We start from the raw sequence: 104,117 nt of genomic DNA on the forward strand, positions 1-104,117 counted from the left end.
TCAATGGTGTCTATTGTTGAATTAGATGGTATATGGTATCATTGTGAATGTATATGGTATGGATTGAGCTAAAAGATTCTGGTGAGGTTCATTTGTATTCATTCTTGGGCTTCTCTATCTACAGTCGATTGAAGAATGAAAAAACCTTGTTTATTTCTCACATACTCTCCTTCACTCACTATGTTGAAGAAGAGGAAAAGGAACTTTTGATGTCTTGAACTTCGAATGATAGGAAATCATATGTGCCTGCTTTACACTGTTTGATTAAAGCTGCAAATATTATCTGATGGGCAATCTTACTGTATTGATACGAACCGTAGCTTCCATACCGTTTCTCTTGAATACTGCAAATAATTGGTAGGTGATGAAGGAGTTGAAAGAACAAATTCACACACGGATTCTTTCCAAAATAATAGGTTGTTTCATGGATAGTTGATTTTCTATCATAAGCTGCGGAAAATGTTTGCGTTTCAAGTTGTCCTATCCCAAAAATGGTTGTTTGATGGCACAATGTTCTTTATACTCCTCTTTGCATGCTCGATCCACAAACTTCCACTGATTTGCTTTTTAGTTCTTGTAATCTAACTGGAGTGCAGTCTGAAGCTTTTTCAGTATTTGATCCCCCAACAACTCTTACTAATATTCTGCAGATAAAGAAGGAGATTTCAATCATGAAGCTTGTGAGGCACCCTTATATTGTTCGTCTTCATGAGGCATGGATTAATTTTCTCAAGTAGTTCTCATTTATGATTTTTAGCCTTTTTTTAAGTGCTTAGCTTTAAACTTCGTTTTACTCGTTTAACACTGGATACAATATCTATTTTGGTTTCTAGGTTCTTGCAAGCCGTACTAAGATTTACATAATCTTGGAGTACATTACTGGTGGTGAATTGTTTGACAAAATAGTGAGTAATCAAAAAGAAAAAAGAGCATTGTTTAAGAAAGATGAGCCAATTCCAAATTTGAAACTATTGACTATTTTGCATTCCTACGGTTGATGATGTAATCCATACTCTGCAGGTTCGTCATGGACGGCTTAGTGAAGCTGAATCTAGGAAGTACTTCCAACAGCTAATTGATGGTGTAGATTATTGCCACAGCAAGGGAGTATACCACAGAGATTTAAAAGTATGACCACTTTTATTGACGGAGATTGTGGAGAAAATATTCTAACTGAGATTTGGAAAAGAAAAAAACAAGATCCGAATAATTTTTTTCTTTCTTTCTTTCTCTGAGCAGCCTGAGAATCTGCTACTCGACTCCCTAGGTAATTTAAAGATCTCAGACTTTGGTCTGAGTGCGTTGCCTGAACAAGTAAGACATGTTTTAATGTTATTAATGATTTTTATTTACTTGTAGATCTACAATTTTGGCCTGAACAAGTAATGTAGACTTCTTGTGTAATTTTAAGAATCAACAACAAATAGCTGATTGTATTTGCTGACAGGGAGTTAGCCTACTCCGCACAACATGTGGGACTCCAAACTATGTAGCACCAGAGGTATTTATGTTGGTATCTAAAAGCTTGTTAAACCAAAAATTTTATAAATTGATAATGAGAGTTGTAAGCTTGCCTTTTGGTTTGATTCTCAATCACTCTATCTCTCACGTAGGTGCTCAATCACAAGGGTTACGATGGTGCCATGGCAGATGTTTGGTCCTGTGGGGTAATCCTTTATGTGTTGATGGCAGGATATCTTCCATTTGATGAGCTTGATCTCACCACGTTATATAGTAAGGCATGAACATTTTGTCATGTTAGCTTAAATCTACTTCACCTTTTCATGTTGTGTTTTCCATTTCAAACGCTGAAATGCTATCAACTTCTTTCTTGGGTGCAAAATGCGATCAATCAGCATGATGAGTGAATTTTTCGTTGAAACAAGAAAAAAGTTCCCTCTGTGAAGATCAAGCACAAGCAGTGAAAGCAGTTAAACTTTAAAACAATCTATTTGCCACCTCTTTAGGTTGAATTTAAATGAGGATGCGAGGGGCTTTCGTAGGTTATTTATTTTTAATATTTTGATCTTAATCTTCTTAGGTTAACTTAGACTGAAATATCATTTCAACATGCACTTGAGTGATCGCCTAATATTGTCATTTACCTTCAACAGATTGAAAGAGCAGACTTTTCATGTCCATCTTGGTTCCCGGTGGGGGCAAAAGCCTTAATCTGCAGAATATTTGACCCCAATCCTTCTACTGTAAGTATGGATTGCCTGATATGACGTTCTCCATAAGCCTTGTTGAGCATTCTTTATGCCTTCAACTTACTCTCTAAGTACGAGGGGAAAAAAAAGAACCGTTCATGTTATTTTCCGGGTACAAAATTAACAATTTACTGTCAAAAAATGCACTTCTTTTCCGGGGTCAGATTACCTGATTTCTGAATGGATTTTGTTACATTTCCGTTGAGGGAATAGATTTAACAGACATTAGGATTATTTAGTTCATTTAATGAGCTTGCAAATTTCAGCACTGTAAAGTTATAATGTCCTTTTAAGTTTCATACTACGTCATTACTTAAGGACGCCAATGTAGTGGTCGTTATTACTCATGATAACCCTATTTACTTTAATATCTTGTGAACTGGCTCCTTAGAGTAGGGCACTAAAATTTTCCATTATTCTCAACCTTATACGTACCACAGAGTAATTGTTGCTATCAATCTTTTTATTTTTGGGCAATAGTATTTTCAGATGCAGGGATTAAAATCTTGATGTTGATGATGACATCAAATTTTCAATTATGGATATATTCATAAAATATCAATATCTACTGATATTTTTGTAAATAAAAAATTATATAAATTAATAATTAAGTCTTTTATACTTCTAAACAAATTTATAGAGCTTGTTATTGCTATTTATGTTTATTTTAAGGTTAATTCTTTTAGAATGGTTAATGGATGATATCTTCTAATGTTTTATGGGTATTTATATGAGATATCGAAGTTATTGAATGATTTCTGCTGTCATCGTCAAACCCTATGATTTATGGATTTGTGAATGGATATATCAATATATCAATGGATATTTTAATCTTTATTGATAAATTTCTCTCCTGTCTTGTGTATAGCGTATTACAATCGAACAGATCAGAGAGAACGAGTGGTTCAAGAAAAATTATGTTTCTGTCAAATTGGTCGAAGATGAAGATGTAAATCTAGACGATGTGAATGCTGTCTTTGATGATCCTGAGGTTGGTAAGGATTTGAGTACTATATCGGCATGTATGTGAACTCGGATTTATTGAAATCTGGGTATCATTAAGTTTGAAGATTAGTTACAGATTCTATTTTTATTTTTCTCTCCTTCGCTGGCAACCTTTCACCTAAGGATAACTTTGGTTCCTATCCATTAATTACTTTTAAGCAATTCCATAATAAAAGTGGTGAATTTACTATTCTAGGTTAAATGTATCCAGCCAACCTGTTCTCTACCAGTATAGTTTCCCCACTATTGAGACATAAAAGGTCATATTGTTGTGTACTTTGTGTGTTCTGTTCTTTCAATGATTTTTTTCCTTTTCTTTTGGTCAATATTTTCTGCCTATCCTAAGGTGGTTAAACTCTATAAATCTTAGTCTCTAGAACTTTATTTTATGTAGATACTAAAAGATGTAAATGTGGTTGAAGGTTGTGGCGCCAAAGTGTGGTGTTTAGATCCATTTATAAAATTTTGTGGTTATTAGCTACTTCTCCTGACTCGCAACACTTTGTCCATAGGAACCAAGGACCGAAGAACAAAGCGGTAACGAGAATATGAGCCCTCTGGCCCTTAATGCATTTGATCTAATAATTCTATCGCAAGGTTTAAACCTGGGAACGATGTTTGACCGTGGCCAGGTATGGTTACTTGTTTCTATTAAGTTTCCCGATTTTCATCTAAAACATGCAGCCTACCTCGAAAAATAATTAAAAAAAAAAAAAAGAAAAAGAAAAATCACGTGAAGCCACTACAAAATCTTTGCTTTGGCGTATAATACTTGTTCCAACTCAAGATTAAGCATATATAAGTAATTATCTCAGACTGAGAATATCAGCTCTGATCATTTCAAAATATTTATATAAGATTCTATGCGTATCTTTCTCGAGAATTGATGGTTTAATTTCTTCTGATAACTGTAGGATTCTATGAAGTACCCTACACGCTTCGTCTGCCAAAAGCCTGCAAAGGTCTTATTGTCAACAATGGAAGTCGTAGCTCAATCAATGGGTTTCAAGACACACATACGCAATTACAAGGTAACATTTCGTTAATTCTCATCCGAATGCTTGCGATTCAACTTCATGCCTTTCCCATCTGGTTATCCTTATCCTTATTTGCAAAGGATTACACATAGACAGGCCCGTCCAGTATTTCATAATCTCAATGTAAAATTACAATTCCGTTCTCTAAATTTTTTAGTTTTGATCATCAAGTTCTTGAGCAATCTTGACATATTCAAAAAAATTTAAAACTAGTTGATTTATTTAGTATGCTTTCAACTAGATTCATGAAGTTAACAAAAACATAGAATGAGTCAAGGATCCGTTAAAAAAATTCAAAAGTCTATTAAAAACAAAATTGAAAGTTTAGGAACCTACATTTTAAATTTTAAGGACATATTAAACACAAAATTAAAAGTTTGAATTCGTACTAGAAGTCATGTTAAGTTCGAACTAATCTTAATCAAATCTCTTGTGAATATCAGATGAGAGTAGAAGGTCCTTCGGCAAGTAAAACATCCTATTTCTCAGTCATTATGGAAGTAAGTTTCACCACTTTTCTGCGCGAAAAGTTCTACGATCTCTGTTTTCTTTTCAAGGACTTTAATCCGTATTATGTTTCCCATAGATTTTTGAAGTTGCTCCCACGTTCTATATGGTCGACATTCAGAAAGCAGCTGGGGAAACCAGCGAGTACCTCAAGGTAGGTCATGGTAGAATTTCCATATAGCCATCTGTCATCGAATATTAATCGAAGAGTACCAAATTTCTCCTTATTCTCATGCACAATTTTATCTCATTATACTTCTTTCTTAGACATTGAAACAATGCCATTGCATGTCACAGTTCTACAAGAGCTTTTATAGCAATCTTGAAGATATCGTCTGGAAACCATCATTTGACACCAGCAAATCGAGGAGCGGCAAGAACAAAAGTAAAAAACGTTGATTTTGTATGTATGGGAAGCCTGAGAAATTTCACAGCCATCATCTAACCCGAGGAAGAAAGGCCTAAAGCAGTATGATGTTGAGACATGTTCACAGCTTTTTGATTAATTAATTATACCTTACCTGCTGTTTTCGCCAACAGTGAGAAGATAAGTAATCCTAGGTTATTTGTATAAGAGTATTTGTATTAAAATCTTTGCAAATTTGTACATCACGTCATCTATTTTTTACTTTGCAAATTTGCAGATCGATGCCTTGCCATTCTTTCGGTAAATAGAGAAGAAACTATGGCGTTGACATCAAATTGTCTCGGTTTTTGTCTTAAGCTCAATATCATCTGGTTATTCTCTTGATCTTACTTACATAAATTATTTATTTTGAGAGTTGAATGTTATTAGGTTTTGTAAAGAATTTAAGATTGTATCTCACCGACCACATTAAAGATAATCTCCATATCCTCCACAAGAACAGTATCCGTTCAAAAACTTGTGAAGCTGCTTACTATCTCGGATGACAACTTCCCTTCCTTTCAATAAAGAAACGAATCTGATAAATTTGTGGCAATCCCTACACATGGTGATGCTCTTTACAACCCGAATTGGGGTGGCAGTTGGCAGGTTTAACAAACCGAAAGCAATGGCTAACTTTTCGCTATGATGAATGGTAGGGGATAATACTTTTCCCTCGTCTTCCTCTTTTTCAATTAATTCCACATCTTCAACTGGCTCGTAACCGAGAGCTTTTACCTCATTGAATACAGTCTCCAACAAATTGTACATCTCTGCACTTTGACAATGAGACTTGTCATTGGGTTTAAATGAATAAACTTTTTCTTTGATGCTAATCCAGCTCCAATCTTTCAACTTCCCAACCTTCTCCTCTTTCATTAATTTCCTCACTTTGGAAACTTCCTTCCATCTCCCAGCAGAGACGTGCATGTTTAGCAGGGAGACATATGTCTCGACGTCTTTCGGTTTGAGTTTGAGTAACTGCTCGGCAGCGTAAAACCCTAAATCGGATTTCCCATGACTTCGACATCCAGCTATTAACATGGACCAGATTGTTTCATTAGGCTCAAAATTCATCTTCTGGACTACATCGAAAGCTTCTTCAACCCGACCCAACCTCAAATACATATCAATCAGGCATGCAAAATGGTCCATTACAGGCTTAATGTTGTATTGCTTTTGCATTAATTCAAAGTAATAGAGTGCTTCATCAGCCAAACCAGCATGGCTACAAGCTGATAGAACTCCTACAAAAGTGACTTGGTTTGGTTTAATTCCTACCAATCTCATGTCTTCAAAGAGTTGAAGTGCTTGTTGAGACAAACCGTGTCGTGCAAATCCTGTAATCATCGAAGTCCATGATATCATTGTTCTCGAAGGCATCTCCAAAAAAGCTTTACTCGCCTTGTCAATACTTCCACATTTGTTATACATACTCACCAGTGCAGTTCCCACCACAACATCTGCCAATACACCACTTTTGATGATCTGACCATGAATCTGTTCCCCTTGTTCTAAGGCTACTAGATTACTACAAACACTCAAAACACTTGAGAATGTGAACAGATCGGGTTTCATTCCCGAGCGATATAATTTCTGGAACATAGCAAGTGCTGTAGATCCACTCTTGTGAGCTGCAATATCATCTTCAGCAAGATCCATCATTTTAGCATGGCCTGCAATCATTGCATTCCATGTAATCAAATTGAGAGTCTCCATACCTTCAAACAATTTCTGAGCCTCAATAAGCCATCCACATTTCAAGTACAAATACATGATAGAATTTTTTATCAGTATGCTTGAACCATAACCAAGCTTAATGCTTAGTGAATGAATCTGTGCTCCTAAATCCAATGTCAGCTTTACACAACAAGCGCTCAAAACACTTGCTAAAGTGTACTCGTTTGGTTCCACACCATCCAAGAGCATGTCGATGAAGAAACTTAAACTCCGAGCTGCTTGACCATTATCACAACAAGAAGATATAGCTGAAGTCCATGAAATGACATCCTTCTCCTTGATTTTCTGGAAGGCTCTTATGGCAAATTCTAAGCTTCTGAACTTGGAGTAGAAACTAGAAAGAGAGTTGCCAATACTAGTATCAAAATCTATATGGTATTTGATAATATATGCATGAACCTGCTTCCCGAATTCGATAGATTGCAAGGAAGAACAAGCATTCAACACGATTCCGAGCGTGTAATTACTAGGATACGCTCCAGCTTCCAACATTTGTATGAATAATTGAAGAGCAAGGAGAGGGTGTGAATTCTGAACATAACCAGTCAGTAGAGTTGTCCACGCAATGACGTTTCTTCTAGGCAAATTATCAAACACCTTGTGAGCACTTTCCATGACTCCGCATTTGGAATAAACATTAACAAGAAAAGTCATTACAAATAAGTCTTCGTGAAATCCAGTTTTTACGATATGTCCATGGATCATTCTTGCTTCCGTAGCTAAGTTCCTATCTATACATTCTTGCAACAATGGAAAATAGTAAGAAGATTCGATTCTCGTACCCAATTTCGGCTCCTCCGCATCAACAACATTCAATTGGATTAGTGAATGATTTTTCTGAAACCCCACACTCTGCAGCAAGCATATCATAGAATAAACAAATTTTAATAAAGAAGAAGACCGTGAGTTTAATTGCATGAGGAGAAGAGGATGATTTTCAAATCAATGAAGATTACAAGGGAAAAAAAGGAGTTACCTTATCCTTATCGTTGAGGGGACAGCTGGTGGAATGCCGTTTTCTTGGATGGGGTTCGAGATTGAGAGCAGCAGTGAGAGAAACAGAAGGGAAGGAAGCCATGGAAGGAAGAAGAAGAGAGAAGGAATTTCGAGAGGGGAAGAAGATATTGCGATTTTATCCCCACCCATCAAATCAAATCTAAACCTCACACACACAAAACAATTGTATTGGAGTGTTCATGTCAATTATCTATCTTATAATCTGATTTGCTCATTCATGTAAGTCTGTACAATAGGTCAAGAATCCACACCACATGAACATTTCTTTAACAAATAGTGGTATTTATTAATCACAGTATTAGTTGCTCAACCGAACCATTACTAAAGTGTCAAATCAACCTCGGCGAGTAAGGGTTGGTTGGTCGGTTTGGTGTTTGTCAGGTCGATTTAACACTTAGAATACTTTTTAGAAATTCTCGATTTAAAATTTTACAAAATTGACTCTTCTCGTTTCTTGATCAATTGATTTCGGATTGGTTAGTCGACTCGATTTTTCAATCTATCATGTCATCCCAATTCAATCTCTCGTAGTCTAATCATAATTAACTACGTCTAATTAAATCTATTTTAGGTTTTTTATACTACCGTAAGTATGTCAAAGTAAACCACCTTATCGATGTTTTGACCTTAAAAAGAATAATATTTTTCTGTTTTTACCAATGATTTTTTCAAACAACTTATACATTGAAAACCGATCCTAAGGAAATTCATCACTCACTTAATTCCCAAGATTAAGTTTAAGGTTGTTAATTCAAAGTTAATTAGAACATAACATTCAAATAATTACTTACAATAGTTTTCAATGAAGGAAAGGTTACTAATACAAAACTGGATAAAGAAATGGGATTATTTTCGTACTATCTATCTATAATATATTAAAAAGCAAACATATTTGAAAAACATTTTTGATAAATAATAAAGAGAAATTAAACCCTAAAAAGATTGTAAGACAGTTCATTTGAGTTAAAATATTAATATTTAAAACTTTTGTATCTGTAAAAGCATCTCAACATTATAATTTTATTAAAAATAAATGCTAAACATTGGAAATATTGAAAATTTATGGTAAATGTTTTACAAAATAGTCATATATTAAATATTTTTGTTCATTTTGTTACATTTTTTATCAAGTTAATTTAAAATTAATTTTAAACATCAAACAATTTTGGTCTAATACATTTTCAATTTTGGTCTGGAATTGATAAAAATCGAAACTTTAGAATCAAAACATGTTAGATGGGCAATTTGATTTCTTTGAAAGTAAAAACTAAATCAAAAAAGCGCATAAATATCAAACAATTATTAAAACTTATAAAATGAATATTAATTGTAACTTAAAAAAATGGAAGTATAAGTCAACACTTTATTGTGCACACTATATACTTTAATGTACTAACATTACCAAATTTATAAACTAAATGGTAAAAAGTATGAATTAACAAATTTATATACTCCCTATTATCTTAATTGGTAAAAAGTATGAATCATCACCATACAACTATTATACCACAATTTTTATAAAATTTAAATAATAATTAAGTTATTTACATGAAAATAAAATATGTGAAACAAAAAATCCAAATCAAGTAAATGAAATAATATTATAAGAAAATATTAAGAGGAAGGATACACGTGCATTGTAAGGTGGTATTACACAAAGTACTTATGAAGTGGAAACATTCTGTTTACATTAAGATATAACATTACGATTCAAAGCTAATAATCTATAAATCAATTTTGGCAAAGATTATGAGAATATAATGTCGACATTTATAATTGAAAGTCCAAAGAATCTGCCCTTACGAACATTTATTTAGAAGAAACGTTTAAATTTCTGTGGTTGGTTTGCCATCATTTTCAAAGGACATTTGCTAGAGACGATCTCACTCAGCAACTTTGGTGTGACATGAAGTTTTTCTGCAGAAGCAAAATTAAACATCCTGAATAGTCAAATATCAAACTTTAATCATTCTTCACGATCTATTCGTGATAGATTACTACTTGTATTATCATGATATATAGATAAAAAATCTGTATTGTAACTAAATTGTGATAATTTGCTATATTTAGTAAATACTTTTGTTCATTTTGATACATTTGAAAATAATCCTATTCATTTCATTCGATATTTGACAAACTTTAAATGATATTGTTTAAAACAACACAACTCCTAACAAACAATAAAGGAATAATAAAGTAAATATTTTGATTATTATTGCTAGATTGATCTTTGGATAGGAATCTTTTGAATTCTTAAACTTCATACTGAGAATATATGTAAAAGCTTTGGGGTGAATTTGGGAAGATGATATCCGAAAAGATGAAAGATTTTAGTATGAATAAAAGTGGTTCAGAATATAGTTCACAAGAATGAATTTTAAGATCACTATGTTCAAAATCATTTAAAAGTGCCCTTTTATTGATTCAAAATCAATTTTAACGGTATGAAAATCGTGTTTAAAATTGTGAAATAGATTTCGAATAATTGAAAATATATTCTAGAGTAATTTTAACCATTTCAAAATCAATAAACTACAAAGGAGGAATTAATGATTCAATATTACTCAAAAAAACCACTTTACCGTCTTTTGAGACCTTTCCTAATTATTGAATTATCTGACAATGCATGATTATACTTTAAAAAAGCAATTCACATACTAAATGAATGCACTTTTAACCTTCTAAAAACCATCAAACTCACATCTAATATAACGTAACTATCATTTGAAAAAGTGAAAGCATGTATAGATACACCGTATGAACGTGAGTTGCTATCCCTATCCCTATGTGCACATTAATTAGGATATTGATTCAGCAAGCTATGGAAGTTAAGAGATGTTCTAACCCGAATCAGCAGCCAAACATTGCCAGCAACTTTAGAAATCCGTTCTTCAGTCTCTGTATCTCATTGTCTCTTTCTCAAATCCTATTGTTGGAAATTGCTTGGCATACTCCTCAACCTGATGTCGGAGCTTTGAAATTTCAGCTTGGAAATCTTTATTTGATTGCATGGTTGCTACGAAATCCTTCAACTTAGTACCTGTGTTTACAATACTAAAAATCAGGGAGGAGTATATCAAAGGATTCTCAAAGACAGTAATCCAAACAATGGCAAATTCGAGAGATAGATCAGTATATTTTAGTGCAGATAAAGTTATGTTTTCGACAACCTTCGCTACCACCCTTAATCTTCAAGGCTAACTTCACAGTTTCATCGAAGAATTCAGCAACTTTCACAAAATCTGCTTCGAGGAAACCTCTCGAAGTCAGAGCAGGGGTCCCTATATAGAAAAGTAAGTCCAGAAGAAAAAATGTATATAAATTTAGAAACTTAGACAAGTAATTGGAGACCCAAAGACAGAATGGTAGAAAATCATACCCATACGGATGCCACCAGGAACCATGGCAGACACGTCTCCTGGAACTGTGTTCTTATTTGCCGCAATATGAACTGATTCCAAAACCTTCTCGACTCTTGAACCATCAATACCCTGCCAAATACCCCCACCCAAAAAATTAATAAGAAGAATAAGAATAAATAAATAGAATAATGAGAAAAATCGGGCCCCAATGTTTTGTTTTTTGTTTTTGGATAAGAAATCGTGCTCCAATGTTGCAAGTCATTTCCAAATACTTGTCTACATCATGCCAAGGATATCATAAGTTCGAAAATAACTCGGGATGACGTTTAATGTTATTTAAAGTCTTTGTATTTGTAATCTCGGAATCCACTATACACAAACACCTGAATGAAGAAGAAACGCTAACACCTGGATGTGAAGTCTAATATTCATGGTAGACAGATGTCACCCTTTACCTTATTTTTCAAATTCACAAGGACCAAATGGTTGTCTGTTCCACCAGATACAAGTTCATACCCCTTCTCAATCAAACTCTGCATGAACAATTGATTTGACAGAATAACTATAATGATTATGCAAGGAAGAAACTTCAGGAATTAATAATACCAAACAATGAGAAAACCACGCAATCGAAGAGTATTATATTGGTGATTTACCAAAGAAGTCATAAATATTCCTCTGCATACCTGAGCAAATTTTGAACAATTGCTGAGAACCTGCTCTTGGTAGGCTTTGTATTCCGGAGTTGTGGCCTATTGCAATATGGTGAAGAAGAAAAATAACGTGTATAAAAAAAGGTGAACCTCCAAATAGGTAAATGTAGTAATCTGAATTTAAACTTCATTGAGATGATCCCAAAATTATTTTTGTTACTGAGAAAGACGAAAATGAGAGAAACAAAGATGACATAACAAAAAACCCTCTTAGGTAGAAGTAGTGCTTATAAGCTTAATTTAAAAAAAAAAAAAACAAAAGGTCAAATGATTACGAAATAGAGGAAAAATAAACAACCTGCTTTAATGCAACTGCCAGACCAGCTATGGTATGGTTGTGTGGGCCACCTTGGAGACCAGGAAAGACAGCCTGATTAATTTTGTCTTCATAGTCATAGAGCACCTGTAAATTGCAAAAAAAATATTAGACAACTAAAATTTGCCCCTTGAAACTTATATTTACTTCTAGGTGTCGTAGAAGCACTTCCTCACAGTTTGTAATCTCTCTTACATTTTAAAAGATATCACTTACTTCCTGTCCTTTTTTGTTGATCTCTTTAACGCCCTTCCGGAAGAAAATCATTGCCCCCCGTGGTCCACGCAAGGATTTATGAGTGGTTGTTGTCACTATATCAGCATATTCAAAAGGAGATGGAATAACGCCTGCGGCAACTAAACCACTTATGTGTGCCATGTCAGCCAACATGACTGCCTTCTGTTTGTCACAAACCTGTCGGGATAATCACAACCAAATCAATGTAGTGTACAACCCTGAAGAGAGCTATTTTATAATCTATATAGCCAAGCAATGGAAGAAACCTTGCGAATTCGTGCATAGTCATAGAGACGGGCATAAGCACTTGCACCAGCAACAATGAGTTTTGGTCGGAACAATGAAGCACTTCTCTCCAACTGTCAGAATTTTCCTCCATATAAGTATGTATATTTGGAATTGCAGTTTCAAGAAAAATCGAAAGGACATCCTTATACAGTTTAAACACACAAGAATTCAAACCTGGTCATAATCGATGTAACCAGTGCTCTCATCCAACCTATATGGCATTGTCTCGAAGAATATTGAAACGGCAGAAATCTTCTTGGTATCAGTCTGCAAACGTTTAAAGAATATACACAGGCAAGTACCAAATTATACAACAATCATTATATAGTGTCAGCCATGTGAAAACCAAGTACTAAATTTGAAAATTAAACACCTGATAACCATGCGAAAGGTGTCCACCATGTGGTAAGTCAAGAGCCATAATCCTCTCATGAGGTTTCAATAATGCAGTATATGCCTGAAAGTTAGCCGGTGATCCAGAGAGAGACTGCACATTAACTACAAAAAAAATAGCATGCCGAATTTAAACAAAGATGCCACTTTGAGAAAAGTTCGTTGATAAGATAATAAATACGTTTACTGAATCAGAAAATTCTGAAAATGTTTGCAAACGTACAGCTGAATTCACAAGAAACTCAGGAAAAGACACAGTAAATCACTTTATGTATAAATAGACAGAGTCTGAAACAAATTTTATTGTTTGGAATTAATTCAATATCTACAATTAAGTCAATTCAAGCATAGCTTTGTTAATCATCCTTCGGAGTAGGTTCAATCCCTCACCCGCTCTCGGCTTAATAAAAGATGATTATAACACAAAAATTCTCATACCTCCCCATTTTGCAGGGTCCAAACGGAAAGCTTCTAGTGCGCGTTTCTGGCACAAGGATTCGGCCATGTCAATGTACCTAAATCCCATTTGGCATTTGTACATTAGTAATCCAGTATGAAAAGGGAAGAAAAAAAAGAAAAAACAGGGGAAATAAAATTAATAAGAATTATGAGCAGAAAGGACCAGTGCCCTCGCGGCAAGTTACGCAAGAGTAGTCGTTGCATGGGGAATATTAAGAAAGAAATTCATCTTTGATTCTGATTTTCCAAAATCCTATAATTTATGCAAATAATAATAATAGTAGTAGTAGTAGTAGTAGTAGTAGTTCTTTGGAATTTAGATGGATTCACATACTCATTTCCTCCATAGTATCTGGCCCCTGGATATCCTTCACTGTATTTGTTGGTCATAACTGAACCAACTGCTTCCATCACTGATGATGAAGTGAAATTCTCAGAAGGTATAAGTTCAAGGCCCTTCGCATTACAAAAACGAATTGTACAGGATTTTGACGTTAATCTCGAAGCTCAATTCAATTAGATGGATATCAACACATGAATTTCAAAAGTCCATATATACCTTCCATTGGCGAGCTTTCTCGAGCTCAATAATATCTGCAATTTCCGGATCAATGACCTCGAGAGGAGCGTTCAGCTGCTGAATCCACTGAAATCAAAATTTCCTCCAAACATCAACATCGACACAATGAAAATCGACACATCATGCAGATCTCGTAAACCTCATGATCCACATGCATTCTTTTGTCCGCGTTTACGTTAAAAGTACCAGAAGAAATTATTGAATCAGAGAAATGTAAAATTAAGAATTAGAAAATAATAGTGTAAATGAAACGCTCACAGTAGCTCGAGCCTTCTCCCTTTCCTCCGCAGCTGCCTCGGACAGAGAAGACTGCAGGCAGCCATAGGAAAGAAATTCAAATACGAAAAAGAAGAAGAAGAATCTGGAATCAGAGAAGAAGTGAAAAATGTGTCATGAGTTAAGAATGACGGGGAGATAAAAAAGAACCATGCGATGGAGGAAGCGGGCATTGAGAAGAGGAAGCATGGGATTCGTTACGCCGACGGCGATTCTTCGAAGAGCCATAGCCATTGATTAGAGTGGGTGATGGAGGGTACTCCGATATGGAAATGCGTAAAAGATCCGACGGATTTCCCTTTTGATTTGGTGCTCTTCCGTTTTCAGCAGTACGCAGTGGGGTTAGTAGTAGGTTGGTGAATGGTGACGGAGGCCTAAACCGCTTTGTTGGTGCCTCCCATTTTCTCCTTTTTATTCTTTTTTCTTTTTCCTTTTCTTTCTTCTTCTTTTATTTATTAAAACAAACTTTATGAATATTATATTCACGTAAATTATCAAAAACCATAAATTTACGTTCTATTATATCAAACATTCATATCCATATGTGACATTGATAGACGGTGATAAAAAGACTTTTTATCATCAATAAAATCTAAAATTTTTGTTATAATCTCATAACTTTATTTTAATCGGTGGTTTTTATAACAATTTAGTGAGATAAATTTCATTAATTTTAAATCCAAATTATTATAAATTGTATTAAAAAAAAAAACTTAATTGCTATAAGTTTTAAAAGATAGGCACTAAACTCTTGCACAATAAATTTTATAAATTAAATTGTTAAATCAATTAAAAATATGAAACTAAATCAACTTCTATTTCTAAAGACGTGGGATAGATATATTGTTTATTCAATTTTAAAAGAATTGTCAATGGATAGAAAAAATTATTTACAAAATATAATAAAAGATATACTTAAATAAATTAGGATTAGATAAATTTTGTTATATTTTATAATTAATTTTTGCTATTTGTGAAAAATACCTCGTCGTTTACTATTGGTAGTCTAGAAAATAAAATTGTATGAAATTGGGTAAATGTGCTTTCCCTTTAAAATTATGGCACGAGAATTAAGACTTGAGAGCTTTGTCGATAACGCCAAAATCAATATTTTGGAATATTAAAGCTTACATTATACATTTTATACAAATTCTCTTCTCACTACGTCTTTAATATTCCCATTTTGATTTAACTGCTTTTTTATTTTTCCCTCTGAATACTTTATTTTGGAACCGTATTAGTCTGTTTTCAAAATTTTATAATTTATAGATTAATTGATGTTACGTTTGATTTTTTTTGGTGCAATATTATGAAAAACGAAAAACGAGGGATCAAACCTTCTAATTTAAAAATAGAAATTTATTTTAATTATCGTTGAATTAAACTCGTGTTGACAAGTTAATCGGATATTTTAACCGTTAGAAGTAAAATCATTATAATTGAAGTCCTAAATATAGTATTGATATGGGTTAAGTTTAGAGGTCTAACCCACATATATTCATTACCACGTATATTAGATAAGTCGAATTAAGCATTTTGATTTACATTCAATTGATTCATTGCTTTAGTTTGATTTTTGTTTGCTTGATAATCTATAAAATATAAAATTACATGATGATAAATTAAAAATATAATATTTAAAATGTATCACATATCTTCTGTACTTTATAATATGATATTTTTTAATTTATAGAGTGTATTGAATGTATCAACCGTACATGAGTAGTCTAACAAATTTATATTGAGTTTTCATCGATGAACCTAATTTTTAAAACTTAATTTATCGAAAAAAAATGATAAAATCCAATAAACCTTTGTTCGGAGAAAAGCCCACTAGAATTGATTGGGCCACAACCACATACCCATGGGCCTAGCTTTGCCTCAAGTGACTCGCCTTAGCGGTCCACCAGCGCCTCTTTCCTTAGACAAAGACGACGGCCGTCTCAGAATCTGGATAAGAAAAAACGCCGCCTCCATTTTTACACTCTGTAAGCTTCCCGCTCTCTCAATATCTCTTCTTTTGCGAGTTCCTCTATCTCTCCCCTTCCATAGACTGAAATACTAAGACCTCATTAACGTCCATTTCTTTAATTTATTTATATTCGACTAAAATGGAGTTCTAAACATCAAACCCTCTTGCTTCCTTCCAGTTGGAGGTGGAGAATGGATTTAACCTTGCCTGCAAAGCATTACACAGATGGGTTCTGTTTGTTTCACCGTCACACAACCAAAAACCGCGACCGGAGAGTTACGGCCAAAGGAAGGGTTTCGTCGGAGACTAGTTCTTTAAGGCTTCACGTGGGAGAAAAAGGGAAACATCGGTTTTTTGTTATTCCTTCTTATGGTTCTGACGAACAATTTGTCCGTGCGGTTCCGAGGGTGGATACTTTTAGTTCCAATGGTAGATTGCCGCACGGTGAGAAAAATCTTCATACCCATTTGAATGGTTCCAGTTCTTCATCATCTTCATCTTCGAATTATTCGCAGAGTTCTGAGGAATTCGAGAACAACAATCATCTTCGTCGATTGGTAAGAAATGGGGAACTGGAAGAAGGGTTTAAATTTCTGGAGGATATGGTTTATCGTGGTGATATTCCTGATATAATAGCTTGTACTAGTTTGATTCGTGGTTTGTGCAAAACTGGAAAAACTAGGAAGGCAACTCGTGTAATGGAAATTTTAGAAGATTCTGGTGCTGTTCCTGATGTGATAACTTACAATGTTCTTATTAGTGGTTACTGTAAATCTGGTGAAATTGGCAGTGCTTTACAGCTTTTAGATCGAATGAGTGTTTCTCCTGATGTTGTCACATACAATACAATCTTGCGTACACTCTGTGACAGTGGTAAGTTGAAGCAAGCAATGGAAGTTCTTGATAGACAGTTGCAGAGAGAGTGTTATCCTGATGTAATAACCTATACTATTTTGATTGAAGCAACTTGCAAAGAGAGTGGAGTTGGACAGGCAATGAAATTGTTGGATGAAATGAGGGACAAAGGATGTAAACCTGATGTTGTTACTTATAATGTTCTTATTAATGGGATTTGTAAGGAAGGAAGGTTAGATGAAGCTATTAAGTTCTTGAATCACATGCCTTCCTATGGCTGCCAACCTAATGTAATCACTCATAACATCATTCTGCGTAGTATGTGTAGTACAGGAAGGTGGATGGATGCCGAGAAGTTGTTGGCCGAAATGATTCGGAAGGGTTGTTCGCCTAGTGTCGTTACTTTCAATATCCTGATTAATTTCTTATGTCGAAAGGGTTTAATTGGTCGAGCAATCGATGTTTTGGAGAAGATGCCTCAGCATGGATGTACTCCAAATTCCTTGAGTTACAACCCTTTGCTCCATGGATTCTGCAAAGAGAAGAAGATGGATCGAGCGATCGAGTATCTGGATATCATGGTTTCTAGAGGCTGTTATCCAGATATTGTGACGTACAATACTCTATTGACAGCATTGTGTAAAGATGGGAAGGTAGACATCGCGGTTGAGATACTGAATCAACTTGGTAGTAAAGGTTGCTCTCCTGTTTTGATTACATACAATACAGTCATTGATGGGTTGTCAAAGGTAGGAAAAACAGGAGATGCCATAAAACTTCTAGATGAGATGAAGGGAAAAGGACTCAAACCCGATATAATTACGTACTCCACGCTCGTTGGTGGGCTGAGCAGAGAAGGAAAAGTTGATGAAGCAATTGCTTTTTTTCACGATTTAGAAGAAATGGGTGTGAGACCAAATGCTATCACATACAACTCTATCATGTTAGGACTCTGTAAGGCTCGACAAACCATACGAGCCATCGATTTCTTGGCATACATGGTTGCCAGAGGCTGTAAACCGACGGAGGCTTCATACATGATCCTTATCGAAGGATTGGCTTATGAAGGTTTAGCCAAGGAGGCATTGGAATTGCTTGATGAATTGTACTCTAGAGGAGTTGTGAGGAAGAGTTCTGCAGAGCAGGTGGTTGTCAAAAATACTTTCTAATGTTTTTTTTTTTTACTTCATCTGTTATTTAATGGCCTTGGATTTCATCATGAAATCTTCATAGATATGGGATTTTTTATGATCTTAGAGCCAAATTATGTTTGCATATTTGTGATAATGGGTAGAATCCAAATCAATTTTGTAATATAAAATGCTCAACTTGAGTAGTTTTGTAGTATACATTAGATTTGATTGAAGCCATTGCCCTTTGTTAATTTGCATTTTGCATTGCTTTCAATGGAGAATTCCTCCATTGATTTAAGCTGGATCTTCCATGTTTCTACTTTCAAGGTCAGTTTTTTAGTTAAGATAATCAATAAATTATTTTTATTATTTAAAAATGTGGAGAAAGAAAGTCATCTTAAATTCAATTTTTTTTCTCTACCGAACACGAGGTTGATACTTTTTTAAGGTTAAGAAAAATGAATCAAATTGAACTCTCAGCCAATAAGGACCAGTCGACTAACATCTGTTCTTGAAGATCAAGAAGCTACGGATTCGTATCCCCAAATTGAACTTTCATAACTCTCCACCTCCAATTTATACCGAAGAAAATTGAACTTTCATTATTGAGTTAATTTCGAACAATCATATGGATTCTTTGCGCTATGATTAATTTCTTTCTTCATTCTTAAAAAGATCTTTCAAAATCATAAATAAATGAAAAATACAATATTTCATTTAATTCTGTTTTCTTTTTAGTTTCTATATGATGAGTTTTTTTAAAGGTGAATTTAAATGAAATCAAACAAAACTAAAAATAATTAATGAATTAAAATTTGAATGGATATATTCATAAGTTTAATTTGGATGACTTTTTTATTATAGCGTTCGATTAAGTATGTTCTTGAGGTATGAATTACTTAAACTTATCAAATTTGCCGTAACAGATAGTAAATATAAATTTGCTGTAACAAATAGTAAATATGTAGCAAATTGAAAATTTTAAAAGAATATTTAACCTGGTTAATTGAAGATGTTTAAATTGAAAATTTTGATTAATAAAAGACTTTTAAACAACATTTCCTATAGCAAAGTGTTATTTATTATAATCTTATATAACTCTTGCCTCAAACATCTCATTTGTTTTCTTCTGGAGCAATATAATAAAATGCATAAGGTGCTATTAACCTTTCCAACAGAAACCAAATTTTAGAGAGATGAATACAAATCGTTGAAGAAATTGATGACATCTAGAGCATCAAACCCAATAACTGTTATAGTCTAGAACTTTAGTAGCACAAATTCAAAGTTAAAAGTTTACAATTATAAGTTAAGGTTTAAAAATTTTGACCTATATAATGGACATAATAATATAAAACTGACCCCTCCTAAAGCAGAAAGCCAGAAACTGGCCTACCTGACACAAAAAGCCAATTTATCAGTCTCAATTAAACCAAATCCACCAACAGTACTATACATGTGGCTCTGCCCACAAATCCCCATTTGAAAAAACAAAAAAGTTACACCTATAACAGTTCCTAATCATTTAGACAAACTGTCCATCATTCTTCTACTCCTCCATAAAAGCACCTTAGTGGAGGGTCACTCTTTAAAATGCCAGATTCCCATTGGTTGTGTTCAACCGATAAAACGGAGTATAGAGTGGGGGGGGATATGATATAAGAACTAGAGATCAAGCAAATATGAAGCTAATAAGTGTTCTTCGCTCTGATTCTCTTTTAGAGTTAAAAAAAGAAAAGAAAAGAAAATCCACCCTCGGTCAAGAAAAGAAAGAAGAAGAAACCCACCAATTTTTTTTTTTTAAACTTCAGAATTCAAGATCAAGTTGTTAGTCTGAGTACAAGACCACATCATTCACAGACTAATGCATGCGTTTAATTTTTCCAGATTCACACATTTTAAAATATAGCATAAAGTAAATGACATTTGAAGCCCACCTCCTCCCCCCACCATTCACAAGCACAGGACAGGTCGAGCTTATGATGCCCTTCTATGACTCATCTAACTGGTCCTGCAACAATTCCACATAATTCACTTATGTTAATGCCCTCCTAATAAAAGGGAATAGAGGCTGCAATTTGTCAATTCTGAGAGTTTCTTTTGAGAAATTTTCTATTTCGTCTTTAGATTTCAAAATGTACCTCAAAATGGTACATTGTGTTTAGTTTTCATTTGGTATTTGGTTTCAAAATGTTATATTTTACCTTAAAGTTTGGAGGTCTTATTTTCATTTAATCTCTAAGTTTCAAGATTTAGATTTTTACCATTGTTTTTTTTACTAAATACTCATTCAAAAGAATTAAATTATTACTCACTAATTTTTTTTATCATGGCTAAAATTAGTTAAAATGCTCAAATTATAATTATTTTTAAAAATTAACTAAAAAAGCTAACAGGTCCGAGATCAAAAGTGAGTTTTAGTGAAACTTGGAAAAAGGTGTAAAATGTTGAAACTATGTACTAAATGGAAACTAAACTCAAAACCAAGGGTAAAGTATAACGTTTTGAAACCAACTACCCAAACTTGTACTATACCAAGGAACCCTATGTTTCTCATATTTTTTTAGGGTGGATGGTGTTCACTGACCTGCGCATCTGAAGTCCAGAGAGTAAGGTTGTCCCTCAATAGTTGCATGATGAGGGTACTGTCCTTGTATGATTCTTCACCCAGAGTGTCCAGCTCAGCAATGGCTTCCTCAAAGGCCTGATCGGAGGAGTATGAAGGGATGAGTAGCACACGAAAGAAAGATGGGGAAAGCATACTTCTTGTAAGAACTTTACAACAGTGCAGTTCCATGCATTTTTCAGCAAAAGGGAATATGGAAATGAACCAAAAGACTCGTGAAAATGTTAACATGGGAATTGGTTTCAAATCAACAGAGAAATTAATTAATGAAACCATCATGATGTAATTGATAGTTATTCACCATTAGATGTACAGAAGATAATACCCCATTTGAATCTAGAAATAATTCAAGGGCATGAGATTTTTTTTTAGAATATATGGCCAACATCAATCCAAATCAGTTCAATGATATATACCCTCTTCTCAAGACTACATTTAATTTGGGTTAGAAATCTGCGGAGACAAGTCATGCTACAAGGCATTCTGGTTGAAATGAAATATTTGAAAAGAGGGCCCTCAGGCAGTTTTTTGTTCTTTTTGGGATAGATTCCTTCACTGTTTCTTTAATATATGTGTGTGTGTGAAAGAGAGAGAGAGAGAGAGAGAGAGAGAGAGAGAGAACAATAGACATCTATTAATAATTCAATCGAATAAAGAGGTCAACCATAGGAGCAATTACTAGCGCAAATTTTTTTAATCTAATCCAACGGTTATCATGAAATAGCCCCATTGACTAATGTTTTTTCCAAACACAGTGCAGTAAGGTTAGTTAATACCAAGTCAGTGAGCAGTTTCAATCTATGATAGAATTCTTGCAAAGGGAGATGGATCAAAAATTCACATTCAGTCACGGATCCAATCAACTTCTGTGGACATCCCACTTAATGACAATACTTCAATATCAAGCATGATGCACTTTCATATAAAAGAACTAAATATCCACAGTGGTTTGAGGAAAGAAACAACAGTATGTATGACATTACGTCAATTCCTGAAAGCTGAAACTAAAGAGCAAAAGGACACAAAGAAACAATGCAACAGTGTTAACTGTGAACTATTTGAATCGGTCAAAGAAGATGCATATTAAGCAAACGTGTCCAAGTCTGCATATGCAAGCCTACAATTGTAGATCCACGTAAAACTGTTTCATATATACAGTAGTGTTCGTGCCTGCATATTAGTGATCCTAAACAAGCGATAAACAAAGAAGTTAAGTTTTAGGAGGAAGGTCCCTTTTGCCAAGTGCCAACACATAAAACAATTAACGTAAAGACAGTAGTTTGACCAAGTCGCACCAGTAATAGTACTACCTGACACAATTTCTCACAAACAGTTCGATAAGCCAGAAAAAAATACAATATGACAAAGATCTACAAAAGGAGGCCCCAGTGAAAAAAGCAAAAGTGTGCTGGAATCAACCCATTCCTCTGGGTGATCGGTGATAAAACAAAGAGACATGATATACAATGGGAATGCCACATGAAGGATCAAACTTACCTCCTTGGCCATGCTACATGCTTTATCGGACTGATTCAGAATCTCGAAGTAAAACACGGAGAAATTGAGTGCCAGCCCCAGCCTGATCGGATGAGTGGGAGCAAGATCCGCAACTGCGACATCCTTCATAGCATAAAATCCAACAAGTGGAAAATCAGCATTCAGAATAGTCCAATCTAAAGCACCCATATTACAGGCATGAAAGATCCTAATATCTTTTAATTCAATTTATTAAAATAAACCATTAAAAGTGTTTGGCATGGAAATGATCTGTTGGAGACTGGAGATCCCACGAGGAAAACAACGAAAAACAGAGTAATAAAGAAAAACCGTCTTCAATTTGAAACCCATCGGAATAGGCTAAATCAAGATTTCATTTCTGTAAGAGGAGAAGGCTGTAACATAGAACACGGAAACATAACAACAGTAAAAGATGGATCAGATAAGTAGAGATGTTCCGTAGCGATACAAAATCAGTATTCAAAGTCAATTCACTAGTCAAATGTTCGACCTCACAGGTCCATAAAGGCAGCACAAATTCAAAAATGTCTCACTAATACCAAAAAAAGTAAAAAGAAAAAGCGAGCCACAAATACCTGAGCAGCCCTATAAGCCAGCATAGTATCCTCAGCAGCAGCTTTTCTCTCATCTCCAACCTTAAACTCCGCCAAATACCTATGGTAATCCCCTTTCATCTTCAAGTAGAAGACCTTAGACTCACTAGCAGAGGCAGATGGAATAAGATTCGAGTCCAAAAGCTGTAAAATACTCGCGCAGACATCGGAAAGCTCAGACTCAACCTTTGATCTATAATCCTTAACAAGAACAACATGCTCTTCATTCTTACGACTCTCCTCCTTTTGCTCGATGGAAGAAACAATCCGCCAAGCAGCTCGAAGTGAGCCAATCACGTTCTTGTAAGCGACAGAGAGAAGATTTCGCTCCTCAACAGAAAGCTCAGAGCCAGGTGTTGAACCAAGAACAAGTTTCTGCATGAACTGAACCATCTCCTCATATCTTTCCGCCTGCTCGGCAAGCTTCGCTAGGTACACGTACTGCTCGCGAGACAAATTTTCCGGCACGGCGGCGGCCATTTTTGAACTCCGGCGAGAAGAAGAAAAGAAAAGAAAAAAGAAAAGAAGAAGGGATTTGCGTTTTCGCCGTTTGGTAAAGATGCGCGGGGCGGCCTTAAAAGCCAAAAATAAAATAAAATAAAATAAAATAAAATAAAATAAAATAAAGAAAAAGAAAAAGAAAAAGAAAAAAGGAGAGCTGTAATAGCATGCGACGAATGTAGAATAAGAGGTAAAGGAGAGGCGTTGGATTAAAGGTGGGGGACGATGAGATCGAGGTGGATTGCCAGCTAATGTTAAAACGGAAGGAGAGAGAAAGTTAACACATCTTTTTCTATTTTTAATAATTTCAATCATGTTGTGAGGTAGCGTTTTAATTAATTTCTAATTATTAATACGTCCATGAGAGGGAAAAGCCACGACATTTCCACGTCATTTATTTTCTTTTTATAATTTACATTAAAATTATCATATTTTTATTCAAATTAAATTTAAAAACACCCTCTAAGAAACACAAAAGAAAATATTCGTTTATTCGCTGTTAATAAATTGATGGGAGGGAAGGACTAAGGATATTGAATATTTATGGAATATGGATTGACTTTTTAATCAAGATTCCTTCACTTTCAAAATAAATAAATTTCTTCTAATTATTTCGTTTATCTTTATTCAACTTTTCCTTTAGTTTTCAAACAAAATTAATTCAATTCACGTTCTCTAAAATTTATTCAAATTTAGTCTTCCTTCATCCTCAAAGTTAATTTTTATCATAATTAATTGAATAATAATAATCATCATTTTCATGCAAAAAGTGTAAAAACATTTAAAAAAACAGATAGTAAATAATAGTAAAAAATTAAAATTCGATAGTTAGTAAAGACTAATTTAAGATATATAAAATATAGATGAACTAAAAATTTGACATTTAAAGATAAATGACCTAAATTTAGACAAATTTCGTCTAAAATGTTTAAGTTTATCTTAAAATTTGAAAGATAATAGAAATGATTCATTCCTAAAAGAAAATATATACATGTTGACTACATTCATTTCATAAAGTAATTTCTTTTCATGTAAACGCATGAAAATAACTAAAACTGAATACAAAAAGTACGAATAAAAGGGCATCTTTAATGACCTAATGAGTCATCAACACATATATATATCTCAAGTCTATTCTAGTTATAGTTATCTGTCAAAATTGGAGGCGTTGAAACATATAACAATTTTTTTTTGACATTTATAAACTTAGCTATCAAACCTAGAATCTTAAATACAAAACCAACATCCATGGATATTAATGAAGTAAATAAATAGCATTCCTTTTCGGTCTCATAGAGAATTCAGAGCCTACAGTATAAACATATTATGAACTTAGGAAGTATGGTCAGAGAAGAGTATTGATTACAAATATGTGAGGATTTTTGTTTTGGTATTTATACAAAGATCATAACAAAAGAAAATGTGGGGGTGCAGTAGAAAGTCAAAAGCATTGGCTCGGACATCTGCACACGTACTCGAGTTGTCATGTCAGCAGATTGGTGTGTTCCCAAGAGTGGTAGTTTAGGAAGAATGGTGTTTTTTGTTTCTACCAAATTGGATGTTTAATTCCAAGGCCATTGCAAGTCAATATAAGGCCCTTGAAACGGTTGAGATATTCCTGCACAAAACATAATAATTTACAAACATAAAGAATAATACTAGAAGGCGTGGTTGGATGTTGTTGTTAAAAAGTAGCACATAAAGAGAGAGAAGAGGATTTCTTACAACTACGGTGTAATCATATTTGTACAACATGCCTTTGTTGTCGTATTCTCTCCTCTTGATGGGATCACTCAAAACTGTCCATGAATAATACAAGTGTTTTGTGAGATGTACAGTTTATTAATTAACATTTGTGGCTTTTTGTGTGTGTAGTTGGCGGGGATTAGGTAACCTCCAAAAGCCAAAACAGTCTGGACTAACAAAAAAAAAATCTGTTACAGTCAGCAGCAATGGGGAGAGAGAAGGAAAAAGAAAAGAAGGTAGTAAGAAAGCCCCGGGAAAAAGAAAGCTCAAGGGTGTTTCAACCCCAACCCCAACTTCACGTGGGTGGAGTGGAGTATTATAGGTTATTCCATGTTTGAGACAACAGTTGTATTACTATTTCAAATCCCCCTTTGTTTTCGTGTTTAGTATTTCCTACTTAGACTATTTAGTTTGCACTTCAAACATAAAACTATTATAACCTCCACTAAAATAGCATACGCTACAAACAAAAACTATTATAACGTATAGAATACTATAACTCATAAACTATAATAACCAACTCGGCACCTCAAACAGTCCCGGAGAAATATTTATCCAATTCCAGATACGGCTGAAATTTATCTATCACCATCATGAAACAACTTTCATATTCACTCTTAGGACAGCAGAATTGAGTTCAAACAGAGACAGAGTACCGCTAAATTGCGTTCTCAAGCACTCCCTAATACTCTTCAGATAAGTTTACCAGCAATAAACTAAGATCGAGCTTCAAATACCCACCATCCATTAATTCTCTTATCAAATAAAACGAAGATGGGGAACTACGAGTATGGCGGGGAACTGTTGACCTTCACAATAACAAGAGATTCTACCCCATCGGGAGAAAGCTGGTAAGCAGATAACAAGCCAACGATTTTCTCTGGATTAACTTTTTCCCTATTGTGGAAGAAAATTTGTCCAAATGGAGAAACTTATGGCATATAGGCGAAGTGCAAATATTTCACTTGAAAATATTTTTTTTATATAAGAAATTCAGGAGAAAAATGAAAAAGAAAAATTCACAACGGCATCCTGAAACAAACCCAACAAAAAAGGAGTCCAAGAACTACTACAGAAAATCAATCCAATCCAACAAATCAAAGTAATAACATGAATACAGCCAGAGTGACTGATACACATAAAAGCATTAAACCTCGCCACCTCTCAGACATCATCACACTACCTCTCCACCTCTCAGAAAATCCCATTACCTCTCTTTAATCAAATATCCCACAAAATAGCAAAGAAACTAGTGTGCCACAAAACTTTGTCCTTCTCTAGAAAAGGGTGACCACGGAGGCACCAACTCAACTACAGTGAAACAGTTCTATTTCATACCAAACGATCCAATCCATCAAAGAAGACTGATGAAACTAGCAACCTCACAAGGGATGGAGATTCTCCACCTGACGCCTACAAAGCACACAACATTGCTTGAAGTGGTTGAAAACAGAGAAGAGAAGAAAATGAAAGCAATTAAAGTAGCATGATTGTTGCACAACTTTCTTTTGGAGAATGCGTAAGGTGGCAGAGAAGGTGGAATAATTTGGGCTTCGTGAAGAGAAATAAGTAAAAGAGAGCTTTTGAGCTATTTTAGGGAAACCTAAAGCTTTAAAGGGCCACGTAGAGAGGAGGTTTCATTTTTTTTCTTTGTTCTCAACTCCTCCAAACTATTTTCTTCACCAGCACATTTTCCTTGTCTTTGATTTTCCTTTCTTGTAATTGTACTAAGAGGCCCTGATAGGTCAAGATTCCAAGATCTCTAACCTCTACCAAGATCCGAAACCATAACAGTTTATTCTTCATTGTAAATCTGATTGGAAGGTTTGCATGCAAGAAACCATGACAGTTTATTCTTCATTCTTTCTTTCTCGTAAGTAGCATATGTGGGATCAGGTACACTTCCTTAAGAGAACTGGTAGAGAAGAAAATGTCAAAGCCAAGTGAGAATTCTTCATAAAAGTGCAAGGAGTGAATTCAGTTGCAAAGGTTATTGCACCATATCCAGATATTACTTAAGAAATATTTAGTACCCTCTCAGCGAGCAAATCTTCACGCACTCTTATAAGCCCACAATGTCTGCATGTCAATTGATAATTTGATATTTTCTAGACATTTTTAGAGTTTGTCTTGTGCTTTCACCTATTTCATGTTCCTAACATAAAATATTGGGGTATAGTTTTATCCAAGTTATCTCTCTCTTTTATTGTTTTATACTTTATCTAGATGCATGAGTAAATCATGGGAGAATACTAGGCCTTGTACATGTTAGGATAGATGTTTAAACCATTCTTTTTCCAACTAATGGCATTAGTCTAATCTGTGAGTTCTTTTCCCACCTTTCTGCAACCAGAAGTCTTTCCTTCCATCACCCTCTCCCCACCACCACCCACAAAAAAATGCTGAGCTTCTCATACAAACAGAAATTACTTAGTTTAAATGACACAACAACACTAGGTTATCATGCTCTTTAAAGAAAGAATGAAGATGAACATTCCTCCGCAAGCTTTCTTCCCACCATAACTAGTACCACAAAGTCCCTAACAGAATTCACATTTCCAGTATTGATTCTTTCATTTCTCTAGGTACTCGGCCATCTAAGATCTGATGTTGCCAATAGAACCTTGGAAGGAAAAGTAAGAAGTAAAAGTACATACATGGAGCCAATTTGATTGATATTTCATAATCTCCTTGCCTCCCATTTGTACTACTACTTTTACTCTAATGATGTCTTATTTGTCTCTCTCGTATATATATATATATACTACTCAGTACTTTACTCACAAGTGATCGGATAAATACGCACCACCCAAATTTTTTCTCAATCCTTCTTATATTGTAAACACCTTTCTTTTTTTACCTGAACCCCTTTTAGTGACACGAAAAAACTCAAGAATCATAAGCATACACGATCCAGGACTAAAGAAGTATACGATGGAAAATGCTGGAAATCCTGTAAAATAATGCAAGCAGTAAGTTTCACTAAAAACTAAAGCCTAGAACCTGACCTTGATAAGCCTCGTTTATTTCCTGAAATCTGGAAGTGGCAACATCCTGATTTTTTTGCTTATCAGGATGCCATTTCTGCAGGGAACCAATTCCAAGTATCGGTTGAGATTATGACCCACAAATAAGAATACTGAAATGAGAACCAAATCAAAATAGATAACACAGAAACAGGGGAAAATAAACAAGGTGGAGAGAACACGAAGTCACGAACCAGTGCCAGCCTTATGTAATTGGCTCGAATATCATCATCAGTTGCATCATAATCCACCTCCAAAGTCTTGTAATAATCCTATAAAGAAACGAAACCCAGAAAACATCATCAGTACAGAAAATCGCCCAACACCCAAAATCAACTCAAAACCCTAGCTACGTTTCACAAAGACAAGAAATGCACATGGAAGATGATGCGCGAGATACTCGTTGAAGTAGCATCACCTTAAATTTAGTAGCGGCAGTGAAGAGATCAAAATTAGTAAAGGATTCTTGATCGTACTGTGGCGGGAAGGATTCCGGCAACCCAGCGTGGCAATCGTCCCACATCGTCGGAGGTGATGGATTGAAGCGAATGGAGGGTGGTAGCTGCTGGCCTGCTGACTCCTCTAGTTTGTCTGTGAGTTTTGTGCTTATCGACATGCCGCGTAATACAAAAAGCAGTCTTAATGATATTTTTCCTACGCAAACGCTTATTCATTCCGAATCAAAGACAAACAACAAACTCAAATTAGAAGGGTGAGCCCTACTCTAATTGGTGGTATTTTTCGTAACACGTGCCACTTCTGGAATTAATAACCAAAAAGGGTTTTTTTTGGTTTGAGACTAAGCTTGGCCATAACGTTCTAATCACTGGTGTATTCGAAGAGTTTGATCTAAATTTTGACATGTATACAAGTTATTTTATATTATCGTTAATATTTGATCTTTTTTAGGGTCTAGATATTTTTTTTTGTTAAAAAAACTAAGAGACCTTCTAACGTTTATAAGATATATATATTCTTACTCGGAACCAAACTCAAACAAATACACAATATAAAAAATAGAATTGGAAAAAAATCTTAAAAAGATATGTTGAGAATCCATGTAGAGATTAAGATACCTCACATCTTGTATAAAATAGCCAAGTTGTTTTGGTATAAGCCTCTGTTATTTGGTAGAGTAACATATCAACTATAAATTGGTAGATTAACATCACAATGAATAAAGTATGTTATTCATCGCAATGTTTTATTTCTTTTTATCTCATTTCCTTCATCTTGCCATCGCGTTTTCTATATTCGCTATGCACTGGTTACTTTATTTTTCCTTTTGCTTACCATTTATTTTGATATTTTATTCTTTATTCTCTCTTGTTGTTCGTTTTAATATTGACAACTAAAAGTAGGGGATGCAAACAAACTAGGTCGGGAGATATTCTCAAACCAACATATGTTTACAATTTGGTTGGATTGGCGACTCAAATAAGCCAATTAAGTTTTCAACCCAACTCAATCAAATATGGGTAGGGTTTAGGGTTGTATTTTTTTTTTTTTTTTTGTCGTTTCTAAATTATAATGTTTGCAAAGTTCAAACTTATCCATTTAAAAAAGAATCGATTGATTGATCCGATTTTTTTTAACTTTCAAATACCTAACTCAACCCAACCCATATAATATGGGTTGAGTAGTCTTGGTTGTTGGGTTATTCGTACACCCCAACAACTAATCCAAGCCATAATAATTGAAAATTGTATCAGAGCAAGTTAAGTTAAAAAGAACATTGATAAAAAAGAACGACATGGTGAAGGGCTTGTTTAGGTTTCCACATTGGAAAATTCAAGATATACCAAGTAAATTTTATAAAATGAACAAGATTATTTTTGTCACTGGTTGACTCTAAGACAAACTTCATACTTAATACATGAAGATGGTAATGAAATATAAATTCATTAATTTGTAACATATAGATCGTAATGAAATATACGTTCATTATTTTTGTGAGGAATCGTGATGGCACGAATGACAAAGGTTTGAGATGATATTTTTTTTACTGGCTCGGTTCTTTAATTAAGTTGTATATATAACATTTTACTATCGTTCTCTTCCTACCTTTTATATATCATATGGTTATACACTCACTCTTGTCCTCTTCCCATTACATGAATATATCATTACTTCGACCTCTCTCGCCACCTCTTCCATTTCGCTTTCTCGATTTTCTTTTCGTTTCTTTGGTAACCAGTCAAAACCAAGGAAAACAAAATTTATCCCCAGATACTTAAATTTCGTTTTAAATTTTTCCAAGTCTGGGTTCACTTTAATTGGATGAAAAACGAAATTAACTTTTTTTCTCAAAATTTCGTCAACATTGGAAACAGTGTAAATAAATATTACGTTTAAATATACAGAATCATAAAAAACTTTACAAATATAACAAAAATACGAGTGAAGTAAACTTGTGGGCGGTTTTTCTTTTCTTTTTATATCTATTGCTATATTGTTGAAATCGTCGTAATTAGAGCGACCTTTGGCGGCTGCGCAAGGTGGCGATGGGGTGGGACGTCTAGAAGGGCCAAGAGTCAAGGGCCAATTTGGCCATTTCTCCACTCATTAGTTTAATTCTTAATTTACTAATTAAATAATCGAGGCAATATATATATATATATATATAAAATTCTTCAAACATTTTTGTTGCATGTGTTGGTACCTAATTTGTATTTTGCTTTGTGATTTAAAATTAATCAAATTGATTTGACAAGTATTTGTTTGACCAATTTACAATCTACCAATACGAAAATTTACTTTGTACTTCTTTTCTTTTTTAGTACTTGAATTACTCTTACACCACCATGCAATTTTTCCTTTTTTTTTTTTTTTTTTTTTTTTTTTTTGCTTTTTACATTGAACCCGCGTTTAAATTTGGAAAGACAAATATAGGAAAACTCATGAAATTTGGAGATAGAAAGGGAAAAGAATTGAAAGAAGATGAAAAATAGACGTCCCGCGAAATATCCCATAGCGAAAACAGCGTCAGGTGTCCGAAACGGAACGGTCCGCACGACAGTTGGCAGTTTGAAAGGGAATATTCGAAATTGATGGCAATTTCGTAATATTACGAACAAAGTTAGGGGCACTATAGTGATTTAATCAACTTGCCAAATGGGAACGAGTTAACGTGTGAGGCTTTTACACCGCCGCCCGCACAAGCACACCATGCGAACCCAACCAACTTAAAAACCTCATTCCATTGCCATTACACTCTCTTTCTCTTAAGTTTCTTCACTCTCATTCATTTGGTACAGACCCAAATGGAATGATCCAAACATTCAATCGAGACCAATATTTGTAATCAACCCATCTTCACAATCAACTCCTTCATCTCTTTCCATGGCTTCCATTTCCGGCATTTGTTCTTCTTCTCCGTCTTTGAAACCTCAAACCAAGACCCTTTTTCTTGGACCTACTGGGTCATTACGCAAAGATTCAATCTCGTTTCCGGTTCGTGCCAAGCTCAATGACGGTAGATTGGGTTCTGGTACTGCTCACTCAGTTGCTAAAGAGATCTCAGTTGAATTGTCAGCTGCTGATGGAGGTTTTAACAAGGGGAAGAAGAAGGGTTTAGAGAAAGATCCTCGTGCACTTTGGAGTAGATACGTTGACTGGCTTTATCAGCATAAGGAACTTGGGTTGTTTTTGGATGTAAGTCGGATTGGGTTCTCGGATGAGTTTCTAGCGGAGATGGAGCCTCGGTTTCAAAAGGCGTTCAAGGATATGGAGGCGCTTGAGAAAGGTGCGATTGCTAATCCAGATGAGAAACGGATGGTTGGGCATTATTGGTTGAGGAACTCTGAGCTTGCACCTAACTCGTTTTTGAAGTCGCAGATTAATAATACTCTTGATGCTGTGTGTAAATTCGCAGACGATATCATCAGTGGTAAGGTGAGTTTTCATGGCATTTGTTCCCCTTTAACCTTTTTAGGATGTTTTTTTTCTTTCCTTGCTGAGCTATGCTTTATGGTTCTTCAACTAAACCTACAATGCACTATATTAATAGGTTGGTATTGGGAGATACCAAGATTTGCGAGTAATGTCAATGGGAAGTTGCTAAAAAGTCGTTCGAGTAGCAACACCTTTTAGATAACGTAACTAGAGTTGGAGATCAAACTCTTTAAATGTTAAATAAACAGCTCCAGTGTTCTTAAATTAATATTTGTAATTACGAGTTGGATTGAAGAAGTGTGCATTGCCAGTTTGATTGAGTCGAAGGGTAGAAGGGATTCAGGGAAACAGGATAATTTGATTTGAGATATCTAGCCGTATATATGTTAAATTCTTTGCTTCTAGAGTATGAGTTTGTTTGGATTGACTATAGAAAAAAGTGTTTAAGAAAAGTCATTTATATTTCAATTCTTTTGCAACAAAATGCTTGAAATAAACTTTGAAAATGTTTCAAAACCTATTTTAAGTGGTTGCCAAATTGTTCAATTTTTCACCCCTAAATTGACTTATTTTCAAAATCAAACACTTGAAAAGTTAAACCAAACACACCCTAAAGGACATTTAAAGCATTGTTTGTCTTGTTTACTGTGTTTCCCCTTGCCGGATATATTGATTCCCTTCACAATGCACAATGCAGATTAAGCCCCCATCTTCTCCCGAGGGCCGTTTTACCCAGATACTTTCTGTTGGGATAGGTGGATCAGCTCTTGGCCCGCAGTTTGTGGCTGAGGCATTGGCGCCAGACAACCCTCCACTTAAGGTATTTGACTTGATTATTGGTAATGATTTTGCTTCATCTTTAACTTCACTACCTTGCACATACTAGGTCATTATTTCGCCGGGGTAGCAACCATTTCTAGGTTTCTAATCAAGGGAAGAAATGTTTTTTCTTAAAAAAAATTGATTAGAGATACTTAATTGGGACAAGACATCCTATTGATTGCTGAGGAACCTCTCTAGTGTAAATTAAATGCTAGGAGGAGCAACTGATATCTAGCATGCTATCGGTTAGGGGATTTTAAAGGATTTACTAGTTGTCACTTACTAGAAAAGTATGCTGCTGAGGATCTTTCTCAACACTATTGTTCTTGTGATGACTAGCAATTATGTTGAATTTTGTATCTAATATAAAATACAGAAGATACCTACTTCCGTTTAATAAAAGCAATTTATTTTGTCCTGTAATATTAAATTTCTTTTTTGTTTCTTCATCTTTATGGCAGATAAGATTTATTGACAATACAGACCCAGCAGGAATTGATCATCAGATTGCACAACTAGGACAGGAATTGGAAACTACTCTTGTAATAGTGATCTCGAAGGTCAGCAATATTTTCTCTTCTACCTTTCTTTCATGTTGTAAGCAATGTTTGGGGAAGAGACCAATATCAACTTAAATAGCTACTAATAGAGTTAAACTGCAAGGCAAGACTCCATATAGAAAAATCCATGGACCATGTTTAAATAATTGAAGCCTTGTAACCATCATGAGTTGACCTAGTGGTAAAAAAAGAGACATAGTCTCAATAACTAACTAAGAAGTCATGGGTTCAATCCATGGTTGCCATCTACCTAGGAATTAATTTCCTACGAATTTTCTTGACACCCAAATGTTGTAGGGTCAGACGGGTTGTCCCGTAAGATTAGTCAAGGTGCGTGTAAGCTGGCTTGGACACTAATGGATATAAAAAAAAATTGAAGCCTTGTTGTATTATTGCAAAATAAATAAACTAATTCTTCCAAAAGCCACAACCAATAGGTGAGGGTTAATCCATTGTAATATATTAGTTATTCCCCTGAACCAGCCTAAGGGTGAGCACACACTTTAAACTTACTCCATTTCGGCTGTCATTTTAGAACATGAACCCATTTGGGTACACCCTTATTGTCTCTTCAGAAGAGTACCCTTCCAAAGTGCATCCGAGGGCTTGGACCTTGGACCTTTAGTGCTGGTTCCAATTTATATAGGATAGATAAATCAATCATCACATAACGGAAGCTGATGTGAGAGAGACCAATTTATTTCTATAAATCACTCAGGACCAAGTCTTAGAGTGTACTCTCCAAGCTTATTTTGTTTGGGCCCATCTCTCTGGAGGCCACCCCTTTTCACCAATTAGGCTTACCCCATAGGTGGGTGGAAAGGCTCCCCATAGTTTCGTCCCCATAATTTTCACCTTGAAATATAGTTGCACATTATAGGATATACTGCCATTTTAATGCTCATTTTCCTTGTTCTCAGAGTGGAGGCACTCCTGAAACTAGAAATGGTTTATTGGAAGTACAGAAGGCTTTTCGTGAAGCTGGCTTGGATTTTGCAAAACAGGTTTTGATCTCAGGTTTTTCTTTCTGCTAGTATTAGTTTTTTATTCCTTTTCTGAGTGTTCCAGAGATTCTCTCGTGTGTTAATTTCTAATTTGTAATTATAGATCATGATAACATACTGCACAACCTGTTTGGAAGTAAATCAACTCGCAAGTCTTGCATTCTCTGATGTTAAATAGATATATTGCATCTTTGTATCTCCAACAAATTTTTAAAACAAGTTTCTTTGCATTTCCTTGCTCAAGCCTAATCATCTTGTGCTTCTTTTGAAACAAGAACTAAGCTTTCCATCTTCTTTTTGTAATCATCTAGTGCTTCAGGAAATTAATTTGCGAAATTTCAGTGCATTCTCGTAGAGCTTGTCTAAAATCATTTTTCCTTCATTTCAAACACTTCATTTTTGAGTTTCAGGCGTTGACAGCTGTCTAGATTGAAAATTTGGTCAAATGTCTGGAAGTAAAATTAGCTCCGAAGATATATTTCTTGGCTCCTTTGTTTTCATTATCTTTTCTTGGCTCCTTTGTTTTCATTATCTTTTCTATTGATGTTCCATTTGCTTAATTTTACTATTCGAGGCATGACCAAAAATATAATTTCTAAAGGAAGGTCTTCAAATTAGTCTTTTGTTGCCAAGAATAGTGGAATTCAACTGGCACATGTATGTGTTATTAATCACGAAGTCGGTAGGTCGAATCCTCCAGCCCTTATTGTACTAAGAAAAAGTTGGTTTGTTTTGATTTTTTGTTGAAAAATTAATTTTAATAATTTCTTTCAAGTTCTTTTAGTCTTATATAATAGAGATGGTTTTACTTTCTATAGTATAAGCTTTCAATAATGACCCAATACGTGGTCTTTTACCTAGGGTGTTGCGGTAACACAAGAAAATTCATTGCTGGATAACACTGCAAGGATTGAGGGTTGGTTAGCCAGGTTCCCAATGTTTGATTGGGTGGGTGGTAGAACATCAGAAATGTCTGCTGTTGGTCTTCTTCCAGCTGCACTTCAGGTTGGTGCCTGTTAAGCATTTAAACCCACGACTTCCATCTTTTGGGTTGTCCTTACAAGTGAAACTTGCAACAGGGAATTGACATTCGAGAAATGCTTGCTGGTGCTGCTTTGATGGATGATGCAACTAGATCAACTGAGGTGAGAAAAATTCCTTAATTTTTAATAAATTTTTAATACTGTACCTTGCATGCAGTAGTCTTGTTCTGTGATCTGTTTTAGTTTCTTATTCTTATTCTTTGGTGGTTGTTTCTTGATGGTTCTACTTCCCCAGTTTTCGTTTTTCACTTTATTTTACATTTGAACCTATCTGCTTTCTCTTCGTAATCAAATAATAACACACTTATGTTGCATCATCTGTTGTTCAGATTAGAAATAATCCTGCTGCATTACTTGCTTTGTGCTGGTATTGGGCTTCTGATGGGGTAGGATCTAAGGTAATTGACAAGCTTGCCTCTTTATTCTATAGTCTTGAAACTTGTTGCTACTATTTAACCATAGTTAATTTATTCCTGTTTGCTTTCTTCAGGATATGGTTGTTCTTCCATACAAGGACAGTCTGCTATTGTTTAGTCGTTATTTGCAGCAACTGGTCATGGAATCCCTTGGAAAAGAGTTTGACCTTGATGGAAATCGGGTATCTGCAACATTTAGGAAGATTATTGTTTTTTATTCTTGTTTATCAAATGAGAGAAAATCAGAAAGATACAAAAACTACCCCCATTTGTTTCTTGTCAAAATAAATTTTTTTAAAACTATTACCTGCCTGAAACCCCATAGCACAGTTGATACCAACGGGGAGGAAATTTGATTTTTTTTCCACGATAACAAAATCATATTGAGAAGGGTTTGTAGGAATTTTGGACACACTTGATATATGTTTCACAATCAACCTTTGCAATCATTGGATATGCTTTCATTGCCGTGAATATAAAAGATTTACAATCATACTATTCCGTTGTTGCTGTAAACCATCCTAAATGATTATTAATATAAAAGATGCTTTGTAACAATATAGTTTACTAAATTCACTTCTTTCCACAGGTTAATCAGGGGCTTACAGTATATGGAAACAAAGGGAGTACAGATCAACATGCGTAAGATTTCATACTAGTTGTTGGAATTTATATACCTTGTAATGAAAACCACGGTAAGGTGTATCCGCCTAATGCACATTACTTTATACAGCTATATTCAACAACTGAGAGAAGGCGTGCATAATTTCTTCGTGACATTTATCGAAGTGCTGCGTGATAGACCCCCTGGTCATGACTGGGAGCTTGAGCCAGGTGTTACATGTGGTGACTACCTTTTTGGTATGCTACAGGTTAGGTTTACATAAGGCATCCTAGCTTTACTATTATCTTGCTTCTATAACAAATGTTTAGTCCAATTGTTTTGGCCTCTCAAAATACTTCAATTTTTGCACCCGTTAATTGTTTGAGGCTTGTTCAGGGAACAAGATCTGCACTCTATGCTAATGATAGGGAATCCATCTCAGTCACTGTTCAAGAAGTGACTCCAAGATCCGTAGGCGCAATGGTAGCACTCTATGAAAGAGCTGTTGGATTATATGCCAGCATTATCAACATTAATGCATACCATCAACCTGGTAAATACATTATTTCTTTATCATAACATTCAATCTTTTCTCTTCTAATGTTTTTGTTTTCATGTGCCTTCATTTTGGCTTCTTAAAACGAAAATGAACTTTGCAAGATTGATTGGATAACCATCCTCACCTCAGCTCTGCTTTTGTATTGATCAAATGCTATCTCAGGTGTGGAAGCTGGGAAGAAAGCTGCAGGGGAAGTGCTTGCTCTCCAAAAGCGTGTCTTGGCAGTACTTAATGAGGCCAGGTATATCTGCTTAAAGGACCCAGATTTTTTCATGCACTGCAATCATTTTTTGAAATAAGATCCTGATAGAAATCCCCGTCAATTCCACTAATTTCACAAGAAAATTTAACACTAGAAGTTAACAATTCGAGAGATCTTGCCAAAATGAACTTAGCTTAATAATAATTTGCATGACCTATTTTAGAAGTTGGACCTTCTATTTAGGTATTTTAGAAGTCGAAGGTTCAAGCCCCTACCTCCACGGTTGCTATACTCAACAAACATTCAAAAATAAACCAGAAACATTCAAAAACCACACGAAATACAATCTTTTCCTACTCTGAGTAAAAACACAAGAATCAACCAAAGCTAACAGGACTGGCTAAAGGAGCTGTAACTCCCACCTAAACAACACTTCAATAGAAAATACTCTAAAAGTTAGCCACAATTTCTTTTTTCCCGTTATTTTATTGAATATACCTTCTAGATTGGAGGTCTAATAGATCCTTAGGCAAGCCATTTTTAGTAGCAATTTTGAAAATACCATACGCAATTTTTGGAAACACCCCCCTCTATAGTGTTCGCTAGGCAACTTCCTGATCGGCCTAGTCTCTCCATGTTTCCGCATCGGCTACACTACCCCTGCACGAAATTTTTAAGCCTTCTCTGTGATAATTGGGATTCTCTTTCTCTCTGTCTCATCCTCTCTCTCTCTCTCTCTCTCTCTCTCTCTCTCTCTCTCTCTCTCTCTCTCTCACAGCTGTAAAGAACCTGTGGAACCATTGACACTTGATGAAGTAGCTGAACGTTGTCATGCTCCTGAGGATGTAAGTAGTCCCTATACTCATTTTATGAACTTTTCGAACAACATATATTCTTTGCTGACTACTAGCTCATTTGTGTTACTGCTACAGATCGAAATGATTTACAAGATTATTGCTCACATGGCCGCCAATGATAGAGCACTGATTGCTGAAGGCACTTGTGGCTCACCTCGCAGCATTAAGGTATTCCTTGGAGAGTGTAATGTTGATGATCTGTATGCTTAGCCTAAAAACAGCAGTAATTGTTCCTATATCTCATGCTGTTTGGATCTCTTAATAAAATTGAAAGTACTTTTGCTATTCGTGTCACTTCAGGCTTTCAGAGTTTTATATCTCTGGAATTATCTCAAATAATCTTATGAAGAGCTTTTTATTTTTGCCCCAATATCAAATACTCGTTTCTTCTTGATACAAATAATGAAATAAATATCTTGGCTTCAAGAATATAAGGCCAACACGACTGGCAAATAGCTCTAGTTGGAATACTTATTATCTTAGACAAGGTCCTCCCTTATTTATTTTATTTTATTTTTTGTAATATGACTATTTAGTTTTCAATCTTCTATTTTCTCTACTACTTACATTTTCTAATATTTATCTTTATAAAAAGAGTAGTTAAAAAAAAAACACTGTTTCTAAATTCAACAATTTTATCCGAGCAAAATAAATAATTTTGGATATCATTAGAAAACAAAGACATAATTTCGGATATCATTAGAGAACAAAATCAGACCATTGTTAAGAACATGTCAAATACTACATCATTGTCTTAAAAATCCAACTTGTCACAACGCAATGTTTAATTTTGTTTTGGAAAAATGGGCGTTAAAAACCAAAAAGACCAAGGCCAGACATGACATGAAACATCCCCATGCACTTACCAATGACGACAAAATCCCTTCTTGTTTTCTTTCTATGTCTCTCACACAAGATATTTGCATTTCCTCTGTTCATTTCTTTTAGTGCTTCCAATTCCGTATACGGTTCATCTCTAATTCTTAGGCATACAAAGTTGAATTAAATTAATGTTTTAAATATTATTGTAGTAATAATAGTCAACAAAACTCTTATCGGCTCTATAAATTTATAGCATTTTTTTTAGTTGGGAATATATTTGAATCACAAACCTCAATTACCAACACATTTTACCATTTCACTAATCTAAAACCTCACTGATATTAATCTACATTTAACTTTTTAATCCACCAAATCCCTAATTCACCGTGATTCCACATTCGCTGCTACCATCTTAATTTTTAAATAAGATTTCTAATATAAATATTTATATTAAAATATTACTAATTTTTTAATTTTAATTTTTTATATAATAAAAAACAAAATATAAAGTCTAAAATCTGTCATAAAACTCAAATTTAAACCGTAGGATCGATTAATTACAGATACATATATAACTATTTATATATATATAATACTACCGAAAATTCTACCCCCTCACATGAAACTATCGGCATCATAATATTGGACCATCCAAGTTGAAGTCAGTTACAACTTACAAAGTCCTGGCACATGTGGCAGAATCTTTTCACAAGAGTACCAAATATGAAAAATGAGAAAATTATTCTCTTTTTCCTAAAAAATAATGAAATTAGTTTCATAAAAAATTGTAGACAATTTTTGTGGTTGCAAGAGAAGTCCTAAAATAGCATCCAAACAAGCAATGGAAACTTCACACATAGCAGAAAGCACATAACACAATCTTAATTTGTAAACCATAGAATCTCTATCAAATCATAATATATTGCGGTGCTTGCTTCCATGTGGGAAAACAGGGTTCAATTACAAATAATAGTTGCTACCATAAATACATAAATTTTCATTCAAATGGCAATATCCTAACAGAAGAAATAGATATTTACAAGAGTGTGTTCTTCAAGAAAAAAATCAACCTGAGGCATGAAAGAATAAAACCCAAAGAACAACGATCTTTTTTTCCAGACAATGCATTTGAGCAAAGCATATTTACAATGGGAAAGGCAGAGTATACTAGAGAAGCTTTGATATTACTTGGCATGAGGTCCAGAAGGCTTTAGAAGCAGCATTTAGAATCACGGGGTTCTGGTATATCCTGTGCATATCAGTTGCAAATATCAGAAAAAGAAAATAATTGCACTTTTTCAGTTTCAAAGGAGGATATTCAAAATATTAAGCTAATTGGTTATGAACACAAGGCAAAAATAAGAACCCTTTAGTAAGAACATGAATATTTGAAACAAAGAAATTCAAGGACCACTTGATGTAAACAATATCAAGATCTTTCAAGATGAACATAACTTGATGGCAAATAGTATCTATCACTTTCCTTGAGTTTACAGGTTTGAATCTTCCGATTCTGCTTTTGTTGTACTAAAATAAATCAAAAACGGTTGAAGGGAACACATCAAACAACATTGATTTGATCGTCTTAGTGGTATATAAAATGAAGAGTTATTGAGTGCTAAATGCAAGAATTTTTTTTATATGATACTATTCAGTCAAATCAGTTAATTAACATACCCAACTGCAGTAGCTCCCCAAGATGCCACATTATAAATGACCTTGCTTCCATCCCATGCCTTCCTGAGTTTTCCTTTTCTCTTCTTCACTGAGAATGTTTTGCAAAGGGCTGCATGAGATTCAAGATCTTATTAGACCAGAACCAAGATGCTTAAAGCAATAATCTGAACTCCAACGTGAAAAGAGTATAAAATATTTGATAAAAATTCGACGAAGACCCTCTGAACATTTTCACCCACAACATAGGTTGGGATCTACTTGGAACGGGCGGGCTGATGGACAATCTCCAGATGCCCTACCCAATGGGTTGAAGCAGCTTTCAACCATTTCAATGCCCCCTTTAGGGTGGAAAGCCCACGTTACTGAGCTCTGCAACATTGATTGGGATCTACTGAAATCTAAAACCATCATGCCAACAAGAAAATGCGGCAAGACTCACCATTCTGAAGTTGGTTAGGTGACAATTCCTGCAAGACAATGAGAACCAATGAAAATGTAGAATGTAGGATCATAAAAATGTAGAATGTAGGATCATAGAAAGAGAGCCATTCTGAGTGTACCTTGGTTTCCTTTAAGGACAATAAGTATGCAGCCATGAAACAAGCAATACCATCAACTATATCCTCTTGCTTCACAACGACATAACCTTCTTGATCAAGAGCATCACTTTCCCAGAGATCAACGTCACTGACCAAATCCCAAGAACTACATTCTTCTACCATTACAAAGAAAAGACGAAATAAAAATAAAATGAAATGAATAGTAATAATTCACCAATCATGCCATAAGTAAAGAAAATACATTTATCACAAATTATATGGTCCAGTAAAATCTAAATATCCATTTTCAAGAGTATAAACTGTATAAACTGTATAATCTTCTTGTTTGGAATTCCCTGATAAGCCCACGATTAAGGACTGATCTGAAGACATACCAAATGTATTTTGTGGAACTGATGCTTGAGCATCCTCGAGCTTTTCAAGAAAGTCACGATGTTCAACTTTAGATTTAAGAAGATCACACAACTGCAGAAAAGTGTCTTCAAGTTATTGCCACGGATCATAATATTTAAAGTACAAATAGATTCAAATTCCACAAATGAAACAAAACAGCCTATGTAAAAAGAATTTCAGGCATCTACCTCCATCCAAGAATTTACATAGACGGTATTTAAGGGAAAAGGAACATATTCTTAGCAATTGCCATCAAACTTCCATCTATTTCAGTGACAGGACTGAATGGATGGAGAATCCTAGTTACCACTTTTCAGAAATAAGGCCTTAAGAGGTTGTTGTATTTCACGTTCTCTCAAAATGAATGATATTACTTGAATTGACAAACGTTTCTAATATACACAAAAAACACCTTAAGCAGTTGTTGTATTTCACATTTTCTCTAAATAAGCTATATTTAGCGAGTTGCTGTCGATTGGACTTCCAAGAAAAATGCAAATTAGTGCCCTCAACGTGACCAGTTCCATCACTGATAGAATACACAAAAAACTTCAATGGAACAGGAAACAAACAGATCCTAAAGAAATAAAGAAGACGAACATAAAAGATTTTTCATTACGAATTGCTTCCAGGCAACTACAACCCAATCGTTGAAGACAATTTCAAATCAATCTTACATCCTATACTCAGCACTCTATAACACTAAAGCATCCTGAAGCTGAACCAGAAAAAGTGCCACTTCAATTGTGGAGGCATCCATAGAAAGTTACTCCAATTCAATAGCAGATGAGAAACTACCATAAGCTAATATATCAAAATCAGCGGTAGTTTATCTCATACTTTACTCAATCTCACAGAGCAGTGCAAAAAAAAAAAAAAAAAAAAAAAGGAGAAACGGACTGAAGTTCCTGTTTTTAGAGACCATTTAAGTCACGTAGCATCTTCACAATCACGATGCTAGGTTCTTCTAAATCAGATACCCCAGCAATCAAGCCAAACTTTCAGGCAAGAATTCCCAATTAAAAAGCAGCCGCAATTATGTGCTAAATTATCCAAACCCAGATACAATACAATAATTCTGAGCTAAGAATCCCCAAAACTACAAAAATTATAGAATCATAGAAAAGCCCCATACCTCGTCGGCTTCCCGGTCACGGGGCACAGACCCAGAACCCTCCCCTCCCCGAACATCTTCATCTTGACCTTCATCCACATCATTTCCCTCGTTTTCATCGTCAGCGTTGGAATCATTTAGCGATTCAAGAGCTCTCTGACACTGCTCCAGCACAGCCTGCAAAGTCTTCTTCTTCACACGAACCCGATCACCAGTTGGGCCCTCCAAATTCTTCCTCTTACTATTATCGACGAAGTCCGAGGAGGGTTTGGACACCTGAAGCTCCATGGTCCGGGGTGAAGGAGCTCGGTTCGATCTTCAAAGACGATTGTTGGTTTGATTCAAAGCCATGGGGATCGTCTTGTTCCCCGTCTGATTTAGAAATTCTGGGTCTTTTTAGCACTAAATCTAAGATTTGATTAAGGTTGAATTGGGAATGGGCAGGTTCATCTGGGTTTGGTTTCTTCTTAATTCGGTGTTGTGTTGCGGAATGCGAATTATTCTTGCTTTTGTCCAGTCGATATGCTCTTCCGTCAAGCGTCAGAATTTCTAGCCTTTTTCCTGCTACCCGTGGATCTTGGTGGCTTTTATTTTACCTTAATCCAACCTTCCAAATAAATCTATATATCTATTAGGCTTTCTTAATTATTATTGTTCCTTCTTTCGGAATTGATTTTTTACTTTCGAAATTTTGAGATTAGTAATTGTTGTTCAATATTTCATGAAAATTGCTTCTTCTTAGATATTGTTGTTTTTCCTCGTGTTTTTAGTTATATTTGGAATCTAATTTCAAAACTCTAAACAATTTGGGATCCTAACTAAATATTTAAAAAAAAAAAAAAAGTTTAAAATAATCATTGTCGAATTTTTTATTTTATTTTTTAAAATATTTAACAAAGATTCCGTCATTTTTTTCTTAATTAAACAGATACAATATTAATCAAGAGCAATAATATACTATAGATGTTAGAGACTATTTTATTATCGACCACGGAATGTTAATTTTGTTGAATGCAATATACTATCAATGTTTCACATTCATTCGTTAAATAAGAAGATAATTACGAGTATATGTAATTGATAGACATCTATCTTACTTGATTGACATGAGACGTTTTTTAGTGAGATTTTTACAAATGTAAATTGATGCAACAACAAAAATAAAATATCGATGAAAAATAAAATCTTTAAAACAATATCAACTTTTTTGAATTATAAAAAACCAATTTTACAATTTAACCATATAAATTAAAATTAACTTTAATTTAGGGATATTTTGAAAAATATAACAAAATATTTACTTGAAACAATTTTGAAAACGAAAAAAATCACTAAATCTACGATAGAAAATACTAAAAAGAACTAAGATTTCTTGTCTTAATTTATATTTGACAATCTTTTTAAAGATTATTCAAACAATAGTTTAGATTTGGAAAATTTTTGCTAATCAAAAACAGATTCTTTATATTTAATAATTAAAAAAAATTTAGGAGAAGAAATACTATAAAAATAAAATAAAATCAAGGATAAACCTAACATATTTTTTAAAAAAGGACTTTCATGGTATTTTCATTTTCATTTGTTAATAGACCGTAAATATACTTATATTTATGAAAAAATTTCCTTTAATTTATGTAGATATTGTATTTTGTTCAATTTATTTTTTATTTTTATTAATATATTTTCTCAATTATAATATTCTTTGGATGTTTTATCATAGCTTCCTTTATTTTGAATTTAAGATTTTTTAGAAAATTATTCTCTTGAGAAATAAATAAAATATATTTCAATTAAAAAAGGCATAAAAAAAAATTTAATTACACTCTTCCTTTCTATTTCTCTCCCTTTTTTTTCTCTAACCTCTCTATCTCTCAACTTTTCTCTACCATCTTCTCATTCCCTTTCTTTTCTTTCCACTCTATCTCTCTTTAATTTTTTGTTTGAAAAAAAATCCGATAACCCGATCAACCCGACTTACCATGACGGTTGGGTTGAAATTTAGAAAAGATAAAATTTGGATCGAGTTGAGGAAAAATAGGCCCGGGTTCACTATATTCTTCATGTTATCCTTCTTGACCTAAAAAAAAATCCTTTGGGAGGAGAATGGGAAATCATTTTTCCCTAAAGGGGATGCCTCTTTAATTTCAATTGTAGAATGGTGAGAAGATTTTTTTTACATTATTGGAAATCAAGTTTTTTTTTCTCTAAAAAAATGTTATTTTTTTTACCATTTTCAACCCTCTCCCAATCTGTGTATTAATATTTTTGTTTGACTTTTGTATTAATTTTGATTGGGATATAGCTACGAAATTTTTATGTACATTTTTTTCATAAATATCGTAGATTTGACTATCAAAACTTAAATAATAAACCTACACTACAAAATCTATACTAAAAAAAATGAGAGGTGTAGGATATTTTTGTTATTTTTTATTGCGAAACTATGCAATTTTTTAGAGCGTAGGATATTTTTGTTATTTTCTATCGTGGACTTGTATGATTTTTTCAAAATAAATATTTTTCCTCTTTATTATATTTTTGGAAAGACCTTATGATTAAATAAATTGATAAACATATTAAAAATAGGAAATTGAATTTGAGGATTAGTAGTGTTGCAAAAAAAGGAGAAACATTTGGGTTTATTATTAAAAATCCATAAATATATGAAAAATTTCTGATTTCTAATTTTTAATTTGAAACCATTTTCATAAACTAACACTCTTAATTTCGAATCAATAACTATTTTTTAATTAAAAAAATGAGACCGAGTAGCGTTTTTTTTTAATTTAATTTATGAAATATATGAAAAATTGACGTTGGAATATTCTTAAGGTATAGTTAAACTACTTTGTAAATCCAAAATATAATTTTATGTGTTTATTAATGGCTTGTATGTCACTCATCATTATTACTTCACACTTTATTTCTAAAATGTGAGCTTTTAAACGTGAGATAATTAAAAACAAAGTAAAATAATATTTTGTGGACCTTGTTTTTTATTAAATAATAATAGATCAAATATTCTAACAGTTTTCAGGTGCTTTAACGTGCCCTAGCACCTTTACCATACACAAATGATCACTTCCGAACTGAATTTGAGTTGACCGATATTTTTTTTCTAGTAGGTGCCTAGTCACATCTTTACGACTAATGATGATTCAAAAACTATTTATTCTAAGTGATCCCATAGAAGAGGTATGGCAGTCACATCCCTAAACTTTTGTAAGAGTAGCACTTTGGTTCGTGATGATTTAATTTCAACATGTGTCAATTTAGTTTTTATTGTGAAAATATAGTTAAAACGTTTCAATTGGTAACAATACTTGATTGTAAATTGAAATGTATAATCATGTTTAAAAATAAAATTAAAAGAAACAAAAATACCCCAAAATACTTTCTCATCGTACAAATCATACAATTGTCTGAAGTCCCACAACCTATATTTTCAAACATACGTATAATTTGCTTGTGAGTGTACGAAGTGAATTGAAGAATGCCCATATGAATATTGACATGTTGAAGTTTAGTTTTGTTAACAATATTAAAATGAAATCATAGCCACTCCAGAATTGTATCTTAACAATCGTTAGATGTAGATTAAAAAATCTATGCATCCCAAAAAATTACTTAATCCAAAATTGAAATATGTATGGGTATCTTTCGATCATATACATTTAATTATGTAAAAATATTTACAACATTGTATGTGACAATTTTGGATTTATAGAGTCAAAATCTTCATCCAAATAATCAAACAAATATTCAAAAGAAACTTGAATTGAGTTTCATCGTGAAGAGGATGAAAGGTCAGTTTTCATGTGAACCAAAAGACATTCTCATCTTTGTTTCAACGTTCATTTCCTTCTAAACTCAACAAAATGTGTATTGCTATAGTAAGAAACGCAAAGGCCTTTCTTCGTTCTTTTGGTCACCTATAAAAGTTTTGGTTAAATAAAAAAGACAAAGTTTGTTATAAAATGGCAATAAAAAGTTCTAAAAATATCATTTGTATCTCTTTCCATCTTTTAACAATACTAAAATGGGATGTTTGTATGGAAAAATTAAAATCGTAAGACTTTTACCGTAGAGATAAAATTGAACCAAAACTAAAATTTTAAGAATAAATTTGTAATAATATTTTGGAATTTAAGAATTGAGTTGAAACCAAACTTGTAAACTTAAAAATTAAAGTGATAACATTTTGAAATATAGCAATTGAATTTGAATTAAACTCTAAAATCAAGGACTACATGTGTATTTTTCATTATACACAATTAATTGAGTTATAATCAGGTTGACATTTATTTAGTTAAATATGTCAAATTGTGTTCTCGTTTCAAGTATATTCCTTTTATAATTAATTTCAAGTTTACTTCTTTTATGATACTTAATGTTTTGTCGCAACTCCCCTAATTTTGGGATGCTATCTCTCATTGTACTAGCACCTCTTTGGTGTCTTGTATGACATACGATTCATATAAGCTAACTTAGATAACTTTACGAGGAAGAATTTTTTTTTGATAAATATATGGAATACTGCTCATGCGAATCTACAACAAATAAGGAAAAATATCCTTTCAAATAATGACGGCTCACGACAAGTGATACTCTTGACTCACGACAAATATGAAATGTTTTAAAAAACATATTGTTGAAATGAAAAGTTTGTCAATTCAACCATAGTAACAACTAGGGGTGTTCAAAAAATAGTTGAAAACCAAACCGATTGACAAACTGAACCGCAACAGAATCGAAACCGAATGCATGCGATTCAATTCATTTTGTGTTAAATTGAAACTAATTCTTATCCGATTCGGTTTGGTTTAAAAATTAAACCAATTCTAAATCGAACCAAACCCCTTTGTTTTTTTTTTTTTATAATATGTATAATAACAATAATAATTAAGTATATAAGTATAACTTAGGGTAGAGTATAAGTATAGTTTTGTAGAAATTATTTTGAAACTTTTATGTTGTTCAATTATTGTACATAATAATTTAATCTATATTTATTTGTAGGTCTTTTATTTATATGTAACCTCGTAAAGGATTTCGATTCTAATATTTATCCACAAGCAGTTCAATTTTGATTCAGTTTTATTTATGTAATAGCAGTTCGGTTTGAGAAAAAGCTGTTACTTGAGGTGTTCACGGTTCGATTTCAGATAAGATTTTTTTTTTTTTTTTTGCATTTTTCAGTTCGGTGCGGTTTTGCTCCAAACCGAATCGTGAACACCCCTAATAACAACATATAGGCCATGGTACGTTGTAATGGATCAAATCCTGATTGCGTCTCAAACCCAAGCACCTCAACAACATTTGTACCTTGATATAGACCGACAAACGAATCTTTCCACTATGTTAAAACAAGTACATACAAACACAATCATGTGTGAGGGTCACAAACCTCTACATGGAGCTGTCCCACAAATGCTCATGTTAATTGGATTAATATACAAAAAAGACTACTTGTTTTGTTCTCATACTTATTCAAGTTTCAGACTTAAACATATTTTCTTTATGAATTAACAAGTAACGTACAAACGAGATAACTCACACTCGTAATTTCGTAAAAAATATATATGTTTTAATCAACATCAAACCTACTACTATTTTATTTTATTTGGAAAAGATAAATATTAAATCCACCGGTATTTAAACTATAAAAACAAAAGTGGAAATGATTAATGTTGTAAGGTGTAACATGAATGATTCTAACTTTTTAATCTTCTTCTTTTTACCTTTTCTCCAAAATCACAATGATGTCTTACGAATTATTATTTCCCGTAGAAAAGATCAAATCACAGCGGTCCACGTGAGACCATGGGCCAGGGTAAAGGGTCCCACATTATCCCTTCCAATGCTCCCTCAAACATAGGAATAAAACGACCACACCGGACAAACCTCCAAAAGGAAGGGCAGAAAGAAAGAGAGAGTATGCCAAAATAAATAAACAAACAAATAATTAAAAAAGTAAGAAGATTTAAATTACACAAAAGCCCTTCTTCTCTTTCCCTCCAACACGTTCGTAGCGCCAGGAATTGAGGTGACGTGTACAACTGCCGTCCCATTCGGTAGAGACTCCGTTCCCAACGGCGATTGCTTGCTTGACCTCCGGACTTCCGTTGAGGAACATTTCTCTCTGCTTCCAATCCATCATAGGAAGAGAGAGAGAGAGAGAGAACGAGAAAATCCACAAGTCTCTGTTTCACTTTACGCTTCTTCTTCTTCGTGGAAAGAAAAAAAAAAAAAGTAAAAATTCTTTTCCTCTCTCTTCTGCTCTTTTCAATTCACTACACGAGGTGTTTTCTTTTTGTTCTGATTCCTTTGTGTTTTTCGAATTGTTTTGATGATTAAAATAATCCTACATTGTTCTTTTCGTTTCCTTGAATGAAAACGCATTCTCTGGAAAACCTTGATTCTCTTATCTGCTTTATCTGTGGATGTTTTAGCTGCATATTTTATGATGATATTCAGTCTTTGTTGCAGTGATTTTCGGTCGATTGATTTTATTGATGGTTGATTGATATGGTGCTTTGATTTGAGAATACGACGATGAGTAACCGAAACGTCGAGCCTTCTCAGGTTATGTTTTCTGTGCTAACTATTGCCTTGGTTATTTTTGTTGTTTCTGCATTAAGCGTGATGAGTTTTTTATTTTAATCGGTTTTGCTTTTTTTTTTTTGGTTTGGATTCCGATGTGTTCGTGACATTTGTGTTGAGATGTATGCGGACGAGTTGTTGGGAGAGGTAGTAACTGACGTTTGATTGAGGGAGTTAAAATGTATGTTTTGATGTTGTGTTATAGGTAGAATCCGGCGCTCCTCCTCCTGCTCCTCCTCCTCCTCCTCCACACGATCCTTCTGCTGGTTCTCGTGCTGGCAATACGGTGAGTTTTTTCTTTATTTTTGAAAGGTTTGTTAATTTCTGTATTTCTTTTTGTTCATTGTATGGACGTGACTTTGTATCTCAAATGTTTGTCTTATTTTGTCATTTGCTCAATGTTGAGATTTTGTCTATAAGCTTTGTTCTTGCTTAGCCTGCACGCTGAAAATTAACTCCATTGCTGAATTAACGAAAATAACAAATGCACTTGATTTGGCACAATGTGTGATGCAATTTTTGTGAGAAACGGAAAATAAAGCTCTGGGAATCCTTGCAAAGCAACTTTAGGAATTATTATTTGGTGGTTTTCTTATCTCCTGGAAGGAACGACAGTGTATAGAGGCTGCTTTAACATCCTACCTTAAGAGAAGGGTGAGTGCAACGACTGCTAGTTGGACATGCAAGAACATTAACCGAGGATGTGTAGCTATTTTTCTTTAAGCAGTTGGCAACCTGATTCAATGAGGGGACGTACTGAAGTTGAACCAAATGGATATCAATTGGATATGTGTAGTGGAAACGCTGAACACTGTATTTATAACCTGAGCATTTATTCCCATGTTGTCAAATCATATGACCGGTGCTCCAGGAAGAGGGAATTGGATTTTTATTATTATTTTATTTTAATTCATATTATTTTTGGAGAAGGACCAAACATCTATCCATAACCGATAGTAGTTACTGAGAACTCTTTCAGCAGGAAGATAAAAGAAGAGGGAATTAAATTTCATGTAGGAAAGAAGATAACTGCCTGAGCTTCAGAAAAGTACTTGGAGCATACCATTCACTACGCACCAGATCTATCCACCACATTTTTGTTTCTTTGAAGATCAAGATTTTAAGAGCTGCTAAGAATAATATCGTTTGCAGCAATGGCTAGAGTGTTGATGTGGTGCGAGGAAAATAAAGATATTCACAGGCTATTGACTACATGGTTAAGAAAGACTTTTCTTGGAACAATTTGATGACCCACTAAGACTTATGGAGTTTCAATAGTTCCTTGGAACAGTCTGATGGTGGGAGACCTAGATAATTTGTCTCAAAACAAGGTAAGTGAAGATAAAACATGTTGAAGACGTGTTTTAATTTAGTAAAAGAAAAGAAAATATACAGATCAAAAGAGGGAAATACAGCCTTGCCTTTAGGGATGAGAGGTCCCTAAGCCTAAGATGAGGGAATGGCAAAGAAAAGCTCTTCAATCTAAGCGAATAAGGTAACGTTGTGTATTACAAAAAAAAAATTGTGAGCACAACATGCAGAGGCACTAAATTGTATATTTTCACAAAAAAAAAAAAAAGAAAGAAAGAAAAAGAAAAAGAAAAAAGAAGAAGAAGTTATTGGAGAAAGGTTATCTGAAAGAGCCTGACAGACCACGAAAGAGCCTGCTCGCATCACACCAAAAAGTCCTAGCTTGACAGTAATTCACAAAGGCCAACAGTAAAATCCTTTGGAGGGAACCAAGCCCAGCCGAAAAGATTCAAAATAAAGACCCAAGCCGTAATAATATATATATATATATTAAGTGTAGCATGTTATTTCTCTTCTCACGAATATTTTTCTGTTTACTTTGGTGTGTCATAACTAATATTATTATATATTCATCAATCATGGGGTAAAATTTTAGGCTACATATCTAAAGTATTTAATTCTATTGCAGGTTTTCAAGAGTGGACCACTTTTCTTATCATCCAAAGGTGTGTTTATTTGATTTTTATTTGTAGAAGTTGGAAAAGTTGTTAACTCACGGATCAAGTTCTTTTTTCCACCCTCCCCTACAAAAAAATACAGGAATTGGATGGACGTCCTGGAAAAAGAGATGGTTCATTCTAACACGTACTTCACTCGTCTTTTTCCGAAGTGATCCAGTAAGTGGGTTGTTCTTTTTTATATTTGACCATGCTTGTGTTGACAGTGGTGGATTCATAAATTTTGTATAAAGGGGATGCTATACAAAAAATGTAAAACAATATTTATTGCTTGCTTCATATATTAAGCAAGGTGCGGTTAGTTACCAACAATCCAAACAAACATTTTGATAATTATTATGAATTTATTTATATATAATATTAAATATAAATCAGAATGTATATTAAAAAATACAAAAGGCGATAATTTGAGGGCGGCATGTGCACCCATGACCCTTATGTGGATCCACCACTGTGTTAGGGCCAAATGCTTGTGCTATTGTGCTGTTGTCAGTTAGTAGCTTGGTGCTGAGATTATATGGGAAGAAATCGTGCATGGGGTTGTTTTTTCATTTTAGGTAACGACAAAGAGCGAGTAGAGTTGCTGTGCCCCTCTAATGGTTGGGTTACATGCATGGTGATCTTTATCAATTTTGTTATTTTCATATTTGGATATCCTTTTAAGTACTTAATAGGTTGCTTTCATTATCTTCCAAAATAGTTATTTAGAGGGGGAATAATTGGATTCAACTTATTTCTTTTGATCTTGAAGAGTTACCTTTACCTCAGGCGTGGATTTATTCAATGATCTTTGGCCTGAATCTGGTTTTAAATTTCATTTAACTTTTGGTGATTTAAGCTAGTATCTTGACCTTGTTTAAGCAGGAGGATGAACCACTTGGAGTTAGTAGTTTGTCTATCACATTAAAACAAGCTAAAGCTATTTTATTATCACTTTTTCTTTATATTATAAATGCACAAGGAGGTACATGTATATTATTTGCTATATGTTATTATTGATTATTTGTCCTTTTGAATTGTTGAGTTGAATTTTTAATCGATTGTTACACATTTCAGAATGCTGTTCCTCAGAAAGGGGGTGAGGTGAATTTGACTCTCGGTGGCATTGATCTCAACAATTCAGGCAGGTTAGCTTGTTTTCTGAATTTAGATGGTACTTGCTTTATCTCTGCAAGGAAAGTAAGGCATCAAACTAATTTGGTGGTGTTACCATTTACCATACATTTTCAAGTGTTGTTGTGAAAAGTGAAAAAAAACTCTTGACTGTGCTCTTTCCCGATGGTCGAGAAGGAAGGGCATTCACCCTCAAGGTGCTCTCTCTCTCACTACCTTTTCTTTTTATTCTAACATTTCTTTATGTGAAGTGAAACTTTTGTTTTGACCTTTATAAGCATTTACTTTCTCCATTTTGTGGCTGTCTGTTTTTTCATTTTTTTTCACCCTCAAAGGTTAGGCATATGAACTAAATGAAAGAAGCAAAAAACTTCTCTTGGGTGGATGGACTAGATGAAAGAAGCTAAAAACTTGGGAACTTCCTTCGAAGCTACTCTGTTGTTTAAGTCTTAAATTGCATTCTTACATTTTATTTAAAAATAATCATTCATAAGATAACTCTAAGCATAGTTTCCATTCCAATATAACTTTGTGTTTGGATTGAATGCAAAGTGAGTATTCTAAAAACTTGAAAAAGGGTGTTTTTGTTCAAATAGTATGTCCCTCACAGCCTACTGCACCTTATGTTTTCTAATTTTGCAGGCTGAAACATTGGAGGATCTCTATGAGTGGAAGGTCGCACTGGAAAATGCTTTGGCACAGGCACCTAGTACTGCCCATGCTAACGGTATCTTGAAGAATGATAAGATCGAATCAAATGATGGGTCTTCAGAGACGTGTATGCCTTCTTCATCTACTTTTCTTTAGATAGCACTTATTCTGTTGTATTTCTAGCTCCCAAGTTTATGTCATTCTCTTTATATTTGTTCTGTTAGCTTAACATTATATGCCTTTTAAGAGAAATGTGATTAAGCTATATTTCAGATGTTTTCATTTCTTTGAAATGTACAATATTTTTATCCTTCTCGTGGTTGCCTTTAGTATTAGTGAAGAATACGTATATTCTACTTGGGCATAGGTGTGAAGTTGCACAATCCTGTTTGGATGATGTATGGCAAAAGTACCAAAATTTTAAAACTTGGTCATGGGAAAATTGTTATTTTTAATCGAATTCTTGCTACTTGTTAAAAATTTGGTAGATAAGCTTTATCAGATGCTCTGTTCTCGTGGATTTGAACATATTAGTATGTTGTTCTATTAATGTTTGATATTTCTGTGATGCACTCATGATCTGTTTATCTCTCTTGTAGTTTTTTATTTGGAACTTCACCTAAACATTGAATTAGTAGATTGGTTAGTTTAGTTTCATTCTCGTTTGACACTTGGATTTTCACCAAATTGGGCCTGCTTGTAATATGCTTCAACTTCAATAACTTCCATTCTCTTCATTTTTCGCCTCATTGATTTATTGATGTTCTCTATTTGTCTTTTCTAGTGAAGGATAACCAACCACAGCCTGTAAGACCAAGAGTGCTTGGCAGGCCAATTTTACTTGCTTTGGAAGATGTTGATGGAACTCCCTCTTTTCTGGAGAAAGCCCTTAGGTTTATAGAGGGCCATGGTAGATTAATTTATATTCTAGCATACAAGTATATCTTTCTGCAAAACGTCTTCTATTATCTTATTTTTGAGCTAATGTATCCGAGTCAATAATAGGAGTCAAAGTTGAAGGAATTTTGCGACAAGCTGCAGATGTTGATGACGTTGAACGTCGTGTGCGGGATTATGAACAGGGTCAGTTATTTGATTATTATGATGATAATCTAGATTTAATATCCACAATGTTGTTGGAAGTGTTCTTTTGTAATAATGCCACAGTTCACAGCGACTAACAAAATTGACAACTTATTTCTCACTTACTGATGGGGTATGAATTATACACGTAAACTACGCACAAATAGTAGGTGGTTATTGCCAACAGTGACCTTTTTAGTCTTTTCTTTCCATTAGTAATAACTCATGATTGTAAGAGTTATTACTGACTTTAGTTACTGTCTCTTACTGTCTCTTACTGTCTCAATCAGAAGAATCAATATTGTTTATTCATGCTTTCTTTATACTGCAGGAAAAAACGAGTTTTCTTCAGAAGAAGATGCACATGTAGTGGCTGACTGCGTGAAGGTAGGAAAGTTTTTCAAATTTTGAATACTTATTCAAAATTTGAATACTAATGATAGCAAACCTTTAAAATATATAGTTGTTGCATGCTGTAGAAGTTTTCTTCTAGCTTATGTTTTTTATACTCTATTTCAGTATGTCATCCGGGAGTTACCATCATCTCCAGTTCCGGCATCTTGCTGTAACGCATTACTAGAAGCATGCAGTAAGTCATTGGAGTACCTGATTTTAATATCTTCAATAGTTTAATTTACAGGTGGACAACATACATTCTCACTAGAAATTATGAAAGCATAGAAACACAGGCACAGATGAAAAGTATTCGACGAAGGATGTGGACATGTGGAGTAAAATATATTGCTTGAAAACATGTTTGTACTGTTAAATTCTAATGATTATATTAGTTTTGATTCATGATAACTTTTTGGCAATTCTTTGGAGAGAGGAAAATGACATTTACAAACTGAGAAGACCCACCTCTGAATTTCATTGATCAAAAGGAGAAAGAATAATATTAGGAGTATTCAGAGTATTTGAGAGGCGCATTCTCCTTACGCCCATACATAAAAATAATGCCCCTCCAACCTCTCACTCTTTTTCTACAACGGCTAAATCCCAATTTGCAATGCCTAAATTCCAATCATTAGATAAACTTCCTTCTCCCATGCCAACATGGCTTTGCTTCTACACTTTGGACCTTGACGCAGTTTTCCTTCTGTCTTTAATAAGTGAAATATACTGGGAGCCTTTACGTACACATGCATGAATTGTCTGTTTAGAAAGTCGATTTTTATAGTTTTATGGAGTGGTGCACTGACATTTTCTAGCTTTTAATTCACGCTTCATAAATATATTCATGCGTAGATAAATGGTACTTTTTTTTATCAAGGCCTATATGTTATGCATTTCATTCCTGTCTTGTGCAATCTATTATATCAGATTAACAATTTTTTTTTATAAGAAAGAGATTAACAAAACATATTACAACAATTTAAAACATAAAAATATTTACATGAAAAATCGCTGAAAAGAAAAGGCAAGGGAGTTGATGTTGCCTCAAGAAACTTAGGTGGGTATCGACTCCCTCTAATTTTATTTTCTAACATAATTACTAAATTTTCACCTGGGCTTGCTGTGGTTCTTCAAGGTTTTCCTAGTTAATTGAGCCTTGGGGTCTTTCTTTGAGCGATCTTATCTGTCCAGTAGTTACTTTTACCTTGTCCAACATCTGAAAGGGGTGGCTTTTTGTTGCATTGGTAGATTTCAAGTGGCTAAGGTGTGATTGGACGGATTCTCTAACCGTAAAGCATATGGACTTGAAAGAATCACATCTTAACATTTTTCTAGTTTCCTTGAAGCTGCATTTCAGCTTGGGACGTTCCTCCTGTAGGCTCTAACATACGAGGGATAATCACATACACACACATTCTCCCGCTTACAATTATCATCCTAAAACAGTTACGACTAGGAATTGCATCCTTAATCCTTCTCCCCTTTCTAATGTAATTTTTAGTCATCTGAGGTCTAATAGTGTTGTTTTTGTTTTCTTTGGAGTCTCTTTGTCTCTAGGTAAAGTTTGAATACTTTATTCTTTATTTTCAATTATCTTTTCATTGTGGTTTATGTATTTTCTAACCATTTCCTTGTTTTTAATTTTTAAAAACAGTTGTTTAAGATATTTACTTATTGACCCCCTTATTTTTGAATGCATACTAGAAACTGATCGAGGTATCAGAGTAAATGCTATGCGATCTGCAATATATGAAACCTTTCCGGAGCCCAATCGCCGTTTACTGCAGAGGTAGCTTTATCCCCTGCTTTGTCTATTTTGCATTTGTTTTCTATTTTAAATTTAGAAGTTAACAGAGAGGAAGTCAACCTTGGTGATGCATGCTATAAACAATTTCTACTATTAGCAATGTAACATATATTTATAATTTATGTTGAATCCATGCATCACCAAGGTTGACTTCCTATTATCAATGTGTCAGTTTATAAGATATGGTTACCAAGTGTCAGAGCTATAGAAGTTTATTTGAAGCCTTGACTATTTACATCGTATCTAACTTCATCTTGTTTGTGGCCTGTGTTCATCTTGTGAGTTCTCTCTGAAAAAGTATCTCGTAATTGGTAAACAAGACTTATTGTGATGCTGGTTTGTTTGATGTTTTCTTTAGTTTGTACAATTGCACGTTAACTTGAACACTGGATACAAGCAATGGTGATGAGAGAAAGACAAGACATGCAGTGCTCGGGAGTATATTGTTCTATAACTACATTTAATAATTCAGTACTTTTGAGCACTTGAGAGACTCTTGTAATAGCTTTTAATTAATTAATTTATTTATTAAAGAAACAGAGATAAAGAGATATTGGTCTTAGGGATGTGGAATCTGTAAGCCGAAGGGGGAGATGTGTTGAAAAAAGCCTAAAATCTAGATTAATGAGAAGAAAAGGAATATTACGAAAAGATTAGTGGGTGCCTCCCCAAATGGAGGCTGTATATTGTAAATGAACACAAAAAGAATCTATTATGATATTGTTTTTGTTGAATGCATCTTTGGGGGAGTTGGTTATGACAAGGGAGATACTGATGTCAAAAGTTGCAACGGTAAGGAGGGCCAATTCTATTTCTTCTTAAATTATGAGTTTATAGAGGAATGTCTTGCTATCCTAGATGAAATAGTATTTCATTGTGTGGACGTTGGTGGGCATTTTTTTCATGATTTTCTTGTGTCACGCTCCTATTATTTTTTGGTGATCAACAAAATACTTCTAACCTTGCCCCTATTGCATGTCCAAACGGTGTTATTCTTTGTCATTATTCTTTGTTTCATCTGCCTTTTTGTACTGTTTTTAACCTTTGAATGCTATTTTTTTTTCACAAATTCTTTCTTTTATTCATACAACAGAATTCTTATGATGATGCAAACTGTAGCTTCTCATAAAGCTGAGAACCGAATGAGCTCTTCAGCGGTGGCAGCTTGCATGGCTCCCTTACTCCTTCGTCCTCTTTTAGCGGGTGATTGTGAAATTGAAACCGACTTTGACGTGGGGGGTGATGGTTCTATTCAACTTCTTCGTGCAGCTGCCGCAGCAAACCATGCTCAAGCCATAGTTATTACTTTACTGGAGGAGTATGGCAAAATTTTTGGGGTAACTATTATACATACCTGTTCTTACATTTCAAATTTTCTAATATGATGCAATCATGCTCAGAAGGCTATAAATGTTTTTTTTAAAAAAAAAAGTTCACTTTGACTAGAATGAGTTTAATGCGCATATTTCTTGGCCAAGTTGTGAGCTTTATTTACTGACTACTTAGGATTTTTATGGCTGCTCCAAAAAGGTCAATTTTTTTTCCAGAATTAGGCATATTATTTAGAAATGTTTTCTTTTCCTTACAACATCTATGACTGAAAAGAAAAGATAAATAAAACTTGGAATTATCCAAGGAATCTAATATTATGTATTTTGTTGTCATAGTTCAGAATACTTCGAAGATTAATTACCTTGTAATTTGAGATCCATAAGTTACTAGTGTGATTGCAGGAATGTTCCATGTCCCCTATTATGTACTCGGATTCGGAAGAGAGTGGAAGTGAGAGTGAGGAGGCAACTGATGATGAAATGTCTTACGACGATGAAGAACAAGATGATGTCACTGGTTCTGATGCAGAAACAGGTGATGAACTTGAATCAAGTGGAACCTGTAGTGGGAGTGTTGACTCTGAGGATCGTGAATATGATGATAAGGTACGTCTCTGTACTTCCTCAGTTGAGTTACGTACTTATCTCATATAAAGTTCCTTAAAAAAATCGTAGTATCACCATCATCCTATGGAAATCTGACAAAATGGTAATGTCACTTTAATCCTCTAATACTATTATCATAGTGACGACCATATTGCATGACAATCTTTTGTTTTATTTAAACGTTTATTTTCCTCTCTATCGTTGGGGGGAGTGTCCATGCTGGATAATCATATTAGAAATTTAATCAATGTATTTGTTAAAAATCGAACATATCTTATTCAACGATTCCGTCACATTCTAGTTTTTCGACATCTCTTTCTCCCTCACTACGTGATATTTTTATTCAGAATTTTCCTCAAACCTATCCTTCTAAATAATCCCCCTTTCTTCATGGCTACTGGTTCCCTTTATTGATACACTCCAAACGTCCCTCAAGAGGACCAAATTGTCTTTTGAACCTCACTTGTTCCCCTGCTCCTCTTAGTCAGTTGAATGTTTTCTTTTATAATCTTACTGTCCGGCGGTAGAGTTTAAGAAATATACAATTGTACTGTTTTTCTTCTAGTAAATTCCCTGGAGGGGTCGGGGGAATGGGAGGAACTTTTTCTATATCCTAGGAATCATAATAATAAATTCTTACGACTCTTGTTGTTTCTTCTTTTAAACATTTTGTATTTTGAAATCAAATAAACAATTTTATCTACAATTATTTGGAATAAAAAAATCCAGGCTAGGTGCTAACCAGGCAATGCCGTGGAACTAAAAATTAGAAAAGGATTTCTCGGATAAAATAAAATAAAAGAGACACATTATTTTTTATTTATAAATACTTTTATTAGTCTTTAGTTATTATTTATATATTAAAATTGAAGTTAACTCTTGTTTGGAGCCCTTATTTTTTCTAATCTAATTTATCTAAATAATTTTTATAATAATTTTTTTTATCGATTTTATAGATATAATTATCTATTTCAATATAATTATATATGTTTATTATTATATATCTATGTAATAAAGGGGAGATAAAAGATAATGAATATAGATAAAGAAAGGCTTTTCAAGACTTTATTTTCTATAAAGAAAGGCTTTTCAAGCCTTTATTTTCTATCTTTTAGACGGTAATTATCCTTTTCCAAATTTGGGGAGAAATAACTTAGATACAAATGTGTAATGATTCAATCCCAAATTTAAATGTCCAGTTTATTTCAAAAAAAATTTAAATGTCCAGACTTTATATTTCTCTTGATTTTAGGATGGTTTAGAATGAGTTCATGGATTTTATAATTTTTAAATTTTCCAACTTCCCGGGTCGTTGATAAAGTTTAATTAAGTACCAGTTGGAAAAATGTCAATACTTGGTCCTACTACCGTACAGGGTTCTGAAGTATCAAGTAGTAGTTCGAAGAATTCAGACGCGTGTAAGGTAAATGGAACGAAGCCAAAATTTTCCTCAAGTTCCCCTAAAACTTCTTTGCCTCAACGTGGAGAAGTTCAAAATAAGGAGAGCATTCAGAACAAAGATGATCCAGGTAGAGATAATTCACCAATCAAGGATGAAAGGCCTGAAGTTGAATGTGCATCTGATGAAGCAAACATGACGAACAAGTTGGATCTTTGTCCATCTTCAAGCGTTGAAGGTTCCCCAACTACGTCTAATAAAAGTTCCCACGCATCAAGGCGTCTCACCGTTTGGGGACGCACGCCTGTGAGTAAAACATTTCATTAACAATATCACTCTTTTTTCTTCCTCTCTTCTGTCAAGTGTTCCGCATTCCGTTTCACTTAACCCTCATCATCTTCCTGAATTGTGCATCATAACGTTTTTGGCTGTTGTTAGAGATTCATACGAATTGTCTTCTTCATTTCTTTCTTTAAATCTAGTATTTTCTTTTTCATGTTCCTGCAGGCAGTTTAACTAGCTCTTATTTTTTTATATATGTGCAGGCAAAGAAGAACCTCTCCATGGAGTCCGTGGATTATGATTTCGGGGAAGAGTAAGTGATGATTCGTCTTTCTTTTTTTCTTTTTTTGTTGTGGGCGGGGTTTTTTTCTTTCAAAGGGAAAAGAAATCAGAGAAGCATATAATCACAAAAGAGGACATCTTTAAGGGGTGGGGTAGAGAACTCCCTTTCGAGGAAGTACAAGAGGAGAATCTTCCAATATTGGCCATCATGAAGAAGCTATAGTTACAAAATAAATTTTTATTTGAATACGACCAATAAGTAGTATATTGTACGTTGCTAACAAAAGAGCCAAAATATGCATTATCTTAAAAGATTCTTTGGTTTGGTTCCGTCCAAGGAGAGCTCTAACCACACCATTCTGAAGAACCTTAGCTTTTACCTTCGTAAGACAATCCCTCAAGCGCCTCACAAAGCCAATGATCCAGATTTTGATGGAAACAAATCTTTTAAGTTATAGTTAGTCTTAGTTCATTATACAAGACCAGGCCCCTTGTCTGCCATATTAATGATTCTATAAAACATAGATCGAAGGGAGAATTTGACTTTATTTGGTGCTTTAAACTTCCAAATGGGTTTAGAGGGACGTTAGTAGTGGAGGACTTACCCTGTTTTCCTTTTTCTCCCTAGCTTTATATATGGATAATAAAATATTTTGAAATAGAAGTTAAATAAATTGATTGTTTCCTATTTACCTAGAGGGCAACGGTTACTTGGCAGTCAATTTATCCGTCGAAAATTTTGCAATTTGGTATGGATGACTATCAAGACGGTTTGGTATTCTTAAAAAATTATAAGTTCATTGTCAAGTATCAGAAACCAAATTGAGGAATGTGGATTGGAGCTTACTTTTTCTTGTAAATGTTTTTAAGTTTTTAACAAAAAATCACCTGAGTTTATGTTTATAGTCTTCCATTTAAGGACTGGGCATGAAACTTCCTGATTATTCCATTTCTGGTTTACAGATCCTTATTTAGCGACTTCGTTAGCTGAAATTTAAAAGTATTCTTAATGACTTTGTTAACTGAAATTCTTAAGTCAAGTCCAAAGGTATGAAATGAAAATGCTGCGGGGCAGGTGATTCCGTTTGGATTGAGTGTTTATATTCATGAAAAATTTTCTTCGTATACATATTTGACAAGTCGACTAGTACATCATGAGACATTATATTAATCTCTTCAAAAGATTTCAGTATCAATTGTCTTGATCTTCTTGGTGTATGATTATTTTTGCACAATTTTTTCCATTATCCTGTGTATTGTAAGTTTTATTTGATACTTTTTGTACTTCTTTCAGGTTTGAAATCCAGAGACTCGAGGCCACTAAAGGTGAACTGCAAAATAAAATTTTGGAGGAGGTAAAGGTTCTCAGTGGCTTAGGAGTTTCATTTCTGGTTCCTCGATCTTTCTTTATATTTATTCAATGTTTTTTACTCAGGCTAAAGAAAATGCGGCTTTGCAATCCTGCCTGGAAAACCGAAAGAAGGCCTTGCTGGAGCGTCGCCTAACTCTTGAGCAAGAAGTAAACTCTTCATGGGCCATTAGTCCTGGTGCTCTTAGTTTTATTTTCTTCATTCTCTATAATGTGATTGATGTTCTTAGTCAATGGAACTGAAAATTGGAACCTTGTGATTCTTTCGAAATGTTCCACCTTTTGTTTCTTTGTTTGGTTCACAAATTTTTTCTTGGGTTTGTTAAAACTATGACCCCATAGTCCATAAAACATGTTAGTTTGTGTGCCTTTTAGGCTACAGTTCAAGTTATGGCAGCATATCTAACACGATTACTATAGAGATTTTTATCACTTCAAATGCTGTAAGATCAAACTTTTGTTCTGTGGATTATTCAAGGGGGACAGCTTGGACGCCCACCGTTATTCTAAAAAGTTTAGCATGTTTATGGGACTTATTAGTGGTTATCAAAGTTGCAAAGTCAACTAATGAGAAAAGACTTAATCATGACTATGAATTGAATGTTCAGGTGGCAAGACTAAAAGAACAGTTGCAAAAGGAGAGAGATCTGAGGATGGCACTTGAAGCAGGACTTAAAATTTCTCAAGGCCCCTTACCAAATTTAGCTAATATTAATGAAAAGGTCAGTTTGTCTTATGCCTTTTATTTTATTATGTGGAATTATATGACAGAGTTCCAATGCTATAATGTGTTACCTATTCGTTTAGACAAAGGCAGATCTTGAAGAAATAGATCAAGCGGAGAAAGACATTGCCAATTTAAACAACATGGTGAATGACTTTGGAGGACAGCTTGATATGCTACGTGATCAGAAAAATAATTTGTCATCTGATTCACGTAATGTCTCCAAACAAGAACAGAATTATCAAACAAAATCGTATGTTTCTCTTTCTGAAAGTTAATGTTTTTAGCATGATCATAAAATAATATTATTTTTGCACAGGACACGTTCATAACTTCTTCAACCTTTTTTTATGTGGATAATAATTATGCATGTGAGATTAACGATTCAAATGGGTACAGGAAGGACAAGAAGAAGGATGCTGGAGCTTTAGGCCCTTCGCATTCTGAACACTCCAGAAATAAGGTGAATCTCCTTTTCTTTTCTTTCTTTCTATCAAGATCGAACACCTGATAAGAGATGATCCCTGCTTCCCTAGTTTTGTTGTTAGACACCTCATCTGAATATAATTGTGCATTAGCCATATTTCCATATTTTTAATCAAATCTTGTTTCTTGACTAGAATGCTATGATTTTTTTGAAGCCATGAATCATGGGCATGCATTATAATATAACTATTTGGATCATGCCGAAGTCAAGGATCATAGCAATTCATTTTAGTTACTGTTTTGGGCCTCGAGGAGCATTGTAGGATACTCGGACCGATTTTCAACAAATTGGTGGTCATTTTAAATTCGTTGTTGTGTTTTTGCAGGATGTCCTTTCAGGTCAAGCAGAAAATGACAATGAAAAGAAGATGGAACCATCATCTTCCGCAAGTAAATACCCCCCTCTCCACCAGCATCCAGATCCTCGTAATGCCGCTGTCAGATCAGTTGGGTTGCCAACCAATTCATCTACTTCAGAGACATTACCATCAAGGCCAACGGCTCCTAAGAGGACTGGTGCGAGGATTGAGGTGGGTAGTAAAGTCTAACGGTGCCCCATTTTTAATGCTTCTTTTGTGTTACTGACATTACTAAATCATTTGGGGCTTTGAAGTGCCATGTTGAAATGTAGTTCCTGTACCGTTCTGCAAAATAAAGATTGTTTTCCACTCATTATACAAGTCAATCATGCATTGTGAAAAATGATAATAGTCTGCTAGTTTAGTCAATTCACTCCTCATTGTCAAAATGTTAGAAATTTAAGATCCTGGTCATAATACGAACAATTTATTTCGAAATCCTTGTCACATTATTAGTTCAGTCGTAATTACCATTTTTCCGTAAAGAAATGTAATCAGATGCAGCTATTCTATTGTCTAATCTTGTGTATATTGCAGGGTCCAAATCATACTTCTTCAGCACTGACAAAACTGACTACCAGACTCAACTTTTTGAAGGAGCGCCGCAGCCAGATAGCAAATGAACTCCAGAATATGGACCGGGGACGAAGTCAACCATTCGAGAATTTGGATAAGAGCAGAGGACCTGAATCTCAACGCTCACTCCAAAATTCGGATGAAACTCAAGGGTCATCTGATGTTCAACCGATGCGCAATCCAGAAACAAGTAGGACAGCCAACAACCTCCAATCCATTCAGGACTCAGATAAGAGAGCAGGAACTGATAACAACCAATCTCGAAAATCAGATGCAGATAAAGGAACAAGAACAGGAGGCCAAAACCAAAACACTCTGGATAGAGGAAAATCAGAGAATCATACGACCATTAATACCGAAAAAGGTACTGGACAGGATAGCAGCAGATTTACAACTGCAAGAACGATTACTAGATGATACTGGTGGAGTGCTATAAGATAAATCTTCAAGAGTTGTGAGTTATTAAAGTTATGGCCTTCTGAAAAATGGATGGGATTTGATGATTATTCGTTCTGAAGTTGCAAATATTAGAGTGAAGAACAATCCTTCACTCTTAATGAAAATGCCAAGATGATGTACAGATAAAGAGCTAGTTTCTTGATCAAAACTGCTTGAATTATTTGACTTAATGTTGGTTTCTATCTAATTCTTTTTCTTGTTCAGTGAATAGCTCAAAGCTTTGTATAGGAAGGATTTGTTGCTATGCCTTTCAGCATAGGTGAGATTCCATTTTAAATTATTAATTATAAGTTTACTGTGTGAACTTATATGCCTACAGGAGAGATTCCAACACAAGTAGAATGGAATCCCATTTGATCCTAATTCATGTGCTCATCCTCACATTAGTTAAGTAAGACGTTGCATTACACATTTTAATCCCTTTACAAAAAGGTGGATTAGGTTCTTTCATTTTTATTCTATTTTCCTCCAATACATTTCCTAAAACAGTCGTAAATTTGTAGTAAAAGTTTATGTTTAGAATTTTATATGAACCAAAATAGTCCACTTTTAAAATGATGAATTATTTGCAAGTAAAGAAAAAACAGGATAAATGTAAAAGTGTATCTGAAATGTATTAATTATAATTGAATATAAAGAATTTGGGAACAGTTTATAATATAAAATACCCATAATTCGGGTCATTGTCAAATCAAAATTGGTTGAAAATTTTCCTGACTTGTTCAAGGGTGACAAACAAGACCACCGTGAAAGGCCCTTGCCGTGAAATCGTCGGAATAAATCCTTTGTAAAGAGCCATCGGCCCTTCCGCCTTCACCGTCTTCATTGCACAGTCCAACGCCCCACTGTACGGCGCCATCGCCCCTGCCTCCACCTTCATATTCATAACTCTCGTCTTTATCACATCCACCGGATTCGACGCCACCGCCGCCACAAACCCCGCCGCGAAACTCGCCGTCACGTGGGTCCCCAGTCCGTCCTTCATCACTCCCTTTTCCAATATCGTCTCTTTTATCTGATCGTACGACGCCAACTGCGCCGCCGTCACGATCATTGCCCGGTTCACCGTAAGCGCCGACCCACGCCACAGACTAGTAATACCCTCCTGCTTCGACATTCTCGTGATCGCGTCCACCACGCCTGCGTAATTCCGCCGCTGAGCCACCGGAAGCCGTCCATCGGCCTGCATTCTCACCATTGCGACGTCGGCCGGGTTCCCGACCGCCGCGCCAATCCCGCCAGCAATTAACCCCGCAGTGATTTTCCGGGTTAGAGGCATACTTCCGGAATCTGGATCGGACCATTTAGTCTTGAGGATATCGTAAAGACCCATCCGAGTGGTGGAGTAAAGAGTTTGCCGGAGAACAGTTGCAGAGACACCGGAAAACAGAGCAGCAACGCCTTCGGACTGGACAATCCGCACGCCGACCGAGATGGGTCCGACACGCGGAGGTTGGGGCGGCGGGATGTGAAAAGATTCCTGTGCAACAACGGAACGAGAAGCATTGAAAGCTAGGGCAGGGCGGAGATTTGGAAGTGGCGGTTTCTCGCCGTCTAATTGCATCCGAACTTTGATAAGATCAAGTGGGTGAGTAGAGCAACCGGCAACAATGGAAGCGATTCCTCCTTCGACAAATCCCTTGAAACCCATTCTAAGACTGAAATTGAGGATTTGAGAAAGAAGAAAAGTGGTTAGAAAAATTGAGAAGTGAAATAATTGGTAATGGGCGAAGAGAAGAAGATTAATTTAATTTTATAGGAAGGAGAAAGAATGTGGGATCGGAGAAGCTTACATTCACGCGTTGAAGAATAAATGGCGACCGGCGACGGCGGTGGGTCCAAGGAAGAACGAGATGCCCTAATGCGACTGCCCACTTCTTGACTTCCTTTGACTTTGACTTTATATTACACCCTTTTTCTTCGAACCATTAGCTTTCCTTAATTTACCTTAAATTATAATTTATAAAAAAGCCAATTAAGTTTATTATATTTTTAGAGTTTTAAAGATGTTCTTAAACTTTTAAAATTTGTTTAAAAAAATCAGATGTTGTTTGGTAAATACTCTCTAGCAATAAAAAATTTCATAAATAATCCTAAAACCTTTAAAAAATATTCTTATTAATCCATACCCATCTTCCTTCACTCTCAAAATAAAAACCCAAAATTTTAAAGTTAAAACATCAAACTTTAAAATAAAAATTTCCTATAACATACTAAAACAAAAATTTATTAAATAAAAAAAATGTATTTGACTATTAATCCATTTGATTAAAGACTGGTTTATAGCTTAAGAAAATATATGGTTGGTCTTGATTTAGATGTGCACCCATCATTTTCATTTTTAAGTTAACAAGGCCAAATGAATCCACTAAGAACTATTCAATTCATAAAAATTGAATAGGTCCAAACTTCACATCCCAAAAATTAATTCTCATGGCCCAACCACATGGGAATCAGTATTCCTATAATAATAATAATGTAAATGCTTAATTTCTTCCAAGTCATTTAGAGTGAGCTATCAAACATTCAATTATCAAAGACCATTCAAACTATATTTTATTCAATTAAATAATTTAGACTTTCCTTAAAGAAAACTATTTTTTATTTTTAAAAATTATGTTCGTTATTGTATAACTTATTTTATCATGAAAAGCATGTTCTTAAGCAAATTTTAAAAATAAAACACAAACCCTTTGAAACTACTCCTATAAATTTTCAAATATTCCTTTGGTTTCCAAATATATCATCAAAAATTAAATTAACAAAAGCAAAAGAAATCAAATGGAATCCTAATTGATATTTATAAATTTATTTTTTTAAAAAAAATAAAATAATAGAGATAAAGCATTTAAAATAAATTGTAATTATCATCTTTTAAAAATTGTTTAGAAGCATTTACCCTTGCAAATAGAAAGATCACTTCAAATCCATTAATATAAGATCGTCTCTTACAAACTTTTTTAAAATTTTAGTATTTTATTTACAACTGAAAACAAATTTTCTTTCAAGAAAATTAAAGAAAAATCCCTAAAGAATAAGTTCACGTTTTAAAAAAAACAAAAATGAAATTATTATCGAGGAGACTTTCAAAATTTATTAAATACAACTTTATAATTTGATAACTTAAATATTAGAATATCATTTATCTCTCTGATTTCTATTCGATTATATGTTAGTTCATATAAAAGTTATAAACAATTTTAATGTTTTACTGTTTTTGAAAATGCTTAAAGAATTAATCTACATTAGCATTCTATTTCTATTTATAAACTTTGAAATATATATTTACCAAATTTTGATCTTTGAAAAGTTGTGTTTGTAACATAAACCCTAAAATTAAGTTGTGTTCCCTTCCCGGCATCTTCTACACATTAATGCACCACGCGTAAAGATCCTGCCGCCGTATGGATTCCCTCCGCCTCCCATTTCTTATATAAACTCAACTCTCTCTCTCCCAAATTCCCCAATTTCATTTCCAAATCTCTCTTCTCCTGTTCTTCATTCCGCATCTTCTTCCTTAGTAATTGTCCCCCAATTTAACATTTTCTCTCCAGAAATGGGTTTCAAGGGATTTGCCGAAGGAGGAATCGCTTCCATTGTTGCCGGTTGCTCCACTCACCCACTCGATCTCATCAAAGTTCGTATGCAATTGGCTGGCGAGAAACCGGCGCTTCCAAATCTGCGTCCCGCCCTACATTTCAATGTTTCTCGTTCAGTTGTTGTGCCGGAATATTTCCACCCTCCCCCAACGCAACCTCCCCGTGTCGGACCCATCTCCGTCGGCATGCGGATTGTTCAGTCCGAAGGCGTTCCTGCTCTGTTTTCCGGCGTCTCTGCCACTGTTCTTCGGCAAACTCTTTACTCCACCACTCGAATGGGTCTTTACGACATCCTCAAGACTAAATGGTCCGATCCAGATTCCGGAAGTATGCCTCTGACCCGAAAAATCACCGCGGGATTAATCGCCGGTGGGATTGGCGCGGCGGTCGGGAACCCGGCCGACGTCGCAATGGTGAGAATGCAGGCCGATGGACGGCTTCCGGTGGCTCATCGACGCAATTACGCCGGCGTGGTGGACGCGATCACGAGAATGTCGAAGCAGGAGGGTATTACTAGTCTGTGGCGTGGGTCGGCTCTGACGGTGAACCGGGCGATGATCGTGACGGCGGCACAGTTGGCGTCGTACGATCAGATAAAAGAGACGATATTGGAAAAGGGAGTGATGAAGGACGGACTGGGGACCCACGTGACGGCGAGTTTCGCGGCGGGGTTTGTGGCGGCGGTGGCGTCGAATCCGATGGATGTGATAAAGACGAGAGTTATGAATATGAAGGTGGAGGCAGGGGCGACGGCGCCGTACAGTGGGGCGTTGGACTGTGCAATGAAGACGGTGAAGGCGGAAGGGCCGATGGCTCTTTACAAAGGATTCATTCCGACGATTTCACGGCAAGGGCCTTTCACGGTGGTCTTGTTTGTCACCCTTGAACAAGTCAGGAAAATTTTCAACCAATTTTAAGTTCTAATTTTACAAATTATATTACACATTAAATTTTTAAAGTTTGTAACTACTTTGATTTTATTTTATGAGACTAATTAAAGAAGTGGGAGTAACTTAATTTGATGTCTCCAACAAATTTAAAAGTTTACAAATTATGCACTATGATTTTTCGTTTAAAAACTAAAAGAACCCAGTGTGGGCTTTGAGCCCAAAATGTTTAGAGTAAAGCCCATGAAAAAAGAACCCATTGTGGGCTTTAAGCCCAAAATGTTTAGAGTAAAGCCCATGAAAAAAGAACCCAATGTGGGCTTTGAGCCCAAAATGTTTAGAGTAAAGCCCATGAAAATGGATACATAAACCACTATCCATACTCTTTTAACTAAAATTGAATGATACAACTTTCAAATTATTCATAGCTTCCTTAAATCTTCCAAAAGTAAACCCTAAATTGTTGTTAATTACAAAGCTCACGAGCAATCCCCAATTTAGCATTATTAATATCAAACAAAATCCTATGATTTTGTTGTTGCAAATTAGCAATCACATTCACCACAGCATTCACATTATTAGGCGCCGCCGCCATCGCCAAACAAGCCAACGAACCCGCACTGCTATGAATCAAACTATTCTCCATTGGCAATCTCAAATCCAATCCACTCAAATGCAACGTTACGGCAGGTGCCGAGACCTCATTGCTCGTTGCAAAACACGTGTCGAAAGCCCCCAAAGGCGAAAACGAACCTCCCACTTGCTTCCTAAACTCGTCTCTAATCGCTGTGTAGACCGGTGGCACGAACCGAGTTATTACCGTGCCTGAGTCGATGATGGTTCCTGCACCGGTGTTCGGGTCAAATGCGAGAAGCTCGGGAGATATCGGGACGAGGACTCGACCGACGCTGATGCCGGTTAGGTTGACGTAGTAGAGTGATGGCCGGTGTGGGTTGCGGAGGAGTGGGGTGGTTCGAATTGCTTTTGGTTGACCGACCGGTCCGAGTTTTAGTGAACCGGAGAAGTAGTAGGATTTGAAACTGGGGAGGCAGTAGGAGAATATACCGGAGTAGAGTGAACCGGATTGGGAGATGAGGGAGAGTGGACCACGGCCGAGACCCATTAGGCCTTGCGGCGGAATGGAGCTGCCGGAGGCGGAGCTGATGCAGCCGAATGAGAAATTGGGAATGACGTTAGAACCTAGATGGAGAGAGTCTTCAACTAAGGTGGCGGAAAACGATGAGTCTCCGCCGTATGTTTGATTGAATAGGCAATCGGCGTTGCCGGTGGTCGGACAGGATAGACCTCGAGCCTGTTCAAAATTATTAAAGAAATTTAGTTTACCCTAATAATTTAATTTGCTGTCAATAAAACCAAAAAGCTTTTAATTGTTTTTTCAAATTCAGTCTTTAAAGTTTAATTATTAAATTTTGTTCTACTAAATTTTTTATAAAATATAGCAAATATATATAAAGATTAAGGCAAAGTATTCCTTTTAAAAGAACTTGAGTTGAGCGTTGATTTAACAGATTAATTACCTGACTACACTGCGGTTTAGAACAATCTAAAGTGGCAAAAGTTGAGGAGTTCTTAGCGGAAAAAGTGGCGGGGCCGGAGCAACCGGTGCAGCCGGAGCACGGCGCCCAGGCGGCGTCATTACTGGTGTCAAGAACCATATACATTGTTTGACCCGGAGTACCTAGTTGAACTCTCACAACATAATTCCCAATATTAAGAACCTGCTGACCGGAGGCAATCGGAGCGGCCACTGACTTTTGGGCGGCGAGGCTTGACAGGTATCTAATTCGAGCCGGGTCTTTGGAAGCCATGTCTATCACTGTGTTCATCCAAGATTCTGACTTTGGAGCCGTGAACGGCGAGCATTTGCCGTAGATGGGGATGACGGAGAGATCACCGTCCGATCCAGAGGCGCAGAGATCGAAAGCATTGGAATTTAGAAGCAGAAGGGCTAAAGAGAGGACGAAGAAAAATTTGAGGACCATGACTCGGACTCAACTCGGTGACGGGAGTTGAGAGAGACGGCGGTGAAAGAAGTGGAGAGGGGAATTATTTGAAGGGTTACCGGTTACCGGAGATTTGCATGGGGTTTGTGGTGGATTTATACGAAGGATTGTGTTGAGAAATTACGAAAATGGGCTTCGAATTATTTTTCTTTTGACGTAATGGCTAAGGGCTAATGCATTCACGTGAGTCCTGAGATCATATATATATATATATATAAATCAAATATACTTTTCACTTAGATAAATTACAAAAAAAAAGGTCTTCCAACTTTACAAAATAGATGAGAAATATGATACATCCTTAATTTTGGATAACAATTGTGAGTATTTTGTTTCAAAAATTTCTCTAAACTCTCAAATTTTGTATTTGATAGCAATGGATCCATAATAATCACATCATAGACTTGTTTCTTTGTTTTTGTCTCCATCAAATAAAAGTATACTAAAATAATGTCTATCAACAATCATGGTTATCAAATATTATGTTAAGAATATAAATCATTTTTACTGCTAAACTTTGGAGTTTCTTTTTATGAGCAAGTGATATAATTAAGTGTATAACAATACTTATAATAATTGAAATTATAGTAAAATTCATATATTTCTTTCAATAATATAACTTATTATTGATAAATTTTCATATCTGTAAATTCTCTTACATTGTGATATATATGTCAAATATATTTAGGTCGAAGTGTTGTACTTGTAACCATACTTAGTATTACTTTAAGTTTTTGAAAAGCCATACTTATTTTCTCCCCATTTATATATACTGTTATCTTCATTCTTTTAGATGACACTTTTATTCATAACTGAATTCTAAAAATAAAAAGGAAAAAATATTTCTTAGTTCTTAAAACTTAATGTAGATATTGAAATTATGTAGAAGATAAATAATCAAAACAAAGAAACTTGTTGGTTGAAATAGTGTTAGAAAAGTAAAAATGGTAATAACTTAGCATTTCTTTCAAACATCTAAAATTCAATTTTTCATCCTCCAATAATTGTTGTATTTGATGGAAAAAACTCCGATAAACTAATATACTATGTTTAAACTAATATACTATGTTTATTATGAAATAGTAATCCTCTGGATAACAAAAAGATAAATTCTATTCTTTATGAAAAAAACTTAAGAAATAATTAAGAAAAAAAAATCATGTGGTTCATACAAAATTAAAATTTAAAGTTGTTATACCATAAACCACACGTTCCATATTTGATTCTAATCTAAGATACGTATTGTTTCTATTCTTAATTAAATTTCCAATAATTCAACTAAAATATAATGGTACAAATAAATAAGTTTTATTGAACGAAATTAACCATTGAACTGAATAATTATGTTGTGATGAATCAAATACGACGAGGTTTGGAGCAACTCTAGTGACATCGTAGGAGAATTAAGTATATATATGGATATATATAGGCTAGACAAATCACTTGTGCTGCTAACTCATGAGATAAGCTTCCATTTATTGTATTAAGATGATTAATGAAACTAAATCTAAATTTAAGAAAAGTAAAAATAAAATACTAAAAGTAGTTTGTGTAATCTAAAATTTGAACTGTTAAAATTGCAACTCGTCTAAACTTGAGATGCTATGTATCATCAGAATGACCTTAATTCAACGAGACCTCCCTATAAATCGGAAAGTCAATCCCCATGATGAAATTATTATACTAAAGAAATGAATACGACAGTAACAAATTGGATTTATGGTGTAAACTTAATTATTTAATTTTGTTTTGTGAAAACAATAAGATCTCGTGAACTCTGAGAGTAGAAGAAAGAAAGTCAAGGAGGACAGTGGGGATATTTTTGTCCGTACGCCACAATGGGACCCGGTCGGTCACGGGCTTACCAATTTGTTTTCTTATTGGGCCAGGCCCACTATATATTAAATCCAGCTGTTTCCATCAACTTACAATAACAAAAAAAAAAAAAAAAGGAACAAAAAACAAATAAAAGAACAAAACAAAATTACAAAGTTATGGAGCCCAATTGCCACTTGTGATATAGCAATTATATGCCAAAATCACTGAAACATCGTCCCTTATTATCAGATTTTTCTTCCAGTTTTCCATCAAACATTGGATTTAGTTCTTAAATTAGAAGCATGAGATTCATTAACTTGTTAGCTTATACCTATAATAATATTGTTCAACTAGTAGTGCTTACTCTCAACAACTAGGGGGCAAAAAACTCGATAATCAAGAAACTCGACCAATCCTATCGTTTTCATGATTGAATTAGAGTGAGTTCGTTATTTAACGAGGGTCAACCACTTAGTGTAATCTCAAAAGTGTTTCAACTCTCGACCAATTCAACTTTTTCCTTTACAAAAAAGAATTAGGTATAATGAAATAAATAGTTGGTAATTTCAAGGGAATTTGATAGAGTAATAATAATATGTAAAGAGTAGGCAGGAGGAGAGAGGTAGAAGGAGACAGAGGAGATGTTCATAATTGATTGTTGAAGATTGGTGAATGGATCACGGGGGAGTTCCACTGTTTTTACATATAAACCATATTTCTCAATCACAACAATTATCATCACAATTCAATTATTATTAGTTGCCATTATCTTCATCATCACCTCTCTTTCTTTCTCCCTTTCATTCCGTTGTTTGTTTCTTATCATAATTGCCAATTGGAGCATTCCATTTATATCCTTCAAGATCATTGTACATCATTTAATTGACACTTCAATCTTTGTTGGCTTATTCCAACATAACTACCAATTATTATTTCAAAATTTACATGATTCCATCTCCTACCCACGATTGAGGGGTGGAAGGGGGGAGGGATGGAGGAAGACCCTAATGCTTTTTTTTTCTTGATTGAAATATTAACTTTGCCCTTTTTTAAATGTTGGACAAAAACCAAGCATGGAAACAATGTAACAACTACCCAGAACAAAAATTGAAAATTCCATTTTAAATATAGATTTTCCTTCAACGTTTGTCGAAATAAGCATAGCTCAATACTTGGACTATCAGGTTTGATTGTCCTACCTCACATAATAATAATAACATATTTCTACCCAACCAACAAAAGGTAAAAGAGAAACGATTCAAACATATTATGTATTTGTGGCGCCTGTGGTCTTCGTTCAACAGGTTAGATGATTCATGCATGATTGAGTTTTGAGATAAGAACTAAATCATTATAAAATAGAAGAATTAGAACCCAAAACATTATAACAAGCCAAAGTACAGGACAGACTATATATTAATAATTTAGAAAAAATAGAAAAATAGTCACATGCCATACACAAGAGCCACGTGTCACGCACAAAAAGGAATCACAGACCTTCAGACATAAGTAGAAAAAGGTAATAATGTCCAAGAGTTGAGGCACATGAATTTGAATTTTACAACAAATATCTGAAACAAAAAGATCCAATCCAACTTTTTGACATACAAGGACATTATTTAGAAAGAATCACACACAAAAGTTACTCAATAAAGTAGAAGTTGGCAAAAGGCAGGACAATTTTCAGTAGCCAGGCCATGGAAATTATTTGTATACATACAAACGGACAACAGATAGAAACAGAGAAACTTACTATTTACTGTTTTGGATATCTTGCCGACGAAAATGAATATGGCGGCACAAGATGGCTCACACAAGACACTGCAACGCCTATGCACATACAAAAGAGCAGAAAGGGAAGCAGAAGGCCAACCAATTGATGAATACGACACTTCAGAGCATCGATAACAGGCACACATAACAAAAAAAAGAAAAAAAGAAACCTGCAATCTAAATGAAAAAAAAAAAAAAGATAATGATTAGTTAACTCAGCAGTGTTGGAATCAAAAGTCAATTTAGCAGTGCAGTGAATGTTCAGCAGGGGTTGGGGCGAATTAAAGGTGTACTAAATCTGGACTTCTATTGTTGAATAAGGATATGGTAATAACCGGTTGAATAAGGACATGTAACATATTTGTTCATAGAATCATATCTTATCTCTTTTACTCAATTCTTGTTAATCTCTTCAAATAATATCTGATGAAGAAAATTTAATAAATTTTTTCACAGAATGGACAAACTGAATCGTCGGCAAACATTTAATTGGCCTAGTTTTCAAGGTAAAATATGAGAATACTAGACAATCAAGATGTGAGTGCTCGGAAGCAATAAGACAAGATACGGAAAACCAATTAAAAAGCCTCCTTCACATGGATTGTTCTTATATCAAAAGAACCCTACGAACATCATGCATCTATTAAATTAAAACATGATTGACATTGACAACATCAAGATTGTCTCTTTATAGTTTATTCTCGTGAATAAACTAAACTGTGTTTCAGTATAACCAACTGAAGCCTGCACAAGTAATGACAGGAAAAAACTTAGCAACTAACCAGTACGAAAAATCAAGATATGTGCCCACAAATTAGAAGGCACTTAACCCAAAGAAATGGATTGAAAATTTTAATTTATATAAGCAATCTCTATTAACATAAATCACCGAAGATATCTGTAGAATCACCAAAGCAGTAAACAAATAAGAGAAAACCGATAGTGAAGAAATCTTTTAGACCGACACATAAGAGTCCATGAAGGAAGTGCTGCATGTACCTATTAAGCTGAAGACGAGCTTCCCTTTTTCTTGTCCTTGACTATGATGACTGGGCACTCTACATGATTGGTGCAATAGTTGCTTACACTTCCCAAGAACATCCTGCATGAAGCAGTATGATAACAAAGGAAAGTCAAGAGTCCCTTCACTTCAGTTGATGGTCGAAGTTAATTTCCAACAAAATATATGAAATTTTATCAACTATAGAGGTCCTGAATATGATAACAAAACAAACTATAATGATAAGTAAAAAACGTGAAACAAGATGGTTATGATAGCAGCACAAGACCGCTGGTGTGCTGCATATAAGCCAGGAGGGTCATCGGGAGAAATGGAGACAATGATTGGTTAGTTTAGTTAGTGTAGATGGATGCCCTTAGTGAAGTGGCTACGGTCCTTAATTTTGTAATAGAACAGGTTTGTAGGATTTCGTGGTAATTGTTGGAGTTGAAATTCCTTCCTTGCCCATTCTAACATAATTATTAACAATGGCCATGGAAGATCTCATATTTCTTGTGTGGCAATGGAACGTGATTGCATTTTGGGCGAGTTTTTCTCTAAGAAGGAAACTTCTTATACGTTCCTCTGCATCTGTTATCAAACGATAGGACTCTAGCTTTACTCCTAATGATAAAGTTTTTGATGTATCAGATTTTACTGGTTAGCAACATTCTACAGAGTGAAGTAACAGAGACTATTTCCTGAATGGTGTATATTATCGCAAAATCTACCTGCCGGAATTGTTCATACCAAGAAGCAATAGCTTGAAGTGTAAATTATCTAACCATGCTGGAATTGTCCCGTGTGGCTTGCAGAAAAATAAAGATAGAAATTGGCTCAGACTAACTATAATACACTTCGTAACCATACCTTTTGATGGGACCAAAAGCACGGGACCCCATAACTAGCAAATCAGCATGCAAATTCTCAGCCACTTCACAGATCTTTTCCTTTGGATCTCCGATTACCACTTTAGTCTCCACTTTCACCTACAAAAAACCCATAAGAACTGGAGAAAATGCTACTCTGACTTGAAATTGATACCCCAGAAAGCTTAAGGAAACTATAAGCATTTGACAAGCAAGAATACACCATATATATAAATTGTTCAACCAAGTTAGTCGTTAGTTTCGGGAGAAAATAACTATTAAAAAAACCGAAAAAAAGTAACCAAAATATCCTGAGATTTCACTGAGATTGTTCTTTAACTCTGTAGTGTTTTTTCTGACTTGGACGATTCAAATCCATTCATAACTAATTTACCAGTTGAAATCCACGCTAACTCACAGAGTCCCAAATCAACAAGAATAACCAAGTGAAAAGAGCACAATGAAAATGAATTTGAGCGGAAGCTTCTAAAATAGTAGAGCCTAACTTGGTACTCGGAGCAAATCCGTGAAGCATGTTCCAGTATCGCAGCTGTAATCCGCCTCTGATGCGACTCAATCGCTGCTGTGAAAGCAGGAACCTCTAGATCGCCTACATCAGATTAAAAAAATAAATTCAGAGAACTCTCAACAACAACTCAGAGATGAGAGCGCGAGGGAATGGTACAGCACTCAACTAGGACCACCAAAGGGGATTGGAGCAGGACTGAGACCAGCGGCGATCGAAGGAGGAGGCTGAACATGAAGCACAACAAAAGTGCCGTCGGTGGAATCCGGCCCTGATGAACAGAGCTTGAGATTTTGAAACGCCCACCGTAAAGCGTCCATGCTCTCCTCGCTGCCGTCGACGGCCACAATCACGCATCGGAGATCCGCAGACATGGTTCAAAGATTGTGATTTCCGAGAGTGGATGATGATTTGCCGGTGTGATTCCCAACCTCTCGGTGACTTTCTTTGCGGCGGGAACGGGAAGGTTCTGCAGCAGAACGTGACGGCCCCTGAGCGCGCCAAAAGCCGTTCACAGACACAACACCTGGCCATTACGCAACTCGTAATTGGGCTTCGGCCCAAAAAGTTCACTGGGCCTACCCTAGCCACAAACCCATATTGTAAAAGGTTATATCAGAAAAGTAGCAAATTGGAAGGTTTAAATTTGATAAATGACAAAATTTTATTTTAATTTTTATTGTTAATATGATAAAATTTTATTCTAAAATATACAATTTTAGATAAGTTACCCTTTACCTATTTTTTAAAGTTGAATTATACTTTCATAATTGAATGCAAAATAGCTTTTTTAAGTTTTAGTAATTAACGTTTTAATCACATGTAAACACTCGTCAAAACATATTAAGTTGTAAAATTAAAAAACAATGCTTAGAATAATAATACGATCATTAATATTATTTTTTTTTTATTTCTTAATATAAATATATATAACATTCAATACACTCATGAAATTTTCTAAACAATACATTCGTAAAATGGGAACTATCTCACGTAAAGCACGTTAAAAATACCGGTAGTATCATAAAATTGTCTAAAAAAAATTATGTTCATAAATAAATTAACAATAGTTTATAATCAATATAATATATAGTCGGTCATTACAATTTTTTTGTTTATAAATAACAAATTTGAAATAATAGTTTAAATTATAACTAATTTTTTTAACGTCACCACTTTATTTTAGTCAAACACATATTTGAAAACACAAAATATAATTCATTTCAATTGAATCTCTTGTTTTCAAGTTTCCTACCAAACAAACTTCAAATATTTATCTTACCAATTCCGTGAATGAGAATAAAATATATGTTAATTACTCTATTAAATGTAAGATAAATAATCAGTAAAAATTTACTATTTTAGTTTTTCAAATTCCGATAGTTCTAGACATTTACATATTTAGTTGTGTCATTTCATGCCTAAATTTTGAAAATATATATTTTTTAGTCTCTAGATTCTTAAATTAAGTTTTAAAAGTCTTAAAGTGTTTTTATTTAAAAAACAATAATTATATAGTATTTAAATTAAAAAAGATATATTTTTTAAGACAATATAATTTTTAGAAAATTACAAAAAAAAAATAAACAATTGACAAAATATCTATACTTCATAAGAAATAGAATATAATAAATTTTGTCTTATAATGATTTTATCACGCGTAAAAAGTTTGTCAAATATTTTATTTTTGAAAAATTTTCACTTAAACACTATTTTTCTAATTTAAAATGTCTAAAACAAACTTATAAAGTTATTTGTATTTTTAAAAATTTATAGACTAAAAAATACTTTAAAATTTATTTAATTTCTTCAATAATTGATATTTTTTTTCTCTATCAAAGTTTGACACGTGTCGCGGTAAGAGCATTTGACCGTTTGAAGATTATTTTTTAATCTTGAATTTTTAATTTTTAAATTTTAACATCACCGCATGTTTTTTTCTATTGGAAAAATCATCAACGCAACGCCGCATGTTGAGGCAGCCGCCCATGCAATTTGATTCGTACTTAGAGTCGTCGTATGAATTTTGTTTTTGGTTAATTTATTTTCAACTTCAATTTGAATAATTTAAACTTTATAGTACATTTGATGGTACCCAACCCATCTTTATAAATCTTACAACTCAGCTTCACTGTAAATGCTAATAAAAATTTTAGGTCTTTTTTTTTTCTTTCGAAGTATTAAATTCGTTTTCCAATTATTTTGTTTTTAATTTTCAAAAGTTTGAATTTATGTAGGTTTTATCTTGACTTTCATAATGTGTTTTTCCACGTACTTCTGTTTTTGTATTTAGGTTTTAAAGAATATGTTTGTCCTCTTCGAAAATTCATATACATGGGACGATTTTCACGTTTCTTTACAAACTTTAAGCATAAATTAAATTCTAAAAACATGAGGAAGACTATTTTTAGAGAAAAATATCTTTTACGCTTTCAAATTTTTTGAATGGGCTTTTAAAATATTAGTGACTAATAGCATGATAGATTAAACAATCGAGCCGACTGATCAAACTAAAGTCCGTTGGTCGAAGAATAAGAGGTGTTGGTCAGTATCAACTTGGTAAAGTTCCATGTCGAGAAATATAAAAAATATTTCATAGAGTCAAATTGGTCAATCGACTAACTAACATTTATTCATTGACTGTTGGGATCGGTTTGAACATTTACTGTGGTCGGTTTAGTGGCAGTTTGGTTAAGAAACTAATTCCAACCGACTGATAATCATTTCCAATGCCAGGTAAATTAAAAAGAGAAAGAGAGAGAAAAAAAAAAACAATAACTCAACGTTTGAAGTAATTATTATCTATAAACTTATTTTTCAAAACCAATGAAAAAAATCGTCTAAGCCCTCATGAGATGTGTGAATAACAAATACTATTTTCAAATGTTTAGTGTGTTTTTAGAACGTTCGTCTTTCTAAAAAAGGAAAGAAAGGTAAGAATTACATTAAAAAAAAATTGTGAACTAAAAAAGTTAAGAACATAATGTTAGCAAATAGGACCTAATTAATCATCACTTGAGGTCTAAAAAAATCTTTTCGAAATACGGCCTTTCTGAGATACCAAAGGACAAAAATGGTAATACGAGTGTTTACGATCCAACGTATCAAAATATCCTTCTTTCAAAGTGCATGATTCACTCATTCTAACTTTAAAAAACATATAGTCAAGGAAAAAAAAAAAAAAAACAGATAACATGTTACTCTTACAGTAGGCAATACATTTAATTATAAGGTATAAATAAGTGCACTAACGTATCTTTTATTCCGATTGAAACATGCTCGTGTAGTTTATTTATATTCTATAACCAACACATGTTTACACTAAAACAACAATGACATAACTAAAATTTAACAAACCTATTTTATTAGTATAAAATAAAACGTATTTATCAAAGTGTTTAAAAATATAAAATAACGTATGCTGCATGAAGCACGTCTAGAGAGCACGTGAAAGTCACACAAACAATCCCATAACTAAAACAAACAAATTAAAAAATAAATTAAATGCAAGGCTAATATTCAATCTTGAAACTTATAATATAATAATAAATGTAAGGACAATATGTCCCACAAATAAGAGAATGAGTCAACCAAATGATTTAAATTTATTAGTTCAAAAATGACTCATGTCCAAGTCATGTACAAAAACATTGGGGAGACCTCAAATTTTAAAACCAAGATCCCATCCACTATATATTATAATAATTAACAAATTAAAAAAATAAAAAACCATTGATGTTAACAATTAGATTATAATAAAAATAACTTCTGAATACCCTCAAGGGCTACAGATGGAAAATGGTCCTTTTTTAGGCTTCTAAGGCTTTGGACTGACCTTTCCCTACTTAGGATTGGCTACTACATTACTTAATAATAGTTAATGTCATACTTTAGCTGTCAACCATAAGAGTATCCTATGTCATTTTGGATCTCTATTAAACCACCAATACATTAATAATAGCTTATGAATGAGATTTTTTTTTTTTTTAATTTAGGTGTTGTAATGATAGGTACGTAAATTATTTTAGTTTTAAAAAGAAAGTAGAAAACATTATAGGAAAAAAAAAGATATGACTGAAAATAGTAAAACTAAAGTAAATAGCAAACACGTTAATGTACGGGTGATTTTGAAAATAGCGTTGATTGTAGCTAATTGGATTTAATAAAACAACGTTTACTGTAGCGAGTTGGTTGTTGTAGTATTAGTATAATTGGTACCCCAATTGGGTCCTAAATGTGACAGTTTTGGAGAATTTTTCTATTGCTGGTGGAGTTTATAAACTTGAGCTATTGTGATGGTAAACGTTGATACAACTTGGCTTTCACCTCCTCCTTTAAAAGTATTGGTGTAACAATTTAGAATTCAAATGAAAAAATTTATACCGTAAAAGTCTTGTATAAAGTCTTGTATCACGAAATCGACTTTTTCTCGCAATATCATAAAACATGAAAGTAGCAAAATCTCTATAAAAACACACATAAAAATTAATCAAAACTAAATGTAATAGATGTAAATAGATATACTTATTTCAAATTATAAATTGATGTACAAGATTTTAAATGGTATTAAAGAAAATAAAGAAGATTGAGGAGGTAAACGGTCAAAATCATGGGGGCAACAAACCGAACCGGGCCGGAAATGGGTCCACCGAATAGACAGTATATTCGGATGCAAAGAATTCACGCTTTTCCATGCCACCAAACCGGAGAAAAATACAAATACCTTACCCCCGACCACCATTTTTCTTATTTGAGAATTCTCACTACCTTTTATTTTTCTTTAATATTCCTCCTCTTCTTCTTCTCCTTCTTCTTCTTTTTTTTTTTAAATTGTTTTAACCAAAACAATCATATTCTTATTCAGTAAATTTGGAATTTTAGCTTTTATGTGTTATGGACATTTTATCGAATTCACTTTTATTTGAAATTTATATAACTTTAATTTTGAATGTTTAAGTCAAGTAATTAATTTAAAAGAATTAAAATTAATTATGTTTTCACTGTTTGTGTATTAATAAAATTTTGAGATTAGTGCAAAAACAAAAGTTGAATATTTAGTAAAAAGTTTGAGAATAAAAAATATACATAAGTTTGTGAGAATAAAAATATATATTTCGTAGTATAAAGATTGAATTGAAAAAAATTTAATGTTTGATATTAAAATTATAAATGTTAAAATAAATTTATCTCGATGTTAAATTTACACGATCTTCTATTTTATGGATTGAAAAATTTAATCGTTGTTAGTAATGCAAACAAAAATAGTAACCTAAACATTTAAGCGTAGATACTGAATTAAAAGCTTAAGATTTTGAAATGGAATAGAATTAAGACCTATAGTAATTTACTTTAAATAAAACTTATGATATTTTATTTCTTCTCTTTTTTCTTTTTTTTACCAATTTATAAACTCAGAATAATATTTAAATTCCATTATTTCCATAAATAATAAAATTTATAGAAAAATCCTAATTTTCTTTCATCCATTGGTTTTCATCTCCCTCCCTCACTCCAGTTTCTGACCTTTCTCTTTCCCCAAGAAAACGAGCCAAAGGAAAAAGAAACAAACTCCATTGATCTGAACTCTGCAACAACAAGTTTTGTTTTTCTGTCCAATCCACAAGCTCCATCTTCTTCACAAACCTCACTCCACCTTTATTTTCTTTTTGCAACATTCTTCTCTCCTTCATTTTCCCTCTCTTTTCCGCCATTTTTCATCTTCGCACTTTCTTGTTTCATCAAGGGTTTCACTTCACCTTGCATGACCAAATCACCTGCCGCCACCATTTTCACTCTAACCCTATTCTGCAAGCTAATCAAGGAATCTATGTGTGGTCACAAGCCAATAACCTTAGGTTTCTGGCGTTTCTGGTGGGTGCATTTTGGTTCTTCGGGATAAATGCTTGTCGCTGGGGATCTAGGGTTTCAGAGCCTGGTCCTTGCGGTGTGTTTGGTTTTTCCTATTATTGGGCTTTTTCTTCGTCACAAATGGCAGCTTGGTATGGCCAGAAAAGAAGAGATCAACCGGCTTTTGGTGTTTGCGTCCGAGGAAGCTGCTAGGGTTGAACTTCAGGCTTCGTTTGGGCACATTCCTGCGCCGATTTCTTTGAATCATCACTGTGCTCTTTGTTTCAGTCCTACCACGACACGTTGCGCTCGGTGTAAAGCTGTTCGATACTGGTATTTCAATCTTTGATTTTCTGCGGGGTGTCTTTATTTTCTTTTAAAATTGGTGGCTTGATGTTTTGGCTTGCGTAAATGGTGTGGAACGAATGTCCTGTGATCGTCTCCCGCTGTTGTTTTCATTGTTGGGCGAGAGGTTTTTCTTTTTTGATTTTTTCCCCTTTCTTTAATTTGGGATTTTGTGGGAAATTTGGGGACGAGCTGTTATACTGGACTGGCGGAAATTGTGTTTTAGATCGTTATGTTTACATGCTGCATTATTACATTGCCACTGGATAATTTCCGACACTACCTCGGTTATTCCATTCCTTTCCTCCAAGTAAGGACTGTCTTAAGTTCTTAACTGCTTAACGCCTCCAAATTCTCTCACTTTTGGGACAAAGAGATTGGAGTTGGTTGCATTGTTATGGCATAACTAGACTGTAATCTGTGTAGCAATTACCAAAGAGGCTGAGATTTATTGTTCTTCAAGACAACGATTAATTTATTGGCTATTTAAAAAAATATATATTAGTTGAAAGTTGGCAACCGCCAGGAAAATCTGAAGAAGTTTAAAATTCCAACTACTTATCCTCTGTGTGAAATCCCATCCCATCTAGGCGTTAGCTCATGAGTTAGAGGAGGTGCGTTCTAGCAAACCCAAATTCCGTTTTAAACTTGACTGGGCCTTAGGGGTTGTACTTTAGTCTTGATTGAGACGTGATGTGAAAAGTTGACAGATGATTCTGAACTTGAACATCTATGGAGAGTTGAGAAAACCCATTTGTACTTTTGACAATGCTCAAACCTTCCACGGATGTATGTTTGTCGATGGGTTTCTGGAGCAACTTCTGTAACGATGACTTGGTAATTAGTGAGAGGAGGAGATAACAAGTACTTTCATCAGAGGGAGGAGAAATATAATTCTCCTTAATTCTCTAGAACAGCTTGGAAAATAAATATTTCCCATTACTTTTATATTAATAAGCATAACACGTCATCCTTAGACATCAGATCTTTCTGTTGGTGTATGCATGTGGATTTTTAGGCTATAGTATCTGTAATCTGGAAAACCTTATTCCTCATTCACATTGCAAACTTGTAGAGTGTGTACACACTGTCCAATTGTCTCAAGCATGCTTACGGAACATTTTTATTGTGTGTTCTGTTTGAAAAAAATCATGGGCTAGTATTTTGGTAGATAATAGCACTAACATGTTTGATACAAGATAATTCTATCAATGCTGATACTTCCTTCAATGATTTCTTTTATGTTACCGTTTTGACCTTCAGTTCTGGTAGATGTCAAATTATTCACTGGCGACAAGGTCATAAAAACGAATGCCACCCACCCAAAAAACTTGATTGGTCTTCGGAGAAGGAAAATGATCCAAAGGATAATTTAGGAAACCAAAACCACTCTGGAAGCTATGACAAAAACTTTGATACTGACATTGGGCAGCATGTAGAACCAGATAAGAGCTTGTTTGCTAAACATGCATCAGCAGACTCTGGTTACTCTAGTGGTGTTCCAAGTCAAAACGATATTAGTGTGAAACTGCATGCAGATGAGGAGGAAAGCTCAACGCCAAAATTACCTGATACCACTTCATATGAATTCCACACTTCCACATTAGACATTGAATCATCTGATGATGCGTCTGTGAGTGAAAACAATAGTGAGTCCGGTTCCCCAAGATCAGATGGATATTTGTCTGCTGAAAATTCATTTGACATGGATAGTGCTACATCCAGAGTATTGAATGTTGATCATGATCCAAACAAGCCATTATCTTCCAACAATGCTCACTTGGTAAACTCTGTCGATATATATGCTAAACTTAAAACAGAAAGTCAACTGGTATTCAATTGGATTGGTCCAGAATATGATATCCCTTCAAAGGCTGCTAAAGTTAGAAATGTACCTGGGAGTGGCGAAGCTGCTTCTTCCAATTTTCAAGAAAATAATGGAAAATCTGTTGGGGCAAAAGGTGATGTTCATGAAGATTCTGTCCAATCCAATAGTAATGGTGCCAAGAACAGAAACTTTTCTGAAGGTCACTCGTTGCTACACTTCTCATTTAGTGTATCTGGAGTTACTTCTCAGTCCAATGCACAATTTGCTGAAGTAAATGAACATGTGGCAGATGGTAATCTTCCTACTACCTCGGGTATGAACAGGACAGTTGAATCTTCTTTGCTATTAGATATCAATACTGAATCTTTAAAGGTTAGAAGTTCCCCATCAAGTTGCAAAGGGTCCCAAGATAAAGTTAACACCACTAAGGGATTGCCAGATGACTGTGTAGTTAATTCAGTGTCATCTTCTTCCTCTTTTATCAATCCATTTCCTGTTGCTTCTAAATTTGGATCAAGGAGTATTTGTGATTCAAATATTAGTATTTCAGTACCCGTGATGTCAGAAAGGTTGGGCTCTGTTTTCATCGAGCCTGGTACCACTTCAAGTATTACAGAGCATAGTGGTAATGGGTCTTTAGTGGATGGTTCGAGTGTTCATTTGCCTCCAAGTAATGGAAGGGAACCAGTTCCTCCAACTGATTCTAGAAAAATTGGTACCACACAAGTTAGTGCTGGCGTTTCTTCTCTGGATGCTAACTTTTCATCCAAGTCGGCTTATGGCTTTAGACCTTTTGCTCCCAATGAGCTTAGAAGATCAAAATCACATCGCGGTTATGTAGCTAATGGCGCTGGGAATGCTGGGAAATGCAATAATAAGGTTGTTTACTCGTTTTCTTTTTATCTGATTGGATTTTGGTTTGGTTGGCAACTTGAATAATGGTTTTATACAGGGAGACTCTCCATATGAGCTTTTTGTCAATTTATATAATTGGAATAAAGTGGAGCTCCAACCATCTGGCCTTGTCAACTGCGGAAACAGGTCATTATAGTTTTTATGCTCATTTTTCTTTTTGTAATTATAAAAGTAGGGTCGCAAGCATGAGGTGTATTCTATGTCTTCTAGGTTCATTACAGAGACTTAAGCTGTCTAATTTAGCTCCTGCTGTTTAAAGATGAATGTGCAAAATGTATGTGCAATTTTCTTTTTTTAAATAAATCTTCATGTGTTTTTCTTTCTACTTTTTGGTTTCTTCGTGGTGCAGTTATCTCATGCTTTTAATATAAGTAACTCTTATTTTGACTTTATGCAGCTGTTATGCAAATGTTGTACTCCAGTGTTTGACATTCACTCCTCCTTTGACAGCCTATTTTCTTCAGGGACTGCATTCTAAAGCATGTATACAGAATGCCACTTTTTTATCCCTTTATATTATATTCTATTTTATATAAGTAGCTTTAGATTTGTATGGCTTAAAACCTTTTGTTTCTGTTTTTGCATATTAGGTGCAAAAGAGAAATGGTGTTTTACCTGTGAGTTTGAAAGTCTAATACTCGAGGCAAAAGAAGGCAAATCTCCACTATCTCCTTTCAGAATAATTTCTCAACTTAGAAAAATTGGAAGTCAACTTGTTAACGGGAAAGAGGAGGATGCGCACGAGTTTTTGAGGTTTTATTTTGAAGAAAATTATTGCTCATCTCCAATCTTTATTTTATCTTATTTATTGTTACTTTTCAAAGAACAGTGCACTGAAGGATTAATGAGTTAGTTTGACAGGTGTGCTATTGACACAATGCAATCTATTTGCCCTATGGAAGCTCAAGCAAGTCGTACAGGCCCTGTAGAAGAGGAAACAACTCTGATAGGCCTTACATTTGGAGGCTATCTTCTATCAAAGGTAGTATAAGATTTCCTTTCATCAGCTAAGGATATCCAAAATATTAGTTACAAAAATAAATTTTGTTCTATAAACCCATGTTGTTATAACACACTCGTTAGAACTGTTCCTTTTTATCTAAGAAGCCAGTAAGGAGTTGATCGCGTTGTGCATATACTAATGCTTTGGATGTTGATACTTCACTTTTAGATCAAATGCACAAGGTGTGAGAACAAGTCTGAACGAATTGAAAGGATTTTAGATCTTACTGTAGAGATAAGTGGGGATATTGAAACAATAGAAGAGGCTCTTCAACAATATACAAGCCCTGAGATTTTAGACGGGGACAATAGATACCATTGTACCAGGTTAATAGATTTATTATTATTATTATTATTATTATTATTATTATTACTACTATTACTTGTACATAGGGGGGAGCGTCTCTTGGCAGTTGCTTCGACGCAGTTTTTCTCAATTTTTTTCTTTTTTTTTGTTTTTTGTTTACCTTTGCTCCATTCCATCCTATTGTTTCTTTCCTAATTAAATGTATTTGTGATCCGATCTCATTCAGATGCAACTCTTACGTGAAAGCCAGAAAAAGGTTGTCAATATTGGAGGCTCCCAACATCCTGACCATTGCATTAAAACGTTTCCAGGTTTTCCTTCAACTCATCGATTGTCGTTAATTTAATTGCATATTTAGATAGAATTTTGAGCTTTTCTTTCTCTAATTTCTTTATGTTTGTTTATCCAATTTAGTCAGGCAAGTTTGGGAAGCTCAATAAGCCGGTTATTTTTTCGGAAATCCTAGACCTGGCACCCTATATGAGTAGCAGAAGTGATAAGTCACCTGTATACAGGCTTTACGGAGTAATTGTTCATTTGGATGTCATGAATGCCGCATTTTCCGGTCACTATGTGTGCTATATCAGGAATAATCAAAACAAGTGGTTCAAGGTTGATGACAGCACGGTATGTTACGAAATTCCATTATTCCTGGTTCTGTTTTTAGTGTGTAGACCTAGGTCATTTTCTTCATTAATCTTCTAACCTTTCTTTATGTACACTTTTTAATAATGCTTCACTCAACATTAGCAAGATAAAAGGAAGATCATGAATATATAAGTGAGAGACAATATCTCTATTGGCAGAAGACTTTTCAGTGAAAGAAAAAGATCATGAGGACTTATATCCAAAGTAGACATACGATATGTGGAGAGTTGTCTCGAACAAGTAGTACCCGAATCATGCCCCTAGTTAGTAGTATCAGTAGAATCTTCAATTGTTGTAACTTGTAGAAAAGGAGAGGAGTTGGCGTAGATAAGAGCTGGATAGGAAGATGATTATTGATAAAAAAGATTCAGTGGTGTTTTGTTCGAGGGACAGATTGTTGGGGTCTGTCTAAAGTTCCCACGTTGACCAGATAAGAAGAAAATCATGATTATCTGAGTGTTAATATATCAATTGATAAGAGACGTTTTGGGTTAGACAAAAAGTAAAGTTATGAGAGCTTATGCTTTTAAGTGGAAATCTATGGAGGGTGGTTGTTCTTAACATAAGAGAATAATCTCTCTCTGCACTAACATTAAGTATCTAATGTTTTCTCTTTCGATGACTGATATTGTTTGTTCAACTTTGTTCTAGTAATTAGTAGTTGATCCACTATCAACTTCTAAGCAAAGTTTTATCTTCGGATTGCTTCTTTGAATTAAATTCACATGGATGCTATTTTCGGAGACGTGACTTTCGTTTTTCTATGGTCGGGTAGGTAACAGCTATGGATGTCAAAAATGTACTAACAAGAGGGGCATACATGCTCTTTTATGCAAGGTAAACTTTGGGGCTGAAATGATTTGATCTCAGGGAATTATCGTTTCGATTCTTTCATTATTTGACGACAGGTAACCCTTGCAGATGCTCACCTAGGGCCCCAAGGTTGATAAGAAACAAAATTACGACTGATTCCAGAAACAGATGCATTCCATCTTTGATAAATGGAACGAGTAGCTCATCTAAATCAAGTTCCAACTCCACATATCCTGATTCCCAGAACCAACATATGAACAACAATTCATCAAATGATCCTTCAAATATCAGTTCGTTTTATCAGAAATTCCACCAGCTTAAGAAGCTTTTGGAAGAGGACTTAACGAGCGATAGCTCCTCACTTTTCAGTAGCCACTCTGATGAAAGTTCATGTGGTAGTACCAACAGCAGCAGTGACTCTACGAGCACTGATGACTTACCCGAGTACTTTTACAGCAGCGATTCTGGATGCGGTTGGAATGGTTTGCAAACTCCTGATATAGATGCTTCTTTACCATCATCGTCTTCATCCTCCCCACTTTTGCATCCGGGTGATTCGAGGCAATGTGGAGCAGGTGGTGCTAAAACAACTGAGCAACCTCAACCCAATTATACAAATGGGATCAGTAATCTGTCAAGTAGGCGAGAATGTAACGGTAGGGAGAAAACCGCATGTTTGATGGAGGGTAAAGATGGTGTTTGGTTGCACTCTGACCCTAGCAGACAGTGTAGCAATGTAATGAGTAATGGGTAGTTGTAGAAGGGTAACGTTAAAGAAAAGGAAAAAAACAAAAAAAAAAAAAAGGTAAATATTTGATTATGAAAATGTATACGAAGTCCAGAGAGTGAGTAAATAAGAGCTTTAACATGGGAGAGGAAATGTACTTAGAAAATGATTAGAGAGCTGATTCTTTTTGTTTTGAAAGGGTTAGCTGTTAATATTTTGTAATTCACGTTTCATATTATTATTGTTATTATTCATTACGGCTGTTAATAATAAAATGCATTCATATGCCTTTTTTTCCCCTTAATATTAGAATATATGCTTTTCTTGTAGAATTGGACTCTGGACTACTTATTGAAGTTATAACACTGCTGGATAGAGCATTTTACCCTTTTTTTTTTCTTATGTCAGCTTTTCACCCTTTATAACTCAAATAATAATAATGATACCTCTATATGAAATGAAATTGTTATTTCAGAAGACAATGATTCTGTATTAACTCGACCATCGTGATTTATTTATTTATTTTACAACAAGTAACATAAATGAGAAAAATATTGATAATTTGATAGATTTACTTAACAAATGGACCCAATATTTTGTTTGATCATTTTTTTAATTAAGATTTTACAACTTTTTTGAATACTTTGTTCTTTTTTTATCCTCTCTTGACTCTCGTTTTGTTTTCCTCTCTAGATATACCCTTCCATATTTTCTTCAATATCACCTTTTCGTAGTCGTCCTATAACGACGAAATCGAATAGAGTTGTTTCTTCTTTCTCCAATGAAATGTGAGGATAAACAATATTTAAATTTTTTTTCAATCACTAAATAAACCAATTATGAAGGAAGTGAGAGCGTGATCAATAACTCACGATAAGGGCGAGAAAGTGAAATAAAATGAGAGTGAGAAAATTAAAAAACAGTAACAAAAAATACAATAATGACAAACAATATGTCAGAAAGTTTTATTTTAAAAAAAAGCCAATCAATTTTTCAAAAAAAAAAAGGAAAAAAAAAGCCAATTAAATTTTATTTATTAAGTGATCCGTACAAAAAATCCAAACACATCCAAAAGAAACAAAAGTCAAGTACTAAAAAAAAGTCAAAATATGTGATTGAAGATTACAAAAACAAAAGAAAGTGAAATAAAATAAATAATTGAAAAAGAACAATCATCTCACAGGGCATGCCCTACCATTTATTTAATTCCTTTAATTTCATACAAAAAGAAAAACCCAAATATGAAAAATGGAGGCAGTAAGAAATGCGATAATTTACATACATGTATGTAACAAAATTTAAAAACATTTACCATTCGTATAACAAAAAATACCCATTAAACTTATGGTTGAATTTTCATAAATTACCAAATTTTTCTTTCAGAAATAATTGAAAGAAACACGAAAACATGTGAAAAGACACAAGCTACATACTACCGTCTATCTAAGATAAACAGATGTAATATTTCATTACAGATATACAATAACAGAGAACTATAAATTAAAAAAGAAAAAAAATTTGTTATTCAATTTCAACTTGTCTTCTCAAATGCCAATATTTTTGGGTTCACTTGCATGTATGTACTAAAGTAAATATAATCGGTGGCTTTTTCATCAATACAATAATTTCCGACAAAATCCCATCTCAACAAAGACGAAAGAAAAATAAAAAAGTGAGGCCGCCGCCGCCGCCGCGCTGCCGATGTTGACGGAATGGAAGTGGCTCCGGCAAAGCCTATTTGATTGGTGATTTGGTGTCGACATTTAACAATGGCCATCGACATATATATCTCAACACAGTAATTTGTCATTTCCCTTTTTCCCTTTCACATTGTCTTTTATACAAACAAATTCCATTTAAATGTGAACTCTTTTTTCTGTTCTTTCTCTCTAATAGATTAGGTCAATTCAGCTATGAAGTCTTTTGAATTTATTGGGTTATTATTTTTCTTGTGTAACAGACTCATCATTTCCTTCATTTTTCTTCCCTTTTGATTAAACAATGTCCGAATCCAAATCATTTTTATTTATTTATTTTCTTCCACTATTAAAAATTTAAGGAAGGATTAAACTAGTATTCTTTATAAATTCGGGTTTGGTAGAAAAAAAAAATAATTATAATAGGTAGAAATTTTAGAAATAATAATTAATTATGTAGTCATATTTTTTAAAAATTGTATATGTAGCAAAATTTATTACTAATAGACTTTTATTGTTAGTAGACTATTCGGATTTATCGGTGAGAGACCAATATTTCCAACTTGATCTATTTGTGATAGACTAATTGTATCGTATAAACTTTGACAGATTTTACCATATTTTCAAATTTTCAAGACGCTACTATATATATATATATATACAAATATTTTAAATTTAATTACTATATTTGAGAATATTCGTATATAAAATAAAAAAGAATAAAGTAAAATTTAAGCTAAAATTAAAAATACAAAGACAGAAAAGTAAATTCGTTATAGTTATGGATCTATAAGTAATTAATATAAAACAATTGAACATTACTAAGATTTCAAAATTTACAAACTTGGACTCAAAGGAAACAAGCAATATGAAACTAATCAAGTTTTTTTCTTTTCTTTCTTTCTTTTTTTAAAATTGTTATTATTATAATTATTATTTGAAGTTGGTCCACAAAGTGGAGTCCTAGGTTTCGAAAATTTTGCAAAAAGTAAAAGTGGAGGGCTTTTTAGGCAAAAGAAGAAGGGAAAAAATGGAGTATAAAGCAAATAACATTAAGTATGGGGGTGCCGACCAAATTCGAATAGGTTTAATTTTCCCGACAAAGGACCTTCTAAGTCAACCACAAATCAACTACATCATCATCATCGTTAACCTTTCCACCTAAACACATTTTTCAATTAAACCAAATTCAATCCCAACCTTCAGCCCTAATCGGTATATAACGTGAGGATGCAACGTTCGAATATGATCTCTTGATCTTAATCAACGTTCGAGTAGGAAAAAGTGAATTTTTCTTAGTCTTTTTAGAAGAATTTTCTTAATTACTATTTTGAATTTTTTGGAGGAGTCTAATAACAACTTTTAACATTCCCAATTAGTACTATTATCGTATCATTTATAATTTGATCCCTTCGTAAGTAATTTCATTGAAAGCGCTTTTTGAATACCTTTAACTTTATTTTGTAACGATGTAATTTTAAATTTTTATAACAACTTTTATAATTTTATTTTTATTATAGAAAATATCGTCAAAATTTAATGAAATTTTTTACATAAATATAGATTAATCTAGTTAAGAGGTAAGCATGTTTATAAATTATAAATGAAATCTTTTACAATAGCGAAAACTTTGTTATGAATAAATTACTATAATTTTAAATTTATGGGAACTAAAACGTTTGAAAAATTAAATTAATTCTTGTTTTTATATAAAAGTTTGTGCTTTCAAATCCTTTTTTTTTTTATTAACTTTTTTTCAAGATTATCAAATTAGGAGCCACCATTTTAGTTTGATAAAGGAATTCTTGAATAACTATTTATATATATACAAAACCTTTACAAAATAGTACTTTAAAATATCAACAATTGCAAAACAACCCAACAACAAATCTATTAAGGTAAGTGATTGGCTAACACATCAAATCTATTAATAACAACTTTAAGAATCTCAAAACCACATTTAATTTTTGTAAGTTTAACCTAAAGCTAGCCTAATACCCTTTTATCTCTTTTTCTTACCATAATTTATAGTTCAAACAATTGATTATTATAACTTAACTCTCCTTTCAAATCCATTATTATTACTTAAATTATGGAGGTAGTTATATTGCAGTAATCCAACCACCACATATATATATACACACAAAAGGACATATATATAATTATTTAGATTACTTCAAATAGAGATTAGTGTTTCTTTTTGGTAAGCTTTTCTTTCCTTTTATGACTCATTTTTTGCTGTACACTCCTTTCCCTTTCGGGAGGGACTAACTATATATATATATATATATATATATATATATATATATATATATATATATATATTGAGAAGTACAAAGTACAAACACAAATATAACAATTATAGTTTCTTATCTTTTTCAATAAGCATAAGCAATCCATAAGATCTTGACATTAGATTCTGTCCATTTTGCAATTATAAGGTAAGGTTGGTTTAATTTTTCCAATTTAGTTCAATACTTTTTTAAACAAAAGAAGAACGTCCCCCAATTGATCATCATATGTTTGCTTGACCCTCCTAGTCTCCATGTGATATTGAAATTGACTGCCCATCCTTGATGTTAGATCCAAATAGTTGATATTTGTTAAAGATGAAGGGCTTATAATCCGATTCGTTAATATTGAAAATGCTACGTTGATTAGAGAACTCAAACTAAGGTAGATACTTTACTATTTTTTTCGTCAAAGTTTGTATATTGTTTTATTGATTTTGGCTTTTCTCAAAACTTTGTTTACTCTTTATCCAATTTCCTTTTGCCTATATTTGAATATAATAATAATAGATATAAGATACCAATCGTCATTTCAAAATACTAATCGCTATTAATTATTTGTATAAAATTTTTGATCCAACAATGATTTTGAGATGGTGTATATTATTAGAGTAAGTGATCAACAAGATTTAGTTCAAGATCTTAGGGTATTTTTTTTCCTCTCAGTTAATTTAATTTCTATATTTATTAGATCTTATCCGTATTTCAAATCTACAAATAAATAAGGTGCCAAATAATATAATATTAAATATTCATAGGTTCTTACGTTAAAACTTGATATGAGGCAAGAAGAAAACTATATATAGCACATCAAAATATAAACTCAAAAAGTCTTAAACAACTAGCAATTAATTATCACATTAGATAATATCAAAATCAAACTATGCAATTCTTTAAGAGAGAGAGAGAGAGAGAGAAGTTGGGTGAAGTGAATGAATCATAAACAACTTGTTGAATCTGATAAAATTTTATAATTATGAACAAAAGATAGAGATTGAGATGAAGATATATATGTGTCCCAAAACGACAACACTTTGTGTCCACTTCCATACTTTTGCTAGAAAATTCTCCAATCAACTCTCCTTATCCAAAACAATCCCATTATTATTTATATTTAATAAAAAAATTAAATAATTTAGAAGCTTCAAGAAAAAGCATTGAAATAGAAAGAAAATATTAAAGGGGAGAGAGAGAGAGAGAGAGTATAGTGAATTACGATAAGGGTTAGGGTTGCAAGTTGAAACCCCCAGTTGGCTTCAATGTCAAAATCATATGACTTTCTTTGAGAGAGAGAGTGTGTGTGTGTGTTATTGTGTTGTTTTGTGTTCTCACTTAGCTTCTTCCCTCAAATCCAAATTCAATTCATTCATTCAATCTTTTATCCTTTTTTTCCTTTTCTCCCCACCAAACCCTAGACTTTAATTTCATTTTTGACTTTCCACCCATCACCTTATTCAATGCTATTAATTTCATCTCTTCTTTTCTTTCTTCAAAAAAAGAAACTATTACTTTAACTTTAAATTTGTCCCAATTATTTTAGTATACCATTACCAACCTCTCACCGCTAATCAGATGGAAGACTATGCATGTTAATTATCACTCGTTTAGGTCATATTCTCTCAAAATTTGAATCGAAAATTTATTCAATTTTAATCTCTGTACTTTTTAACAAAATCGGTTAAAGATAATGATAATATTCATGTAAGGAAGTATAATTAATATATTTACAAAATTTAAAGTGATAATGCTACTAACTAATGATTAACATATGGACTAAATTTAAGTTTTCTTTTTAACTAAACATTCAACATCTGACAATAGATGGGATAAACTTGAACAAATTAAAATTGAACACCAAACTCATTTTTAGGAATTTGTTTTACTTTTTCCATTTTGGGTTTTCAAATAAAAAAGAAAATTCCGCAAAAACATATCTACCCTTCATCTAACAAGAACAACTAACGTGACCTCTTGTCTTGTCTACTTAAAAATATTCAATTTAGTTCCCTAAGTTTTAAATTTGTTTTCATACTATACATTTGACGGATTTAGTCTATGGATGTTTGTGTGTAGTATCAAGAAATATGAAGGAAAAAAAAAAAGTAAAAAGTGATCACATTAAAATTATCTAATTTTTAAAGATAATTTTTTATTTTATAAGATTATTAGTTAGAGTTTATTTGAATACATAATTTTAAAAAATAAATTTGATTTTAATTTTAATTTTCAAATTTTGAATAGGATATGAATAATTATTATAAGAACTAGACGTGCAAGATCTAATAAAAGTTGAAGCATCAAAATTGACATCTTCAAACAAAATCATGAAAATGGAAAAATGTATGCACATGAAAAATGAAAACTCTACAACTTTAATTAAAGGACTAAAAAAGATTACAAAATTAAAGAAAATGAAACATATAAGAACAAAACAAAATAACGACAAAGCTAAAGTTGTCAACAAGGAAAATTGATTATAAATGCATATATAAACAAAGTAATAAGGAAGCTCATATTATATATATATATATATATGTATGTATATATATGTCCAAATAAAATATTATATAGTGTCAATCAAACAATCGATTGTTATTCTAAAAGTGTTGTATTTCTTACGTCATAATGACTAATCCTTATATGTTGTGTTTAAAAAATATGACTAATTATTTAACTCCGAGGAAATGGTCCTTCAAAAGGATTTTATTTTTATCAACATATGGTGGGGGTGACCCATAGTCTCGACCATAAAAGATAAAAGGATCAATTTCAATAATAGATTCAACTAGGAGCCATGAATTTCGACGATTCTTAATTTTCGACCATACAATTATAATGACGATAAAAGAAGCTAGCTCGGTTCCCTTTGTAAAGGCTCATTCATTGAACCAGCTATAAGAAAAAATAATCAAATTTGAATTGATCACTTCTATAGACGTTTATATTTGTTTGGGTTGAATTCGCTCGTAACCTGGATTCACTTAGTAATCGTCAAATCAATTATCTAAAATTTAATTAGTCAAGCGACCATCACGAAATCACTTTTCTACGTAATAAAATGAGATATTTGAGACATTTGACAAACGATGGAAAACATTTCAAGGTTTCTGTTTTCTAGTTCCTCGACTTTTTTCTTTAACCTAATTGTCAATATAATAACGATCAAACATCACATTGATGTAGGTTTTCTCTATTACGGTATAGGACGATGGTTCAATTTCTCCATTAAATTAGAAAATAAAAAGTGAAAAGGAAAAGGTATTAATAAAGAGTGGATTTGGTGGAAATTGAGAGAGACAGTTGAGTACAAATTGGGTGAAGAAAAGTCCAAATAAAGAGAAGTCGACAAAAGGAAATTAATTATTTGTCATTGTTTTATCTCCCACGTGACCTAATTTTCCTCAATCTTGTCTCTTTATAATTATTACATAATCCCCCCCTCATTAATATTCCAAACTACTTTATTATCCAATATTTTCCCTTTAATTATCAATTCCATTATATTAATTCTCTGGTCAAGCCATTTTAAATTAAATAATATTGGTCACTTCTTTTAATAATCCCAAAGCTTATAGAATATTAATAATAGAAAGTTCAATTATCAAATATATCAAATTGAAACTAAATTTCTTCTCGTGTATATAAACTAATATGATATATATATATTATGAGTTGGAGAACTAAGATGGTAAGTTAAACCTAAATTTCACCTAAGAAATTATTAAATTTTAAATTTTGCATCCCTTTTTATTGTGTTATAAAAAATGTAGTTATTATTAACATATAATTCAATTGCTAGCTTAACACAGTTAATTGATGGGTTCATTCCCTTAACCATCCAATTGCTGAAAAGAAATGGAGATTAAATATAGATTTATATATTAAGATTGTTACCTAATAACATTAATGTGATATTAATAACTGATAAATGTGTAATTAATAAACAATCAAATAACTATATAATAAAACTTTGGTTCCCATGCAAAGGTGATTTTTAACGCTTCCTCACCGCTTAATATTTAAATTTTTTCCTCAATTACACAATTCTTTCTTTTAGTTTTAATTTACGATTTCATGAACTTTTTTTTTTTTATTCATACTTTTTCCCACATTCTTTAATTTGTCGTTTTTCTTATCCATTTTATTCGGGAGAAAAAAATAATAATTTTCATTGACATATTTGGAAAGTGATTTCAAATCCCATTTTTAATTCTTGAAACTGTTATAAAACACATTACTTTTAAGAATATAAATCAAATATTATATTGACTTGGTAATTCGATGAATGACAAAAGTATAGGCTAATAGGAAATTTGAACCAAATAAGAACAAATTGAAAATAAACTTGAATTCAAATAATTAATTGTACTTATATCGAATTGAATTCAAATAAATTATCGCTAACTAATAGTTGAGTTATCAAATTTTATTTAAACGTAGGTTAAAGAAAATTTGCACTCAAATCTTATTATGATCAGATAAATTCAATACTGATTTCATCAACACTACGTTACTATAACTACGTTATGAGGTTATTTTATTGAACTTTTCGACTTCTTTCGTTCTACAACGATTTTCTAAACTATCATTTCTCTTTTTTTCCAAATTACAAACCTAATCACTTTTCACATCCAAATTTCAAACATAAGGACTACATAACCATAAAGTAAAGCACAGGGAGATAACGAAAAACACGTAAACTTACCAATAATCTTCTTTCTTTAGAACTAAAAAACCCTATTATGAACACATAAATTACTCAATAGACGAATTAAATCTAAAAGAATTAGAAGAAGAGATGATGAACTTTGAATAAACATTATTCTAATTTTTATTAGGAATAATTAAAACGGTGCATTAACGTTTGAATTATTAGAAATTAACTAATAACATTAATCCTCCAAAAAAATTCAGCTCATTTCCTTTTCAAGTCATTTCAAATTTTTTTAAAAAAATCTACAACAAAACACAAACCCTACAAATTTAACAGAAGAGTAATGGAGAATTAATGGGAAAAAAAAAAAAGAGATCAGCTGAAGATAAAATGAAAAGTTATTTATCAGTACGGCGGGGGCGGTTGCCTCGCCGTCGGCGCCCAAATTACATCGGACGGCGCGTGGCAACTATACATAGCCATTCCACACGTTTCCGCAATCTGCCCGTGCCCGTGTCCGTGTCCCTGCCCGCTACTGTCTCCGCCGCCGGAGACGTGTGGGGAGTGAACTTCGCCACCGCCACTGCCGCCACCGGATCCCAAATTCTTAATCTCTTCCTCATCAGGAAGCCGGTGGTACAACGGATTATTAAACGACGACGCGACGACAAAAACAGTACCGGCGGCAATTAACGCGCCGGCAACCAAGCCGCCGACGATTTGACCCTGAGGCCCGGCGAGGGAGATGGTAAAACCATTAGGTATCGGTAAGGGTGTCGATTGAGGGAAAACGGTAGCGGAAATGGAGAGAATCTCAAAACGGCCGTGAAAAGTAACGGTAGCGCCAGGAGTGGCGGAGGGTTGACGGAGAGAGACATTAGCAACGGTACCGGATCCATTAAGGACACAAAGGCCCAAATTTTTGCGACGGGAAAATCTCGAAATAGCTTCAACGACGTCGTTTCCACCAGGGACTTCTAGAACGTACGGCCGCATAGCCGGTTCGGGTTCCCGGGTTACAACAAGAGGCGGTTTGGGTTTATTTTTAGAACCCGGTGGGCGACCTCTGGGCCGTCGGACCACCTCGATGGTGGAACCATCGGCGGTGGAGGTGAGATCCGGGTGGTGTTTAAAAGGGGAAGGCATGGCGGCGGCGGGCTCATCGGCGGGAGGTTGCGGAGGAGGATGGTGGGTAAAAGGGTGGGGGGAGAGATGGAATTTGGATAACATATTGGAAGTTTTGCTCTTGGGATGAGCAAAATCGCCTTTCATTTCTTTTTCTTTTTTCTTGAAATAAACCTTCGGAAATAAAAGATTTATTTTTCTTTTTTATTATAAAGAAATGGGGGTTTATTTTTTAAAGAGAGTTTAGGAAGGGGGAAGAAATGGAAATTTTGAATTTGTTTATAGAAAGAAAATGGTGGAGGAAAGAGGAAGGTGGGTGAGGTTGAAAACAAAAGTGAAAAAAGAAGGGCAGTGGCGCCGCTGTTTTGGGAGGTGGAGATGGGACCCGCCCGCCATACTTAAAATTCAGACTTTACACAGAGAGAGATATGGGAAAGTATTAATATAAAGTTATTCGCTTCCTCCCTCTTCTCAATAATCCTTTGTGGATGTACACATTTTAATTTTGGTTTAATTAATAATAATAAAACCAAAAGTATATGTTAGGAGGTTATTATATATTTGTAACACTTTTCATTTTGACTCTTAATTTTGATTTCTCTTTTTAAATTATAATATTTCTCCTTCTTTCAAAATTTACAATTATTGCCTTTAATATTTAACAAACATATTCAAAAAATTGGAACTTATAATTGTATGACAACGTTCTGGGTCATTGCATTAAAGAAAATTACTGTAAGGACAATTTCAAGAGTTTATAAAAAATAAAGCAAATAATAATATTTTGTATTATATATAACTAATTCTAAAAATGTTAAATATTATATTATTATATGGGTGAGTATTTAGATGGGTAAGGTAGAATCGAAAGTTTGGGAATGAAGTGAGAAAGAGAAAGAAGGCACCGCCTTTTTGTATTTGTAGAGAGAGAAAGAAAGATGGGGCATCCCCCATATCCCTAAACAACAAAACAATAACAAAAGGAAAAGGGAGAGGGACTGCTTAATTTGACCAATGAGCCCACCCTTTTCAACTACACACCTAATACACAAATTCATGACTGTGTCTGGGTTTTCTCTCTGCGAATCTCATTCTAATTCTCAAATACGTGTTTTTTACTCATTTTACGCAGACAATTTATCTTATTTTACAATATTTACGTGTCAAATTTTTTTATAAAGTATTAAAACTAAGTAGACAGAATATTTATCTAAAAGACTTAATAATGGTAACCATATAACCATAGTTCATAGCTCAATTTATAACAGTATCGACAACAATACGACGTAATTTTCAAATGTAATTGGATTAATTACTATCTACTAATTTTTGTTTATAAATTTAAAAGTAGAGTCTATGTATTAGTATAAATGTAAAACACAAGTAGACGTAACATTATTCATTTGTATGGAAGGGAGGTTTGAAATTCTAATAATGGAAAGTAGCCGACTTAGTTTGACGAGGAAAAAACAAGAGTGTTTGAATTCTATTCAAAATCTATGTGCTGTTTTTTTTTTTTTTTTTTTTTCTCTCTTGGTCGGATCGGACGAAAGGGGACTATCACAATTATGAATGTGGCGTTAACTTCTGCTTCTAATCATTTTTTCTTAAACCCACCCTTACTTAACCTTCGTTTTATTTCCCTATGTATTCTTTTTAACACTTTTCTTTTTAAACAAATTTATTATGTTAAATATATATATATATATATATATATATATATATATTTCAATTACATAAATTATTAGTTTAATGTAAAAAAAAATTAATCAAATATTATATATCTTTTTGAACAATTTTGATGTTCAACGTTAAATGAAAATTTCGTCAATACAATTTAGAAACATAATCGAAACTTACTCAATTTCATGTGTACTTTTGAACAATTTAACATATTCTTTCTTATTATTGATATTACCTTTAAAAAGATAAGCTTTTTTTTTTATTAAATAAATGCAATAACGTTCATACTTTTTTTTATTTTAAAAGGAATTTGTTTTTAAAATGTAGCAAAAAAAAATTAAATTGATTAGAAAAAAATTTAATAAATTTTATTATAATTTGTAAATAGTTTCGATATTTTACTATTTTTAAAAGTATTTCAATTTTAAATGTAATTTTGAGAAGGGAACTGTAAAGAGTTTCGATATATCATTATTAATAACAATTCTCCATATGAAAAATCTCTATATCATTTTCCTTATTTTTCTAAGCTTATATATCTCTTTTTAACGTCTCTTGAACTTTCATTTAACTTTTTTCAGTATGTAACGCATCTAAACCATTTTTCTATATCTTTTCAAGTTAACGTCTCTAAAATTTCTGTTTAAAAAAATTATATATTCTCTTTAAAATTATAGGTTAAAAGAATTACAAACAGTGATATTTTATCGTTCAAATTGATCACACAAAATAACTTATTATCCAAAAATCATGCAATATGATATTCTCTGTACTTCAAAAATTATAAGTTTGAATAGGTTTTTTTCTTCTATTTAATCATATTATTTTTGCATATATTTTTTAAAAACTGTTTAAATTATTTTTATCATTTTTAACCTATTTTAAACAATCGACATTTTTTTTAAATTTTGGTGTGACATCTTTTCCCCTTGGCTCGTAAATCTTTCTAAAAAAAAGGTTGTGATTTGATGGGGCCTTAGTGGCGTAAATAAAATAATATGTTCTAAAAAAAATAAAAGAGAAAAAAAAACAATTTTAATGATACTAAATTTGTATTTGAAAGTATTAAAATAAGATATTAATTTAATTATTTGAACAATTAAAACATTAATCACTTCCAAATATAGGTCTGTTAATTAAATTCTTCTTAAAGTACCAACAAGCTGGCTTTCACATGTAGTGTATTTGGTAGAAATTTTATATTTTGTCTTTGGATGTTAACTTTTGAAAATTTAATCGACTAAAAACCCTAAGTTTTTAAATTTTAATATAATTCATTCAAATTTAAGCTCATAAGTATTATACTGCTTTTAACTAATATAATGAAATAAATAATTAACATTTTTGTTTTTAAAAATAAAAGTACCCATCACATTTTTAATTAAAAATTTCATCATGTGGTAAATTCTATAGATTTCTTTTATAAAAATATTTTATTTATTTGTTTGATGCGAGTGAAAAAAAGTACGCACTTACTAATATTTGAAGAATTGAAAATTCTTTTATCCAAACCTAAAGTTTCGAAACAATTATATGATATTGTAATTAAATATGAGATTCTAAAATTAAAATAATAATATTGATAATAAAAAATTGTTGAAGAATACTCAAAAATGGAAAGAGGGAATTGACAAAAGAGGAAAGATGTTAGTGTGTTGCCTTATTTGTTTTGTTGTCTATTTTGTTGTGTATTTGGACAACAATATATATTAATGTTTTTCTTTTCTTTTCTTTTTCTTTCTTTTTTTAATTTTAATATTAAAAAAAAAAAAAAAAAAAAACCTTTCTTATTATATAATTCCATGTGATAAGTTTCACTTTTTATTGACACATACAACTTTGAAAATTTCACCCCAACTAAATTTGGTTGCTTCTTTTTTCTTTTTTCTTTTTTAGTACAATTTTGGTTGGTTCTCTTCGTTCCGATGCTATGCCCAGCCACCCTAATAATAATATTATAACAATGATACATAATTTACCTGAAATATTATAAAATATAGCAAATTTTTAAATTCTATTAACGATAGATATCGATAGATTTAGAATATAAAATTTTGTTATATTATTTTTTATTAAGACATATTTGAAAAAACACAAAATATTATTATATGAAAGATTGTTTTAATTGACAAGAATACTAAAAAATATTTATAAATATAATAAAACATCACAGTCTATTTGATTAGATTGCAGTATATGTATATGTGTTAGATAATTAATACAGTGTATGTGTAAAATATAACAAAATTTTAGATTTTATTAATAATAGATACGGATAGATTTCTATCGATATTTTAATATATTGATAGAAGTGATCAACCAATGTCTATTAATAGAATTTGAAATTTTGTTATATTACTTTTTATTATGATATTTGAAAAGACACCAAAATAATAATAAGAAAGATTGTTTCGATAAGACCGTACTACTAAAAATGTTAATAAATATAACAAAACGCCACAATCTATTTTGTAATAATAATAAATTGAAAAATGAAAAAGGTGAGAAGTGAGAAGACAAGAAAAAAAGGAGGGAGGGGGGGCATTTGTATTGGGTTAGCATTCTCTCCATCTGCCCATATATTTGGTTAGATTGCACCTATTCATGAAATAATTCCAATCCACCTATATAAACCCCACACACTCACTTAAATCTAAACATATATATATATATATATATACACTTATTGTTTCTTTTCCATCAATTTAGCAATCTTTTTCTTTTTTGAAACATAATAACTTTATATTTGATTTCTTACTACCTCTTTCTCATTATTTCCATTTTTTAAAACTTAAACGACACTTTTTATTTTTCTTCGTCGAATTTTAAAATACCAAAATTAAGTTTTAAAAAAAATCGTATTTAAGTTTTCAAAACTTGACTTGATTTTTGACATTCGTAAAAAGATAGATAATTAAGCAAAAAAAAAACACAAAAAAACTAAAATGATTTTTTTAAAAACGTAACTACAATAAGTTAATAATTAAGTTTATACCAACAATTCTAAAGAATTGCTAAGATATGTAAACTCGTATTATATTTGCTAATTGTTCAAATCTAATTACAAGATTTATTTGTTCTTTCAATTAATTTTGGGAGCTAAAGAAAAGTTGAAAGCAAACTTCCACGTGCATGTATATGTGTATATATAGATCAAGTACACAATCCAAGCAACCGAGAAC

The 104,117-nt window shown here is 33.5% G+C and overlaps 15 protein-coding genes across 26 annotated transcripts in view; 6 read left to right on the top strand and 9 right to left on the bottom strand.

Moving 5' to 3' along the window:
- The window catches only part of LOC103488146 (CBL-interacting serine/threonine-protein kinase 8), a 6,025-nt gene extending 629 nt beyond the window's left edge, over positions 1 to 5,396 (top strand). Inside the window, exons 2-14 of one of the 2 annotated variants that reach the window (XM_008446740.3) lie at positions 651 to 713; positions 834 to 905; positions 1,021 to 1,128; positions 1,240 to 1,314; positions 1,448 to 1,501; positions 1,614 to 1,739; positions 2,115 to 2,204; positions 3,079 to 3,201; positions 3,728 to 3,847; positions 4,130 to 4,246; positions 4,696 to 4,752; positions 4,839 to 4,913; positions 5,057 to 5,396. In XM_008446740.3, the coding sequence (XP_008444962.1) occupies positions 651 to 713; positions 834 to 905; positions 1,021 to 1,128; positions 1,240 to 1,314; positions 1,448 to 1,501; positions 1,614 to 1,739; positions 2,115 to 2,204; positions 3,079 to 3,201; positions 3,728 to 3,847; positions 4,130 to 4,246; positions 4,696 to 4,752; positions 4,839 to 4,913; positions 5,057 to 5,158 (1,182 nt within the window). In that variant the 3' untranslated portion in view covers positions 5,159 to 5,396. Of the gene's footprint in view, positions 1 to 650; positions 714 to 833; positions 906 to 1,020; positions 1,129 to 1,239; positions 1,315 to 1,447; positions 1,502 to 1,613; positions 1,740 to 2,114; positions 2,205 to 3,078; positions 3,202 to 3,727; positions 3,848 to 4,129; positions 4,247 to 4,695; positions 4,753 to 4,838; positions 4,914 to 5,026 lie in introns of both variants that reach the window. The other variant, XM_051082291.1, reaches the window with a different exon arrangement.
- LOC103488145 (putative pentatricopeptide repeat-containing protein At5g52630) lies at positions 5,322 to 8,133 on the bottom strand. The gene is made up of 2 exons (XM_008446738.3): positions 7,882 to 8,133; positions 5,322 to 7,757 (listed from the first exon to the last, which is right to left on the bottom strand). Exons 1-2 carry the CDS (start codon positions 7,981 to 7,983, stop codon positions 5,595 to 5,597), a joined length of 2,265 nt encoding a protein of 754 aa, XP_008444960.1. The 5' UTR covers positions 7,984 to 8,133; the 3' UTR covers positions 5,322 to 5,594.
- A 1,371-nt stretch (positions 8,134 to 9,504) lies between these two features.
- Positions 9,505 to 14,988, bottom strand: LOC103488144 (serine hydroxymethyltransferase 2, mitochondrial). Of its 4 annotated transcripts, none has more exons than XM_051082294.1 (16): positions 14,718 to 14,988; positions 14,529 to 14,579; positions 14,250 to 14,336; positions 14,025 to 14,146; positions 13,670 to 13,746; positions 13,212 to 13,336; positions 13,013 to 13,105; positions 12,817 to 12,909; positions 12,530 to 12,727; positions 12,296 to 12,400; positions 11,971 to 12,036; positions 11,740 to 11,817; positions 11,302 to 11,413; positions 11,093 to 11,203; positions 10,768 to 10,962; positions 9,505 to 9,862 (listed from the first exon to the last, which is right to left on the bottom strand). In XM_051082294.1, the coding sequence occupies exons 1-15, from the start codon at positions 14,778 to 14,780 to the stop codon at positions 10,814 to 10,816; spliced, it is 1,530 nt and encodes a 509-aa protein (XP_050938251.1). In that variant the 5' UTR covers positions 14,781 to 14,988; the 3' UTR covers positions 9,505 to 9,862; positions 10,768 to 10,813. The 4 variants fall into 4 exon arrangements, with proteins under 4 accessions (XP_050938251.1, XP_050938252.1, XP_008444959.1 ...); XM_051082295.1 differs by having other exon boundaries at positions 9,505 to 9,839; positions 14,718 to 14,963; XM_008446737.3 differs by having other exon boundaries at positions 9,505 to 9,839; positions 14,697 to 14,963.
- A 1,509-nt stretch (positions 14,989 to 16,497) lies between these two features.
- Positions 16,498 to 18,757, top strand: LOC103488143 (pentatricopeptide repeat-containing protein At1g09900). The gene has a single exon (XM_051082292.1). It carries the CDS (start codon positions 16,710 to 16,712, stop codon positions 18,540 to 18,542), a length of 1,833 nt encoding a protein of 610 aa, XP_050938249.1. The 5' UTR covers positions 16,498 to 16,709; the 3' UTR covers positions 18,543 to 18,757.
- Positions 18,758 to 20,278: 1,521 nt separating this feature from the next.
- LOC127148482 (14-3-3 protein 10) lies at positions 20,279 to 24,052 on the bottom strand. The gene is made up of 4 exons (XM_051082296.1): positions 23,226 to 24,052; positions 22,630 to 22,752; positions 21,094 to 21,210; positions 20,279 to 20,517 (listed from the first exon to the last, which is right to left on the bottom strand). The coding sequence occupies exons 1-4, from the start codon at positions 23,721 to 23,723 to the stop codon at positions 20,497 to 20,499; spliced, it is 759 nt and encodes a 252-aa protein (XP_050938253.1). The 5' UTR covers positions 23,724 to 24,052; the 3' UTR covers positions 20,279 to 20,496.
- A 947-nt stretch (positions 24,053 to 24,999) lies between these two features.
- Positions 25,000 to 29,211, bottom strand: LOC103488141 (uncharacterized). Of its 2 annotated transcripts, XM_008446734.3 has the most exons (5): positions 28,935 to 29,211; positions 28,711 to 28,788; positions 28,499 to 28,574; positions 25,470 to 25,543; positions 25,000 to 25,362 (listed from the first exon to the last, which is right to left on the bottom strand). In XM_008446734.3, exons 1-5 carry the CDS (start codon positions 29,130 to 29,132, stop codon positions 25,291 to 25,293), a joined length of 498 nt encoding a protein of 165 aa, XP_008444956.1. In that variant the 5' UTR covers positions 29,133 to 29,211; the 3' UTR covers positions 25,000 to 25,290. The 2 variants fall into 2 exon arrangements, with proteins under 2 accessions (XP_008444956.1, XP_008444957.2); XM_008446735.3 differs by lacking the exons at positions 25,000 to 25,362; positions 25,470 to 25,543 and adding an exon at positions 26,524 to 26,903 and having other exon boundaries at positions 28,935 to 29,186.
- Positions 29,212 to 31,689: 2,478 nt separating this feature from the next.
- Positions 31,690 to 38,771, top strand: LOC103488137 (glucose-6-phosphate isomerase 1, chloroplastic). Its single transcript, XM_008446725.3, has 14 exons — positions 31,690 to 32,410; positions 33,108 to 33,230; positions 33,694 to 33,792; positions 34,713 to 34,796; positions 35,658 to 35,801; positions 35,876 to 35,941; positions 36,169 to 36,237; positions 36,330 to 36,437; positions 36,845 to 36,897; positions 36,989 to 37,127; positions 37,256 to 37,412; positions 37,581 to 37,659; positions 38,399 to 38,465; positions 38,553 to 38,771. Exons 1-14 carry the CDS (start codon positions 31,859 to 31,861, stop codon positions 38,685 to 38,687), a joined length of 1,875 nt encoding a protein of 624 aa, XP_008444947.1. The 5' UTR covers positions 31,690 to 31,858; the 3' UTR covers positions 38,688 to 38,771.
- A 1,431-nt stretch (positions 38,772 to 40,202) lies between these two features.
- Positions 40,203 to 43,746, bottom strand: LOC103488138 (uncharacterized). Of its 2 annotated transcripts, none has more exons than XM_008446726.3 (6): positions 43,065 to 43,746; positions 41,911 to 42,001; positions 41,537 to 41,691; positions 41,416 to 41,443; positions 40,977 to 41,085; positions 40,203 to 40,548 (listed from the first exon to the last, which is right to left on the bottom strand). In XM_008446726.3, the coding sequence occupies exons 1-6, from the start codon at positions 43,329 to 43,331 to the stop codon at positions 40,467 to 40,469; spliced, it is 732 nt and encodes a 243-aa protein (XP_008444948.1). In that variant the 5' UTR covers positions 43,332 to 43,746; the 3' UTR covers positions 40,203 to 40,466. The 2 variants fall into 2 exon arrangements, with proteins under 2 accessions (XP_008444948.1, XP_008444950.1); XM_008446728.3 differs by having other exon boundaries at positions 41,537 to 41,688; positions 43,065 to 43,642.
- Positions 43,747 to 49,034: 5,288 nt separating this feature from the next.
- LOC103488140 (rho GTPase-activating protein REN1) lies at positions 49,035 to 64,760 on the top strand. Of its 3 annotated transcripts, none has more exons than XM_051082298.1 (24): positions 49,035 to 49,295; positions 49,521 to 49,628; positions 49,852 to 49,932; positions 51,586 to 51,622; positions 51,717 to 51,793; positions 52,691 to 52,761; positions 52,866 to 52,944; positions 53,390 to 53,525; positions 54,183 to 54,308; positions 54,404 to 54,481; positions 54,813 to 54,868; positions 55,001 to 55,070; positions 56,582 to 56,666; positions 57,778 to 58,021; positions 58,418 to 58,621; positions 59,997 to 60,326; positions 60,566 to 60,615; positions 61,879 to 61,939; positions 62,020 to 62,103; positions 62,562 to 62,675; positions 62,761 to 62,930; positions 63,077 to 63,140; positions 63,490 to 63,693; positions 64,060 to 64,760. In XM_051082298.1, the coding sequence occupies exons 2-24, from the start codon at positions 49,599 to 49,601 to the stop codon at positions 64,513 to 64,515; spliced, it is 2,907 nt and encodes a 968-aa protein (XP_050938255.1). In that variant the 5' UTR covers positions 49,035 to 49,295; positions 49,521 to 49,598; the 3' UTR covers positions 64,516 to 64,760. The 3 variants fall into 3 exon arrangements, with proteins under 3 accessions (XP_050938255.1, XP_050938254.1, XP_050938256.1); XM_051082297.1 differs by having other exon boundaries at positions 49,533 to 49,628; XM_051082299.1 differs by lacking the exon at positions 49,035 to 49,295 and adding an exon at positions 49,327 to 49,345 and having other exon boundaries at positions 49,533 to 49,628.
- A 386-nt stretch (positions 64,761 to 65,146) lies between these two features.
- Positions 65,147 to 66,539, bottom strand: LOC103504228 (mitochondrial uncoupling protein 5-like). The gene has a single exon (XM_008468672.2). The coding sequence runs from the start codon at positions 66,206 to 66,208 to the stop codon at positions 65,249 to 65,251; it is 960 nt and encodes a 319-aa protein (XP_008466894.2). The 5' UTR covers positions 66,209 to 66,539; the 3' UTR covers positions 65,147 to 65,248.
- A 1,324-nt stretch (positions 66,540 to 67,863) lies between these two features.
- LOC103488555 (mitochondrial uncoupling protein 5-like) lies at positions 67,864 to 69,173 on the top strand. Its single transcript, XM_051082300.1, has one exon. It carries the CDS (start codon positions 68,114 to 68,116, stop codon positions 69,071 to 69,073), a length of 960 nt encoding a protein of 319 aa, XP_050938257.1. The 5' UTR covers positions 67,864 to 68,113; the 3' UTR covers positions 69,074 to 69,173.
- Positions 69,174 to 69,395: 222 nt separating this feature from the next.
- On the bottom strand, positions 69,396 to 71,240 carry LOC103488136 (aspartyl protease AED3). Its single transcript, XM_008446724.3, has 2 exons — positions 70,582 to 71,240; positions 69,396 to 70,355 (listed from the first exon to the last, which is right to left on the bottom strand). Exons 1-2 carry the CDS (start codon positions 71,044 to 71,046, stop codon positions 69,510 to 69,512), a joined length of 1,311 nt encoding a protein of 436 aa, XP_008444946.2. The 5' UTR covers positions 71,047 to 71,240; the 3' UTR covers positions 69,396 to 69,509.
- Positions 71,241 to 74,421: 3,181 nt separating this feature from the next.
- On the bottom strand, positions 74,422 to 77,566 carry LOC103488134 (universal stress protein PHOS34). Of its 3 annotated transcripts, none has more exons than XM_008446722.3 (5): positions 77,223 to 77,566; positions 77,034 to 77,137; positions 76,529 to 76,647; positions 75,658 to 75,760; positions 74,422 to 74,715 (listed from the first exon to the last, which is right to left on the bottom strand). In XM_008446722.3, the coding sequence occupies exons 1-4, from the start codon at positions 77,425 to 77,427 to the stop codon at positions 75,661 to 75,663; spliced, it is 528 nt and encodes a 175-aa protein (XP_008444944.1). In that variant the 5' UTR covers positions 77,428 to 77,566; the 3' UTR covers positions 74,422 to 74,715; positions 75,658 to 75,660. The 3 variants fall into 3 exon arrangements, with proteins under 3 accessions (XP_008444944.1, XP_008444941.1, XP_008444945.1); XM_008446719.3 differs by having other exon boundaries at positions 74,422 to 74,835; XM_008446723.3 differs by lacking the exon at positions 74,422 to 74,715 and adding an exon at positions 75,197 to 75,402.
- A 4,957-nt stretch (positions 77,567 to 82,523) lies between these two features.
- Positions 82,524 to 89,789, top strand: LOC103488133 (ubiquitin carboxyl-terminal hydrolase 16-like). 2 transcript variants are annotated; one of them, XM_008446718.3, is made up of 11 exons: positions 82,524 to 83,233; positions 84,509 to 85,952; positions 86,026 to 86,114; positions 86,386 to 86,471; positions 86,579 to 86,741; positions 86,850 to 86,970; positions 87,160 to 87,317; positions 87,524 to 87,608; positions 87,712 to 87,924; positions 88,721 to 88,782; positions 88,854 to 89,789. In XM_008446718.3, exons 1-11 carry the CDS (start codon positions 82,953 to 82,955, stop codon positions 88,855 to 88,857), a joined length of 2,706 nt encoding a protein of 901 aa, XP_008444940.2. In that variant the 5' UTR covers positions 82,524 to 82,952; the 3' UTR covers positions 88,858 to 89,789. The 2 variants fall into 2 exon arrangements, with proteins under 2 accessions (XP_008444940.2, XP_008444939.2); XM_008446717.2 differs by having other exon boundaries at positions 82,525 to 83,233; positions 88,867 to 89,789.
- Positions 89,790 to 98,391: 8,602 nt separating this feature from the next.
- On the bottom strand, positions 98,392 to 99,796 carry LOC103488132 (AT-hook motif nuclear-localized protein 17-like). The gene has a single exon (XM_008446716.3). The coding sequence runs from the start codon at positions 99,397 to 99,399 to the stop codon at positions 98,533 to 98,535; it is 867 nt and encodes a 288-aa protein (XP_008444938.1). The 5' UTR covers positions 99,400 to 99,796; the 3' UTR covers positions 98,392 to 98,532.
- Positions 99,797 to 104,117: the final 4,321 nt, after the last annotated feature.

This window comes from Cucumis melo, chromosome 3 (genome assembly GCF_025177605.1).
Source record: "Cucumis melo cultivar AY chromosome 3, USDA_Cmelo_AY_1.0, whole genome shotgun sequence".
NCBI lineage: Eukaryota > Viridiplantae > Streptophyta > Magnoliopsida > Cucurbitales > Cucurbitaceae > Cucumis > Cucumis melo.

Excerpts from the sequence above, each read along its gene's own strand:
- LOC103488145 (XM_008446738.3), bottom strand. The coding sequence starts at position 7,983 with ATGGCTTCCTTCCCTTCTGTTTCTCTCACTGCTGCTCTCAATCTCGAA. Across the intron at positions 7,758-7,881 it reads CCCTCAACGATAAGGATAAG|AGTGTGGGGTTTCAGAAAAA; the intron begins GTAACTCCTTTT and ends TGCTTGCTGCAG.
- LOC103488144 (XM_008446737.3), bottom strand. The coding sequence starts at position 14,780 with ATGGCTATGGCTCTTCGAAGAATCGCCGTCGGCGTAACGAATCCCATG. Across the intron at positions 14,337-14,528 it reads GGGAGAAGGCTCGAGCTACT|TGGATTCAGCAGCTGAACGC; the intron begins GTGAGCGTTTCA and ends TTTTGATTTCAG. Across the intron at positions 12,728-12,816 it reads ACTATGCACGAATTCGCAAG|GTTTGTGACAAACAGAAGGC; the intron begins GTTTCTTCCATT and ends TTATCCCGACAG.
- LOC103488143 (XM_051082292.1), top strand. The coding sequence starts at position 16,710 with ATGGATTTAACCTTGCCTGCAAAGCATTACACAGATGGGTTCTGTTTG.
- LOC127148482 (XM_051082296.1), bottom strand. The coding sequence starts at position 23,723 with ATGGCCGCCGCCGTGCCGGAAAATTTGTCTCGCGAGCAGTACGTGTAC. Across the intron at positions 22,753-23,225 it reads TGGCTTATAGGGCTGCTCAG|GATGTCGCAGTTGCGGATCT; the intron begins GTATTTGTGGCT and ends TATGCTATGAAG. Across the intron at positions 20,518-21,093 it reads TCTGGACTTCAGATGCGCAG|GACCAGTTAGATGAGTCATA; the intron begins GTCAGTGAACAC and ends GAATTGTTGCAG.
- LOC103488141 (XM_008446734.3), bottom strand. The coding sequence starts at position 29,132 with ATGTCGATAAGCACAAAACTCACAGACAAACTAGAGGAGTCAGCAGGC. Across the intron at positions 28,575-28,710 it reads ATTACATAAGGCTGGCACTG|AAATGGCATCCTGATAAGCA; the intron begins GTTCGTGACTTC and ends GGTTCCCTGCAG. Across the intron at positions 25,363-25,469 it reads AATATGATTACACCGTAGTT|GAATATCTCAACCGTTTCAA; the intron begins GTAAGAAATCCT and ends TGTTTTGTGCAG.
- LOC103488137 (XM_008446725.3), top strand. The coding sequence starts at position 31,859 with ATGGCTTCCATTTCCGGCATTTGTTCTTCTTCTCCGTCTTTGAAACCT. Across the intron at positions 34,797-35,657 it reads GCTTGGATTTTGCAAAACAG|GGTGTTGCGGTAACACAAGA; the intron begins GTTTTGATCTCA and ends TCTTTTACCTAG. Across the intron at positions 37,128-37,255 it reads ACCTTTTTGGTATGCTACAG|GGAACAAGATCTGCACTCTA; the intron begins GTTAGGTTTACA and ends AGGCTTGTTCAG.
- LOC103488138 (XM_008446726.3), bottom strand. The coding sequence starts at position 43,331 with ATGGAGCTTCAGGTGTCCAAACCCTCCTCGGACTTCGTCGATAATAGT. Across the intron at positions 42,002-43,064 it reads GTGACCGGGAAGCCGACGAG|TTGTGTGATCTTCTTAAATC; the intron begins GTATGGGGCTTT and ends ACTTTTCTGCAG. Across the intron at positions 41,444-41,536 it reads TGTCCTTAAAGGAAACCAAG|GAATTGTCACCTAACCAACT; the intron begins GTACACTCAGAA and ends ATTGTCTTGCAG.
- LOC103488140 (XM_051082298.1), top strand. The coding sequence starts at position 49,599 with ATGAGTAACCGAAACGTCGAGCCTTCTCAG. Across the intron at positions 58,022-58,417 it reads AGTATGGCAAAATTTTTGGG|GAATGTTCCATGTCCCCTAT; the intron begins GTAACTATTATA and ends GTGTGATTGCAG. Across the intron at positions 62,931-63,076 it reads CAGAATTATCAAACAAAATC|GAAGGACAAGAAGAAGGATG; the intron begins GTATGTTTCTCT and ends AAATGGGTACAG.
- LOC103504228 (XM_008468672.2), bottom strand. The coding sequence starts at position 66,208 with ATGGGTTTCAAGGGATTTGTCGAAGGAGGAATCGCTTCCATTGTTGCC.
- LOC103488555 (XM_051082300.1), top strand. The coding sequence starts at position 68,114 with ATGGGTTTCAAGGGATTTGCCGAAGGAGGAATCGCTTCCATTGTTGCC.
- LOC103488136 (XM_008446724.3), bottom strand. The coding sequence starts at position 71,046 with ATGGTCCTCAAATTTTTCTTCGTCCTCTCTTTAGCCCTTCTGCTTCTA. Across the intron at positions 70,356-70,581 it reads CTAAACCGCAGTGTAGTCAG|GCTCGAGGTCTATCCTGTCC; the intron begins GTAATTAATCTG and ends AATTTTGAACAG.
- LOC103488134 (XM_008446722.3), bottom strand. The coding sequence starts at position 77,427 with ATGTCTGCGGATCTCCGATGCGTGATTGTGGCCGTCGACGGCAGCGAG. Across the intron at positions 77,138-77,222 it reads AATCCCCTTTGGTGGTCCTA|GCGATCTAGAGGTTCCTGCT; the intron begins GTTGAGTGCTGT and ends AATCTGATGTAG. Across the intron at positions 76,648-77,033 it reads GGATTTGCTCCGAGTACCAA|GTGAAAGTGGAGACTAAAGT; the intron begins GTTAGGCTCTAC and ends GGTTTTTTGTAG.
- LOC103488133 (XM_008446717.2), top strand. The coding sequence starts at position 82,953 with ATGCTTGTCGCTGGGGATCTAGGGTTTCAGAGCCTGGTCCTTGCGGTG. Across the intron at positions 87,318-87,523 it reads AATAGATACCATTGTACCAG|ATGCAACTCTTACGTGAAAG; the intron begins GTTAATAGATTT and ends GATCTCATTCAG. Across the intron at positions 87,609-87,711 it reads TTGCATTAAAACGTTTCCAG|TCAGGCAAGTTTGGGAAGCT; the intron begins GTTTTCCTTCAA and ends TATCCAATTTAG.
- LOC103488132 (XM_008446716.3), bottom strand. The coding sequence starts at position 99,399 with ATGAAAGGCGATTTTGCTCATCCCAAGAGCAAAACTTCCAATATGTTA.